This window comes from Rattus rattus, chromosome 8, assembly GCF_011064425.1.
Source record: "Rattus rattus isolate New Zealand chromosome 8, Rrattus_CSIRO_v1, whole genome shotgun sequence".
Lineage (NCBI taxonomy): Eukaryota > Metazoa > Chordata > Mammalia > Rodentia > Muridae > Rattus > Rattus rattus.
In genome coordinates, this window is record NC_046161.1 from 58,252,349 (window position 1) to 58,366,932 (window position 114,584).

Sequence of the window (114,584 nt, forward strand, 5' to 3'; positions counted from 1 at the left end):
TTCAAATGGTCTTAGGTGACCCTGTGAAAGGTCATTGGAACCCCCAATGGGGGGTTGAGAACCTCTGGTTTAGACTATCTATGAGGTAAACACTGAATGGGCTCTTTTGGAAAGTTTTAGCTTTCTCCCATACGAATTCATGAGCTAATGCGTTTTCATTAAAGTGGTAATGAAAGTGTACGTTGGGCCATTGACAAGCATGTACATGGTGAGGTGTGGTATGGTGTGTGGTGTGTGGTGTGTGTGTGTGTTTATGTGTTTGTATGTGTGAGTGTGTTGCATGGGTATGTTTGTTTATGTGCATTTGTGTGTATGTGTTTGTGTGTGTCTGTGAGTGTGTATGAGTGTGTTGTGTATGTGCTTATGTGTGGGTATGTTTGTGTATATGTGTTTTATGTGTGTATATGAGTGTGTGTATATTGTGGGAGGTATATTTGTATGTGTTGTGTAGGGTGTGTGTGTGTGTGAATGTTTATATGTGTTATGTAAGTATATCTGTGTATGTATGAATGTATTGTGTGTGTTGTGTGGGTATGTTTGTGTCTATGTGTTTAGGTGTGTGTGAGTGTGTTTGTGTTGTGTGGGGTATGCTTATGTGTGTTTTGTGGGGTATGTTTGTGTATGTGAGAGAGTGCGTGTGTTGTGTGGATATATTTGTGTTTACGTATGTGTGAATGTGTTGTGTGTGTTTTACTGGTATGATTGTGTATATGTAAGTGTGTATGTACTGTGTATATTTGTGTGTGTGTTGTGCCTATGTGTGTTGGGTTGGTATGTTTCTGAGTGTAAGTGCGTGTGTGTTGTATGGGGTATGTTTGTGTGTATGTGTATGTGTGTGTTGTGCCTGTGTATTGTGTGAGTATGTTTATGTGTGTGTGTGTGTGTGTGTGTGTGTGAGAGAGAGAGAGAGAGAGAGAGAGAGAGAGAGAGAATGTGTTATATGTATATGTTGTGTGGGTATGTTTCTGTGTGTAAGTGTATGTGTGTTGTATGGAGTATGTTTGTGTGTAAGTGTATGTGTGTGTTGTACATGTTTGTGTGTGTGTGTGTAGTGTGTGTATGTGTGTGTTCTTGTGTGTACATTTCTTGACATTCCAAAGCTGCATTTCGTTTGTTGCTCATTGATGGGAAATTGAAAGCAAAACTGTTAAAAATAAACATTTACAATAAATACGCTATTTAAACAGAACTAACAAAAACAAAACCCTGATGGTAAACAAAATTTTAAAACAAATCCTAATCACTATTCACTGTGGCCAGGCCTATCTCAGCTCTTCACACACACCCACTCTTGTGAGCTTGTGCCTTCCTAGCTGCCGTGGGCACAAGGCCCTACTCTCCCTATGAGTAGAAGAGAAAACTGAGGCTCAGGACCTCAGGGACTGGCTGAAAGTCGCCTGGCTGGAGGCAGAGTTTGGCCTGGAGCCCCAGGGGCTGAAGCAGAGGCCTGCATATTTAGCAATGGCGGAAAGTGAAGTTCAGAGATGGGCAGAGAAGAACAGCAGCCGTGGGACCATCGCGATGTGGCTGTGAGTCCTCTGCTGCTCCTGAGCTCACACCTTGCTTCGCCTGTCCAAGACTAAGGCTGGCCCCCAGCGTTGTCCTCGGACCTCCACATACCCTCCGTGGAAAGCATAGCATGCACACACACAGTGATGACTACTTTAGGAATAAAGTGGATGGCTCCTAAGAAATGACACCCGAGACTGACCTCTGGATTCCACAAATACAACATGTATGCACACTTGCCTGCACAAGTGCACATTCACACATAAATACACACACATGCATGCATGCAGGCATATGCACACACGGGCACAATCACACCTATATACATGTATGCGTATACATACATGTGCAAATGCACACAAAGATACCATGTACATGTACGTACATGTATATGCATGCACACACCCACACAGAGAAAGTTTTGTTACATATATTTTACTAAAAGTAGAACTCAAACACCTGACCTGCCTTCCTTGCTGGTCCAAGGCCCTGCTTAGGTTGGTGCTGGTCTCACCTGTAAGTGATCCAGGTTTGGCCTCCATCTGCCCCTGCCCTGCTATGTGTGGTCCCCATGAGCACCTCTCTCATTCTCAGTTCTGTCATGGGAATAGAACTGGAGGTACTCTGGAGACCTTCCCAGCATTGGCATGTCCCAACCTGCATCCTAGATTCCCATCTCCACAGACTTCTAAAGAGAAAGAAGGCTGCAGGTTCTGAGTCCCTAAGCAGAGGGTTGGGGGGTGAGGGTGGGGGCTGAGGGGGTGAATAGCCTTGGTAACTATAGGGAAAGCCAGCTGGGGGTTGTCATAGCATCCTAGTAAACAGGCCCCTCTGGAAGCTGCGTGTTCCCATAAGAGTTTATAAAATACACCCACACCCATGCTCTCTGTGACCCTTTCATTCTATAAACATCCCAGATCTGTCCCCTGTGCCCAGGACTGGGCTAGCCCTGAGCCATGCATGGGGAAGGAGATACTTGGAGTGAATGGTCAGAGCTTTGGATGAGGTAGGCTCTCATTGGAGAGATGAAGGCAGGGCCTGAGGAGCCGGCAGCAGCTGGTGGGTGGGGGATGTGAGGCAGGCAGTGCCAGGTTCCCTGCCCCCTCCCCAAGCCTCTATAAAGGCTGGCCTCCATCCTTAGGGAGGGGAGTCAACCCTGACCCATGGAGGAAGCACACTCCCACTGTTGGCTGAACTCTGGCATTCTGAGTAGAAAGTGGACTGGAGGAGAAACAGAAGCTTGGAAGTCCATGACTAGGCACATCAGGTCACAGGTGACTGTCTGGGGGCTCCAGAAAGTGACAGTTCTGGCTTCAAGTTCTCCCACTGGCTGAGTATCCAAACCCAGGGCTTTCTTACCCCCTTGGGTTGACCCTCAGGTCCCCTGGTAATACCACAGAACTCTCGATGTGTGCTGGTTCTCAGTGCCACTAGCATGAATTCACGTCCCCTCACAGTTCCCCCGTACTAGCCAAGTCCACTTTTACAGATGAGGCAACCAAAGCAGAGATGTTGTCACTCGCTCCAAGGTCACTTAGAATAAGGCAGCTACAGCCAGAGGCAGCTGGAGCGTTTAGGCCCCTGCCTTGTGTGGTGCGGGAGATGGTAGGGTGGAGAAGGGAGGGTTGGCTGGAGAACTAAGAGGTGTACAGCACTAACAACTCCCTAGAGATGAATGACGTGTGCATATGCTGTGTGACCTCAGGCCACTCACACTCCCTCTCTGAACCTCACACTGACTCACTTAAGACAAGAACACAAATATTTACAGTGGCCAGTATTTCCCATAACCTCCAGTTTGCTTTTCTCATCCCTAGATCAGTGGTCTAACCTTAGCTCTTGCATATAGCCAAAGACAGAGGCAGAGGAAGAACCAGAGACGAGGGTGGTCCACTAAACGGAAAGAACCCTATGGAGGTATTGTCCCTTCTTCAGTCCTAGTCCATTTCAGGTGTCCCCTTGGGGCATAGGCTGCCTGAGTTTCTGTTAGGGGACAGTACCTCCCACCTACCTCATTTCCTATGGCCAGCAGGAACCACGCTCCCAGTGTTCCCCAAGGACTTGGGCTTTGTTTAGAAGTGTCTCCTTGGAGCATGAGTCACCAGATCCTGGGTGGTCTGGGGGGGGGGGGTAAGCAGGATGTCACTGCTGGGTACTGGGCTGGAGGGAGCTGCTGCCCAAGATGGCCAACGTAGCAACACAACCAGCTCCAGGATCCTCATCTGTGACCTGAGGGGCTGCAGCAGAACTCAGACCCTCAGGAGGAAAGGCAGCCAAAGAGCAGGTGAGGCAGCTCAGCTGGCTGATGACACAGGGGTCAGTCTCATGACCTGGAGCCTGCATGGCCGAAGGAGGGTCCTGGGCCTCCACTCACACGCACATGCAGTGGACGGATGGATGGATGGATGGATGGATGGATGGATGGATAAAGTAGGTAAATAGATTAGATATCCAGATAGCTAGATGATAGATACCTAGATAGATTAGACTAATAATAGATGATAATTAGATAGATAAGATAGATGATAGACAGATATCTAGATAGATTAGACTAGATAGATGATAGATAGATGATAGATAGATAGATAGATAGATAGATAGATAGATAGATAGATATGTATTTGCAAGGAAAGGGCAGCCATAGAGCCTCCTTGACATTTAAAGCCGCTGAGGACTTAAGCACAGTGTGAGTCTCTGCTCCCTCAGCCATTGCATGGGGGTGTCAATGTGCCTTTTGTTCCCTGAAGATGGAGAACAGTGACTGTCATGTCCATTTCCTGGCACGGGGAGTAACCAACTCCTATTTTCTCTGAAAGCCCGGATGGGCTGGGCTCAGTCCCTACCAGTGATCTTTAAGAATGCCCAGTTCGGGCCAACAAGATGGCTCAGTGGGTAACAGCACTTGCTGCTAAGGCTGATGTCTGCGATCTCTGAGATCCATATGATAGGAGAGAATCTCCTCCTGAAAGTTGACCTCTGACCTCTACAAAGATAAACAAATACACTGAGAAAAAGACAGCCCAGTGCTGATTAACTCATGGCTCCATTTAGAGCCCAGCCACCTTCCCACTACCCACGGAGCATCAGCCTGGTCCTTTACGTGGCTGGCGAGGGTCCCAGCCTCCCTTTCCAGGTTTGCTGTTGGTTTCCCTGGCTGTGAGCTGGCAGCCTCTCTCCAGAGTGCAAGCCTTTGAAAATGCCTCTCCCCTGCTTCCTGATCTCATCCACCCCAAATTCTTGGCTCCACCTCCCACTGCTATCTTGGCATTTGTCCCACGATAAAGAGCCAGGGCTGAAAAGTGTCTGATTTTACCTCGGCACCCACGGAACTCATTCCTGGATTCACTAAGGGCTAAGCATCAGGCCAGGGCAGCACATGAGGGAGAGGCTGGAGTCTCTAAGACAAGGCCTCAGCAGGGAGGTCCTGGAAGACTCAACTGTGGTCAGCACAGGGACACCAGAGACCTTTGGCACGGGGACAGGATTACAAGAGGCAGAGACAACATGACTGTGGAAGTCAGAAGCGTCCCACTTGGTCAGTCCCAGGAACGGCTCGCTCTGGGAAGCCTTGTCTGAGAATTCCAAGGGGTGGACACTCTGTGGAGGAACCGGTCCTGTGAGTGGACATGGAATAGATCCCTTAGCCCACAGCAAGAGCAGACAGTGAGAAAAAGTGACGTAAGGCTGCTGTGGTGGGTTAAGTTACAGAGGTCTCAGAGCCCTTTATGATATGTCTCGAAGACGAAACACAAGAGCCCTTCTGTGAGGGTATCTGCCAGAAAAATGTTCTCATCTAACTCAGGTCCTACAGTGTGATGGATCGATCATTGGGCCACCATCTCTGTCATGAGCTGGCCATTCATCCATCTAGAACAGCTACATGCCCTGTTTTTTGAATCAGAACTATACTCCCTGCCTTTCATATACCTTTAACACAGGTCGTGTGGCAGATTCTGAGTGTGTGTGTGTGTGTGTGTGTGTGTTTCTATTCTATTAAGGTCCTAAAAGAAGCCTCACTCCTGGGCTCGAGATTGGGAAGTAGGCCTCCATCTTTTGACCTCAGACTATGGTGAGAAATGGTATTTTCCAGTTTGCTCTGAGTTCTGAGATGGGAGGCAGGGACCTGAGCCTCCTCCATCAGACTGGGACACGGCCGAAGCCTCCCTAACCTGACAGGCATGCACTTCCTCACCCCTCCTCCACCTAGAGGGCACACCTTAGCCATAGGCAAGGAAAACCAAACCCCTTGCCTGGTTCTTATGTATAAATATATCTCCCCCACCCACAGGCCCCACAGACACACGTCTTTCCTTTGTTTTGTAGCCCAGAACTCTTACATAGCTGGGACAGCCTTGAACTACCGATCCACCGGTCCCCAGTACCCAACAAGTACTAAGATTACAGACATATGCCACTGCCACCGCCACCGCCACCCTGTCAGCTCCCTTTTCTGTTGACTCCCTCTACTTCAAACTCAGTAAATATTGAAACCAAGCTCCTAATGGCCCCAAAGCCCACTGAAGTCCTGCAGATTCCTCTTTGTAAGAAAGACAGCTTTAAAAAAAAAAAAAACTATAATGCAAACACTTTATTATCAAGAGTGACTGGTATTAGTTTTGTTTTGTTTTTTTTGTCTGGGCATTAATATTTTTTAAAAAACCATACACCAAACCCAGGCTTTCCACCTAGTTCTGCTGTATAATTCTCTTTAAAAAAGGAAAGAGGGAAAGAAAGAAAAAATATATCTGTATTGAAAGAATTACAAGCCAAAGTGCGTCTTTCTTGTTTCTCCATATACACACATTGCACCATATATAAATAATTACGTTGTAAAAATGACTCCATAATTACAAGTATAATATATATTTCCATATAATATATAAAACTTTATATTAAATCTAGGTAGATGATATCTGGGGGAGGGCGAGGTTGTCCCTGGGGTGGCGTCTCTGGGCGCTGGCCCCCAGAGGTTGGGGGACGCTGCGGCGCAGTGGCAGCCGCTTTGCTATCTGTGGTTGTTGAGGAGGATCTCCAGCCAACAGGGGCAGGAGGTGATGAACTGTCGCGAGTAGCAGGGTCCCCAGCCCTTGGCGAAGCTGATGCGCACGCTGTGCGGGTCGTAGGGGCCATGAGCGGCGTCTGCGTGCTGCAGCAGCCCTGAGCGCTCAAAGTCGAACACCTTGATGGAGTAGCCCGGTGGCACCTTGCGCACGACCAGGGCGCGGCCTCCGGGCGCATCCAGCGTCGGGGAGTTGACGAAGATGGGGTGCTCGCCCCGGTTGTAGGCCCACACGCCATCGGGCTCCTTGCTGAGCAGGATGCCAAAACCGATCTTGCTCCGTGTGCGCCGCACCGACTCACTGCGCTGCTCCAGGTTGAGCTGGCCCAGGCAGAAGCCGCTGCCCTGAGGTAGGTCGTAGAAGATGCTGACAGCCTGGTCATACACCGCATAGAGGCGGCCCACGCGTGTCCGGTGCTCCCAGTATGCCACGCTGCACCAGTGGCTCGGCTTGGTGGCATCTGGAGACATGCTGGCATCTGCAACACAAGCATAAGATATGGCAAGGTTACTGCAGGTGCAGGGGGGAGGGGGAGGCTGGGCATGGTTTTCCAAGATCAACGAGTATGTGAACACCCACTGTGCGCGAGGCTGCCAAATAATTTAGCACACAGTGAGAATTTCTCACTCTCGACTAAAATTTGCGTCGAGAATCAAACTCAAGTCTTCAAGCTTGGCACCAAGCATCTTTACCAGCTCATCCTGCCCCACATAGGACAGTGAACCTGCAGTATGCAAACCAGAGTGCTTACTGTGTGCTAGACCCTGGGATACACAAATATGAACCACATCCAGCCCCTGCCCACTATAATTTTACATCTAGGAGAGACGAACACCAAGGAACACGAAAAGAACCTACAATCTACCAACGCGAGTGTAGCAATCTTCTAAGTCTGCAAAGCCATTATGACCTGCCCAAGGTGCACAGAGGCCAAACCAGAATGTGATTTGGACCCCTCAGTCCAGGACTTTACCCCAACAGAGCTCTCGGCCAGGGGCCTCCAGCATAGGTTAGGAGCGAGGTCAAGATCTCTTACGGTAAGGTGTGGTTTGCACACTTTGCTGGCTTTTGATTAAATGCTACCTGGCATGATGGCATGCACCTTGCTGTCTCAGGTATTCAGGGGGCAGGAGATACAGGATGTTTCAAACCAGCCTGGGCAAGCATCCCCCCAGAAGAACACTAATGGCACTCTCTACCTCGGGCTTCCTGTGCTCCTTACCAAGCTGACTCCCAGGTTCCCTGAAGCCTACAACCACCCCTGAGCACTATTACTCATGGCTGCTATTTTAAAAAGTAGGTTTTGTTTTCCAAAGGACGTTCGTGGATGTCTAGTCCTAGGGTGTGCGCTGCCCCACTCCGGGTCTCAGTTTCCCCACTGTTTGGCAAAGCAGTGACCCGTGCTTTGTCCTGTTGGCACTGAAACGCTGCCCCGCTCCACTTGGGGGACTTTCACAAGTGTGGGGACCTGATACAAGTGGGTCTGACTCGGAGGGCAGACCCGGAGCCCTGGCTGTCGGGCAAGGCCCACTTTTCAGATGCGGAGGCCTCTGGCATCCTGTCTTTGCTCTGGGCCTCCGCCTCACCATGACTGTCCACTGAAATGATATGATTGGCCATGTTCGCTTCTGGCTGGGGCCTTCTGAACACAGGACCGATGTTCACCCAGCTCCTCCCAAGGGGCGGGGCTTGACCAACAATCAGCCTAACCTCGCATGGGCAATCATTACTGGAGCCATGAGGCCGGCTCTGAAGCCTCCACTTAAGTCCTGAGTCTCCAGAGGGCCCTGGACCCTCTTATCACACATAGAAGGTTGCTTGGCTCCTAGCTAAAGACTGCCCAAAGAGCTCTCTGTAGGCTGCTACCTTGGACCGCACAAGGACTCTGTGAGCAGACCCGTCTGTCATTCAGGAGCCAGCCACAGGTCCCTCGGTCTGCTGGGGACAGTCACATCTTCACACGAGCCGAAAGCTAGCTAAAAGTGAGGAGAGGAATCAAGGAGATACTTGCTATCCCTAACTAAGTGCCTTTGGCTAGTGGACATGGATGGTTCAAGCCCACGGCAGGAGACCAGGATCGGCGAGGTCCTGAACTCCATCCTGCTGAGCCACTGTTCCTCCTCATATCCATCCATCTTGCATAGGCTTGGGAAACTTGAGGGCCAGCAAAACAAGGCCATGCCCAGTGGCCATGAGCTTCCAGCACTGCTCACAGCCAGCAAGACTTCCTCTAGTGAGCCAGGCCAAGTGAGGTCAAGAAGCTGTGTGCAAGAAGTCTGAGTATGCTGGGAGCAGAGCCAGGGTGGGTACCGGGCACCGATGGGCACCTCCTATGAGCGAGGCACTGCCTTCATGGGTGAGGGAACTGAATTTCTCCATTGTGCACCCCAAAATTCTGGAGCCAGCCTAAGGAGGCAAACCTTTGTGTGTGTGGTGTCAGTGGCGAAATGCAGCATAGCCTATCTCTCCTGCTGAGCTACACCAAGGTCCCAAGCCAGCCACACTAGAGGGCGCACTCCTCCAGCCTCTAGGCCAGTGGTTCTCCGCATTCCTAAAGCTGCGACCCTTTAACACAGTTCCTCACGCTGTGGTGGTGAGCCCCAACCATAAATTTTCATTGCTATTTCAAAACTAATTCTGCTACTGTTATGAATCATAATGTAAATATTTTTAGAGATAAGAGCTTTACCAAAAGGCAAAAGGACAGGCAGACTCCTTAAAACTGTTCACCAGGCCAGTCACTTCCCTTCTCTGAGTCTCAGTTTCCCTAGCTGTAATAGCAATTGCTTTAAGGGCCTATGAGTCCTGTAGGTGCTTACTTCCCTCTCTCACTGAGGAAAGGGACTACTAGTTAGAAAGTAGCCTGGTGCTCAGGTCAAAACAGCAGCTTCAAGTCTGTGAGTGTACCTAGGGGCCATAGGCAGGGAAGGGGCACTTTCTTCCTGCCATCTTCTAGAAGGCTTTGCAACTATAAGTCCAGTGTGACTTACTGTTTCTCTCAGCTACCTGTCTGGTTCCTAGCCTGGCCACAGGAATGGTGCTGTTTGGCTCTAGAGTTCCAGGCTGGACCCATCTCCAGCAATTAAGCTGCCTGGTTTCCCAGTTCTAGAAGGTAGCCAGCCTGCTGCCCTGTACAGCCCTCTTTAAGCACCTTCCTTGGCTGCTTTAGTACAGCATCCTCTCTGGGCCTGGACCACGTGCTTGTTGTGCCTCAATGGCCCTGGAGATGGCCTACCTCCCACATATGAGCAGAGGGCTCTCAGCCCTCTCTGGGTCCTCCCCTAAGGCTGCAAATATCCTCAGGATTCTGGGAACTCACTAAAGCAGGGGGAGGAAACAAATAAAACACATCCTAAGTATCAGTGCATTTTACACACAGGAAGCCTCCTCTGAAGGTGGGCTCAGGTTTGAGGACTGTGGAGGGGTTGTGGGCAAGGACTTAAAAGACCCTGAGAGTGACCACCTCCGTCAGCTTTAGAGCTCTCCAAGATCAACCAAGGGGTCCCTAGAGTGAGGTGGGTCTGTCTGTCTGTCTGTCTGTCTCTGTCTGTCTCTGTGTGTGTGTGTGTGTGTGTGTGTGTGTGTGTGTGTGTGTGTGTGTGTGTGTGGGAGAGGGTGAACCCAGGCCTTCAAGCTTGCTAGGTAGGAACTCTACCACTGAGCTACACCCCAAGTCCAAGCCACACTCTTAAATGGGGATGGGGTGGGAAGCCATGGCACTGATTGATCTGCTTTATTTTGTCCAATGGGTATTTATTTCTAACCCCCCCTTCCCCCACCGCCATGAACTAAAGTTCAGGCTAGAGAGGGCCTGTGGGTTCCGCAAATGCAGCTCAGTGGCCTTATCTCTGGAAGGTGGCACCAGGGTTACAATGATCTGCCTGAGAATACCCATCAGAGGTGGCAAAGTTAGGGCCAGGACTTAAAGTCCTTGAATGTGCCAACCATATGGCATATGAGTGACGGAGGGCAAAGACTGCAGCCACCTGACTGGCAAGCTTCTCCATGCACCCACGCCTCACTTCTCCCCTTCGCAAGAGACCTATCCATCATTGAGGGCTCTGCTCACAGGGGGCCACTGAGGACTCTCTAGAAATTCAAACGGTAAATCAAGCATGTGCAGAAAGAAACAGTCATCGTGTTCACTGGCTCCAGGCCCGTTAGAACAACCCAGGCAGGGGGCTCAAGCTCAGAGGTGCTTCAAGAGGACGGTGACGGGGAGGGCCCTTTCCGCTCTCTATAAAGCACCTCAGTTAGCTCCTGGTCGGCACCTGTGGTGACCAACCTGCCCTGTAACAGAAGGGACTGGAAGAAAACGGAAGCTCTAGAATGAACCCAGCTGTGGTTCCATGCTCGCACTCCTGAGCTCTAAGAACTCAATTCTGTGGAGACATGTCTGCTGTAAGCTGCTGTGCTTCAGTGACACAGGCTGCACCCATGAGCCCACAGGGCCCTACCCTACTCATCAGGGATAGTGTCTTGTGGAAAGAGCCTTTTCTCTTTGGGGTTCCAAAGCTCTGGCCCTGTCATCTTCCACAGCCACCAGCCTAATTAGGAACCATCTCTTTAATTGCAAATAAATACCGGGGGAGTCAGATCCGAGCAACATCAAAGGTGACCGAGGTCTGACCGAAACTCACGCTCACCCCCCCAGCCCCCCTCCCCCTGAAGCCCTGGCCAGCTCAGGGCCTGGCCTAGTTCCCAGCCAGCTATGGGTCCCGCTGGGAGGGGTGGGTGGGAGGAGAAACGCTGGGAGTCCTGCCTTCTAGCCAGGATCAGTTAACTGCCTCCTCTCTCAGCCTCACTCCTCCCGTCTGAGCATGGAAGAAGTATCTTTAATGTGCAGCTCTGAATTTCTATTCCCAGCAAGTTCTAGTCAGTCCCTTGTTGGGAGTCCTGCTCAGCCGTGCTCCAACAGGGAGATGGTGTAGCCCTCTCAGGAACACCGGTTAGCAATGAAAGGAACCAACCAACTCCACAAACGCGCAGTGGAACGGACCATCCTTAAGTGCACCTGCTTCGTGAAGGAAGTCACACACAGAAAACCCATTGAAGGCCAGAGGCAGGAAGCTCTTGGCCAGCAGAGAGCAAAGCTGGGCTGTAGCTCCTAGGGAGGAAGACTGGGCTACATGTTCAAGGCCCCAGGTTCCATCCCCTAACACTGCAATAAAGAAAAATAAAGAAGGAGAAAGGAGGAAGGGGACAGGAGGAGGAGGAGGAAAAGGAGGAGGAAGAGGAAGAAGAAGAGGAGGAAGAGGAGGAGGAGGAGGAAGAGGAGCAGGAGGAGGAGGAGGAAGAAGAGGAGGAAGAGGAGGAAGAGGAGGAAGAGAGGAGGAGGAGGAAGAGGAGGAGGAGGAGAAGGAGAAGGAGAAGGAGAAGGAGAAGAAAAAATCAGGGCAGTTGACAACCAGAGGAGTGGGTGAGCAGGAAGAGGCTGAGGGGACTTCCAAGGCAGAACAGTGGGAACTGGGGTATCCACACACAGTGAAGAGTCACCACAACCTAAACACTAGGCTAAGCAGGTTTTTGCTGTAATGATGGCACCTACAGTGGTCTTACAAGGTCCCCAGGTGACTGTCCCCAACCCCCGTTGTCTCCCAAAGGCACCCACATTCCTGCCACCAGAGGGTGGTGGCTGCCTTCTCAGAGCACCAGGCAACAGCCCCAACAAAGGCGGTCTCCCTTGCATGCCCCAGCCATGCCTTCCTCCAGACTTCTCTGCCCAGCCAGGGTGCCTACAGACCAACATGTAATTTTGTGTGTGTGGGAGGGGGGTACTGGGCCTCAAGGGGGCTGGCTGGAGTCCGGAGGAGGTGGAGAGGGTTGAAATCCCAAGAAATGTCTTTAGCTTCTTCGAATCAGCAATTTTCTGTCAAAACAAAGGGCAGGAGCGTGGTAGGTCGTGCTCCTCACAGGACCCAGCTGAGGCACGAGCGCAGTGAAATGTCTTTTCCTGCCCTCTCTCCGCCTTTTGACCACAATGCCCAGGGTGGGCTATCCCAAGAAGGAACCAGAACATGCCCCAGTTAGACGGGAAGACAGAGCACTCTGAGGAGGCTTGTGGGGTGGTCCATGCCCGCACATCCCTAATGTTTGCTGGGCTTCACATCTACCTAAGGTTATACCAGCTTCCTTGCCACCGATTAAAAACTATCAATAAAGACTGCTCCAGCAGTAAGCTTCAGACAAGAACCAAATCCAACTCCTGGGGAGTGCTGAGAAGAGAGACCAGCTCCTTAAAATCCAGAAAGGTGAAGCAACTAGCTCAGGGTCACACAGCAAGCTGGTGGCAGAACTGGAAATAAGCCTAGGGCTTCCTCTCAGCCCTTTGCATGGGGGCCTCCCACCCTCCTGGAAAACTACTTTCTTCTGTCCCATGTCATGCCTGTGGCTTCAAGTTCCCTTCATCCAACCGGCAGCTTTTCATCTGTGGCTCCAGGGCCTGGGAACAATTACGCAGGCCCTGCATCTGGTTAACCTAACACCCCTTTTAAAGCCTTGTTTGCCCATTAGATAAGTAGTTTTTGTTATCAAACTTAGGGGAAGAAACGAGTTTCCAAATGAACTCTCTCCTTTGTCCTTTGGAGCCCAAGAAACAGCTTCAGGTTGTGCAGCCAGTCCGGCAAGCAGCGTTCATTAATGGTCGGCTTTCCTCACAGGGGAGGGAGGGCCTGTCCTTGCCCCGGGCTGCTGCAGGAAAGCAGGGGAAGAATGCGCGCAGGGCCACGTTAATGGTCAGCAGCTTCGAGCCAGCGGAGCCTCTGCTGAACGCGGTCCAGAAGCTGGCCCAGCTGACAGGAGTTTCCTCCTCCTCGCTCCCACCCACCTCCCCAACCCCCCACCTCAGAGCCAGCACCTCGGGCTCCCAGAGGAAGCCCGGCTTCCAAGAGGAAGTTCCTAATCGCTCATTACATCACAAGCGATCTGGCCACCGCTGCCGCCTGCCTGCACAGGGCCCACCGCAGGGGCTCTTTCAACTGTGGGTCTTCAGTGTGGAGACCATGCTGTCCTCCCTCCCCAGATGGCTATCTGGTTGCTCTGCTGGCAGGAGCGAGATGGGTGCAGAAAGAGAGAATGCCAGCAAGAAGGGGGGCTAGGGGAGCCCAGGAACAGGAAGTCCACTGGACCGATGACTGAGGGGAGGACCTAAGGTCCAAAGAGGTGAAGTGACTTACTTACCCTGGGACCAGTATCTACTCAGAGGGCATGGGTTTAACGCACTGGATCAAGAGCAAGGAAGTCCGTGTGCAAACCCCAGCTCTGCCGCTCATCCGCAATTGAAACAATCCCTGCAGAAATATTCTAAGGAGAGACACTTGTGACCCTCCCTTTGGCTATCAGACAATTGTCCCCGGGGAATTGGAATTTCCCCAGGAATCTCATGCTGGGAGCAGGAAAAGGCAGAAGGCTGGTGTCAGCAAGAACAGAGATTTCACACTGTTCTGACAACTTGTCAGACCACCTTGCAGGAGGGACTGGATCCTAGGCAATGACGGATCGATGAGGATCGATGATGATACGCAGGGCTGCCCCTTGGACGGGACCATTTAAACCTGAACCTCATATGCCAGTCCCTAACGATGGCCTTGGGAGCGCTGTCACTGGACCTATTTATTTGTTCCTCTTCCCAAGGCAACCATACTGAATAAACCGCCTTTCTCCACTTTCCACTACCCCTTGTCTTTTTAATTGGCTTACTGAGGATAATAGTGGAGCCCCGTTTGTACCCTAAAACATCAGTAACAGTCTTGCTATCTCAGGCAAGTGACTTTTTGTTCCTTGGGGCCTCGGTTTCCTAAAACAGGGGTACGTACGATCAGCGATTACTTCATAGGGCATTGGGATCAGTTGCAATCAAATGATGCCTTGTCTGGAAATAAGCAAGCTGGAAATTAACAGGGATTGCTAACTCACATTAGCGATCAAAATGTAAGCTACACAAATTATTTACAGCAATCATACAACGAGTAGTTTGCAAGTATATTCATGACAGGTAACGACCATAGCAGAGATAAGGTGTGCTAATGGACTAGAGACTCAAGGAGAAGTAAATAGTAATAGAAATAATAATAAATTAATATTAATAATAATAAATCAGTCAACACTGGAGAAGGTTTTTACGAATACCAGGCAGAGTGAAACAGGTTAAAGACACTCAGAGGGCAAACGGCTAATCCTCTCCGCTCCTCTTGTGTTTTCAGGCATTCTGTGATGTCTGTGTATGTGTGGACATGTATGAGAAGGTCAGAAGTCAACCTCAGCTGCTGTTCCTCAGAAGCTATCCACCTTGTTTTTTTAAGACAGGGTCCCTTCCTGAACCTGGGGCTTGTCAATTAGGCTATACTAGCTGGCCCTAGGGACCCTATCTCTGCCTTCCCCTGCTCTGGGACTCTAGGTGTGGGCCACCCTGACCAGCCTTGATGTGGATCCCAGGGTATAGGGATTCAGGTCCTAATACCTGGGCAGCACCAGGTATATTCCCAACTGAGCCATCTCCCCAGTCCCGCCCCTCCCATTTCATGATAAAGAAACTGTCCATCTCAGAAGCTTGTGTCCAAGGTCAGCAGCCAGGAAGTCTCAAGATTAGGATCTGATCTCCTATCTCTGCAGGCTCAGAGATGGGGGCTATGGCTCTTATTCCCATGTGGGCTGCCAACCCCCGTGGCAGTGTGGATAATCTCACAGGCACCATGCCAGCTCTAAGATGTTTGCTGGGCCACGAAAAGATGGGTGCTAAAAGGGGTCCTCAGTCTGGGATGCAGCTTCAGTGGTGTAGAACACTTGCATGCTGACCACCTTCCCAGGAGGACAGAAAGACTTCTCGAATGCAGCCTCTGTTCGCTCTAGAGAGGGTCTGGTGCTGCTCTGAAAACGCCTGTCCTTTTAATTTCTCCCTCACATCCAAACCGCTCCACTTGCCTAAACCACAGCAGGGAGTGTGTTCTAGGGGGAGTGTTCCCCAAGGGAGAGGACTGGCCACCATGAGTGAGTTACGAGTGCTCTCGCACCCCATTCTCAGGGTAGGACCCAAGCCAGAGTCTCCTCAGCAACTGCAGAGAGGGGATCCTACCCTTGGGTGACCCTCTCTGCTGGGATCAATATGGCGGTCTGAGTCCTTAGAAGCATCACCAGGGAGGGTGCTGGATCCCTCAGGAGTCTGGTGAAAGCTTCTGTGAGGCCAAGCAGACCTGCAGAAAGGCCTTCGTTGAATACTGACCTTGGCTGCTTAGCCTCTGGTCTCTAGAGGAACAGGGTGTCATCCTGAGCTGTACTAGGTAAGGTTTCACTCCTTTATCTCCTACGGCATTTAAAGAGATTCTGAAAAGATGAACTCCTCTAGCAGTTCTGACCCAGAATAAGTTTCCCCAGGCCTGCTCTGTCATTGCTTCCAGCAGGGCAGCCTTCCCAGGAGCCCCAGACTCAACCACAGTAGGCAAAGGGCCCAGTCAGAGGGCCCATATCCATCACACCTCACCCCTACACCACCCCAGGCTTCCCTACCAGAGACTACCCCTCACCCAAGGAGTCAGCTCCAGACCCCAGCAGTGAGCTTGACAGCACATTGTCAGCCGCTCAAAGGAGAAGGATGGGGGTCACCAGAGCCAGCTCTCCTGTGACAGCAAGCAGGGTGGACAGCTGAGGGCAGAGACAGAGTGAAAACCAGCAACTTCAGTGTAATAAAAGAGACAACCAAGCCCTAAGCAAGCAAGTCCTCAGCCACTGAGCAGGAAACCCCAGGTGAGGGAGGGAGGGAGGGGAAGGGAGAGGGGGAAGAGGAAGGGAGAAGGAAGAAGAGGAAGAAGGAAGGAGGGAGGGACAAAGGGAGGGAGAGAGGGAGCGAGCGGGAGGGAGGGAGAGAAGGGAGAAAGGAAGAGAGGAAGAGACAGAGGGAGGGAGAGGAGCTAAGAGGTCCAGAGTAAGCAGTTGAGCATCAGGAATTCACCAGGTTTAGGGAAAGGACCAGTTCTTGTCACAAAAGACTCTAACCTTGGCTCCCATTCCAAGGCCTCTTTTGTTTTATTCCTAAGCCCGATGCTGAACCTCTGTTTACTTATTTAGGGACAACCCAGGGTGGGAAAGCCTCAGTTTTCCTACTGCTCCTGGACAGTCTGGTTAAGAATGGGAAGCTGGGGACCACCTTCTCCAGAAAGAGGAAGTTGCTTTTCCAGGGCATGTGTAGTCTGTCCACGAGGGAACTGCTGTACGCTGGATCCCCAATAAACCTGGTGTTTACCAGTCCACCGGACTAGGCCTGGGTCACCATCTCAGACTTTGTTTCCTCTAACCCTCCTGCCTTCACCTCACCAAGAGCAGGGCTTGCGGGTGCACAGCAGGCCTAGCTTACGGAGTGCTGGAAATGGAACCCAGGGCCTTGTGCATGCCAAACAAGCACTCTGCCAACTGAACCACATCTCCAGCTGGTCACCTCAGGTTTTCAATGTCTATGGTCACCGTCTGAACCCAAGCCTGACTTCCCTAGTGAACCTGAGACCACATCAAATGACATCTACCCTCTAGGGGTTCAGGTGGGGGGCGGGGCAGATGGAGAGTGTGGTGGCATTTTGTTCCAAGTTCCTACCTTGCAGGTTCACACACACACACACACACACACACACACACACAGACACACACAGAGACAGACACAAAGAGAGAGAGAGAGAGAGAGAGAGAGAGAGAGAGAGAGAGAGAGAGAGAGAGAGAGAGAGCGACACCACGCCGCTGCTGGGGCATCTCCACGTCCTCTTGTTTTCTCCAAGCAGTCTGAGGTTTACTGGCATACTTCCTTCTAACTCAGACTTATACTTGGGCCCACACATCAACATCCACAACAATGTCCTCAAAACGAAGTGCCTAAAGCTCATCTTCCACCGCCCGCTGCAGCTGGCAGAAGCTCATCGGCTGGGCTCTCTGCTGTCAGCTTGACTCCTGCATTCTGAGCTACCCAGTGCACCCCACGTTCATCCCACATCTTGAGCCACACAGCTCCAAGGCCGTGAAACGTGAAGAGATCCAGTCTGAACTGAGCCTGGAGAGTGTTATTCCAGGGAACGCCCCATGCTGAGGTGGAGTGGGGCATAGTGGTGCACAGGTACAAAGTGTGGGCATGTGTGTGCCAAGGTGCCCCTATATGTGGTCAAAGGAAAACCTGCAAAAACTAGTAGAGCATGTGGGTCCCGGGGATTAAATTCAGTTTGTCAGTTTGGGAGGAGGCACCCCCATCTGCCAAGCCATCTTACTGGCTCCGTTCTCTTTATCTAACACTCAGTGCACTTGCAGAAGGCAGAGAGATACCAATGTGTAGGTTACATATGTGCAGAAGAAACAGAGGCTCAGGGAAGTTAAGTGCCCCACCCCCATCCCAAGTCCCAGCTGCCACAGTTCCAGCTGGAGGTTAGCACAGTCCCTCTCACTGAGTTCGCCCATGGGTGCGACTTGTACCCCCTCCACAAGACTGGTGCCTGCCAAGCCACCAGCAGCCCTTCCTCCTCCCTCCCACGGGCACTAGTGGCCTGCAGGCTGCTGGCGTCTGCATTCCTAGAGCCTAGGCCCCAGTCAGCCACTGAGGAGGATCCCAAGTAATCAGGCCATAAATCACAGCCATTGTGTATTACCCTCTTAGCCACAGGCAACAGCAACCTTCTCCTTCCCAGTCTGCTGTTAACTACCCCTGGGCTCACCGTGTGTTTCCCACCCTGCCTGGGTGGAGGCCAGCATTCCTGGTCACCTAGCCACTTCCTCCTTGGTAGGCAACTCTCGGGCCTTTGAGTGACATCGAGCCTTTCACTACAGCCCAGTCACGGCTTGTGGAAGGAGTGTTTAAAGCCAGAGTCAAGTACGGACGACAGTGGACCACCCAAACACCCTGACATCTCCCTTCATCCCACCTGGGCGCTACTGCACGATGCCTCAGTCTGTGAAATGGATCAGTGTTAGTAAAGGTGGTGGGTCAATATAAAAGGCCTCACATCCGGTCATTCTCACTAGCCAGAATGGTTTCATCAGGACTTAAAGCCCCGCTGAAGAAGCAGCTCAGTTGGTAGAGTGCTTGCCCAGCGTGCTTAGCATCCTGGGTGCAATCCCCAGCACTGGATAAACCTCCCACGGTAGCAAACACCTATAATCCCAGAATTTAGGGGACAAAAGCAGAAAGCTCACAAGTTCAAGGCCACCCTCAGCTACACGGCTAATTCAAGGGTAGCCTGGGTTGTGCAATGCCTCTAAGTTCATCCACTCACTTTGCCATTTGCTAGATGACGAAGGGATAGACCTTTGGGGGACAGCAGAAAGCTGGAACACAGAGGCAAGTAACTGCACTGTATGTGACCCAGACCTCTGTCCATGTCAAAAGAAACCACGGGTGGGCTGGGAATGGAGGTGCAGATTTTTAATACCAGAACTCAGGAGGCAAAGGCAGGTGGATGTCTATGAGTTCAAGGCCAACCTAGACTATATAGTAAGTAAGACACTTTCAGAGAGAGAGAGAGAGAGAGAGAGAGAGAGAAAGACGGACGGACGGACGGACGGACGGACGACGGAGGAAAGAAAGAAAGAACCAACCCTAGGTGACCAGCAAAAAAAAAAAAAAAAATCCAAACCAATGCGGTTAAAATTCTCACGGCCACCAAGCATTGTCTTTAATCAAAGAGAGATCTTCCCTCCAGTACACTACAAGTTCAAATGGACACTCTGTGCCACCAAGAAAGCGGAGTGGCTGGTGACTGCAAAAGAGCTCTGTGGTCACGTTCCTCCTCTAGCCCACAGCACACGGGTGCCCACATCTCACTCACAGGGGGCAGCCTCTGGATGCTGGCGACTCGGAGCCTCCAGAGGTTTCTGCATCCCCTGCTTCACCTACCGCGCACCTTATGTCTGTTTCCTCCTCCAGTACTGAGGCGTGAACCTAGGAAGCCCTGAAAGCTCTCTGCCGCTGAGCTATCTCCTCAGATAGTTTTACTGTTCGTTCTGACACAGGTTCTCACTTAAGTCGCTCAGGCTGCCCTGAACTTGTGATCCTCCTGCCTCAACCTCCAGAGTAGCTGGGATTACGATGTTCCCACGCCCGGTTCATGACTGAACCCCAAAGCTCTCTATACTCTGATGCTCTGGGGGTTGCCAAAATAAATTGTCACGCATGTACAACCAAGCCTCAGTATTGAGAACCCCTAAATCCAGGCTTTGTGATGATTCTGAAAGCAGCAGGGTTGAAGTTGAGAAAAGGTTCTGATAAACAAACGCAACATATAAATACGATTTAGAACAACTGTTTATCTTCCGTGCACTGTGTAAACAGTGCACTGCAGTCACACACTGCGTTCTTCTATCTATAACGTAGTTCGCCGGGGATCTCTCCCATGAAACATTTCCAGGCAGCAGCAGTCTAGGATGGTTGAAAAACCGCAAAACCTGGGTTCTTAGTTGTCCCTTCCTGTCACCCCTCACCCTGAGCTGTAGAGCGTTGCCAGAGTTCTATATTAGGCAAAGAAGCGGCCGGGATGGCTAAACTTCCCTGGCCCTCCTCTGGTACCCAGTGGCCACCAGGAAACAGTGAGAACCCTTGGCTCTACATGTCACCCAGTTCTCGGTGCCCAGCTTCAAGGAGCACTTGCTAGGGTCTTTGGCCAGGGGACCTTGCCAGTTCAGGCATTTCCGCTGAGAGTGGGCAAGGGAACCCCTCAGGCAGCTGCAGCTAATAATCAAGATGTCCTTTTGGTGGTGGTCCCCGTCCTGGGTGATTTACAAATTAGATCTACTGTTCTCCCCAGGGAAGCTGTGAGAGGCCTAGGAGGTCAGTTAAGAAGGCACAGAGGGGCTGGAAGACAGTTCAGTCAATACAAGTGCCTGCTCTGCAAGCCTGAGGACCTGAGTTCAATCCCCAGTACCCAGGTGAAAAGCTAGATGGAGTTGTGTGCACTTGTAAGCCCAGCACTGGAGAAGCAGAAACAAGAGGATCTGAGTCTTGATTGCCAAGTCAGCCTTGCCTAGCCTATCAGTATCTTTAAGTCAAAGCTAGTGGGAGACTGTGCTTCAAAAAAAAAAAAAAAAGGATGGGCAAGTCCCGTGGAACAACATGCAAGGTTGACCTTTGACCTACACATATTCACACACACCCCTGCAAACATGTCACACACACACACACACACACACACACACAGACGCATGCATGCACACCCCCCACCACACACACACAACATACACACAAGAAGTCAGGGGAGCTCAGGACTCCACAGACTCAGCGGGGCAGCAGGAAGAGGCTCCGTGAGCCCATGGAGCAATGGCTGATATGGTTCCTAGGTCCTGCCTTGAGAGGGACAGACTGCAAGGCCCCAGAGATGTGGGCAGGAGGCCAAGCTGGAAATACCGAGCTATTCCAGCTTGGAGAAGTGGCCTTGCCAAGTCGGGAAGGCGGTGCTGACGGGGATGGGGTGTTGTGTGCGTGTGTGTGTTGGGGGGGGTTATAGTGGCAGGTTCCAGACAGGCAGGTCCCTAAGGGCACAGAGTCAGGAGCAACCTCTTGTGTCTCAAGGCACGTGGGAGCTGGAGTCCAGCCAGGGAGACCCAGAGCCGCCAGTCTTCCCAGGGTACCTCTGTCCTGGCGCTACCCCGCAACGCCTTCCTCAGAGACACTGGTTAGACTGTGGTACACAGGACCATTTTCTCCTCACTTTCCGGCTCCTGATCCCTGCGATGCTCACCAGAGCCCACCAAGACCACCTCTCACCATGGACTCTGGAGCTGGCTCTCTTGTAGGCATTTAGGAATCTTCTAGTTCACTAACACCCAGACAGCGTGCAGGGTAGAAGGAGCCAGCCTTGCGGTGGATCACAGGGCTGGCCGGGACCTCTGTGTTCCCTCTGGGAAGGAGTTATCCTCCTTCCGAGTAGGAAGCCTGGTGTGTGGAGGATAACCTGCCAGCCTGGCTAACAGACAAGCCCCTCTACCTCTTTCCCGTGGGCTCTACACATTACTATCAATCGGGCTGGTGTAGCATATTTCCCTAGCAGGCTCAAAACCCTGGCTTCTATCCCCAGCCTTAGAATGCACGTGTATCAATGAGACAGTGAGGCACAGCTTGTCCCACGCACATATCCTACGGTAAGATAGACATTTTCCACAGACACCATGGGGACCGTGAGCCTCATCAGTCAAAACCATCTGACGACAAGGTGAGCAGCAGTTCAACGCCTCTCCGTCCTCTTGCCATTTATACTAAAACTCACAAACCAACTCTCTTCATTGTAAACACACAATTAGCAGCCATACTCGCCACAGTCCAGCCACCTCTACCTTGCAAAGAGCCCCTCCTGCTGGCTCACAACACAGCAGACAGAAAACCACCCTAACCAGGCCTTGAACACGTGGAGCTCCACTCAGAAAGCCACGGAAGCACACTCCCTGAAGGGAAAGAGTGGGCAGGGTGTTTTCAAGAGCCACTCATTGTGGGTTTGGGTGCCAGCCAGCAGAACTGCCACTGAGATGCAGGGAGAGGGAATTTGTTTAGGAGGTTGGGCTTCGCTTGTACCAGACAGATGCCTACTGCACGCAGGCGCAGGCGCAGGAGACTGAAGTGACAAAGTACTGGGCATGTCAAAGGAAACGGGGAGACGTTTGTTTGTCCCTATGAGTTACTTAGGGGCTTATTCGCATTTTACTGTTTTCCCCCAATCAAAACAACACAAATAATTCTAGCTACTTCTCCAGAGTTGCCGGCAGACCCACAGAAAGTCCCGCTGGCAGGCAGTAAGAACCACCACCCTACTTTTGCCTCCAAATGGGTTCTGTGAAGCGAGGAGACTGGCCACCACCCGAGCTGGTCCTGTGAAGGTTTCAGGGTAAGGGGGCCTGCTCACCTCCAACTGGTAGAACTCTGAAAACTCTAGGTGGCTTTGCAGACTCCTGTCAAAAACCATCGTCAACTGCCTCAAAGAGGAACGCGGGGGAAGGCTCTGACGATTTGTGGAGAACTGTTGAACGTCAGGGCTGGAGGTTACTGAGCTCAAACCCTCTCCATTTAGAGAAGAGGAAACAGGCACGGAAGCAGAAACCCCTTGACCTGACAGGCAGGACCCTGTCCTGGGTACCAGCGAGCCCGAGACACTGAGACCAGTGCCACCAATGAGTCCAGCCAACATGAATTATTTTTGCAAAATGGTCTGTTTGTTTGTTCTTGTGAGTAGCAGGGAGCACCGCCCCCCGCCCCCCAGCCCTGGGCTGTCGGAACAACTCCCTGCCTGTGCCTGAGAAATGACCCGCCCCGGCAACACCATGGACTCTCAGGCGGAGGATGTGCGTTGCAAAAATGGGGCAAAGTTTCCTATTCTGAAGATAACATTGTAAGACACAGGAAGTCTGCAAGCAAGGCCTGTGTTTCCAGAAAGCCTGTCTCTGCTCACCCATTCACAGCCATTTACAGCCACCTCCATTGTACAAGACAGTATGAGGCTTGATGGGGTACTCGCTGTTCAGGACAGGGTCAGTGTTGCGAATGACAGTAGCCACAGCCCAGGTAGGAGACCAGAGAGAGTGGCTTACAGGCCATAGGCTCACTGGGTCTCCCAGCAGCAGAGTCTGGTTTCTTCTACTCTGGTGCCCTCAAGTCAAGATTCCCAGGCCCCACCCCTGGAGACTCTGATTCATGGGTCCTGGGTGGAGTCTGATATTCTGTGTGTTTTGCACAAGATTAGGAGGCCCCTCTCCCAGCCTGGACGGGTCACGATCACACGTTCTGCAGCCTGGCATAGAGGTAGGGAAGCTGACTTCCTCATAAACAGATGACAAGGGCAAGGGGACCAAACTGAACCAACCTCCTAGCATGAGACAGACGCAGCTGCTCTGGTGCCTGGCTTGGGAGACTGACTGGGAAGGAGGCGACACTCTGGAGCCAGCACGGATGGCCGTGACTCAGTGGGTCTGGGTGTGTTTGATGACAAGCCCTTGAGAGAGTGTATACCTTTCCTGTGGGATTTGGAATCCAGGACCAGGGTTCAAATCCTGCCTCTACCATTGGCCCAGATGACTACCTGGGATGAATGCTCTTAGTGTCTCTGGGCTTCCGTTTCCACAGCTGTGTAATGGGTCAAGAACACTTGTCACCAAGAACTGCCGGAAGATGAACGACCTAACGGCTAGTACGGTCTGTGAGCTCACCGTGCATCGGGCACACCCAGTCCTCAGAAGGACCTGAGAGCTAGGTTATTAACTGATGAAAAGAAACTAGGGCCTCCTGGTCCATTCAAGGTCATGACCAGAGGGTGGATCAGGACTCACATATCCAGTCAGAGGCTGTACTCTGTGCAGGAAGGCTCCCCACTGGGCTGCCTTCCTTCCTCTGCACTGAAATCCACAAGACTTGCCTAGCACGCCCCTGTCTGTAAGGACATGACCTGAGCTTTACAGATGAGGGGCAGTAAGTCCAGCTATGGGGAGAGGGTAAGCAGACATTCTGAGGTGGCTGTCAAGGAGGTGGAGTATGGGGAGCTACACAGGTGGAAGACAAGGCTACAGTGGCCTTCTCTGACCTGATCTCTGGAGCTGGAGTGACAAATGGTTGTGACCTGCCTGATGTGCCTGCTAGGAACTTGGGTCTTCTGAAAGAACAAAGCGCTCTTAACCACTGAGCATGCCTCCAGCCCCAGAAGTTAACTCTTAGGAGCAACCTGAGTTGCTCACTCTCAGGGTGACATCAAGGAGACACGTGCTTTATCCGTTTGCTTAACCTCTTTTACAAAGATCATACAGTTAGACTGTGTAATATCACATTGCTACAGATCTAATAACAAAGCAGAAATTCTGAAGAGCCAAGAGAATGGAGATGTAGTTCATTTGGTAGGGGGCTTGCCTACCATGGGCCACGCCTTCTCCACACCTGAGAGTTATGATAAAATAACCTTCCCATCCCAAGTTGTTTTTGGTCACGGTCTTTATCACAGTAATAGAAACCCTAACCAAGACAGCCTCACTCCGCTGGGCACTTGTCTTTCATTGCAGCAGAGGTGGGAGGATCTCTGTGAGTTCAAGGCCAGTCTCATCTTAAAAAAAAAAAAAAAGGACAGTCTCATCCCTCAGATACACAGACAACACAAACACAGCACAGCAATTTGATATAAAGGGAGTCAGTGGACAGTGTCCCCATCCTGTCCGTAACACCAGTCACACTAGTGTGGCTGTCCCTCTCTTGTCCTACCTTTGCAGAGAATCTGATGCCTACCATCCAGACTCTGGACTGGGCCTCCCATCCTGTCACCCTGACAACATCCATTTCCTTCTTGGTCTGTGGACACCTAAGCATTCATGGCAGTGTTCATGCTCCAGGCAGTCAAGCCTCTGAGGGTCCTAAGCTACTACTGCCTTGCTTGCCCCCCAGCCATGTGGGCAGTACCTCCTACAACCGAGGGACACGGCCCAGAGGGGCTGGATGAAGTCAAAGCAGACCGGGGCCCAGAGGCCTCTAGCCATCTCCTGGCATCTCGGCGGCCTCTCCACTTGGGTCTTTACATTGCTGGGATACAAGGATACACCTAAACTTCACAGACGAGGAACTCAAAACCAATCAACAGTTGGGCCGCTTCTCCACCACAGCACAACTGCCTCAAATAGACACGAGGGTGGACTATTTTTATTTACTTATTTATCTGAGTGGGTTGTTTGTTTATTTAGGGTCTCTCTATATAGCCCTGGCTGTCCCTGAACTCACTATGTAGACCAGGCTAGCCTTCCCAGGGAGAGGAAACAGCCCTGTTCCCACTTCAGCCTGTGGTCTCTCATCACTCCGTTCCTGATTTACTGTGTTACCCTAGAAGAGTTACTTCCCGTCTCTGGTCTTCATTTGTTCAAACCGTAGGGGCTAGACTATCTATTGGTGGTAATTCTGCTGCTCTCCCTGGAGCCACTGGGGCAGATGGCTTTTGGGTGGAAGGTTCTGCTGTGTGGAGGGGACCCTCCCCTTTGTGGGTACGTGGGAGGGAGGAAGGAGGGCAGGCAGGACAATGGAAACACGGATTTCAGAGCTGGAGTAAACAGCCCTGTTGGCATGGCAGAGCAGGCAGAACCGAGGAACCAGAGCCCCGAAACCGTTAAAAATAGGAAAAGAAATGGCACAGTTCACATATTTTTGCAAAGCTAAGTCAAACCAACATCTGCAAAAAATATCCCCGTTAAACAGAATCGCAGGATTTCATTAAGTAAATTGCAAGTTGGCAAAAATTCTGAAAGAAGGGGAAAAGCCACGGGCTGGCCTGTGATTTAAACCTTATTTTAACTGTGACAGCGCGGTTGCAAAACGGCTCCTTTTCCAAACGAAAGGAAAAATGAAATAAAATAAAATCTGAGGGGAAAAAAAATAAAAGTTTTTTTTTCCAAGAGGGCCTCCCGCACGCTGCCCCTCCCCCAGCCTCCAAGCAGGCAGTGTTTTTTTTCTTTCTTTCTGTAATTGCAGTGATACCTAGTTTCCCAGTTTTCCCACGGATACAACAAATGGGGGCCGGAGGGGAGGTGTGGAGGGAGGGAGGGAGGAAAGAGTCAACACACAGACAGAGTCACCCCTGTCACCTCTAATTAGGCTGTTGTGTTTTTTTGTTTTTTTTTTTTCTTACCAAAAGTGGCTAGGAGCACAGACCCCTGGGACTCCTTCCTTCCCTCCCCAGGTCTTGAAGTCCGGCCCCACTGTGGCTCCCCCCCATCCCCCACCCGCTAGACACTCTTAAGAGGTGGAGGCTGGGCCCAAAGGGTTGGGGATGGGGGTGGTCCCTATTGCTCCCCAGCCTGGAGCCTCTATCATTCATCTTTAAAGTGGGGTACTGGTGGTGCAGTGAGGGGCAGAGGAAAGAATCCTGTAACATGCCAGGGGCCCACAGAGCCCGGGAGGGCTGGGGGGACCACTGCTGCCAGGCTTCTGGGCTGCGATAAGTGACCAGTGTGGCCTTGTTGGAAAGCCAGTAAGGCAGAAGCGGTGAGGACATCTTGGGACTTGAATCTGTATGGTAGGGGGGATGGACCAGGGCTTAGTCCATGCTAAGAACATGTTCTAGGGGGAGCTACCCAGGACCTCAGCATCCACCTTGGGATTTAACAGTGAAGCACACGCTGCCCTCCACCCCCACTCTAATGCAACCTCTGGAGGATTCCTCCAGTCGCCCATCTAAAACAGATAAACGACAGCTGCCCGCCTTCCCCATCCTGTCGGAGAGAATCTGAACATCTGCTCCTGGTACAAATGGGAAACTGAGGCCTGAAATGGGTAGTGAGCTGGTGATTACCACATTTTGGGGGAATACAGTACTGTTTCCATGACCATGGGGCCTGGAAGTCCAGAAAGACCTACTTGTTAACTTCCTGTGGGCTACCAGAGTTTCTACCACTTGACTCTTGAGCTAAACTATGACCCACCCTAAACACCTTCGTGAAACCTTTGAAGGCTACAGAGAGCAGCAAAGCCAAAACCGATTGACTCACTGTTGAAGTTTCATCCAAGAGTTACTACAGAAAAGTGATACAGAAGGATGATATAGTGCAGTATAGAAAGTGCACAGTACTTTACAGGGCCAGAAAGGGAAAGACATTTATTCAAGGTCACACCGCAAATGAGCAAGAGAAGAGGGGTCGTGAGTAAAGCGTCCTGCATGCCCAACCCCATGAGCCCCATCCTGCTTCTGCATCAGGAGTCAGAGTCTCATCAGAACCCTTCCGTGAACCTCTGAGCTCTGGTACAGCAGTGGTTCTCAACCTTCCTAGTGCTCTAACCCTTTAATACAGTTCCTCATGTTGTAGTGACCCAAAACCATAAAATTATTTTGTTGCTCTCTTCCTAACCGTAATTTTACTACTGCTAGGATGAACAATGTAAATAACTATGTTTTCCCATTGTTCTTGGGTGACTCCCGGGAAAGGGCTGTTTGCTAACCCAAGGGGTCATGACCTACAGGTCGAGAACCACCGATCTAAAATAAACCACCGATCTAGAGTCAAGGTGTGTTTTTCTCTGAGCTTCAGAGAAGCCATTTGTGAAATCAGGATGGTTGGTAACTGTACCCCACCCTGAAGACAGGTAGCAGCACTCCAGGAGACACACTGAAATGGCTCTGCCAATCAGCTAGCAGGCTCTCGTGCCACACAGCCTCACCTCCTGGCACAGAGACCTTCTGAGAAATCCACATAGTGTACATACACCGAGGAGGGTAAATGGTTCCTCCACAGGACATCAGAGGAGAGCCTGAGGCTGGAGAGATGGGTGAGCACTGTTCTTACAAGACAAGAGTTCAGTTCTCAGCACCTGTACCTAGAAGCTCACAACCAGCTGTAATCCCAGCTCTAGAGGATCTGAAACCCTTCTGGATCCTTCCGGAACTGCGCTCCCGCGCTCACAACTCATCCTCACCCCCACACTCCCTACAGACTGCACACGTAATTAAATTTAAGGCAGTCCGGTCCCTGCGGTGTTGAGCTCCTCCCACCCAGGAGAGTTAACGGAGCTGCACAGAGGGCGAAGATGTACGTGTTCATAGGCAAGCGTGGTAGTCGGAGAACACTGCCTAGATAGAGGGAGTGTGGCTGAGTGTGCCAAAACAGAACAGTCCTTCGCCATGACTCCTCCTAGGTAGAGAGCCACCAGGCTGCAGATGTGGGCATCAGGAGACACAGGCTAAGGGCAGTCCACCAGTGACAGTGGCTGCTTCCACGATGAGAGAATTAAGAACCTTAGACCAGAGGGTTGAGGGGACGAGAGCTGCCCCTTCGTCTGTGAGACTTAAGGACATTAAGGATATGCCAGCAAAGGGCCGACAAGGAAAGGGAGCCTGAGGAAACCAACTGCGGCTCTCCTGAGAGGTACCAAAGGGAGGTGTCCTGAGCTCCCCATATGGTGCTCGTGCCCTCAGCAACACTTGCTTTCCCCCAAACTCCACAGAGTTATGAAGCCTTGTGAGAAGCTGAAGGAAAGTGTGGATGTTTCCTCTTCTAATTTAGCCAGGGCTTTGTGGCTGGGAAGGCCTGTACCAGGCAAGGCAGAAAGCTGTGGATCCTGGGAATCATCCTGCCATGGTGGGGGCAGGGCAAGCCACACTACTCACTCTAAGTGACGGTCACCACGCGTTGTGGGCCAAGTCTCTAATACCACAGGACTCTGGCACAAGTCTCTTCCTTCCTGAGAGCCCAGTTTCCCTAGCTTTGGAATGGAATCCTTTAATCTCTCTCTCTCTCTCTCTCTCTCTCTCTCTCTCTCTCTCTCTGGTGTGTTGTGTGTGTGTGTGTGTTATGTCTATGTATGTGTTCCTGCATGTGTGTCTGTGTACATGTGTACACAGGTATGTGTGGGTGTGTGTAGAGGCCAGAGGTCAAACATCATGTGCCTTCCTCACTCGTTTGCTTCCGTATTTTTTTGAGACAGGGTCTCTCACTGAACTAGGAAGTCGCTCATTTGGCGAGACTGGCTATCTGGAAATTCTCTGCCTCTGCTTCCCCAGCACTGGGATGACAAGCATGTGCCACCCTACCTGGCTTTTCACATGGGTTCTGGAGTACCAAACTTGTGTGGTAAGCTCTTCACCGACTGAGACAATGCCCCAGTCCCCTGGAATGGACTCCTGAACTGAATAACCTCTGACAGCTCTTACAAAGGGCCACTGAGGGATTTGGGAGAGAAACTCCAAGCCGACACTGCCTGCCTGCTTGGGTATGTCCAAGGTCACCCAAGGGAACCAAACTGCAAGGACTGGGAAAAAGTAACAGAGCTCAGAGTAGTAGTGCTGGAGCTAGGGAGGAGCCATGGGACTCTCCAGAGGTGGCCAAACCCACCCACAGAAGATGCCCACTACTGAGATGACACCAGGGAAGGCTAGGGACTCTCCCCACTCATGCCTGGGGACCTCCTCAGCCGTGTCATCTGCCCCTCATGCCAGATTCTCAAAATAGTAAGGTGGTCCTGGTGGGTCCCGGAGCCTGTGTGGGAGGCTGTGGAGAAGTAGAGCCAAGGATGTATGTCCCTTTGGTACCTGGAGTGATCAGCACACTGGTGACAGTTAGGCAAACCGTGGAAAGTCCACCATGCCTTCCACATCTAATGACCAAGACCACAGAGTATCTTTGCAAACCCTGTTACCTTCCGTGTCTCTGCACCCCTGGATGCCACTCACTACATATACACTCTCTTCAGACAAGCAGTCTCTTCCTCTGGACAGCCTCTCCATACCTACCTGGGCCACACCCACCACAACATAAGAGGTCGGTATGAGTTTCTAATCAGGCTGTGAGGGAGAGCCAGCTATGGTAATATGAGGAACATCTACCTCAGAAAAAGGACTCCAAGGTCCCTCCCATCACCTACAAGTTGGGCTCAGTTCTGGCATTCTGGGCTCCAGCTGGGGGTTCCTCTACAGAGATGATGCCAAAGCCAGGTCTGTGGGGCACCAGAAGGTGGAGAGGGTTCCTTGGCATCACAGCATCTAATACCACAGCCTGACCGCCCTGACCGCCCTGACCACCCTGACCACCCTGACCACCCTGACCGCCCTGACAGACCTATAGCAATATAACCAGAAAAGACTTTCTCCTGAGGGGCAGAGACGAGGCCAGCCTCATGGGCCTTAGTGCAAAGCAAAAATGGACATGGTCTTCCAGAGGATCGAGGGAGTGAAAGCGCTTGATAGTCCATTAACAGAAGAGGATTTTTGTTGTGCTTTTAAGTGCTGTGCTGAAGTGTTTCACACAAGAGGGGACAGAGGAAAGGCATGCTGGCCATAGAGCTCCAGATGTCACCAAGTCACCATGAGACCTGAGAAATTGCTAGTACGTCTGGGACTTTTTGCCTCTCCTCCTGGGTTCTCTCTGGGCCTCTGAAAGTGCAGTGCAAGCTGGGTGACAGTGAGAGGCCAAGCTCCCATGAGTCCAAGCATCTGCCACAGCGACTTGCTAAGACGGGATAGGAAAAACCATCCACCCAGAGTGGTCAAGTGGCTCCCTGCATGGAAGGCCCCCTCCTCCACCAGTCAGCTTTACATGTATTGTCTTAGACCTTGACACGTGACTGTGACATTAAGAAATCAGAGGCTGGGGGATGCCTGGACTTTGTTTTCCTGCTGTGGAAATGGTACTGTGTGGCCTGTTTGGAGGACCATGGAATGGTAGGGTGAGAAGAGGATGCCCATTTTGTGGCTAATCTCTAGGTACCATGCAGGCTGCCCTCTGAGGCTAACCATCAGCAGGTGAGGAGATTTCGAGAAGTTGAGCTTGGATTAGCTTCCTTGTTCTGATTCTGCCCCAAGAAGAGAAATGTCTCCAGATCTGAGTCACCAGCATCTCCCCCAGCTTCCCACAGAATGGGCCAACCTAGTTGGCAGAATTCTTTCTCCAGAGCCTCTCACAAACACACATACACACAGATACACATACACACATACACACAGGTTTCACCAAGCTTCCTCAGAAGAGCGAGGTCTCTCTGAGCCACCAGGGCTCAGCCCAAGGAACCTCAGCAGACGTGAACTGGATACATTAAGCCAATAATACCACTGAATGTTGAGCCTCCACCTACTTGGGGCACACGACCATACCTGGGGGGCTAGGAGCTCCCTCAGGTGCCAGGAACAGTAGGATAATAACCCAGTTCCATCACCCCAGGGGACACAATGCACATTCTACTGGTTCCCAAAGTCCCAGCAGGACACAGCTTCGGCTGCCCACAGAGGCAAGGAGCTCCAAAATGTCCCCAGCCCCACCCCAGGCTGTTAATCCCTACTCTCTGGCTTTTCTTGGGTCAGACTCCTTTCTGTCTCAGACCCTGACCTTGGTTAACACCCAAATTAGGAAAACTTCCCTTGGCATTGAGCATAGCGAGTGGTAGCCAAGCCCTAGTTCCTGGACAGCCAGGGAGAGCCGAAAGACTAAGTACCAATGCTTATCTATCTGCTCAGTGCCCTGATGCTATTCAGGGCCCAGCTCCTAGGAGGTGCCCACGAGTGGAGCCTGTCAAGTTCGGCGAGTGACTCTGGGAACATCCACTGGCCACAAGGATGTCCCAATCTTCTGTGCATACAGAAGAAAGCCTGCCCCTGTCCTCAGGGTACCTCCAGTCTAGCTGGGGGACAAGGGGAAGTGTCTTCAGAGAAAGGGGTGGTGCATGCCGCCCCAGGGCCTGCCTTTGCCTCCCCGATGACAGGCTGAAGGCTACAACTTTGCTATCTTTCCCTGAAAACTGATTTCAAGCCTGGTAGAGGCGGCACAGGCCTCTAATCCCAGCGCTCTAGAAGCAGAGGCAGGCGATCTCTGAGTTTGAAGCCAGCCTGGTCTACAGAGTGAGTTCCAGGACAACCAGGACTAATACACCAAGAAATCCTGTCTCAGGGAAAAGAAAAAAGAAAGGGGGAGAGGGAGGGAGGGAAAAAAGAAAAGGAAAAAAAAAACCAACCTGACTTCAAGTCCCTCCAGGGTCAGGTTGTAAGAAGCCCCCTCTGTGTGCCCCTGGCAGCCCAAGGTTATCACGTAAGGTTATCACCACAAGTTCGCATTTGAGAGAGAACACACGCCGGGGTCATGTGTACTCTCAGGTGTGCACATAGTAACCTTGAAGGATAAAAGTGGCCAAGGCTGACCACCTTGCTGCAAATACCCATCCCAGTAAGCTGGCACTTCCCAGTAAATACCAAGCTCTTGGGCAGGCCAGTGGACACCCAGGAATACTTTGTCCCCGTCCCTCCCTTTCCTAGATTTGCAGAGGGCCTGCAGAATTTCTACTCATTTTTTAAAAGCCAAACCCAGACGACAGAAGCAGGTAGTCACAGACAGCCTGGGCCTCAGGCACGCAAAATGACAGAGTTAGAAACTGAGTTGGTACACGGGAGCCCCGAGTTCAGTCTCTGGTACTGAATTAAACCAGGTGCGGGCGGAGGATCTCAAGTCTGGAAGCAGGAGATTGCACTCACGTGCAATCACCCTTAGCTATGTAACCAGTTTAGGCCAGTCTGAGATGTTGGAGCCCAGAGCAGGGAGAGGGTAAAAAATAGGGGGGGGGGGAAGTCTCAAAGAGGGCCAGGGACTAACCTGGACGGCACAGTTCACATCTAGCAATGAAAACACTGGGGACACTCAGGAAAGCGCACCTCTTCCAAGTCTCTGCGTGGCTTTACAGGGAAACTCCCGCAGAGTCAGAGTCTCCTTTTCCCGATAATCCTGGGCAAAGGCAAGTTAAGGAGCTGAGCAGCAGGGAGAGGGGAGAGCAACGGAGGGCGTGCGAGCGTGCCAGTGAGCGGCCCCCTCCCAGGAAAGAGCCCTGAGAGCTAATGCAGAGAGCCAGGGCAGTTTCCAGCTCTGGCCTTCAGATGAAAGTATACCCTTCAATTAAATGTTGAAACCGTGTTTTCTCATACTAAATCACTGAAGCGTTTGCGCATTCCTCGAATATCTCAGGGCACTGTTCATTTTTATTTATTGTTGTAACCCAATGCCCTTAGCAGCGTGAATGGTGCTATTCGAGGGAAACTTGTTTTGCAAAGGGGAGAGCTGTCCCAGGTCTCTTAAAAGGTTCATTATGTGCAGGGTAACTCTGCTCTATTAATAATCCGGACTATATGGGCAGGGCTTGCTTCCCAGCAAGCATTATATTTTCCGCCCTTCTGTAAACAGGTTCTCTGCACAAATGCTTTGATATTCAATTCCTCCCCGGCTCTCCCACCTCCACCACACCACTCTGCTCTGAGCCTACTCCTCATAGAGGAGGGGGAGTGGAGGAAAGAAAGAAACCACCATGCTCACATATTTTTTCAATTAAGCCATGCTTGGTGCCAAAATATATGGATCCCACTAATAGCCATAAGTAATCTGACGGTCTTTCCCCCAAATATTTTGATTATTTTACAAATCCCCCAAGGAATGTGCTCTTAGGGTGATTTATGGTGCCCAGGGAGGCTTGTGATTAGAGGGAGGGATCTGGCTGCAATGGGGCCAGGTTAGGATGCAGGGTTGGCAAGGTGCCAGGGTCAGGAGAAGGGGGGCTTTCAGGGGAGATGGCAGGTCACCCCTCAAGGATGAATGGGGTGAGGGGCAGTGGGTCTGAATGGGACAGATGGCTGGAATCAGTGGCTAAGGAAATGATGACTGAGGGAGAAGTGACCACCACAAACAAGCCCCAAATCAACTAATTCCAAAGCTCTTGGGTTAGTTTCTTTGTTCATTCTTGCTTTGAGACAGGGTTTCATTAAGATGCCCAGGCTGGCCTCAGACTGCGTATCTAGCTGCCTCACATTGTGGCAGGTGCCACCATGCTTGCTTGGACTTGTGCCTTCTTTATGTGTGTTTGTGTGTGTGTGCATGTGTGTGACTATACACATGTACATGTGTGTATATACAAGCCAGAGGTCAACGTCAGGTTCCTTTCTCAGGAGCCATCCATTTTGTGTGTGTGTGTGTGTGTGTGTGTGTGTGTGTGTGTTATCTTATTTTGTGTATGTATGTACATGTGTGTAGACTGTATGTGTGTGTACACATGCTTGTGTATAAAGACCAAAGTGTGTCTTCTTCAACTGCTGTCTATCTCATGTCTGAGATAAATGTTCCTCACTCAACCTGGAGCTCACCAACTGGCTAGCAAGCCCCAAGGATCCTCCTACTCTCTGCCCACCAGTCCTGAATTACAGGCACATCCATGCCTAGCCTTACTTTCATGGGTGCTGGGTCTTCATGCATTTCCCCCACTGAGCCACCGTACTTATATATGAGTTGGAGTTTTCCACTGAATCTCCGTTGAATTAAAACCTCTCACTTTTTTTTTTTAAAGATTTATTTATTTTAGGTATGTGAGTACATTGTAGCTGTCCTCAGACACACCAGAAGAGGACATCAGATCCCATTACAAATGGCTATGAGCTACCATGTGGGTGCTGGGAATTGAACTCAGGACCTCTGGTAGAGCAGTCAGTGCTTTAAACCTCTGAGCCATCTCTCCAGCCCAACCTCTCACTCTAACTCCCTAAAAAATGTGTGTGTGTGTGTGTGTGTGTGTGTTTGATTGATTGATTGATTGATTGATTGATTGATTTGGAGGCCATAGCATGTGCATGAAAGTCAGAGGACAACTTGCTGACTTGGATTTCAAACTCCCCATGAGTAATCTTCACATGAACGGCAATGCTGGCACATGGATGAGTTGCTGCCCATGGCCAGGTGGCTCTGCCAGCACCTTCCAACGCCCAAGGATCCCTCCATCTAAGCCACAGGAATTCCTAGGGGAGAAATGTGCTGGGACCCACAAGGGTCAACCTGGACAAGTAGTTCCCACTGTGAACACCTCATCAGCCAGAGGAACATAGTAACCCAAGTCCCCGAGGGCTCACCCTGTGGCCCCTCACACTATTCGAGCTCTGGCCAGGCCACGTGCCAGACACTTGCCAGACGGAGGAGAAAGAATCCCTGTTCTGTCCTCTTGGCTGAGGGCTGTCCCCGAAGAGCAATGGGACCAGTTATATTAACCGGATTACTGTGTAAAATGAAAATTAGCCAGAAGGAATTTCACATATTAGTGTTGTTATCCCAATAATTGACATGCTAAATGTCCCATCACACAGCATCCTGGAAAGGGGATTAAATATACCCATCCCTTACTCAGACTTCAAAATGATGTTGACCCTGAAAGCCTATGTTCTTTGCAACCCTGGGTCCACACAGCAACCTGAGGGATTCAATTCTGACTCAAAGTTTAGGGAATCCATGCTGGCTGGGGGGTCGGGGGGGTTTGCTGCACTCAGAAGTGATCATTGTCTGTCAGATTCATAAGCAAGCCTCCACTAATCCGAACTCACAGAAATCCACTTGCCTCTGTCTCCCAGGTGCTGGGACTAAAGATGTGAGCCACATAGCTGGCTGTCTCATTTTTTTTGAGACAGGGTCTCATATAGGCTAGCCTGGACTTGTTATGTTGCTGGGCATGACCTTCAACCTCTGATCCCTCTGACTCCATATGCCCAGTGCTGAGATTACGAGTATATATACCACCATGCTCATTTTATGTGGTCTGGGGACAGAAATCTAGGGTTTTGTGCATGCTAGGCAAGCACTCTATCAACTGGTTTATAGCTCCAGACCCAGACAGAAGCGACGTTTAAAAAATTACTTACTTATCTCTGCATGTATGGGTATTTTGCCTGCTATGTCTTAGGCACCATGCGCACAGTTTTATGATAGCCAGAAGAGAACATCTGACCATCTGGACTTGGAATTACAGTGGGTAGTGAACCATCATGCAGGTGCTGGGACTAGAACCTGGGTCCTCTGGGAAGCCAGTGCTCTTAACCACTCAGCTGTCACCCACGTGACTTTTACTAAGTGGATCTGTACATGGCCCTATTCCAGCCCGCGTATCACCCCATCCCAGGGCTAAGCAAGAGGGGAGCAGCAAACAAACAATAGGCTGCAGGCAGGGGACCTTGAGGATGTAGAACAAAGAGGCAGCTTGCAGGGAAGGAGACCTTTACTTCCAGAAACTCACGTGTCAACCTAGCTGTATCCTACATGTAGCTCCATGGGCCTTTGGTAAGGTCCCAGGTTAGTTGGGGACAGGATGTCCCCAGTCTTGCAGATATGTGACAGGACAGGGGTCATAGGCTGTATGCCTGCCATGCCCCCTTCTTTTACCAAACGCAGCTGCCCCTGCCTTGATGCCCTCCAGCAAATCGCAGGAGCTTAGCTGGGCACCCAAACCCCTGAAGGTCACCTCCTGCTTTGACTGGGCCTTTGACTCTGGCTCCAAACTGGCTGCAGGAAGTGGTATTCGAGAACAGTGCCACAGGGCTGTGGAGGGACTTCAAGGGGCCTTCCCAGCAGACATAATGAGGTCATCACTACAAATAAAAGCAGATGTGCAAAGAAGCCAGGGAGCATCTACTACCAACCACGCCCTGGGCTTCAGCATCCAGGCTCAGAAAAGGAAATGGACTTACCCAAGGTCACACAAGAAGCTGGAGGCAGAGGCTGTCCTTTCCCGGCCTTTGTCCTGTACTAGGCCACTGTGTCAAGTGCCATGAGTAAGGACAGGTGAAACTTAGGGAAAAGGGATAGTGGGAGGGAAGGAGGGGGGCTTTGAGAGCTTCTTTAACAATGGCTGAGTGGGTGAGAAAGGGGTCCTCTGGGGAGTAGGGAGCTAAGGCAGAACAGGGGTCTGGGGATGGGGAGAGAGCTAGTTAAAACTTTAGATTTCAAAAGCAGGATGCTTGGCTGGGGCCTCTTCCCGAATATAAACAGCACATAATCTTATTCAAAACAGCGGGGCTGGGGGAGGGACTGGGGGAGGGACTGGGGGGGTTGGGGTAGGTGCTGGCTGGCTGCCCTCTGGAGGTAGAAAGAAGAGGTACCAGGAACCAGGGCTGGACAGCAAATGACCCTCATCTTAGGTCACCTGGGGAGTTTGAGTCTTGCCAAATCAACTGTTTCCTACCACCTCCCGACAAAGAGATCCAGACTCTTCAAAAACAAATAACAACAAAAAGCAAAAAGCCTTCCTACCCCATAACCAAAGCTAAAGCACTTGGGAAAAAAAAACCAACCAGAAAACAAACAAAACGACTGCTGCTTAGTTAACTCTGGCTCAGCGCTCAGCTCGTAAATGACCTAGGACAGGAAGCATAGCATGCAAACAGCCCAACACAGTGGTCCATCCTGTGCTGCTTCCCAACCCACACCACTTCTCCCTTTTTGGGCTGTGGATGCTCACCCACTCAGCCATCAACTGTAGACAGGGACTGGACTTTTGGTTTGGTGAAGCCGTGAAGACAGCTCTGTGGTGAGGGAGCTCGCCTCACGCTACCAATGCTCTCTGTGCAGCCCTAGCCAGATGCCAACAGCAGAGGTTGCAAGGTGAATGTCTGTCTGTCTGTCTGTCTGTCTGTCCTTGGTCCTCCTCCTGCAGGTGGCCGCCACCTGAGGACAGAGGCTGGATCTGAGCCCTTTGGTGTGTTCCCAGAGGCCCGGCCTAGACCTAGCCGACTACAAGCATTCACTTAAAACCTGGGAGTGGACTATTTCCCTAACACCTCCCTTCCTCTGCAGGAAGTTGCTCCCAGAGCATGGGTTTTTATTTTTTAATTTATTTAATTTATTTTTTCCTCAACTCTTTCTGGGCTCCTGGTTTGGAAATCTCAAAGGAGTTGGGAATGATCGGATCTGGGTCCTCTCCCCCATCCCTGCCGAGAGAAAAGGAAAAAAAAAAAAAAAAAAGACAGATCTGGTCTTTGCTGAGGGCACTTTGACCTTAAATGGCATGACCTTTCACCGGGCAATCCCATTTCTAGGAATTTATCCTAAGGAAATTGCCAGTGGTGTGGATTTAAGTTCGAGCAAACTGTGCTCATGGTTGGGGTGGGGGTGGGGAGACACAACCCCAGTGGTGGTCTTGGAGAGAGAGAAAAAAAAAAAAAAAAGAAAACAGAAAAAGAAAAAAAAAAGAAAGGAAAAGAAAAGAAAATCTCTCCTACCCTATGAAGGCCCAGAGCTGGGAAAGCTCACTGGGTAAACATGCTGGGTCCAAGAAAGAGTGTAAGCAGCCGTTGAAGGTCACAGGGAATGTGTGTTGAATTAAGGAAATGCCCTCAATATGGCTGAAGGGAAGGCGGCCCAACTGCGCAGGCTTCCCACACGTTACGACGTATGGGAAACAGTGCACCGCCCACCTCATGTTTTAACTTCCTTTTAAAACTCCTTTATTCACTGAGAAACAGGATGACAAGCTATTCCAAATGATGATAATGACAGCAGGACTATTTGCATGAAGTGACAAGAGTGGAGGGTGGTTTGCTTCTCTCCCTTAGGCTTTCCTTGCCTTCTAAATGTTCCAAGTTAGTCATGAATTACAAGGAGAGAGAGGGAGAGAGAGAGAGGGAGGGGGGGGGAGATGGGGAATGGGGGAGGACCAAGGCACGGAGTGTTGCTGAGACGCTAGCGTAACCCCAGCGCTTAGGAGGTAGGCACAGGAGCAAAGTTCAAGGCCATATCCAGCTACACAGGAAAACTGAGGCCAGTCTGAGCTACATGTAACCTTGCCTTAAAACACACACATACACACAGACACACATACACACAGAGACACAGACACACACATACATACACACACACACACCACACACACATACACACACAAACACACTCTCTCTCTCTCTCTCTCTCTCTCTCTCTCTCTCTCTCTCTCTCTCTCAAAGAAGGCTAGAGATGCTAGAGATGGCTTAGCAGTTAAAAGCTTTTCGGGCTCAGGCAGGGAACTCAGGTTGGATTCCCAGCACCCACTTGGGGGTTTAGGCTACCATCTGTAAATCCAGTTCCAGGGGATCAGGTGCCCTCTTCTGACTACCTTGGGTTACTGTGTACTCACAGTACATAAACATCCCTGGGACTCACAGCATACCCATAAAAATAAGCAGGTTGGGATGACCCTGCCCCGATAAGCAAGGTAGAGATGGATTGAGGAAGACCCCCGATATAAGCTAGGCCTTCACACATATGTACACTCAATTTTTGCTCACACACGCATGCACGCACACATACCCCCACATGTAAATACGCATGCACACATATACAGTAAAAAAGGAAAATCTATTGGTTCATTTGCTAACACATAACAAGGGCTTCAGAGGCAATGCCACCTAAGAAGATAATTCTTAGACAAGGTTTGTCCCACATCATCACATTTTATACTCACAAAGCCTAACCCAGTGCACACCCATTTAACAGATGCAAAATCTGACTTGGTGCCACCAGCCCAGAGGCCCGCTGTTTACCACCTGAGCCCTGACACCTGCTGATCCAAGAGGACACAACACAACAGACCTGTGGTGTTGGGAGGATGGCGTTGGGGAGGGGGTACCAACTCTAGGAAGAAAAGTGTCCATTGTCATTCTCCCCTGAAGGCCTAGGGGACTCTCAGACCCCTGGGGGACCCTGCTGGCTAGAGCAGCTCTGTCCCTCCCTCCATCTTCCCTGGGCGACTTCTACCCCACAGGCACCAGTGACTCACAGAAGGAAAGGGAGAAAGGACCTGTTATTGTACGGGTGTGGCAGCTGATACCCACGGAGAAAAGGGTCACACAGCCAGGGTGTGAGCCTTTGCCAAGGCTGAGGTCAGAAGTAAAGGAATAGCATTTGGGTAAAGCCTGAGGCTGGCAGAACACTCTAAAACATCATGTGTGACTGAAGATGGGAGAGAGATGCCAGGAGGACCCCAGAGCTGTAAGGACAGGCCGACCCTCCAGCCCTTCATAGGGACAGGGTCTGCTGATGAGCACGGGTCAGACTCCGGGAGCTACAATTTACTACAGAGGGGTCAGAGCACTACTAGGGCTGTCTTATGTGGAGGTCACTGCTCAGGAGATCAAGGACATCTGCTGAGAGGGACTGTCTTGGTCAAGAGCACTGTATCCTAGGACGGGACCCGGCTTGCTTCTGTCACGCACTGCAAGCTAATGGTGCATGGAGTGAGACCTTGTCCCTTTCGCTGACAAGCTGGGAGCTAGAGTGACCTGTCTGACTTGGTGGTGGCTCTCGCCTTTAATCCAGCACTTGGGAGGCAGAGGCAGGCAAATCTGAGTTCATTAAGCCAGCTTGGCCTAGAGGGAGTTCTAGGGCAGCAGCCAGGGCTACACAAGAGAAATCCTGTCTCGTAAAACAACTTGTCTCCCACTCCAAGATTCTGTGATCTGCACGGAGTCCTCACCTGCTAGGAGTGAAGTTTCTAGGCATGAACGCTATGCTCTGCTAAGGGGCATTTTTGCATATGTGGTATGGGTGAGATTATGAAGAGAGCCTAGGCCCTGGGCCTATATTGGCAATAAGGGAGTCTCGAACATGAGGCCTGCAGCAGAGGAGAGGGCTGTCCTGAGGGAGAGGGTTCCCCATGGACTCTGACACTGCCATGAGCTGCTTGGAGTGAGATTGGGGTTAGACTTTCCTCTTAGGGGCCCCAGCTCCCTGGAAAGTGGTAAGAAGGCAAGTTATTTATTTATTGGTTTTCTTCCTTTCTTTCTTTTTCTTTCTTTCTTTCTTTTTTTTTTTTCTTTCTTTCTTTTTTTTTTTTTTTTTTTGAGAGAGAATCTCAAATAGTCCTGACTGGCCTCAAACTTCCTGTGTAGCCAAGGATGACCATGAACTTCTTACCCTTCCACTTCTACCTCCCAGGTGTTGGGATTACAGGTGCAGCATGGCGCACCCCCATTTATGCAGTGCTGGGAAGAGAACCCAGGTTAAGTTAGGCAGGGACTCTACCAAGCGGCTCACAGGCCCAGCCCTGCAAGTCTTCTTAATTCAGACTCTCTTGCAAGGGGAATCCAACCGCTAGAGCAGCCTGGTAGCCAGCACCTCACTGTCAGACCCTCGAAAAGGTCCACACAGGGACGGAAGTCCCGGAGGAAAGAGTCCCTCATTCAGAAGGCATGTTGTAGGGTCAGAAGGACTCTGAGGTCAGTCTGTCCTCCTTCATGTGGGTTCCGGGGACAGAACTCAGTAGTCAGGCCTGCACTGATCAACTTAACCCACAGAGCCACCTCACTCACCCCTTAACTTCCAGTTTTAAAAACTGCCCTTAAATGTACACTCCTGGGATGGAGGCTATATATACTTTATTTATTTATTTATTTAATATTTGGGGGGAGGTTTCAAGACAGGGTTTCTCTGTGTAGCCATGGCTGTCCTGGACTCATTCTGTAGACCAAGCTGGCCTTGAACTCACAGAGACCTGCCTGCCTGCCTCTGCCTCCTAAGTACTGGGACTGAAGTACTGGAGCCGAGAAAGAGGAGGAGAGAAAGAGAGCAGGTCTGCAGACAGTGCCTAGCAGGGGTCGTGTGCCCCCCTGCCCCCCAGCTTTCCAATGATATGCATTAAGGTTCTGAAGTCCCTTCCTGGGAGCTCAGAAAGGAGGCTAAACACCCACTCTGTACCCAGTTGGGGTTATCTTCCTGGAAGGGCCACAGTTCAGGATTGGGGCTGCAGAGGCTCAAAGAAGAATGTGCTGCCAAATTGATGCCTAGTGCTGATAACCAGGCCCAAGCGGGGTAGAGCTCAGCTGAAAGAACAGATCTTGGCCAGGGCAAAAGCCTCTCACACACCATGCACAGGTCTCACCCCAGCCAGGGCTCCCTCCTCCGCCTGCCTGGAAGCTGGTAGAAGTCTCAGGCTAAGCCTCTGTGTGTGTGTGTGTGTGTGTGTGTGTGTGTGTGTGTGTGTGTGTGTGTGTGTGTGTGTGTGTGGGGTGATTAGTACTTTCATTTGTTTGGGGCTAATGATTAAACTCAGGGCCTCATGCAACCCAGGCAAGTGCTATAACTCTGAGCTACAACCCCAACACACACACACACACACACACACACATACATGTATGTATGTATGCATGTATATACATACATATATATACATATATATATATATGGGAAAGTTAAGAGAATAAGTCAAAATACGCTAAGAACAATGATTCCAGAGTTAGATTTACAGAGTTAGCTTCTGGGAGCTCCCAACATCTCCCTGTTTGGGCCATTTCCCCTGCCTGCATCTCGTGGCACCTTCTAGGCCTCCCAACTTTCTGTACTGAGCAGTGAAAGCAGAAGCATGTGGACATGGCACTGTACACACACCTTGTCCCTGGTAGGCCCTGCCTGCGCTCCCAACCCACTGCACATCCCTGTGGCCAGAAGGCCTGAGCAAGACTCTGCCCAGGAACTTCACGAAGACGGAAGCTAACACTCACAGTCACATCCATGGCTACAGGACCCACTCCTGGGCTTCACCTGTAGCCAGGCGAGAGACTTAGCATCTCTGAAGCAACTCAGGATTCCAAAGGAGGACGGCTGAGGACCCGCTACAGTAACTCAAGAGTCATCTTGGCTCCCTCTGCTCATGACCTCTCGTTAGGCAAGCAGTCAGGCAACTGAGCTACATACCCAGTCCATCACTGATCTCTTCCCACCCCCGGCGGTCACCACCAATGACCCAAGCAGACACCACCAGAAGTTTCCATCTATTTGCTGTCTGTAAGGAGACCGTGCACATGATCACATTCTGAGCTCTGTGTGAACTCGCCACTCTTTCACCCATGCCTTCCTGAGCCACGTGGTCCTATCTGCCCTAGGACTGTCTGCCTAGGACAGGGGCTCACTTCCTTTTTTAAAATTACTTCTTAAATTTGGGGAGGGAGGGCGGAGGGGGATAAAAAGAGTGGGAGGGAGGGAAGGAGGGAGAGACAGAGAGAACACGCACATTGGCATGGAATGGGGGTCAGAAGACAACTTTTTTTTTACTTTTTCCCTCCTTTGCTTTCTGGCAGGGTCTCCCTGTGTAGCCCCGGGTGACCTGGGACTTGCTGTGTCTGGTCTACAGGAGATCCACTGCCTCTGCCTCCAAGTGCTGGAACTGCCAGAGGGTAACATGAAATGATTGTTATTAACCTGTTGCCAGCCATGTATATAAACACACTCCTCTCCCTCTCCCTCTCTTCCTGCCCTCTCCCTCCCTCCCTCTATCCCCTCTCCCTCCCTCTCAGTAAGATGACAATGATTACACAGAATGGGCTGGCAGAATGTCAAGGGCCTGGCCAGGCACTCGAGTAATGGTTCCAGAGATGGGGAGATGGTGGAAAAGGCTGCTGTCCTGGCAGAAGTGTGAAGCGAAGGCCCTGTGCAGGGAGCCCTGCTGAGCTTTTCCCTCCTCTGCTTGTGGACTGTTGGGACGATGTTCAGCTGGGGAGGGAGTGAGTTTCCAGGGCCTGGAGCTCCAGCCTGACCCTAGCCTAGTCCTGGGCCTGAACCAAGGCAAGGGCTTCAGGAAATTGCTAGAGGTTCCGTCTCCAACTCTAATTTTCCTTTCTACATTCCTACAGGATAAAATCTGAATCCTCCGGCTAGGAATCCTTAGCCTAGGCCATCCTTGGTCCAGGTCACCCGTTAGAGCCTCCTGCAGAACTCACAGCCACCTGAGAGGCCAGGGGCAGGGAGGTATGCTGGGATGTTCTGCTTTCACAGATGTCCGGCGTGAGGCACAGGTATGGCCAGAAGACCTTCGTGAGTTCGACTGCCAGTCACTGTGCCCTTGGTAGGCATTAGGAGACAGGAGCTCACAAACCAGGGTCTGCACAGGTCAGGGTTGCAGCTCGGCTCCACCCTTTATAAGTCAGATGGTCCAGGAAAGGCTGCCAAATAACCACAGGGCATGCAGGCAAAATGTGAGTCTCCCGTGTACGGTGAAGAATGTTCTAGTATGACGGTCCCAACTACTGTTAGAGACATGCGTTTGCAAATTATTTTCACTGATTAACTCAGGTTCAGATGCCAGTGGGGAGCAGGTTGGGATGGTACACGCCTCTAGTCCAGACCCTCAGGAAGTCGAGGAAGGATGATGAGGAGTGCAAGGCTAGCCTGGGCTACAGGAGACACTGTCTTAAAACAGGGTGAGTGGAAGGGGTTCCTGGAGAGATGGCTCAGTGGGTAAAGGGCTTGCTATACAAGTATGATAACTTGGATTTGCATCCTCATAACCAAAATAAAATAGGAGCAGTGAGGCACGTTCCTATAATCCCAGCACGAGGCTACCAGGCAGCAGAAATGGTGAGTTTCAGGTTCAGTGAGAGACTCTGCCACAATAAACAATCAATCAAACGGAAGCATGGTTGAGGAAAACACCTGATTACCAACCTCCTAGTGTGCTTATATATGCAAGGACAGCCCCACACACCACACATGAATACACACTTAAAATGCAAAGGGGGGAGTCTGTGTTTATCCGACAAACCAACACCCAGGACCCATCCCTTCAAAGCTCTCATCTGAGTCTCCCTTCGGTGAAGGGGGTAGGAAGGAAGCACAATGGAGTTGTCTCCTTCCTCTGAGAACTTTGCTCTCAGGAGAGAATTTTGTGTTTTGAGCCAGGGCATCTCGTAGCTGAGGCTGGCTTTGAACTCACATCCTCTTGCTTCAACTTCCCAAAAGCTGTTTTGTTTTGTTTTTTAAACCAGTGTGAACACCAAGCCCAAAAGGGAATTAGGTTTAGATGTCCTTCCTGAGTTTGCTCCAGTCTCTAGTAGGGAAAGAAGTCATAGCTTCCAGCAATGTCAAAGGTCAAAGAGCAGAGGTCAACAGGCAGGCACTGTGCCATTCACTCTCACTTTAGTCCAGTATTAGACCACATGGCTGTTACCCTTACATGAATCAAAAGTTCTGGACAGTGTCTTGACTTCCCCAGTTTTCTGTTCTGGAAAGGCCACAGTGCGCTATCCTGCTAGGTAAAGCCCTATGGCCTTCTGCCTGCACCCTGGGGCAGGAGGATCTACCCTCTACCACACAGTGAGTTTGTAGCTTCAAGGGGCAGCCGGCGTAGTGCAAACAATTATGGAAAAAATAAAAATACACTAGGGGTTAAAGAGATGGTTCAGAGGTCAAGAGTACTTGTTTCTCTCGCAGAGGACTAGGGTTCAATTCCTAACATCTCATGGTGGCTCACGACCATCTCTTAATTCCAAAGGACTATATGCCCTCTTCTGACCTCTGAGCACCAGGCACGCACATGGTACGCACCCACGCAGGAAATCACTCATACGAATAAAATTTAAAAGTCTAAAAAAAGAAAAACACATCAAGCGAAGCTAAGCTGTCAAGATAACTCAGGGGTTAGGGAACTTGCCACCAAGCCTGACACCCCGAATTCTGTCGTAGTCTTCCATGACAGAACACCCTGAGTTCCACACGGGAGAAGGAGAGAGCTGACGGCTACAAGCTGTCTTCTGACTTCTACATCCATGCTATAGCGTGTATACATGCATAAAAATGGCTAAATGTAACCTAAAAACTAAATAGACCAACGCTTGCCCATGATAACCACTTTAGACTTTTAGTCCCATGGCAGTGGGTATATTCAAAACTTGGATAGCAAGCACTATCTGGCTCCAGATCCCCCTGCCCTATAAGCAGTCATACTCCACTGTGCAGTTTTGGAGTTAAAAATTGGGGGCTGGGAGACAGTCCATCAGCAAAGCACTTGATGTGTCCAAGAGTGATGATCTAAGAACTCATGCATAAAGCTGAGTTATCCTTATGTGAATGCACATGCTTGCATTCCCATTGGTAAGGAGAGGTTGCCACCCCAAAGTGTCCTAAGTAAAGATGTCAAAGTCTCTCTCTTGACAGTAAGGTGGGACACTCAGGCAGGCAGAGACAGGAGGACGCAGGGGGATCCACGGAAGTTCTCCAGCCGGCTGGCCTAACCTACTTGACAAAGTTCCAGGCCAACCTTATCTAGAACAAAAAAGTGGAACCCGGTGGGGGGGGTTACCCTCTGACCCCCACATGCATGTGCACTCATGTTCGCCCTCCCACATACAAATACACACATGTGAACACACACACACACACAATTGGGTTTGAATCACAGCTCCTTCGAGTGCTCCCGGAGTGACTGGTAGGTGAGTGAACTCCTTCTGGGTTTCCGTTTCTTCACGGGCAACACTCAGGTTCCAACGCAAGTCAAGACTAATAATGGGCTGTCAGTAAATGCTTCGAGCCCATTCGGGCTCTATCCGAAGACCTAGCTGGGGCCCTCTCTAGACCTCTTCTCCCTCTCTGAATCCTGTCTGTCAGGTTCCTGGGACTTCTGTGGTAACAAAGAGAGAGACAATTGCCTCCCTCCAGAGGTGGAGCAACGGAGACCAGTACTAACAGGTTCCAGTGTTTTCCCCAGCCCTGTCCAGAGCCCCATTCCAAACCAAAGAGTTACAAAGGCCTTTAAACTCCACACTCATCACCTCAGGGTGAGGTCAGCCAAATTCCGCTCTTCCAAGCCCTGGGCTTTGAGATTTTGAAAACAGTCAAACGTGAACTGGCCACCTCTCAGTGTCAGCAATCCTAGGAGGGCCTCAAGCCTCCTGACTGCCAGCACCTATGGCTGTCTCTGGCCTTGGAGCTTCCTTCTGGCCCCACATAATCCAAAGCTCCTCCCATCAGCCACTATAACCCAGGCTAAGACTCTGCCAGTTTCTGATCCACGAGAAAAGGAGAAAATCCCCTCTCCCCTCAAAAAAGGCCTGAGCCATCCTCCAAATCCTGGGCAGGGATAGCTACTTGCTGCTCCCAAGCCTGACTACCTGAATTCCATACCTAGGACCCACATGGTAAAAAGGAAGAACAGACTCCCACAAGTTATCCTCTGACCTTCACAGATATACTGTGGCATGTGCACACCCCCACGTATACACACTAAATAAATAAGTACAATTTTTACATTATAGCTCTTCACCTGCAACACAGGATAACTTCTAATGACTGATGGTTTGCATCTAGAAAGCGTTTGTGGGGGTTTGCAGCGGGGCGGGGGGGTGTTGGTAGGGTTTTGTTTGTTTGGAGACAGGGTTTCATGTAGGCCCAGATGCCCTTGAATTTGCTACGCACAGACAGTGATCTTGAACTTGTGATCTGCCTGCCTCTACCATCCTAGTTTGGGAATTATATATGTGAACATCTAACTTCTGCAGTGCTAGGGACTGAACACTGGGCTCTGTGTGTGCCAGGCAAGCGCTCTACCCACCAAGGGGCATTCCCTGGAAAATACAAAGTATCGCTTTATGGTAATTCTAGGGTGGTGGTGGTGCACACCATTAATTCCAGCAGAGGCAGGCGGATCTCCATGAGTTCAAGGCCAGCATGGTCTAAAGAGGGAGTTCCAGCACAGCCAGGGCTACAGACAAACACGTCTCAAAAAAGGAAGGAAAGGGGGTGGGGGTGGGAGCAGAAGCCCGTGCACACACTGAGCTGAGATTTTGATGGAAGGTGTAGGACAGAGTATATGCACCGAGGAGACAAATGACAGGTTTTTCCATCTTGATCTTCAGATTCCAGGCAATCCCAATCCATACCCGCACGGGCCTTTCTGTGGCAGTCAACGGGCTGATTTAGAATTCATAGGGGAGGGGTTGGGGATTTAGCTCAGTGGTAGAGCGCTTGCCTAGTAAGCCCAAGGCCCTGGGTTTGGTCCTCAGCTCCGAAAAAAAAAAAAAAAAAAAAAAAAGAAAGAAAGAAAAAAAAGAATGTAAGAATTCATAGGGGAAACGGGAAGAATGTGTAGAAGCCAAAACTTCAAAAACAAAGTTGGATAACTCACACTATCTGGTTTCCAAGCTCCTTATAAAACACACCCACCAATCAATACTCAGACATACTGCAACGGGAAAAGACACACACCAAAACATGTAGAAGAATCCAAAAGGAGAACCACACACACGTGTCATAACCATGAACTTTCTTTAAAGGCAGGGTCTCATGTAGCCCAGGCTGGCCGTGAACTCACTAATGTAATTAAAGACGTCTGAACTTCGGATCCTTCCACTTCTACCTCCTCAGTGCTAGGAGTCACAGCTCCGTGCTGCACAGCCCCGTGCTGCCACGGCTGGTGGATACAGTATTGCAGACTGTGTGTACACGGCTGGTGGATACAGTATTGCAGACTGTGTGTACACGGCTGGTGGATACAGTTTTGCAGACTGTGTGTACGTGGCTGGTGGATACAGTATTGCAGACTGTGTGTACACGGCTGGTGGATACAGTATTGCAGACTCTGTGTACACGGCTGGTGGATACAGTTTTGCAGACTGTGTGTATGTGGCTGGTGGATACAGTTTTGCAGACTGTGTGTACACGGCTGGTGGATACAGTATTGCAGACTGTGTGGCTTCCTGTCTGTATGCTAGGTAAATACTCTACTGAGCCACAGCTCCAGTCTCCTCAATTGGCTTTTGAAGGTACCAACCCAAAAAGAGAATATCTTTTGAATCAATGAGAACTTCATTTAAAAAAAAACTGACAAGGGGTTGGGAATTTAGCTCAGCGGTAGAGCGCTTGCCTAGGGAGCAAGGCCCTGGTTCGGTCCCCAGCTCCGGAAAAACAAAAAAAAAAACAAAAAAAAAACCTGACAGACAGCCAGTGATGCCATATACCTTTTATCCAGCACTTAGAAGTCAGGGACAGGCAAAGCTCTGAGTTTGAGGCTAGTCTGGTCAACAGAGCTTGCTCCAGGACACACACACACACACACACACACACACACACACACACACACACACACACACACACACATTTAAGAAAAATCAATTCATCTTAGATTATAAACCTAATAAACATAGGGCTGGAGAGATGGCTCAGCATTTAACAGCATTGGCTGCTCTTCCAGAAGATGTGAGTTCAATTCCCAGCATCCACATGGTGGCTCACAAATGGCTATGACTCCAGTTCCAGGGGACCTAATACCCTTCCATATGCAGGCAAAACACCAATACAAGTAAATAAAGGTAAATACATTAAATTTTTTTAATTGAAAAACCTAAACCCAAAATTCCAAACAATCAAATGTTCAGAAGAAAATCTGGTGACCTTGGAGTTTGAAGGAGCCCTTCAGAAGGCATGACACAGAACAACTGACTGACAAAATTAAAACCTTCTCCTCAAAGACCCCATGAAGAAAATGGAAAACCAAGCCATAAGCAGAGAGAAAAATATGTGCAAATATCATATACATCACTGATGCCTAGAATATGTAAAGAGTAGTCTAAAGTCAATAAGCATATAACACAACATAAGGATCATATAAAAGCTGGTGACGGTGCTACACGCCTTTAGTCCCAGCACTCAGGAGGCAGAGGACGGCAAATCTCTAAGTCTGAGGGCAGCCTGGTCTACAGAGTGAGTTCCAGGACAGCCAGGGCTACACAGAGAAACCCTGTCTCAAAAAAACAAGCAAACAACAACAACAACAACAAATCCCTATAAAGATCTGTGTAGCCACCTAAGAAGAGACACAGACAGGAAGCAAGCTGTACAGAGAAGCACCCAATAACAGCAATAACTTCTGACAATAGGAAAATGTGAACTGGAACCCAGCAGTGAAACGAACCCTGATTCCCCGGGAAACCCAAAGGCAAAGTTTGTTCTGCTTGTTAGAGACACTCTCAGGAAACCCAGGCTAGCCGAACCTTGAGACAGTGAAGGATGGCCTAGAACTGATTCTCCTGTCTCCGCCTTTCTAGTGCTGTGATGCCCAGCCTCACGGTGCAATACATGCTAGGCAAGCACAGATGGAGCACCCTACTGCTGGGCTGCCCTGCTCTCCAGCCCTGTCTTTTATGGAAATTGTGTGGTGATAGTTCCAACGGAGCAAACTTCAAGCAGCAGAATACTTAAAAACAAAATTTCAAGAACATACAATGTATCTTACCTGGGCCCCAAAACAAACCCTGTCTGCTCCAAAGAGCTTGTCTTATTTTTGTAGCTACTGGTGAACTGACTGACCGACTGACTGACTGAGCCTGAGGACCAAGCCAGTTAACTCTCCAGGGTAACAGGCTCTCTGGAGTCAGGCTGGCCTCGGTACAGGTACCAGGGACCCTATTCATTTGTTAACCCTGAGCGCCTTATTCTCTATTCTGGGCCTTGGCTTTCTCATCTGTAAAATGGACACAAACCACCACAGAACCTACATTATTAGGAATGAATACCCATATGGAATAAGAAACATGGCATGATATCTGCCCTTCATCCTGTAGTTGGCCACTATGATACACCCATCATGACTGTCATGTGTTGCCCAAGAGCAGAAGCAAGCCCAGGTCCTGACCAAAAGTCATACATTGTCAGTCAGGGGACAGAAGGTCTATACAAAGTCTTCTGCATGAAAGAAGTAAAGAGATGATAGCCACTAAAAGTACAGAAGAAAGAAATCCCTGAGAGCTGCAGTCCCCGAAGGCTTCCTGGAAGAGGAAGGCTTTTAGTAAACTCAAAAACAAATTAGGGGTTGTGGAAATCTCTCAGCAGGAAAAGTGCTGACTGTGCAAATAAAGCACAAGGGGCTGAGTTCAAATTCTCACATTTGGGTAGAAACTGGAGATGGTGCATGCCTGTAACCCCACTTAGAGTAGAGGAAGGGAACAAACCCAGGCAGATCCCAGAGACTTGAAAGCCAATCCCACAAAAACAGTGAGGTACTGTGTGTTTGTTCAGTGAGAGATTGTCTCAAAAACTAAGGTAGGTGGTAAAGCAAGAAAGGAAGAAACCCAGCACCTCTAGCATGCACCTCTCTCTGGTCCTATGCACTTCAGTGCGCATACACATCATGAATACCACATACACGTACAAAGGTAGCAAGAGAGAGAGGGAGGGGGATATAATAACATAGGGTGTGAGGACACAGCTCAGTCAGATGAGTGCTTGCCTAGCATGCGCAAAGCCCTGGGTCTGATCCACAAGTAAATCTGGGCACTGTGGCACAAACCTATATCCCCAGCCCTCAGGATATGAAGGCAGGAGGATCGGACCACTCTCAGCTATAAAGCATGTTGAGGGCTAGCCTGAGCTACAGGAGACTACCTCAAACAAATGAATCCAGACAGGACATTGAATCAAAAGATCAAGCGCCTGGGAAGGGAAGGCCGGTAAGATCCCTCTCCCGATCCTCTCTCCTCCAGCAGATGGCTCTGCCCACCCTCCGAGGGCTGGCGCCCGGCACTGAGCATCCTCAGCATTTCCTCCCCCAAACAGCCCTGGGCCAAGGGGCATGACAGCAGAGCTCAGGCGCTGCATGTGTGTCCCCATTCCTGGTGGGTGGGGCCGGCCTGGGACCTTGGGCCTTACCCACCCCACCCCAACCCATACAAACACGCCAGCACACCCGTTCCTTTCCAATGGCTTGAATTTCAGTTTGTCTGAGGTGTTTTCTTAAGCCTAAGTGTTTTCTCTGCAGCCCAGTCACCCCCTGCCTGTCCCTCAGAGACCTGGCCCTAGTCCCCAGCCCTGGACCCCTCGGAGCCCTCACTGCCAGGCTCCAGTGCCGCCTTTGATGCGCACCGCCCGCTAGACTTCAATGCCGCTGTGTGCACGGCTCCTTTAATAAGTTATTTCCGTGGAAAACCCTGGTAACTGGGTCGTGAATCAAGCCCATAAACACCTCTTACCCATCAAAGCACCCAAGAAAGAGAGGGTGGGCAGGCAGAGGAGCCCCTTAGGGTAAGTGCACACTGCTCCTCCTGAGGCCTACAAGAAGCCCAGGGGCACCTGGGCCACAGCAAAAACAACTACAAAGAAGAAGTCGCCCCAAAGCCCAGCATCATCAAACGGTCGAAGGACACTGACTGCCTGTGTCCCGGGGACCATCTCAGCCCAGCTCCAGGCGAGATTTACAGCTCGGAGAGGCCAAGCTGGCTGTGCTTCCTGGGGCACAGGAATGTCATGTTTTGGCTACCGGTGAAAGGCCTGGCTCATGGAGACACACTTCTTTTCCAGTGTTGAGTTTCCTTCCACTCCTGTCTCCTCTATGTTTTTCCCAGAATGCACTCACTGCCCAGGACGCTAGGAGCTGTGGAGCTCTGGCTGAGAATCTGAGGCCCAGGACTCCGATCTATTTGAGTGGTAGGGCGAGTATTGCTGCCGTGTGGGCAGGAGTCCTGGACCCAAAGGAGAGAGCCCGGGTCGAGGCTCAGCTCTCCCCTCCTGCTGCCTGGACTGAATCCTGTGGCCCTGGCAGAAGGACATATAAAAAACTATCTTGAAGCTTCAGTCTGTAAACTGCTTCCCTTGTGAGCGTGAAGCCCTGAGTTCAATCCCCAGGACTTACATTAAAGGGGGTAGGGGGAAGCCAGGCAAGGTAGCCTGTACTTGTGATCCCAGCACTGGAGCGGTGGAGACAGAGCTCGCCGCAAGCTCGCTGACCTTGCCCACTCAGTGAGCTCCAGGTCAGTGGGAGACCGCCTCAAAAAACCAAGGTGGATAGCATCTCAAGGAATGACACCTAAGGTTGACCGCTGGCCTTCAAATATACCTGTACATGTATAAACATACATGCAATCACACGTATACACACATTAAGGCTGTGACCCTGAAAACAATCCCCAGATCCTTTAAAAAAAAAAAAAAAGAGGCGATAGGTTAATAATGGCAAGCCAACATCTCTACACCCAGGTATGAGTCCAAGAGAAATACATCCCCATGACTATGAGAAGACCAGCTCAAGAATGTTTACTGTTGCGCCATGGGTAGGAGTCCCAGACCAGGGGCCAGAGATCCCAGGAGCTGTGATGTAGGTGAGACAGAACTCACAGATCCTTCACACAGCCCACAAAACTCCACCCAGAAATGAGAAGGGCAGGCAGCTGCACACAGCAGCAGGCAGAGCACTCACTCACACTCTGCTGAAGGAAAGAAGCTAGACACACACGGGGACCGGAGAGCCGGCTCAGTAATGAGAGCACTGCTCCGCAGCCTCGAGGACTAACATTCAGAGCCCAGCACCCACATAAGTAGTTGGGTGTGGTCCTGAACACAACTATAACCCCAGCCCGAGTTGGACAGAGGCAGGAGGATCACGGGGACTTCAGTCTAGCTGAGGAAACTCTAGCCTCTGGTCTGGAACAGGGACCTAGGCTAGGCCACCTCTAGGACTCCACTGTAGTCTGAGCTTCTGAATGCTAAGGAGGAGAGTGGAAAATGTCCTGACTCTGTCCACATTCTGCATGGCTGCCCATCTGGGGCTAGCTGCCCCCTTCTCTCACTGAGCAGAGAATACAGTCAGCCCAAGGTTGCTTCTGAAGTATAAAAGTAGCACCACCCAGCCAGGGGTCCGGGAGGCCCAGGCCTTCTAACCTTTGGTCATTTCAAACTGCTACCACATGGCCTTCCCATCTGTAAAATGGGTCTATCAGTGGAATTCTTGATTCTCAGTCCTCTTAGCCCAGCCAACTCAGTTCTTCCCAGTCTCACGCTGAGTGACCTCCCTACCTTCTCACCAACCTGGCGCCAACCCAACCTGGCTGATGATTGGTTTCTCCAGCCCTGTCCACTCCTGTCTGATACCAGAGAACTCAAGAGAATAAGGTTTGAGATAGGATGTTATGTAGCCCAGGCTGGCCTCCAATTCATTATGGAGCTGAGGATGACTTTGAATATCTAGTTTTCCTGCCTCCACCTTCCAGGTGCTGGGATTGTAGGTATGGACGCCATGTCCAGTACATGTGATACTTGGGAATTGACTTCATGGCTTTGTACATGCGAAGCAAGTTCTCTGCTAGCTACGCTATGTCGCCAGCCCCTCGATCCTCTTTTAAAGGTCACTAACATATGGACAATGATTCACCTCACAGTCCGGGATGGTGGCTTTGAAACCAGCTGCAGACATGAGACCTCTGCTTTTCCAAATCCAGAAACTTCTACCGTAAGGTGAGTGGGGCCTTCTAACACAAGGCTTAGGGTGGGTGGTGGGCTACTTTGTGGATTGAAGTCCCTCAGGCTTTACCCTCTCGGGCTGGGGACCATGGGGACAGGCCATAAATCTCAGGCATTCTTTCCACAAAATGGAGACAGGCAGTCAAGGGTCACAGAGGAAAAATGTTTCATATGAAAATGTTTGGTCAAGTATCTTCAGGAGATATTTACTGCAGAAAGAAACGCCACTCGACCTAGACAAGGAAACGGTTGAGTGTGTCCCCTGAGTGTTGCTGATGCCCAGAGACTGGGCTACAGGGATGGTGTGAGGGAGGAGCAAGGGCACACACGCATGACCAAAACTAGATAGGAGGTAATGAAGGGCCCCTCTGGAAGGTCCCCCGAAAACCTGTGCCAGACACCACCCACCAGCCTCGATAAAGGCACCCCAAGATGTCCTGAGAGTGGCTCAGAGTGGGAGCACCCCAGAAGATACCCAGCAGCCACCTCTCAGCTCTTCCACTGTCTCCCTGACTACTCGCTCCTTCACTCACTACCAGCCAAGGAGCAGTGATGCCCTGATGCATATGATAACAGGTTCACTCCATGGCCATCTTGGGACGGAAACACCTGGTAGCCATGGCAACTAATTCAGCGGAACAATACAGTGACAGCTAGGTCTGTGGTGATAGCAACGAGCTGTTGACACTCCCTAGTTAGAGAGATGGAGGAGAGGAACACAAGATCCTCGCTTGGGAGGCTAGCCATTACTTCCTCCCCTCTTCCCTTAGCCGAGGTGCTCTTGGAGGGGGTTAGGGCATACGAGAGAAGGGAGGCCTCCATGATATAGCTTCCATGACATCACCACGAATGATGGGGTGGAACTTGGCAGTGATGTGGTTGCTTTGGAGCCACAGAGGCTCCTGTGAGTAACCCTTTGCCCACGTCCTGCAAGCCAACCGATACACTCGTTTGCTCTCCAAGCTGGACTTTAAAATATCCTATTGTTGGTCACTGGTGCCCTCTCTGGGGTAACAGACATTTGTTCATGCTGAATCTTGGTTCCCTGAAGGCAAAGAAACCACAGAAGCTCAAAGACCATATTAGAAGCCTGTACCCTCCAGGGGGCAGACAGGGTCCCTGGGAGGCCCCACAGGGGCCAGCCAAGCTTTCCAGCTGAGTGAGCTTAGGCAAGCAACTCAACCTCTCTGAGCCTCCGTCATTTCTTCCTTTAATTTGGCTAATAAAGTGGCTGCCTCACAGAGGTGTTGGAAAATTCCATGAACTCACAGATGTATGGCACTTGAGAAAGCGCCTGGCACGCGGCTCTGAGCTTCCAGGGTCATTAACCAGTGCGTGTGATGAGTGCTCTGTCTTGGTCTCTATGAACTCTCAGGATTACTCTGCTTACAAAAGGGAGCCCCTGCTGTGGGCTAGCTCAATGTCCTTTAGGACCAAGGTTGTCCTAGGGTTCCCTGGCCCCAGAGGCCATAATCCCTCAGTTCTTAACCACAACATTCAGGAGAACCACTCAGGACTCTCCACACCCTTCCGCCTCTCCCACGGCTACCTTCAGCTGTTTCTGCACAAGCTGCTCCCTCTACTGAGAGAACACTTACAGTCTGTTCTTAGCGAGCGCTTAGTCAGCCTACAAGGCCCAACCCAGAATGGCCTGCTCTGAGAAGCTTTCCCTAACACCTATAGTCCCAGCAGAGTTCTGGCATCCTGGACACCAGCCCTCTCCCTTTGTCTCAAGCTGCAGATTGGGGCAATGAAGAGAAAATCCCCGAAGATGGTGTACGCCATAAAGGCCAGCCACCTCCTAAGGCCTAAGAGCTGGAACCAACATCCAGAGGCACATCAGGACCATGGAGCTGGAGATCTCTAACCCAATGGGCACCACAAACTGAGGTGCTGGAGGCAAGGATCTTGCTTGCTTGGAGCCACCACGCAGGAAAGGGCAAAGCTATGCTTGGAACCCACCCATGCCTTATCCCATGATGCTCCATGGCATACTCCTGAGGGCACCCCTATTTGACAGACACACACACACACACACACACACACACACACACACACACACACACACACACACACACACACACACACACAGAGCAGGCACTTGGTCATTTTGCAGCAGCTACCTCTATCCCTTTGCATGACCTGTCACCTCCCGCAACTAGCCTGGGAGAATGGAGCCTCTGTGAAGTGAAGATAAAACGGAAATGAAAAAAGAACCCAGGGAAGGGCCTTGCCACTAACAGACACTGTCCATGTGAGGACAGCACCGGCTGTCCCACCACTATCCCAAGAGGCCTCTCTTAACCAGGGAACCCCACGATCAAGTATGAGACCACCTGCCCATAGAGCCTCACTCCAAGGCCTAAGAAAACTTTCTTTCTAGCTAGCACTTCCTCCTCTCTGCCTCCATTCCCTCCCAACCACCAGTATGTCTAGGCTCCTCCCAAGAACACCATTCAGAGGCGCGGGTAGCATCCAGACTCTACTGGCCAGCAGGTATGATGCCACTGGAACTCACTGAGCTGGCCCTGTATCCCTGCCTCCCCCAGGGAGATGGTTCAATTGGGGGAGGTGCATGCTGCCAAGCCTGACAACTGAGTTGGATCCCTGGGACCCACATGAGTGGAAGGAGAGAAGCAACTCCCACGAGTTGTGCTATGACATATGAACACATCACACGGGCACACATGAACATAGCGCATGTGCATGGATAAAGAAACAAACAATGGCAGACTTCCAGCCATCCTTTAAAGCCCTGCCTGGGTACCCCCTGGCCGCCTCTCAACAGGAGGCTCCCGACTGCCTCCCACCACAGCACCCGATGTGGGCCTGGCACGCAGAATTGATACAGGTCTCATCTTCGGGCCAGGTACCTTTAACAGCCACACCCTCGCACGGGACTATACCTTGCTGGCCAGAGGCTCAGTTACCACCGTCTTTAAAGGGCGTCCCCCACTCCACAAGTAGAAAAACTGAGGGGCAGGGTGGCTAAGCAGCTGCCCCCTCCCAACTAATCAGGAGGCAGAGCCGGACTTGAACCCAGAGCTGACTGTGAAGAAGCCTCTGCCTGCCACTTACCTCTGCTGCAAGGGTAGATGTGTGCTGGCTGAAGCTGACAGGGCCCTTAGGGCCACAGGGACACAGAGCCTGGGCTAGACAAGACCTGTAACCCCGGCAAATCAAAGAAAGACAGCGACACTGTCTCATCTGTGTGTACCTGAAGATGTGGGCAAACAGACTCAGCTGAGAGCCAAGGGCCATGGGGCAGAGAGCAGGTGAACAAACAGCACAAGGCCACCTACTTCTTGACTAACTCCAGCTACCAGTGCTTGCCGTGTGGCTCAGATTAGGCCAGTCCCCTAATCTCTCTGAGCCTGACTCCAAACTGTTAGCTTGGAGAATGTACGCAAGGATAAGAGGGCCTGGGTTCCTAAGGGGCTTCAGATTAGGTAGACACCCGATCCAGCTCAGCCCCAACCACCAGAGCAGTACTGCCTCCTCCTGAGGAGGGTATTGTCCCAGTGACACAGCTCAGACTGAGAGGCCAGCAAACACAGTCAAGGCCAACACAAGTCCTCACTACAGGCAGCTCATAGGGCATACGGACAACGCTGGACTAAAACACACGGCAGGTTATCTGCGGGGCTCTGATTAGTTACCAGGTGGTAATCGTGGGGTGTAAAGATGCCAGCCAGGTGCCCCAGCATGGGACTGGGCAGGCCTAGGTGCTCAGCGGCCTGCCACCTTGAGTTCTCATCGAATGACTACAGTTCTTCCTTCTCTCACCCACCCAGGGCACTCTCTTCTTCTACGCTGAAGCAGAGGATGCTGGGAGAATCTTGCTTGTCCCACTAGCTCTCCTCAAACCACCCGTTCCCACTGCCCCCTCACGTTGCATTTCTATGACTGAGAGCATATTCTGCCTTCCCAAAGAGGATGACCCACCGCCTGCCTCTCATGCTTAATCCTCAAACTATACTGAAGTCAAGGGGACAGCAGAGAAATGTCAGTGCTGTGAAGAAGGTGCCTAAGGGGCCAAGGGCTTAGCTAGCTGGAGGACAGTACCCTAAACCCAAGTGAAGCAAGAAAAATCATAACCCCAGAGGTCCAGGAACACCCCCAAAAGAGACCTCAAGGTCAGTGATTTTACCCAAATCCCACTGAAGACACTGGGCGTGAGGTTCTACGGGATCTGGTTGGTGGTTCACGTCTATCTCTCCCACCTGAGTGATGTTGGTGGAGTCACCTCTGCCCTCTGACCTTCAGTTTCCTGTGTGGATCATAGGAACTGACTGAGAGCCCTTGCTGAGGGTAGATGCTTACAGGGACTTTGGACAGCCAGCAAATAGTGCCCCAGTCGCAAATGAAGTGGGGACACCATAGCACCAGAGTTCCTAGTGCACCCCCAAAAGAGACCTCATTCTGTCACATTAGAACAACAGGAGCCCCCGCTCTCCTGCAGCTACACATATGTCCTTGTCTGTCTGGGCCTGTGACTGATCCCTAAATCCTGCCATGCCCCTATGTGGCCTTAGTCACAGGATAGAACAGAGAAACAGGAGGTTTGGCCATGCTGTGATTGTCACTGAGTGCAGGCCAGTCTTGATTTGAGAGGGACCAGGCCTTCAAGGGCACCAATCTGTCAGGACACAGAACAGCAGGATAGCACAGTCGTTGTTTGGTGGGCCTTTGTGTTCTCCAGATTTCCTCAGTGGTTGCACAGAGAAGCATGGAGTCCTGGGTCAGTGGGCTCTCACCCCGGCCCCAGCACTGAAGTTACTCCACCCAAGCCTCCATGCACAGTCTGGGAACTGGAGCTGATCACTCAGCAGTGAGAGGGAGTAGTGCAGACAAGAGAGTCTAGCAGGGCCTTACAGGTACTGTTCCAGAAGGAACCGTGTGGGGACAGTGGAAGAATGGCAACTGTCTCCCCACATGGTCAGTCGGTCAAGGAGATGAAGAACAGTCAGTACTGATCTGAGAGTCGGGGTGAGAGACACCAACATCATCACCAGCACTGCAACCACCTTACTGGTCTCTGACCATCAAATGTCTTGGCCTGACCACTCTGCTCCTGGTCTTCTGATTTCGAGTCCCTTGATGTTCTCTCTCTCCCTGCATGACATCACTCTATCCCCACAGGATGAAGTAGTCATGACTCTTCTACCCAAGGCTTTTCTCCAACTGCCAAGGACCCCCTCCCCCAGTCTTCCCCCTAGCCAATACCAATACAGCCCAAAGCTCTGGAGGACACACACACACACACACACACACACACACACACACACACACACACACAAATGTTCTGCTTCCTTATACAGGCCACCTAGATCCCAGCCCGAAGTCCATTACAACCTCATTCCCTCCTCCCACACGGGAAACTCCAAACTTCCTTCCCACATCTTTTAGCCTCTCAGAATGCCAACCACTGGACATGTTTTTTCTTTTTTCTTTTTTTCCCATCTGTTTTCAAGACAGATATCTCTGTGTCGCCTTGGCTGTCCTGAATCTCATTCTATAGACCAGGCGGGCTTCCAATTCATAGAGATCTGCCTGCCTCTGACTCCGAGTGCTGGGATTAAAAGTGTGCACCACAACCACCCAGCCACTTTTTTTTCCATGACAAGACCAACAGTGGCCTCTTCACTGCCCAGTACTCCAGACTCAGCTCGGAGATCTTGACAGAAATTCCCATCACAGCACAGCCTGTGGTCCCCACATGTACGTGTGTGTGGGTGCTTGCTCTCTGTAGGAGTCTGGTTGGGGGAAGTCCTCCTGCAGGTGTGCTCTGAGGTCCAGTCCTTAGAGCAGGCACCAAGGACTCCTCTGGAATCAAGGAGGCTCACAAATGCAAACACACTGTGAAACACACACACACACACACACACACACACACACACACACACACACACGAGTTTCCACAGTTAACAAGGAAAAAAAGATGTCAAAGCACCCATTTGCCCTGCAACTTAGGGCACCAAGGCAATTCCCCTAACTTAACAGCCATGAGAGCTGGCAGGGACCCAGAATCATAAACTCAAAAATAATCAGAGCCCCTCACATGTGGCTCACAAGTCACATGTGGCTTCTGCCTGCCTGACAGAGCAGAAAATGGTCTGTGCTGGAACTTGGCAGCACCTGGCAGAATCTTTCTGCCCCCCACCCCCAATTCCCTGAGACAGGTTTCTCTGTGTAGCCCTGGTTGTCCTGGAACTCATTCTGTAGAGCAGGCGCCTGGCCTCGAGCTTAGTGATTCGCCTGCCTCTGCCTCCCGAGTGCTGGGATTAACCCGCAGCCGCCACCACCCAGCATCCTGCCTGGTTCTTTAACATGTTTTTTGTCATTGTTTTGTGACAAGTCTCACTATGTGTCTCCGATTGGCTGGAACTATAGACCAGGCTAGTCTGTATCACAGATGTTTGTCTGCCCCTGCCCCGAGTGCTGGGCGGCTACCTGGGCAGATCATTAAGGGAGGGAGAGTATACCAAAATAAGAGAGAGTAAAGTGGCCTGATTAGGGAACCAGGGACCAAAGAGCAGACAGGAGCTGGAGACAGGAGACCTGGATTCCTGCACCATAGGGGCCGCAAGCCCACTGTAGGGTCTCACCTTCTGCTTCCGTCTCTTAAAATAGCCATGCTCCTGCGGTCTCTTCCCAGGACCTCAGGAAGACCAGGAAATGGACAGGGAAGGACTCTAGGCTGGAGAAATGGCTAAGTTCTGGGAGCAGCCAGCACTGTGTCACCTTAGAACCACAGGAGCACAAGAAGTGACAGAGGGAATTCTGGGAATATAGTCATCAGGGTACACTGAACAGGAGAGGGCTGCACATCAGGAACAAGGAGCTCAGGTTCCTGTGGCCATGAAGGCTGCTATGTGACTGGCTCTGAGGGACACAAGGGGTCACTACACCTATGGGCTGACAGTCCAGCTGTCCTGACATAACGTAAGGTGCTGGGGTGAAGCCTGGCTCACTCTGGTCACTCAGCCCCACTACTCTGCTTTTATGGCTTGGGTGCGGAGTCAGGAGACGATGCAGAGGCCCAGCTAGCTACACCCCACCCCAGGCCGTAAGCCCAGCTGCCACACAGCACATTCCACCAGCCATGCTCCCAGAAGGCCACACGGACCTCAGATACACAAGTCCCCTGGCCCTCCTGCCCCAGTTCCTCGTACCCAGCCTCTCACATGAAGAATTCCCTTGAATCTGAGAGGTCTTAGGGCCAGCATCTGGGAATCTCATACGGTTAGGGGACAGCAAAGCCCGGGTTCCTTCCTTCTGCTTCCTGCCATGTACAGGGCACAAACACCACCAGCTTTTAGCAAACCTCTCCCTTGCCAGTCTGCCCAAGCTATCCCCTTTGCTTACCCATGGCCCCTACCCCAGAGCACAGAGGGCAGAAGACCTATCTACCTTGAGGTTTCCTGTTATGGAGAAGTGTCCCACGTCTCAATGATGGAAAGACCTTTCTAAGTCATGGAAATAGCAGAGACATGGCTAAAAGAACCAGGTTAAAACTTAGCAAGTTATTATATTCAGGTCCCCAACCACATAGACAACACAGCTTGGGAACCCGAGCTGGCCTTGAACTCCTCTGGCTTCAGCCTCCTGAGGACTGGGCTGACACAAATGTAATGTCACATCCATTTCTTACCTCCAGTAACACCAGCAAAACACACACACACACACACACACACACACACACACACACACACACACACACACACACACACACCATCTTCCCATTTACAGAGTAGGTGAATAAAAGCACAAAAATCACAAGAAATCAAAATCCGACGCGCCCACCCCCATCAGCGCCGCCCACTGTGACCAGTTAGGAAAAATATGCCAACCTGAGAATTCACCCGGAGCAGTGATGAGGGAGTTGGTGGCCTCGGTTTCAGTGTAAGACAATGTAGAATCGGACAGATCTGTTTGAAGAGGGAAAAAAAAGAGAGCTCAGTTGGCCAAAAGGCATCAGTGCACACATACAAAGGGCAGATGTCCCTAGGGACCACTTATTTGTTCCTGTATCCCAAGCTGACCTTGATTCCAATACCTAGCCACCGATGGCCTTGAACTCCTGATTCTCTTGTTCTCGCCTCCGAAATGCTGAGACTGCAGGCCTGAGCCACCAAGCTGGGGGCGTGCAGTGTAGGGAATCCAACCCAGGGCTTCTTGTATGTGTCAGGCAACCACTCTACCAACCGAGGTACACTTCCAGCCCCCTCACAAGTTTCTGAGGCCCCTCTGGAGCCCAGTCTTGGGATCACCAGAGACCAGGCCAACCATCTAGTCCCAGGACTCTTCTGGGAAAATGCACTGTGACCCTGACACGGGGAAGAGCCTCAGACGTCCTGACCATAGAAACAGTCCGTGCTCAGGGGACCGAGCAAGCAGAGACTTGAAGCCTGTTTGGGTAAGGTTAAATTAAGTCCCTGAACAATTCATAGCTGCTAAACTTAATCACAACCATTAAAATTCTTGAAGTTGTTCGTTCTTGCTTCCTTCCCTCTTCCCTTCCTGCCTGCCTTCCTTCCTTCCTTCCTTCCTTCCTTCCTTCCTTCCTTCCTCCTGGAGCTGGGAGAAGCTTCAGAAGTCACTAGCCACTTCTGCTCCCACACGCCGCTCATTAAGTCCAAGTGTTCGCTCTCAGGTTAACTTTTGCTCTCTCTCTCACCTCTCCCACTCCCCAACATCCACGCGGCCGTGGAGCTCGGGCTGGGTTTGCGTCCATGCTTGTTTTTAAAAGCAGGCTTAATTAAGCGCTTCACCACTGGCCAGCCCCTCCCTGCCTGCGGCGCGCTGAGATGCAAGGGCACTTTTTCTAGCCCACTGGGTTCATAAACTGGAGCTCTGAGGAATGGGAAGCGTTGGGAACTTTTTCCCTCCCAGGTCTGGACCTCTGCTACCAACAGCATGGGGTTGTGTAAGGGACGGGTTTGTCCCGGAGTGGAGAAGCATGGACCAGGAAGCCCATCAGCTTTTCTGTTCACCCAACGCAAGTCAGATCTGGCTTGGCTGGCCCCAGATGGCCCAGCAGCCACCAGAGGCTGGGATTCCTGGAACAATTCCCTAGCCAGCTAGGATTCCTTTTCATTTTGCATAAAATTTTTCCTTTTACCCATACTTTGAAGAGCAGTGAAGATGAAACAGTAACCAATTCGGCTCCCCCCCCCCACTTGCCAGATGCTGCCTTTGATTATGGTTCTTGGTCTCACGTCATCAGAGAAGCACAAAAGTAAACTGGTGTCTGTGAGTGTGTGTGTGTGTGTGTGTGTGTGTGTGTGTGTGTGTGTGTGTATACCGTATACCAGAGGTCAACTCTGGGTATCAGTCCTCACTGTGCTTTTTGAGGTTGGATCTCTCACTGGTCTAGAGTTCACTGAGTAGGTTAGGCTGACTGGCCAGCGAGTTCCAGGGAGAACTCCTGTCTTGGCCTCCTTGGAAGTGGGACAGGCTTGCACCACCATACCTGGGGATTGAACTCATGTCCCAGCACTTCACTTATCGAGCTATCTTCCCCACCTTGAGATTGCATTTAGTACCTAATGTCCCCAGTCAGAATGCTTGAAGCCTTGCTGAGGGCGAGGGAGGGAGCCATATGAAGGAGCCACAGTGAGGGAGCCTATGTCTGGAATCTGGTGTGTCAGCTCTAACTTCCTTTCAAAAAGTCAGTAGATTAAAGACACAAAAAAGCATGGAAGGTCATGTCCTTTAAAATGTCAGCTCTTGCCAGTACTGAGCCTTCCATTAATCATCTGAAGGAGAAACACCAGGTTGGGTCCTATTACTTTTTACAATTGTTACTTGTATTATTTTTAATTATGTGTAAGTATGTGTCTCCGTGTATTTTACGTGTACACTGAAACTGGAGTTACGGACAGTTCTGAGTTGCCTGATGTGTGTGCTGGGAACAAAACTGCTACATCTGTATAGGTAGCACCCAGAACTTTCCAGAAAGAATAGGAAGGGCAAATAGCTTCTACCTGTTGAAGCCAGCTTCTGAATACCTGCCACACCCTTGCCAAGCCCACAGATCTAGACTTTCTACTGAGACCCAAGGGACCCAAGCTCACTAGACTGCATTAGAAGATCCTGTCTCAATCAATCAATTCGATTCGATTCAATCATTAAAAGCCATTCTTAGCTCTTATGCTAACATGAAGTCCTGTGAGCCCAAGCTTTCTGGGGTTCACGGTTGTCCCACTGTGAGTAACGCAACACCTGTTAGCATGGTTTTTGTTTTTTTGGGGTTGTTGTTGCTTCAGACAGAGTTCCCCTGTGTAGCCTTGGCTGTCCTGGAACTCACTCTGCAGACCAGGCTGGCCTTGAACTCAGAGATCTGCCTGCCTTTGCCTCCTGAATGCCGGGATTAAAGACGTGCACCACCAAGCATGGCTTCCTTTTAGTTTTTAAATGGTCACTCTTTAGGACTTTACGGCTTTTCCTCGGGCTGAGTATCAGCTCCTCCGGCAATGAGCCTGCCACTGGTTACCAACTTTTGAGTTTTTCTTTCTTAATGCACCTCTAGAGGACTTAGGAGATGCCGGGGCTGGCCTGTGGCAGGACAATGGTGAAGCCGTGGCCTGAGCTGTGGCTGCCCTGGGCTAGTCTCTCAGCCCTGCAGGTCCTCAGGTGAGGCTCTCCCTCTCCTCCCTCAGCTGGCTCCCCCTTGTCTCCCGTGAGAGCATGACCCCTCTCGTTCCCACACGAGTGAAGCGAGTAAGTGAAGCTCGCTGGACACAAGGCTCACAGCTGGGACAGATATCACTGCTTAGCCGCTGCCTCCCACACCCGGAGGGACGACAGCCTTTGCCATTTTCCATGGATCAAACTCCTCAAGCAGCTCTGGAGTGACTGTTTCTCTGACTTCAGGGGAGATGAAGGGCTAAAAGGAACCTGGAGAACCACCTGAGTCCATGTCCTGGGGCAGTGAGCTTCCAGCCAGAGCTCACACACTCGGGAGTGGAAGCCTCTACCATAAACAGTACGAATTTATCCTTTGTGCTCACTTGGGGATGTTCTAGCACCAACACTATGCCAATGCACCTTGGAGGCCTGGGGCTCACAGAAACTACTGGTCATAGGGTTGCTGCTGTGTTGGAACTCTTAAGGCCAGCTCACCTGCTACTAGAACTCCACAGACCACATGACTGCTCCAAAGCCACAGAGGAGAGAGCCCAGGGCCCAGAGCATCTCTGTGTTTGAACAGTTAGTAGTCAGTGAGTGACTGAGTGACTGAGTGACTGAGTGAGTGAGTGACTGACTGAGTGACTGACTGAGTGAGTGGGTGAGTGGTGTATAAGTGTATGTGCACCTGAGTGTTTGCATGTGCATCACATGCATGCAAGTACCCTTGGAGGCCAGAAGAGGGCACTGAATTCTACAGAGCTGGAGTGGCAGGCAATTGGGAACCCACCTGATGTAGGTGCTGGGAACTAAACCCAGATCCTCTTGGCTGAGCAGCAAGCACTCTCAACCCATGATCCATCTATCCAGCCCCTCATCTGCTTTTAACAGTGTATGTGTGAACCCCAGAACGTGAGCTGACCCTTAGCCCCCAAGCGATACAGAAAAGACAGCTTGGCATAGCACAGAACATGTCTGAAATGACACCTCTCTCCACTAAACCCCCTCGGAGACAGCTAGCCTTCTGTCCACCTGTTCAGGTGTGGGGCACGGACAGGTATATCGAAACAAAGACTCTACGCCCTGTGTGCCTGTCACATTCTCAGTTAACACACTGGTAGACAGTAACCCAAGGCTGGGGGAGGCAGGAAGGAAAAGAGACCCAGAAATCCCAGCCCACCTCCAAAGAACAGCTTAAGTCAGGACCCATTCATCTCCCACAGGCCCATGTTTAAAGGTCACAGAGAGGTTAACGAGGAGCCTGGAATTTGAAGATGTAAATAGTCTCTCTGGAGCAGCCCAACCGTGGGAGTGTTTGTAAAACTTCACCCTGTTTGAAAGCACCCAAAGCAGCCCACCCCTCCAGGGAAGGGCACACTTACCCAGTGGCTTGTGCTGGTCAGGAGGAGACAGCCGAGAATAGGGGGGCGGCGGTGATTCTGAAAGATAGGATACAGCATGTCAACCTGGTGTCCCACGTGCTTTTAACTATCACTTTCCTCAAACCCCAGGAAGTCTTCCAAGTCTCCTGCCATCTCTGATGCCCAGTCTAAGGGCACAGACAGCCTGGGGCTCAGTCCCCACTTCTGACACCAGTGCTTTGTGAGCTCCTTCGAGTGCCTTCAACTCTCCAAGTTGACTTCCTCAATTAAAAAAACGGGGATGATAATCACAGACCTCTTGGTTTTTGCCAGAAGGGCAAAAGATAGCATAAGCAATATGCTTAGCACAGCTCTTGGTCACACTCCCGTAAACAGCGCCTTTATTATTCTTACAACTAGAAAAACACTGGTGCAGAAGTCAGCACGCACGGCCGCCAGATAACATACAGGAGGCTCCATTCTGCTTGCATTTGAGCTAAGCATAGCCTACAGCCTTCTCGGTATTAGTGCAAGCCTTACGATATACCTTGAATATACTTATACTGAAATTTCATGTTGCTTGTGTGAAATAGAAATGGAACGAGGGCTTCCTCGATTTCCCTTTGCACAGCTCAACAAATCAAATCAGAGTAAATCATGGTAATGTGGTTGGAGACGAGACGAGGTGGGGGTGGGGGTGGGATGGTGAGCATGTAGAGAAGCTTGCTGCCAAGATGACGGACCTGAGTTTGAGTCCCCAGAACTCACATAGTGGAAGGGGAGAACAGACGAGACGGTCTGGAGTGGTCCTCTGACCTTCACGTGTGTTTCATACCATGTATACACCCTCACTACATGCATGACAATCATAATCAAATTTTTAACAATTATTTTAACCCACGTTAGAACCACCACTCCTGGTGTGGGGACGATGGCAGAGTTAGTGGGGCCCTGGAACTCTCTGCATTTTAGGCCAGTTACTTCCAGCTTGTGGTCTCAGTCTCTGGTTTTGTAAGGAAAAGCCAGGAGTGGGTCCCGGTCTTCCAGCTCAGACTCTGACTCGGGCTTGTCTATGGCGTTTGCCTGAAATACTCCTCCTTTAAAACATATACTTTGCCTTCTGAGGAATTTCTTGGGCTCTTGCTTTACCAGGGAAGTAACAATTTGCTAAACTAAGTAACAATCTGGGTGAATGAAATGACCCTCCATTTTCTGTAAATGAAACCAAACCCCATCAGATCGCAAGCTAAAGCAAACTCCACAGTAGTAAAGGAGTAATAACTATTATTAGGTGGCTATCAGGAATGACACAGGGGTAATGAGTGTTTTCGCAATTATAATAAGGCACCATTAGTTACAGGAGCATTAGTTATGTGTGCTTCATACACCCAAAGGAGGCTTCCCTCTCCTGCCCCAACCCTGTCCAGAAGTGGCTCCCTCAAAGTCAAGACTCTGAGTCCACTGTCCTCTCTGATTCTTACAGACCTCAAGTACATAATGGTTAATCATGCTCACCAGACAGCAGTTTCAGTTTGATCTTTTCTCAGAGATCAGAGTAAATATATAAGATAGTATCCACAGTCCTATTTTGCTTATGAGGAAACTGACACCCAGGAGCTTCACTGTTCTAAGAGACCAAGAACCAAGGGCCCCTCTCCACCCGGTGCTGGCTCAGTGTTCCCATGCCAGGACAAGAGTGGGAGAAAGGATCTGAGAACCAAAGGGGACCAGCCAGTGACCTCAAACAGGACACAAGGAGGAAGACTATGCACTTTCAGTAAGAGCTACTTCACCTGTACTCATTCATCCTGAGGCCAGACCTCAGAGAGCTGCCCAGCATGGAAAGGCATGAACTCTCAGGGAGAGAAGACAGCCTGGGTTCCCACCACAGAGAGGAGTCTGAGGTCTGGTGAATGGAAGTGACTCCCAGGGAAACTGTGGAGCCAGAACCAGAGTCTGTCTGCTGTGCACACCCTTTTTTACAACCCCTGAAACACAAGGCCTGGTTAGACATCTGCCCCCACACTCGTCTCCAGCAACAGAGGTAGTAGCTGGGGTGTAGCAAGCAACTGTCGTCATCCCTGCCTTCCCCATCCAACCCCTCTCTTCTCTTCTCTCTTCTCTCCTCTCCCCTCCCCCCTCTTTGAAACAGTATCTCTTACAGCCCAGGCTGGCCCTGAATTCAATATACGACCAGGAATGACCTTGAACTATTGACCCTCCTGTCTCCACCACCGGAACATGGTACAGGAATATCCTCTGACAGGGATTTTACCTGAAAGCAAAAAAGGCAGAGGAAAGAAAGTGCTCGCCTTGCTTCCCCTAAGGAAGCAGCCACTGCTGCAATCACAACTGAGGTAGGGTTCCTAACAATAGTGAGACAGAAAGAAAACCAATAAGCCAAAATTGCAGACCTGCCTGCAGCCAGTGAAAAACAGCTAAGCTCCCAGGAGGGGCTTCACCTAACCACAGAACCTTCTAGAAAGAGCGGGGTTTCTAGTCAGCAACCCACAATACAGAACTCTGGCACATCTAATTCAAAGGAGCCTGGGTTTTACTAACTCACTGGGTCTCGATGCAGTAGCTCAGGCTAGCCTCAAAGGTATCACTGTGTCTCTGCCTCCTGAACACTGGGATTACAGGGGTCCCCCACCAACAAAGGCCCTTAACTCCTTTTTATTCATGGGACACCTGACATCCCACCAGGAAAGGACCAGCCCAAGGCTGTACTTGAGAAAGGACCAGCCCAAGGCTGTACTTGAAGGCAGCTGCAGAGATTATCCTGTTGCTGTTGTACACCAACACTAGGTAATCTTTTTCTTTATTTAAAAAAAAAGAAGAGAAAAGATGCGTGGTAATAATGCACACCAGAGGATATCCCTGGCCACCCCTAGTCCCTTGGTGAGTGTGGATCTCTGTGAGTTCAAAACCGGCCTGATCTACAGAGTGTGTTCCAGGATGGCCAGTGCAACACAGAGAAATGTCTCAAAAAAAAGGTAAGAAAAAGAAAAAAGAAAAAAAAAGAAAGAAAAAAAGAGGAGATAAAGGAGATATAAACTCACAGGTCACAAGATCCACCCTCTTAAAGTATACAATTTAGTGGTTTGGGGTGCATTCGAAGAGTTGTGTGACCATCACCATGATCTAATTATAGGAGATTTTCATCACCACAAGAAGAAACCCTATCCCTATTAACAGCCACTTCCTATATTCCAACCCAAACCCCAGGCAACCACTAATCTACTTTTTGTCTCTATGGATTTGCCTACTCTGAATGGTTCACGTACGTAGAATCATACAGGCCCTTTGTGTCTGTTTCTTTCACTCAGCACAACGTTCTCCAGGTTCATCCACGCCGTGGCATGTGTGAGCACTTCACCCTTTTTTATGGCTGGATGATATTCCATTGTTTGGCTACTTCACGCTTTGTTCATCCATTCATCAGCTAATGGACATTTGGGCCGCTTCCACATTTTGCTGTTATGAATGATGTGCTCTGAACAATACCAGTAATTCTTACCTGTGGCTCCCACCCCCTCCCACACGGCCTGCGGGATTCAGGAGAATGGAACCATAGGACACGACTCAGGCAGGCTAGGTGAGCCCTCCACTAGTTGAGACATAAGACCAGAAGAGAATCTTCTAGCTCCTTGTCCAACTGTCTAGAAGATGTCCTACCTCTTGTTAAGAGCAATACTGATTTGGAAATAATTTACACGTTCTAAACAGAACACTTCTCTGCAGATTCCTCTGAAAGAACTGGACATGGTCGAGAGAAAAATAGGAAGACATGAGAAACTCCAAGCCAGTTCCAGGCAAGACTGGAAGAATCTCCCTTTACTTCCTCTAGAAGCTGAGTAGTCAGCCAGGAGCCAAGAGCATCAGGAGTCAGTCCAGGCTTGCCCAGCCCAGTCACCCCTCTGGTCAGCCCTCAGGGGCTACTTAGCCTTCTGGGATCTAGACCTTCGTTTGAGGCCAGAAAAAAGTTCACAGCCTCTCTCTGTGCCTGGCAGTTTCCATTTGACACTTTCCACCCATCTATGAAGGGCAGTTCTTTGCTGTAGGACAAGATCCACATGCTTTCCTGGACCTCCGACTTCTCCTTCTCCCAGGGGGTGACAGCCGGGGGCGGGCGGGCGTGGAGGACCTCCTAGGCGTCTGTTTCTTCTTCCTTCAGAACCTAGGGTTCTGATTCCAAGCCCCAGGATCGGAGGACAGAAAAGGAGCTCCTGGCGCTTTAAGGCTGAAGGAGCCTAACTGCCCAGATTCCCCCAGCAGCCAGATAAACAGCGCAGCCGCAGCCGGCTGGCGCCAGCAAGAGGCAAACTGGGCATTATCACGGCTTCCTCACCTCCAAGAGAGGAGCGGGGAGCAGACAGGCAGGCCGAGGGGCCGCGAGGGGGCGGGGCGGGGCCGGGAAGCCCAACTTGAAATTGATCTTATTTCAAAGGGATAATGCCAGGCCAAATAAAAGGAAAAACTTTCTAGTCCATTCTAATTCCTCCAGGCCTGGCCTGGGAACCCTGTGTTTTCCTAGGCAGCCTCCTCCAGCCCTTTAGAAGTTCTTGCTCTCTCTTTCCCGGGCACAATTTGGATAATAGTAATTTACTGAATATAATTACAGAAAAAAAAAAAGTAGGGAAGCAAAGAGCAGGAGATTCATTCCAGAGTTAATGGATACTTGCAGGAGAAAGGAACTCTATAAACAGGTCAGAGCTGTGATTAAAGTATTTCTCCACATTTCCGTCCACATAGGCAGCCACCAAACTCGGCGCTGCCTTTAGTCCTAAACAGAAGGGCCCGGGGAAAGGAAATTCCCAGGGGCCCCCAGACTATATCATGCACTGAGCCTGGTACTCTGGATGAGGCCTCGGTGCATTAACACCAGTTTCAGAGAGAAAGCCCAAGGAACCTGTAACCTGCCCCATCACCTCTTCACCTTTGCCGTTTAGGCCAACTCAGAACTTTACAGATGGGAGGAGGCCAGGGCCATCAACTTGCCATGCTCAGAAGGGGACGGACCACACTTCCCACATGTCTTGACACTGGGAATCCTTGAGGGTGGAGTCCAGGCACGAATGACTGGTACTGGGTGTTCTCATGCACTTTACTCTAGTGGTATGCCCAGTCAGTCTGTCTGTCTGTCTGTCTGCCTGCCTGCCCCATGCCTCATCCTTCCCTGAGCTGGAAAGTTGGGAGGAGCGGTCTCCTTATCAGGACGCGCTCCGCTGAACCCCAGCTATGTGCCCGCCCAGTTCTAGGAGCCAGCCTGGCGGCCAGCCCCGGGGGCGGGGTGGGCAGCAAAGGGCTTCCCCGTCTTCAGTCCCAGGGAAGGCAAGAGGGTCAACCAGGCATACAGGAAACTCTTGCTTCTTTCCCACAACCACAGTCTTTAGAGTTGCCCCCAGTTAGCTGACTAGAGTCCTCCTAGGTTTGTAGCTCCCAGTAGCAGGGAACAGACACATGCTGTATGCCCCACTCCCCAATGGGGAAGTTCTTTAAGGGGGAGGCAGGGAATTACGTTCCAATACTCAGTTCTGTTGAGCATGTTTTTAGAGCCCTCCTACACACACATGCTCTTCAAGGTCACTAAGCCTAGGTCTATAGTTCATCAGGTCTCCCTCAAATTCTCCCTGGTTAAGCTGGGCCAATTGGAAGGGCAAAGAGAGGAACTGAGTGGGTCCTAAAGCCTCCAGCTTTTCACCCCTCCTTTTCCGGTCCACCCACCTGAGCAAGCTCTCTTTAGGTCCACCCCCTCCTCTGAGGCTGCTCCAGGTTAAAGGCTAGGCACTCCCAGAGGTGATCCAGTTACAAGCACGCCCACAGCCCTCCTGGTGGCTCAGACCACTGACCCAGCCCCGCCCCCTTACCCCCTAGCTTCTTCCCATCTCAGAGAAAGACTTGACAGCAAGAATCCCTGTTCCCTCCCCACCACACACACAGAGTACCTGGTACAGAGTAATGCTTCACAAACTTGTTAGAACTGTGACTTGGTGACAGAAAAAAATAATTAAGACCTTATTGGAAGAGTGTAGTGGGTCCTGCCATCTATCTCCCACTAGAAAGCAAAACTATGACGGGAGGCAGTACAACCACAAATAAAAGTCCTCCTCCCAAGAGACAGAGATAGCAGTCTCCTCCAGGGAAGCTGTCAGTGAGCCTCTAGGCACAGAAAGCCCAGTGTGGGCGCAGGCCAAGAGTTCTTTGTAGGCCCAAAGTCTCTACATTGAGCCTGAAGGGACCATGAGGGAAGCACATCAGGAGCCACAATAATGGGAGGGAAACTTCCTTTCTCTTCACACCGCTAGGCCCTCATCTATACAGGGGAGAAGTCAAGCTTCCTTAGCTGCCCGGTCCATGCTGAGTGAGGAGACCTGAGAGCTGACCAGAGCCAACAGCCTGTAACTACCTGTTCCATTTTTTCCCTGCAAATACAAAGCCCTTGGATGTATTCACCTACACCTATAGCGAGTGTTACTCGTGGTACAGAAAGCAAGGGTGTGTGTGTGGTGTGTGTGTGTGTGTGTGTGTGTGTGTGTGTGTGTACTCTCTGGCCTGTCAGGGCCCTTCATCTGTCCTCACCTCTGCTCCTGCACCTGAGCCTGCCTAGCTAAGTAAGGCTAAAGTAGGGTGTGTGCAGGAGATCCCAGGAGAGCAAAGGGGCCAGTTCTCAGGGTAACAAAAGAGCTAGCAGCCTCTGACTCCCAGATGCCTCAGGTCCCTCAGAGGTAAGCTAAAGGCCAGAATTAAGAGCCAGGATGATACAGGAGCCTGGCATTCCATCCCAAAGGATGGTGGAAACAAGGGTTTGCCCTGCAGAGTCTCGCTCCAACCATAGAAAGGAACAAGTCAAACATTTTGCAAACACTTATGACGCTAGGCATGACTTCCCTACAGACAGCTTCAGAGTCATACCTACCTGGGCGGGAAGAGCCGATCAGGGGTATAGGATATGCATACAAATGCCAGAAGCTGGGTACCGACTGAGGTGAATCCCCAAAGGAGAGGTGGCACTGACTCCTTTGGCCTCTCCACGGCTTACTATCCCGTTTCACAAAGCTGCAATCTACCTTAAATCCCAGAGACTGCATATGGAAACTGGGACGTGTCCCTTTCTCACTTTGCTGGCGCCACAAAATAAAGTTATCATTTGAAATTGCAGACACCTATTCCTCAACTTTCCTCAATCCCCCGCAGGCTCCCAGTATATAGGTGGGGTGGGGGTGGGGGAATCCCTAGAATATCCAACAATGAGGTGGCCACAGAAAGGGGCCAGAAGGGTAGAGTGGGAGGTCGAGGCGACCCCGCGCGCGCTCACCTGGCCCGCAGAGCCGGCTGAAGTGGTAGGGGTTGCAACACACCGTGGGCCCGTCAGCGGCGGCGGCAAAGCTGTGGCAGCCGCACAGGGGTTTCAGCTCCACTGCGTGCTGCAGGTCTGGCCAGCGGAAAAGGCGACCGAGCAGCAGCTGCGGTGGCGCGGGCTGGCCGCCCAGACGGAGGTCGACGCGCGGCACCAGCACGCAGCCGCCCGGCACGCCGCCTCGGGACTCCACAGCCTCCAACAGTGTGTCCAGCGAACGCTCCTTGAGCCGCTTGAGCAGCGAGTACGTGACTGTCTTGAGCTCCTGCTCCAGAAGCAGCAGCCGCGAGCGGGCTTCGCGACTCCGAGGCCCGCCGCCCTCCTCCGGCTCCGGGGACTGCCTGGCTTGGGGATCGCCAGAGTCCCGGGGCGCGCCTGCAGCGTCCCGCTCGGAGAAGAGACAGCAAGTCACCGTCTCGCAGTCACTCTCAGGCAGCCAGCCCGGGCCTCCAGGCTCCACCACATCCAGCGGGGAGCCCCCAGCTCCGGCCCCCGGCTCCGACACGGGCCTCGGGGGGCCCCCCGTGCGCCGGCGCCTGCCCGCGATCAGGGCGCCTCGCGGTCCCACCGCGTCCCGGAGCCGCCGCGGGGCTACCGAGCGGACTTCGGAGCGGCCGCAACCTCCGCCCTCTCGTGCCCGCGGGGCAGGCTCAGCTCGGCTGCCCAGGCTCCCATCCTCGTCGCCACCACCGCCGCCGCCGCTGCCTTCCTCCCGATCAGGGACCACACGACTTCGCCAAAGTCGCCGCACCAGCCCCGAGCGTTTAGACCTGAACATACGATACCCTTTGGCGCCTGGGGTGGTGGGAGGGGAGGCGGTCTCCGGTTACCGGGGGTCCGTTCCCTCAACGAGGCGCCGGTTGCGCGGGCCGCAGCCCCACATGAAGCTCTGCCGCGGGGCGCCGTGCAGACTGCGCACAGCCTGTCGTCGAAGGGGCACCGCAGGGCTGCAACATGAGGGAGCTCGCGCCTGGCCGGGCCGGGCACACGCGCGCGCAGAGCCGCAGTCCGCGAGGGACCAGCGGGCTACATGGATCGCGATGGGGCCGGGACTGCTCAACTCCAGCTGCCCTGGAACTTTAGGGAAGCCACCGGCGAAACGATGCTAGAGACACCCCGCATGGGCCGGCGAGCCTTCAAAAGTTGCGCGGCTGGTACACGAACACAAAGCGCTTGCGTCGTACCCCCAAATGTGTCTGCACAGCTCTGCCTTCAAAAGCCAAGCGCTATGCTACATGGGCTTTCCCTGCAGGATCCGAAACTAAGGCTTGTGGATAACTCCCAGATCCCTGCAACAAAATAAAAATAAAAATAAAAGCAAAGCAAGAAAAAGGTCCCAAACAAAACTCAAAATGCTTGGATTTGCACGCACGAAAAGCAATTCCGTCTCCAGGTCCCGGGCGCTCGGTGCACTTGGGGCAAGTCTCTCCTGAACGCGGGTGTCAACACATGAGTGGAAGCCGAAAAAAAAAAAAATCCCAAAGAGCTGCTAGGAATCCTTAATTAAAAATGCAATCCACCGAGGCAGAGGTCGCAGCCCGCCCCACGCTGCGCTGGGTCGCTTCGGGCGCCGCGGCTGCCGAGGTCGCCCCCCTCCCCCCTCCACCAAAGTGCCTCCTGGTGGCCCCGCGGTCCCAGCGAGGTTTGGCGAGGTAGCGCCCGGCGGCTCTTTCTCTGGGCTCAGCTCCCTCGCTTGCTCCCCCGCTCGGCGCTCTCTCTCTTTTTTGTTCTCCTCAAACGCACACTGAGGGCCCCCGGAGGAGCGCCGCGGAGTCATTGGCTGCCTCCCATCATATGCCAGTCTAGACACTTTGGCGGCTCCGCGGCGCTGATTGTTGCGCAAACAAGGTTTCAAGTTTCTTAACTCTTAAAGGAGAACACGTCCCATTGCTGAGCCCGAGGCTCCAAGGGGGCTGGTTCCCGGGGCGGGCCGAACCCCGGCGCCCGCCCCTCGCCCGCCCCAGTACCCCCGCCCGGAGGCTGACAGTGCCCGCGACTCCCACTCTAGCTCAGGTCCCGCCTTGGGCACCTATGCCAGCGGTCCCGCACACCCGCTAACAAACACGCCCAGCTACCCAGCTCTGTTGGGTGAACCCACCGCGACCCGGACTCCAAGGCGGCCCTTTGCCTCTCTCTGGCCTGTGCCCAAACTTGCAAACGCGCATTGCACTTTAGAGTCAGTCCAAACCCCCAGCCTCAGCGCGGGCTAATAAAAATGGGCGTGTGTGCGCGCCTTCCTGCCCTGCGTCTCTGGGGAGTTGGGGGGGCGCCGGAGAAGTTGGGATAGCGGGTTTCTTTCGTGACCCATGAAGGCTCCATGCACCCCCTGCCCAGAACTAGGGGTCGCTCCCCTTCGGCTACACTGCGGGGCGAGGGAACAGGGGAGCTCCTGGATTGCCGGAGGTGGGGACTCGGACAGGGTGGAGTAGAGGCGGGAGTGCTCTTGGATGGCTCCTCTTGGTCGCCTGGGCTCTCCCTCCTGGCCGCCTGGCGTCCTGGGCTCCTCTCAAGGCCAGGCGCTTCCTTCCCCTTCGTGAATTTACCTTTCGCCCCTCCAAGAGTGATGTAGATGGAGGGGCGTGCTTTCCCCAGCTATATTTCACTATGAAAACGGGGGCAATTTGGGGGCAGACTTGCAGACCGGCAGAGGAAGGGTTAAGGCCGCTCCTGCCCTGGAGCCGGCGCGGCGGGGTACCTCCTCGGGCGTGCTTGCTAGTCCGAGGGTGGCAAAAGTTCAAGCTTGTAAAGTCGGGATTGGTCCCGCGCGGAGGGGAAAAAAGGCCTGGTTCCCCCCTCCCCCTCCCGGGCGTGGCGCCGATTGGCCCAGCCGCAGGGCCGGCCCCGCCCTCCCCTGGCGCGCCGCGGCCCCACCCCCGGCGCAGCGCCACGCCCCCTTCCGGGCAGGAGCCCGGGCCCCGAGCTCAATGAAAGAAATTCCGCTACTCTCATTGGCCTGGGGCTTGACGCCGCACCCCGCGTGAGGCGGAGTGGGGAGGATGGGGCGCGGACTTGTGATCCCCTTTAGGATTCCCGTGTTCTGGGCTGCTATCGTGAAGGTGGCGTGCGAGTCCAGAACCAGGTCTGGATGTGCGCTGGGGGAAGGGCCGCGGGTGCAGAAAAGACACAGAATACTTTCCTGAGCCTCACCTGGAGCCAGGTATTCCAGTGCTGCAGGGCCAGTTGTCACACCCAACCTTCACTATTTTGGCCAAGGTGAATATGAGTTCACCTTGTTCTGGCCTCTGTTTCTCCTTTGATAATGCCTGCCTCACAGAAGGCAGATTCTAGGAAATGGTGTATACATCGAAAGTGGGCAAGCAGCACCCACACAAACTTGTCTTTTAGCTTCTGTCTCACCTCTGAAGAAGTCCTAAAACATAAAAGAGCCCTACAGGGTTGTTCACACCCATCAGTTCAGCACTTGGGAGGTGGAGGGGAGGAAGGTCAGGCGTTCAAGGCTACCCTGGGCTACACGTTGACCTGGAAGCCAGCCTGGGCCCCCATAAGACCCTGTCTCCAAAAGTCTCCCAAAATAAAATAATAAATACAAAGATAAAGCAATTATGTTCCCTTTTACAAAGATAACTTGTTGCCTCACCTCTGGGTTACAATAAGAGCAGATGCTTTGAGCTCTTTACCATGGTAGCGTCAGTTTCAAGCCTAAACAGTTCATCAGTTTTATTTTCTCTGTGTACAGATGAGGAAACTGAGGCACAGAAACTTGCTCATTTAATTTGCCATTGAAACCTATTGGGAGAACCAAAACCAGAGAGTCACGTGCTCTCAACCCCCAACAGCAGGAAGAGGCATGTACCCTGGTGTTGTCACAACATACCTTTTACAGTAGTAGTTTCCAAAATGTGGTGCACGGTACTGCTTCTATGGATGGACATTCTGTAGGAGGCCACCACTCCTCACTACAAGGCTCTGGAGATGAAGGTGGCAACCGCCAGTATATAGAGTAGATACAATAGCCTGCATGGGTTTGTTATTAGTGGTCAGGGTGGGAATTGAACCCAGCTATAAAGAAGTATGAGTGGCAAACATGCCAAGACTCCTGAAAGAGGGGTTCCTGCCTGTAGACTATCTGCAAGGCCTCCCTTGTGGGAGAGAAGGATACTTACAGAAGTGTTCCCACATCACTACACTTGGAGAGGTGTATGAGTTGAGACTTTCTGTTTCTCCTGCTCCTTTACTCTGAGCACAAGCATCTCTCCCTGAGGTATACCAGGCTAGGAGAGACTAAAACAGGCCCTCAAGAAGCCTGCTACCTTAAGCTAGGGGCTGGAAAGATGGCTTACCACTAAAGTGTTCCCCATGACAACCTTAATTAGATGTCCAGTGGTCCATATGTAGAAAAAAAGCCAGGCACAGCAATGCTGGCCTGCAAGCCCAGAACTGAGGAGTTGGGGGTAGACAGAGGCAGGTTCCTGGAGCTCTCTGACCAGCCAGGCTGGCTGAGGATGGGCTCTAGGTTCAGCAATAGATCTTGTCTGGGAAATAAAGGAAGGAAGGAGGAAGGATGGTAGAGAGTAGTCAAGCAGTGTCAACCTCTGGCCTCACACACATATGTCCACCCACAACACATATACCACAAACACACACTAAACAAATAAATAAAGGAATAAATAAAAGGGCTGCTAACTTAAGCAAAATTTAGCCTCTTGGCCCAGGCTCACCGTGGAGTAGGATGTAGCCTAGGAAGAATGCCCCCGCACTACAGCCAGAGCCTGGAAAGCCTGAGACCGACCAGGACTGATGCTACTATGGTACTTCTCCAACTGGGCAAGTGTGGGTTGTCCACTGTAAATGGGGGTAGCGACCATGCTGGGGCAACTGCCAAAGCTGAATGACCAGAAGCCCTAGAAGAAGCTGAAGGACTGCTCCTTCTCAGACCCATCCAGCCCAGTGCTTGGCACACCTTGTAACCACTAGAGGGTGTGTGTGGTGTTGTCCAGCTGCACAGACCTGCAGAGTGACAGACAGCTCTGACCACTCTGCTAAACTGCCAGGCTGGGATTCCCTGGGATACAGGGAAACGAGGAGAAAGGAGGAAGGCCAAATCCCATCCTCAAGGTCCTGCGGTTGCAGGAAGTCACCCAGGAAGAAGTGAGTGACCCCTTAGCTTTACACCTGTCCCCTCCTTCTTCCTCTCTCTCCCCAGAGCACCCCATGACTCCTCATTTCAGCACCGCCCCACTTGCAACAGCACAATTCCTTGTTCTTCCCCTTGAAACAAAGGTCTATAAGGGCAGAGGTGGGAAGTAGCCAGGCTAGGCCACCCACATCAGCGTGAATCAGAACAAGACCACCGGACACCCTCCTGTCTCAGACGGTGCTCGCCTCACGTCTCCTGGCACCAGAACACTCGGTGTCTGTGGTGTGCCTGAGTTAAAACTCCCACTTCACTGACCCCCCCCCGGCCTCCCCAGCCAAACTCTCTTAGACAGCATCTTCTCCAACCCTCCCAACAACACAAGCAAGGTCTTGTTCCTAGACTCTTCTTTAAAGTTCAGGGAAACAGAAGTTACACTATTTTGTTTCTGCTCATACGGCCAGTAGGTGGCAGAGTTGAGACCAGGTGAGTGAGCGTGCATCTCCTTAGAGAGCACCTGGTTCTACAGGGGAAAAAAAAGTTGGTCTTTTGCCCTTGGGAAGTTTCCACGTTAACTAGTAAGGAACGAGGCGGAAGTCACTGAGGCTAGAGCTTGCTTATGAATGGTGGGAGGGATCGGGATCTAGGGAGCATGGTTTATAAAGAAAGAAGTTACACAGAAAGCCTAGCCACCTCTTGCCATGACTGAATGGATTGACGAAAAGATTCATCAGAACCCACTGCCTATTAGCTCTGTGAGAACAATTATACACTCAAATGTTATAACCAACTCTAGGACCAAACGACTAAGGGATGTGGTCTACCGCTTTGGAAGGCAAACATATTTGGCCAACAGTGGAAAAGTTAGGACACACCTGAAAGTGATAGCCCTTCTGAAATTCTGATACACAATACAGACTCTCCCTTGTGGGGTTGGGGATGCTCATATACTCTAAGGGAGCTCTGAGTTTATTGGTATTTATTGAGATCCTGCTGAGTACCCATCCCTCCTCCCAGACAGAGTTAGGGAACCTACAATAAACCAAGTCCAGCAATTCCAGAGTTCATGGAATCTAGTGGAAAAGAGGCAGACCACAACCAAAGGAGCAGGGTGCACAGCATACTGAAAATAAGACTCCAAGATCAAAGAAAAACAAAGAGGAAAGAGAGGCATTGGAGGGGGTTGGAGGTGATAGGGGAGCATATACCAAGGAAGGTTTCCTTGGGAATGTGACATTGGAGTATGGGAATGGTATTTTATTCGGGGACATAATTGGGTGGAGGTCTTGGTGGTGACATTGAAGTCGTGGTGGTAGTTGGGGTAGGGGTGCTTTCTATCACACCGTCTGCTTGCAAAAAGCTGCAGGAATGAGTATCAGGAAGCACAAGAGCCCTGGGGCAGAACCATGCCTGGGATGCATGTGCTTAGAGCATTCCAAGGCTTCACAGAGGTAAAGAAGTTAGAGAAACACTGGGGGCAGATGTGGGCTCATGCAGGCCACTGTTGGGTCTTTGGCTTGTGTTCTAAGTTGGTTGGAAGCCATGAAGGTTGTGAGCAAGGGAGGCAGAACCTGCTTTCTAGGTTTTATGGTTGATTTGCAGGATCAAACCCTGGGCTGTGTGCATGATAGGACAAGCGTTCTGCCACTATGCTAGGCCACTTAGCCCAGGTGGCTTTCTGTTTCACTAGGTTCCACCTAAGTGGATGTAGAGAACGGCCTGCTGACCAGGCAGGGGCAGGAGCCTGGCTAGCAGAGTCAGAAGGTTTGGACCAGGGTGGAAGCAATGGAGAAAAGGAAGCAGAAGAAGGCTGAGACTCACATATCAGGCCTCTGCTGTCACGTGTTTAAGAGTGGGCAGTAACAGGGGTTGGGGATTTAGCTCAGTGGTAGAGCGCTTGCCTAGCAAGCGCAAGGTCCTGGGTTCGGTCCTCAGCTCCGAAAAAAAAAAAGAGAAAAAGAAAAGAGTGGGCAGTAACATTAGTAACATTCGAAGATGAAATGCATGTCGTTTGGCATTTATTTATAGTTTTGGAGGTACAGTCTCATGTAACCCAGGCTGGCCTCTAACTGGACATATCTTCAAGGGTGACTTTGAACTTCTGGCTCTCCTCCCTTACCTCGTAAGTTCTGGATCTTCAAGAGTGCAACACTGCGGGGCTGGAGAGATGGCTCAGCGGTTAAGAGCACTGTCTGCTCTTTCAGAGGTCCTGAGTTCAATTCCCAGCAACCACATGGTGGCTCACAACCATCTGTAATGGGATCCAATGACCTCTTCTGGCCTGCAGGCTGTGATGAGGAGGAGAATGACGATGACTACGACAATGATAGTGCAACACTGTGTCCTGTTATGTAGTGCTGGAGATCAAATGTACTTATTCACTTAGTGTTTGCCTGCATGTTTGTCTGTGTATCATGTATGTACTTGGTACCCTAAAGGCCAGAGAGGGTGTCAGATTCCCTGGAACTGGAGTTTCAAATGGTTTTAGGCTGCTGTGTGGGTGCTGGGGGCTGAAGCAGGTTCCCTGCAAACGGAGCAAGCCCTGAACCATTGCTCCAGCACCAGCACTCAGTTCCGTTGTACTTAACAACATCTACGAAGGTGTGGCATTGGTTATGTGTATCACTTCTTAGAAAGACATAGGGTGACTCGTGCATCAGAAAGTCTCTGTCTGTGTATCTCACCACAAATGATCCCGGGCTGATCAGTATCTAACCTCACCCTCTCTGGGTTTGCCTCATTTCTTTGCTTTGTCTCTCAGAAAGGATGATTCCTCTGGGTTGTGTGTCTAAACGAAGGGGGACATTTCCATAGCACTCCTAAACCAATTGCTGGTATTATTCTAGTCACCCAGGTCACCTGCGCAGGAGACAGCCTCAAGCCGGATTGACTAATGGTTAAGAGCCTGGACCACAGGCCCAGGTGACCGACATAGACGGGCACCCCATTTGTCCACCAGATGACTGACCTCAGATAGACCGCCTGAGTCCTCCCTCCCTCCTCCTCCTCCTCTCCCTCTTTCTTCTCCTCCTCTTCCTCCTGTTTGGAGGGCGTTTTGTAGCTGGTCGATAGTTACGATGATGGAGAATGAATCTAGGGCCTGGTGCTTCTGAGGTGCTACAGCTGAGCGACCTCCCAGATGCGTCTTCTGCATTCCGTAATAATCTGTTCTTTTCCTGCCCCTTTTTATCCCCTATCTGAGAAATGGTCTTGCTACGAAGCCCAAATTGGCCTGAAATTCAGTAGTTAACCCAGGTTGTCCCGAAACTTGCAATCCTCCTGCCTCCACCTCCCCAGCACTAGGCATACAGGCTTGTTCTACCACTTCTAGTTTGTAATGATCTAAGTTTTAAATGGTTGTGGCATTAGAAGGTTATTTGGAAGATCAAAGTTCAGTGTCTCTGAGAGAGAGGAGGGCTCAGTCTGGAAAATGCTTACCTTACAAACTGAGTTCAGTTCCCAAAACTCACACTAAAAAAGCCAGGCAGGGCAGCTGGAAAGATGGGTCAGTGGTCAAAAGTAATTGCCGCTCTTCCGGAGGACCTGAGTTCAGCTCCTAACACTCACATCAAACTCACAACCACTTCTAACTCCAGCTCCAGGGGATCCAGTGTCTGTGACCTCCAGGAATCTCCGTATACCCACATAAAAGACATACACACAAACATACAATTAAAATTAATAAAATGTTAAAACATGGACATAGTGGTGCATACTTGTCATCCTAGCAATGGGGAGACAGAGCCAGGTGAAGCCCTAGGGTTCCCTGGCCATCTCCAAAAAAAGACAGTGCCTGAGAAAGGACACTCAAGCATTCAAGGCTGAACTCAGGCTTCAACATACATGCACGCGCATTTACATGCACATATGCACACAGATAAACACAGTATCTGACATGGAGTAAGGAGTCAGTGAACCATATCAGTGAGGTGAGAATGGAGCCGGTCATTACCAGGTGAGACCACTAAATAGTGGCAATGCTGAAGACTCAGACTCTGGGGCAGGCCATCTCTCTCGGTAGAGTGGCTGACTTGGCCATGGTAGGAGTTCTGCATCAGGCGGGTCAGAACGCACGAAGAGACTCACTAAAGAACACATGGAACACCGCCTGTTTAACAAGCTGATAAGTGAACTTCAGGACCCCTAGTACCTGCTCCCCAGTCCCAGAGAAATGGGACTGAGATCACGTGACTGAGCAGTTGGAGGTGTCACTGTTCTGCCCCTAGGGTGTTCCCAGGAAAGGACGGTGTCTGTACCACTGTCTGCTCTGAGTCAGGAGGGGACATGTGGAGGCTGGGGTAACTGCTGTGTAGTGGGATCCCCAGGCTCATCTAAGAGTTCACACAACTGCACTGAGGCCAGGTTACGGCCTTGTGGACCTAGGGTTTTTTCCTGAACAGGTGACTTGACTCATAGGTGTTGGAGAAATAATTTCTCTTCCCTTAAAACAGTCTCATGGAGCCCAAGCTGGCCTTGAACTTGTTGTATGACCAAGAATTACCTTGGGTTCCTGAACCTCCTGCTTCCACCTTCCACATGTTTGGATTATAGGAATATACCACAGCAGATTGATAAGGTGCTCAGAATCAAACCCAGGACTTCTCACTTGCTAGGCCACACTTTACCAACCGAGCTAGATCCCCAGCACCAGGAAATGTATTTTTACATGATATAGTTTTATTTAATATATACATATATAAATATATGAAAAAGATAATATATTTAAACTTGTAATTGCTTGATACTTCCATACATTTCATAATGACATTTAATTGTTCCACTCCCTACTGTCCTCCCTCAACTCTCTCCCTCTTCTGTTATTAGATATTTATTTACAACATATTCCACATTGACATTAAAACTAATCCAGGCCTGCAGAGATGGCTCAGCGGTTAAGAGCACTGACTGCTCTTCCAGAGGTCCTGAATTCAAATCCCAGCAACCACATGGTGGCTCACAACCATCTGCAATGGGATCTGAGGCCCTCTTGTGGTGTGTCTGAAGACAGCTACGGTGTACTTACATTTATAAATTAAAAAACAAACAAACAAAACCTAATGCAGATACCCCAGGCAGTAGAGGAAAATGCTAGATGTCTCACCTGCGTTCTCTCCCCTTCCCTCTGTGGCTCCTGACCTCAAAGAGCTTCCACACGCTCTCTGATACCACAGGCTGCGCTGTGGAAGCCATGTGCCTTTCTGTCTGAACCCCAAACCTCCCTTTCTTGCAGGACTCTGGCATTGACCCCCTCTTCCTGAGAACTTGAGATAACCTGCCACACCCCTATCCTAGCGCCCTGGGGACACTCCGGTAATGTTGGGGAGAAGGGAGGCAGATTGAATTTCTAAGAGTCAGCCAACTTGGCCTCCGGTCTGTGCAAGGCGTATGCCTATCCGCCCTCCCTCTCAGCCCACATGCGCCTCATACAGATGCACCGGCAAAGGAGCTGTCGTGTGCTACTTCTGACAAGTGCCAAGTCTCACCCGTAACTATTATTTTATAAGAAAAGACGGGCTCTGTGTGTTTTGCTTTTTCAAGACAGGGTTTCTCAGCCTGTGTAACTCAGACTCTGGGGCAGGCCATCTCTCTCGGTAGAGAGGCTGACTTGGCCATGGTAGGAGTTCTGAGTCAGGCGGGTCAGAACGCACGGAGAGACTCACTAAAGAACACATGGAACACAAGGCTGTCCTGGAACTCAATCTGTAGACCAGGCTGGCCTTGAACTCAGAGATTTGCCCACCTCTGCTTCCCAAGGGCTGGAATCAAAGGTGCTCGCCACTACCACCCAGCCATAAATCATTAAAGATGTAAAAATAAAATAAAATAAGAAACCTAAGGGTTTGACCACAATGGGCATCGTGCCGCAGGCCCAGCCCTGCAGTACTGGGGACTGAAGCCATGTCTCTCGATGCTAGGCAAGGTCTCTGCCTTCAAGCAGCATAGCTAGCCCACTACATGACAGTTCACATTCATTTTTTGTTTCATTTTTGAAACAGAATTTAATGTAACGCAGGCTGGCCATTAACTCACTGAGTAGCTGAGGATGGCTTGAACTTTTGATACCCCTGTCTCTGCTTCTTGGGGTGCTAGGGCTAGAGGCATGTGCCACTACAGCCAGCTTACCTCAGTAAAAAAAAGGTTTTACAGGGTTGGGGATTTAGCTCAGTGGTAGAGCGCTTGCCTAGGAAGCGCAAGGCCCTGGGTTCGGTCCCCAGCTCTGAAAAAAAAAGAAAAGAAAAAAAAAAAAAGGTTTACAGGCGCACAAAACTGGAAATATGTACAATTAAAGCCAGGCATTGGTGGGACCTGCTTGTCACGAGATAGGAGGATTACTGTGATTCCCAGGCTGTCCTAGGCTACCATGTGTGACCCTGTGTGGGGATAGATCTGGTAAAGATGGATGGATTCACTCTTCAACACAGAACCGTTTGGTGTTTTGTTCAATTGCTTGTTATTTGGTTTGACTGTACTGTGTGGTTGTGTTTTGAAATAACAGTCTCACTTCATACCACAGGTCGGTCTCAAACTTACCATCCTCCTGCTTCAGCCTCGTAAGTGCTGGGATTATAGGTGGCATCCTCCACTGCTTCCAACTTTGCTATTTTTATTTAGATCTAATTTACTAATTAATTAATTAATTAATTAATTAATTTTAATTAATTTTGGAGGGCAACATATGGAGCAAGTGTGGAGGTCAGAATGCAACTTGCAGGAGCTGGTTCTTTCTCCAATGTGGATCCCGGGGATAAAACTTAGGATATAAAGTTTGGCGACACGTGCCTTTCCCCAAAGCCATCCAACAGTAAATCACTAACACTTGCTCCTCTCACAAAATCTAGACGGTTCTATTCAGTACGAAAGCCACATTCCTCTCTGCTTCCTCCACCCCAGCAGACAGTCCCAGGTAGACACCTGTCAGTCCCCTCTGACGTGCCTTCCCCAAGCAGAATCCTTAGAAACGGTTAAACCAAATGCTCAGGAATGACAAATTTGCTGTCTAAATCATTAACAGTGGTTGCAGAAAGGAAGAAAATCAACAAGAGAGTTGTTTATTAAAGTATTCTAATCTCTGAAACAGTCCGTTGACCTGCAAAGCAGGACATGACTCAAATGACAAATGAAATGACAAGACCAAGCAGAGACAGAGGTAAGAGCTGACGACAGTGGGGCGGTACATCCTGTCTCGCCTTGCTTGGGACTTCCTGTGTGTATGTCTTCCTTTCCAGCCAGGCCAGGGCTGGCTTCATGCTTTTGTTTGCTCCAGAGCCTGATGTGCAGAAGGCTATCAGAAACACACCCTGTCCTCACTCCGTCTGGCACAAGCCATCTTCAGGGAAGGGACAGAGGACAGAGTCACCCACATCCTCCAGAGCCTGGTGCTGGACACAGAGAGACTTATGACCCCTGCAGACTCTGGATGCCTCCATCCTTGGAGAGGTGCTTTCATAAATAATTTAAAACACATTTCACAAATGTATTGTCATAAGAACCACATCCAGGCTGGAGTTGTTGGTGTCTATTTACTTTTATCACGGTGTAGCCCCAGTGGGCCTGGAGCTAGGCTGATAAGTCTGGTCCTCCAGCTCTGCCCTCTGCAATAACTGGGTTACAGACCCTTGTGCCTATACGGTACCAACCGTACTTTATAGGATTCTAGGGATCCAACACGGGTCCTTTGGCTGGCATTCTAACCATTGAGTTGCATCCCTAACCCTTGTTTCTTTTGAATTAAAAAAACAAACTAAAAAATTCTGTAAAGGAGTGTGGGTGACAGGGACTGCAGACACAATGCCTTGTGGGTAAGTAACCCCTGACCTGGACTCTTGTCCCAAGTACGGTTTGTACTTACTAACCAGGGGTTTGTCTTAAGAACAGCTAGGTTCAGCCAGGAGGTAGTGGCACACGCCTCTGATTCCAGCTGTGAGTTCGAGGCTAGCCTGGTCTACAGAATAAGTTCTAGGACAGGCAGGGCTACACAGAGAAAACGTGTCTTGAAAAAACAAAAAACAGGCAAAAGAACAGCTGGGTTCGGGGATAAATTCTTTGGCTTTGCATCCATGAAGACCAAGGCTGGATTCTAGTCTAGCACTTACCTACCATGCCACGGCCAGGCCATCACTAAGGCTGCAGAGTTCATTAACTCTGGTAACATGATTGAGTAGTCTCCACCAAAGGAGAGATGATGATCTAATGGGTCAGGTCCACAAGCGGTCAGCTCAGGTCCCTCGTGAGAAAGAGTCAAAAGTTGGCTGTGGAAGGCACAGGAAAGATAACATTCGGCTCTCATTACACTCGGGTGCTGGACTTTGGGTGACTTGGTTTCCCAGTCACCTGGGTGTTTTGGAAAACATTGGCTAAATAACCACCACCCCAGTGTTTCAGGATATTTAATCACACTGTGAACCCCAAGACTGTGTCAAGTACTGAATAAAACCTGATTCTAATTTTTGGTATGGCTCAGCCCTTACCACACACCTTTAATCCGTCTGGCTGGAATACAGACAAGCCCTTATTATACAGCTTCAATTCCAAACAACGTAGGTAACGTTAGTTTGCAGAAGGAAGCACCTATGTTTGAAAGTGATGTCTAATTGAGGGGCAGACAAAGTGATGAACCAGAGAAGGATTTGACAGAACAGGATCTGCCCAACTCTCAGAAGAGAGAAGAAAGGGAAGCTACTTAAGGGGGCAGTGCAGAGAGAGGGAGAAAAAGAAAGTATGTGGGGGACGGGGGAGGAAGCAGTTTTACTGGGACAGTTTTACAGAGACAGGATGGAGAGAGAACAAGCTAGACACAGGTGAGGACAGAAGGAGCCAGAGAATGGGAAGGAGCCAAATGGTTAGACCAGATGGCTACAGTTAGTTTGAGGCCAAGCAGAGCAATTCCGAAGAAGCCAAGAGAAGCCAGATTGCATCAGGCTGATTTGGTAAACTAGTAGTTGTACGTTCTCTTGCAATAACTGACTTCACTAGCACTAAGAAGTTAGCTAGGTTTCCAGTACCAGACAGGGTTTCTCTCTTGTTGAGGGAGCCCTAAGTTTAGAGAGCTGTTGGTCACTGCCAAGATATTCATGTCACCACTGCACCCTCAGGGTTATCATGCCACACTGGTCATTGATGTACATAGGTGCTTGCCTGCATGTATGTCTGTATACCACATGCGTGTCCGGTTCCCTCAGAGACCAGAAGAGGATGTCTGAGCCCCTGATACTGGAGTAACCGACAGTTGTAAACTACCATGTGCATGCAGAGATCTGAACCTGGGTCCTCTGGAAGAGCTGCCACTCTTCTTAACCACTAATCCATCTCTTTAGCTTTCCACAGCCTTGTATTCTTTTTCTTAAACACAGTCCTTCAGGCTGGGGGTGTAGAGTGCCTACCTAACCTACATGAAGCCATGAGTTCAATTCTCCAGCACCAAAGAAATGGGGTGGCAAACCACTGTAATCCTAGCACTCAAGAAGTAGAAGATCAGTAGTTCAAGGCCACCCTAGGTTACACAACAAGTCCAAGGCCAACCTGGGCTGTATGAGAGCCAGTTGGAAGGAAGGGAGGAAAAGAGGGAGGGAAGGAGGGAGGGAAGATAGGATCCTGGATCTATCCTGGGTGTCATAGTCAGAGCCTTCTTGAACCCTGGTATAGAGGAGACAGGGAACACTCTGCATAACTAGGAAGCTAATTTAAGGGACTCTGTGTCAGTAGTTTCTTGGAGGCTTGGTGTTGTCCCCTACCCATACCTGAAGTCCTGGGTGTAAGAAACCTTCAGAGTCCAGAGCCATCTCAGACCTGCTGAGTCAGCCTTACCTGGGTTAGCCACAGCCAATGCTTTTCTTTCTTTCTTTCTTTTTTTTTTTTAAAAGATTTATTTATTTATTATACACAAGCACACTGTAGCTGTCTTCAGACACACCAGAAGAGGGCATCGAATCTCTTTACAGATGGTTGTGAGCCACCATGTGGTTGCTGGGAATTGAACTCAGGACCTCTGGAAGAGCAGTCGGGTGCTCTTAACCGCTGAGCCACCTCTCCAGCCCCCAGCCAACGCTTTTCACTCATGTCCCCAGGAGATTCTTGGGTTCAGTGGCCCTTTTATTTTTTTTTTTAATTCTTGCATTTTCTGAGACAGGGTCTGGCTTTGTGGTGGAGGCTCCCCTCGAACTCTCTTGACTCTTTCTGCCTCTGCTGCCCAAAGGGTCAGGACCACAGGAACACACCTCTGAGGCCAGCTCATGGTGACATTTTTGAGCTAAGGGAGGACCCACGCTCTCTGTCTCACACCGTGGTTTGGACGGAATTCCAGATACATGCAAAACAACAAGGGAGTTCAGGGTGCACAGCTGAAGGGAGGATCAGTCAGGAAGGTTGCCTAGAGGGCTTCTTTAGCTGGGAATAGGGAGGGAGAAGAGTGAGGACCAGGGTAGAGGTAGTTGGGAGGCCTGTGAGGGAAGGCCTTGTAGCCGCAGCAGTGGGGAAGATGGTGGGTCTGACAGGAGGTTGGTTCTTAGACTGGCCAGTCCACTGCCTCACCTCTCCCAGAAGCAGAGCATCCTCAGAGGTCCACAGTCTCTGTGGTCATCAAAGGTACCCCTCGGAAACTGCCAACTTGCCTCCAAGTACACCCAGGTCATGCTCCCCAACAAGACTGTATTGTTTGGGCCTCCAATGCTGGGTAAGAAAAACAGAGTTCAATTGTTCTTGTCATAATGGGTATATAATTTATAATAATGTCGGCTATTAAGGGATTTTTCATAATTAACTGGCAGTGGTGTGCTATTTCACTGCGTTTTGGCCTGTCATAATGATTTTGAACTCTGCAAGGCGGTTTTGAACTTGTTCAAATTAAGCCCTGAATATAAAGAAGGGCAGATCCTTCCAAATAAAGGGGAGGTGTAGTGGAATGACCCTGGCTGGCCTCCTCCCAGAAAGAGGGCTGGGCTGTGTACAGCCAGCCAGGCTGAGGGCCCTGACTTCCTGGGAGAAACCTACCCAACAGACTCAGGCTAAGCCTGTGTGGTGAGCTCTGGAGAAGTTGGATTTTCCAATCCGCCTCGGCTGCTCTTCACACAGTTAAGGGCGTAGTTCCCTTCTCCATACAAATAGGCTGGCTTTATAAACAAAATCTCTGTGCATACATGCACGTAAACATGTGTGTAGATACACATACCCATGCATGGAAACGAGAGGTTGACATAGAGCGCCGGCCTCAGTTGCTCTCCACCTTGGTTTCTGGTACAGGTCTCTCAGTAACCTGGAGCTCTGCACTTCAGTGAGGCTGGCTATTCCACCCCAGGGATCTTCCTGCCACCATCTTCCTGACACTGAGCCCCTGGGTTTTTGTATCTTTACCTGGGTGCCGAGGCTAGGACTCAGGTCCTTAGGCTTTCCCAGCAAGAACTTGCCAACTGAGCCAATGCCGTTTACTCTTGAAACATGAATTTCTCACTAAGTCTTTTGGAAAGATTAGAAAACAAAATCTAAGGACTGGCAAGGTGGCTCGGTTGGTGGTTAAGGGCACTGGCTGCTCTTGCAGAGGACCCAGGTTTTGTCCCCAGCACTCACATGATGCCTTATGAACATCTGTAGCTCCATTTCCAGAGATACAACAACACTGATTCCCTTCCTGTGGCCTCTGCAGGTACGTATAAACCACTGTTGCCCACAGAGGTCAGAAGAGGGCATCAGATCTCCTGGGACTGGAATATAAATGTTTGTGAATCAACATGTGGGTGCTGAAAAACAAACCCCAATCCTTTGCAAGAGCAACAATCATAGAACCATCTGTCTGGTCTCAAATAAATTTTTTTTTAAAAAAGAAAGTGAAACGTAGCATTGAACCAGTGATGATTAGAGGCTGATAGTTGTCAGTCAAGTACTAAGGGAGGTTGGAGGTTGTGACAAGCTGAGATCGGGCCCAGGGAAAGTCAGGTGCCTGCTTCATCACTCAAGCACATCAGGATGGTAGACTTCTGGCCAAGCCTGCTTGTTGTCTATGGCAGTTTCAATCCCCATGTGCTGGTTTGAATGAGAATGGCCTCCATAGACCCCTTTGTGTATTTGAAGACTTAGTCACTTCGGGAGTAGAACTGTTTGAGAAGGATTGGGAGGGGTGGCCTTGTTGGAGGAAGTATGTTGCTGGGGATGGACTTTGAGATTTCAACTGTTCAAATTAGGCCTGGTCTCTCTCTCTCTCTCTCTCTCTCTCTCTCTCTCTCTCTCTCTCTCTCTCTCTCTCTCTCTCTGATGAACTGCAGATCAGATACAAAGCTCTCACTACTGCTCTGGTTCCTTGCCTGTCTGCTTCCTGCCAAGATGGTCATGAACTAAATCTCTCAAACTGTAAGCAAGCCCTCAATCGAACACCTCCTTGTATGAATTGCTTTGGTCAGGGTGACTTCTCACAGCAATAGAAGAGTAACATATCTTTTCACCCTGGGATGCGGTGGCACATCCCTTTAATCCCAGCATGGTCAGGAGGCAGAGGAAGGCAGATCTCAAAGTTCAAGGCCAGCCTGATCTACAGATCAAGTTCCAGGGTAACCAGGGCCACACAGGGAAACCCTGTCTGAAACAAAAAACGAAAGCAGAAAAGACACACCTTTTCTCTAGTAACAGAACAATAATTTATTTCTATATGGACAGATTTTATACCATGGGTGAAAACTATGCAGGCCTGAGCATAGTCATATGATTATCCCTCTCTGTACTCGGCTAAGCCACGCAACTATCTGTCCAGTAAGGTGGAGTTGGTGCACTGTAAGGCTTCTGGGGATGTAGTGTGACGGGAGCTGGCTCAGTGGGGAGCACCTTTTCTTTGCCTTCAGTTTTTTTTTTCCCTGTGGCCTAGAGTGTGGTTGTGATGACTGGGTCCCTGGAAGCCACTGCAGAACATGAAGCAACTTTATAGTTAGAAGCTGTACCCTAGAGATGGTGCGGGAGAACGAGAGGGGAGCCTAGGTTCTGAGCTTCTGGGATAGCATTCCCAGGCCTGGGCTGCCTCTTCATCGCCCGTCTTTTTGCATGTGAGTAGGAAACATCTCACTTAAGTGCTGTTATTTTGAGTTTTTCAATTATAATCTATCCAACTGAATCCGTTTTAATTAACCAGGATTACTGCAATGGACAGAGTGTACCCTACTCGTGTTAAAACTCGGTCTACAGCACACAGAGGACAGAGTCCCGGGGAATGATTAGGTCACCTTATGAAGGTCGATCCGAGCCCCTTTCCTTCTGCCTTGTGCTGACATGGTGAAAATATGGTGATCTGCAGACCGGCCAAGCGGCCCTGGACAGACACTAAGTCTGCCGGGTTGTGGTTATGTCTATCTCCTGCCTCAGCTTTCTTCTGCCACCTCCTCTCTCTCTCTCTCTCTCTCTCTCACACACACACACACACACACACATACACACACACACACACTCATACACACACACATATACTCACACATACACACATCACACCCACATACCACATACATACCCTGCACACATACTCACACATGCACATACCACATATACATACCACATACACCACACACACACACTCATACATACACACACACATATACTCACACATACACACATCACACCCACATATCACATACATACCCCACACACATACTCACACATGCACACACCACATATACATACCACATACACCACACACACACACACACACACACTCGTGAATTTTCAGATGTAAGCAGCATGGCCTGGCCTATAGTTCCAACACTTAGGAGGTAGAGGCAGAGGATTAAGAGCTCAAGGCCAGCCTGGGTTACCTAGGCAGCCTGAGGCCTGCTTGAAGACTATATGAGACTCTGTTAAAATAAGCAAACTTGGGGTTGGGGATTTAGCTCAGTGGTAGAGCGCTTGCCTAGCAAGCGCAAGGCCCTGGGTTCGGTCCCCAGCTCTGAAAAAAAAAATTAAGCAAATTTTCACAATCAAAAGATGTGGGGGCCATAAGACCTTGCTCCCCTGGAGTTACGCTTACAGGAGGTTGTGAGCATCCCAATATGGGTGCTGAGAACTGAACTTGTGTCTGCAAATGCAGCAGGCACTCTTAACCACTGAACCATCTCTCCAGCCCCTCTATTATCTTTCTTGGTGTCAGGAAGGTCAGGAACCATGAAAACATTGGTAGTTGAGAAGGTCACATAAGCTGTGGCTATGGGTTAAGATGTCCCGGTCCTCCCACTTGGAAGCACCCTCTGAACTCAGTCCTGGTCTGGAAATGCAGGCCAATGAAGTATAAGCAGAAGGGAACTGAGCGCTTCTGCGCGGGACACATGGAAGCAGTGTGGGGCTGTCACCATCCCTTCACACTGTTGCTGTCATTGGGGAAGTATGATGGCTTGGTGCTTTATGTCATTTATTCATTTGATCAGATGTGCCGAGAGCAAACATGGCAGATGCTTGTTTACTTCTATGGGACAACGCAGTCCCTACATGCAGGAGGGCACACTCTTCCTTTGGTGGGCTTGCTTTTTGCTGATATCTGTGAAGACTCCCGCAAGGAGCAGGTAAGAAGGGGGAAGCAAGGAAAGAGGGAGAGAAAAAGCCATTCTTTGAAAGACGGCCTCTCAGGACCAGAATTTGGGGTTGAAGTTGGGTTTTAAACGTATTCAAACTTTATCATGTCTATTTAAAAAGCAAGGCTCAAAGAGATGAACCAGCTCCAGCTTGCCTGCAGTCTCACAGTTAGGAAATAGTAAACCCGAACTTGAGTATGTTCTAGTAAGATGGCAGCCTGTTCCATCTTCCTCCACAGAGGTCACCCTGTGGGGTCAGCCCTGCCAGGGAGCTAGGGCAGCAGGATGGGTCATAGTGGTTAGGTTTTGTTTTGTTTGTTTGTCTGTCTGTCTGCCATCAATTTGACATAAGCTACACTGTCACTGTCCTCAGACACACAGAAGAGAGCATCAGATGGTTGTGAGCCACCACGTGGTTACTGGGAACTGAACTCAGATCCTCTGGAAGAACAGCCAGTGCTCTTAACTCCTGAGCTATCTCTCTAGCCCCTAGGAAGAGGGACTCTTAACTGAGAAAATGCCCCCAAGTAAATGACCTGCAGGCAAACCTGTGAGGTAATTATTATTATTGTTGTTGTTGTTTATTGTTATTATTATTATCAATTGATGGGGGAAGTGTCACCATTAAGCAGGGGATCCTGGGTAGTAGAAAAAAGCAGGCTGGGCAAGCCATGGAGAGCAAGAAGGCAGTGAGCTGCATTCTTCTATGGTCTCTACTTCTGTTTCTGCCTTGAGTTCCTTCCCTGACTTCCCCAAAGAATGAGTGTGCCATTGAAGTACGGCCAATATAACTCTTTCCTCCCCAGTTGCTTATATTTATCCTAGCAATAGAACGCAAACTAATGAAACTGGTTAGAGTCCAGGATGTGAAGTTAGATGTCCAGGCCCCAGTTGGGCCCTCCTACCTGGATGACTTTAATAGACCAAGCTTCTCCTTCGTCTGTGAAAGGAGACGAGGCTTACACTAACACAAACTAAGCCTTTATGATGGCACCAGGCACACAGACAGGTCCAAGGGATTTGGTTCTGAACACTCATCCTTATCCCTGCTCATCTTGTCAGGCTCGGTTGCCTAGGTGACCTCTAGTGGAGAGAAGGAAACAGACAGAAACTGACAGAACAGGATACCAAGTGAGTGGCCTCATTGGAAAAGTTAGGAACTAAGCCAGGCAAGGTAGCGCAAGCCTCAAGTGCTGCCTCTCTACACTCAGAGGGCAGAGGCAGGAGGATCTCCTGAGTTTGAGATCAGCCTGGTCTACAGAATGAGTTCCAGAACAGTCATGGCTACACAAAGAAGCTGTGTAGAAAAGAAAAAAGGAAAAGTCTCACACTGACTTAGATTATTCTCTCTCTCTCTCTCTCTCTCTCTCTCTCTCTCTCTCTCTCTCTGTGTGTGTGTGTGTGTGTGTGCGTGCGTGCGCATGCACGCGTGCATGTGCATGCACATGGGTGTATTCATGTGTGCCATTTGTACACCCATGCATGTGAAGTCCAAAGGTTATAGCTCAGATGTCTCCATCTTGGTTTTTGAGACAAGATCTCTCATGGACTAGGGTTCTCTAATTAGGCATAACTGCCTGGCCAAGCAGCCCCAGAGATCTTCTTGTCTCTGCCTGCCCAGGGCTGAAACCACCAACAGTGGGGATCAAACTCGGATTCCCATGCTAGTGTAGCAATTCCTTTACCAACTGAGCCATCTTCCCTGCCCATCTCACAGGGAATGAATCTTGGATGCTAAGACTCCCTGAGCCACATCTGTGAAGGCACAGCAGTGATGGTCAGCCAGGTTGGCACATGAATGGTGGAGGAGACACTAAGGGTGTAGGAAGCAAATATCTGACGTGTCCAGAGAAGAGAGTGGCGACCTGGAGAGTGAGGTGCCAACGTCTCAGGTGGTCTCTTCATAGACACCGAGCTAGGTAACCCGAGTTGTGGAGAGCCCCTGGTGCCAGCTGACATTGCGCCTGTGCACGGCTACCTCTTACTTTTGGACTTCAGCGAGGCTCAGCCAACTGGAGCATCAGAGCATGCTCACAGGAAGAGCCAGAGGTGTCTGTTTCCACTGACTCCCTGCTGGAGGTTGAGAGGTCTCTGCATCTTCTCCCACAGGCCCAGTTCCCTGTGGTATCCTTTACTGACTCTACTCTGTCTGGCTGAACGTCCTCTCTTTCTTCTTCTCACCAAGAGAAGATAACAGAGTGGGCCAGTGCCAGCCTGGGCTACTTCTTCACCAGGACGCAGCTCTCGGGTCCAGCTCCCCACCTGGGCCTTCTGATTGAGCTATCCTCTGCCCTTCATTGGCCCAACTCACCTTTCTGTGATAAAGACCCGCTCACCTTTAATCAAGTCCCCTGGGCTCTTCCTAGCAGGTTCCTTCCAAATTCCAGACAGCATGAATCTTGACCCATCCCTGCTTTTTCCCCTCTGTCAACCGCACCACCGAGCGCACAGTGCCCCAAGGCTCAGGACCTGTTGGCCACTTTGCTCTGCCTCCTGCCCTGCCCTAGCCTGCTGGAACTGCTTCCATGAGCCCCACCCCAACTGCCTCTCCCGCACTTCCACTTTCCCCATTGTCACCCCTGTTCATCTACTCCAGGACAGCAGAGCCCCCAAGTCATCTACATCCCCGAGCCATACTGCCTGTACTGCCAGAAGTTTCTTTATGTATAAGTTGTTTCCAGCAGGTTCCACCACTCGAAACAACTGCTTCTGTGTCAGCAAATCAGATTCCACATTGCCTGATTCTGCCATCAACATTATCCATGTTCTCAGCCCGTTCCACCCACTTCCTATCTCAGCTCCTACAACGTCTTCTGGCTAATATGGGTTAGCTATGGATGGGTAAACGCCACGCGGAACTCAGTGGCTTAACGCGATGCCTTAGATTATTTGACAATTGTAGGCTCAGCTGCTGTTTTACCACTCTGGGATGCCTGAAGACACCACTAGATGGAAGGGAGTGACCAGGCCGTGTCCGTCATCATCGTAAAGACCAGCCTGGAGATGTGTTGGCCATCTGCTTGTTGCTTCATAACAAATTACACAACTAAAGAACAAATGCAGATCTTTAGTTTCCGAAGCCTGGGGAGTGGGGATCTGGCTCAGTCCGAATACCACTTGCCTAGCGTGCTCAAAGGCCAGGCGTAGAGGCACATGTCTGTAAGCCTAGCACTCGTGAGGGAGAGACAAGATGATCAGAAGTTTAGGGTCATCCTCGGCTACGTAAGGACTTTGTGTACAGCTACATGAGAGCATGTCTTTGAAAAAAAGACAAAAGGGGTTGGGGATTTAGCTCAGTGGTAGAGCGCTTGCCTAGAAAGCACAAGGCCCTGGGTTGGTCCCCAGCTCGAAAAAAAAAAAAAAAAAAAAAAAAAAAAAGGAAAAAGACTCAACAATGGTTGACTTCTGACTTGATCTTCTGACATGGCTTCAGGTTTGCACTGAGTTTCTTGGGTCGGTTGGTTGGTCTCTTCCTCTGTGTCCCCTTCCTCCTCCTGCTTCTTTTCTTGCTCTTTTCCTCTCCTCTTCCTCCCTCTCCTCTTTCTTCTTCCTGGAGACAGGATCTCACTGTTTAGCCCAGGCTAGCCTCAAGTTCACAGTGCTTCTTGCCCAGTCTCCTGACTGCTAGAGTTACATGTAGACCACCACACCCAGCTCCTTCAAACAGCTTTTGATGTGACTTGGGTCCTTCCTGGCTTCAGCTCTGGAGGCATTTTTTTTCCCTTCACAACATACATGAGTAACTTACAACACAAATGCCTCCAGGAAAAGCCAGCAAGAGAAGGAGTGGGAAAAGAAAGGTAGAAGGACAGGGAGAAGAATAGGGACAGGGACCAAGAGCCCTTTTGGTACCTAAAGCATCAGCCAACAGCAGCCAGTGCAGCACACTGCTTGTTGGAAATGTACAATCATACTCAATGCAAGATAATATGTAACAGGCACAGGAATGCTAGAGCTGTGGGAAGAGGAGTCTCTAGGGCCATGTTAAACGATGTCTGTCCCTTCAGGCTCAGTCCTGGGCTAGAGTAGATGGTAAAAAAAAAAAAAAAGCTGGTGCTGTGGCAGGAGTGTGCAACCTCTCCCTAGGCCAAACTCCAAACCTACAAATGTTTGGCCAAAGCAGCTTAGACATAAATCCAATTCTAGACTGAAAGGATGGAGGAGGAAACCCCAGCTCTTCCCAGGGAGTAGCTCAGCCATTGCCAAGGGCACAGACCCTACAGACTTGAGAAATCTGTCCATTTCTTTTTCTCTGCTCCTGATAACTCTGCCCTGGAGTGTCAGGTTATGGAGGCCCCTTCGATCCTTCCTAGCTCCCCTGCCTGCCTCTGCCTGTTGCCAGCCTGCTGGTGTTCAAGGCTTAACGCCCCTTCTTCCTTTCCTTTCACCGTGGTGACAAATTATAAAGACAGTGTCTTTATGAGATCCCAATCCATTCTCTCTCAGTTCTGAGAGTCTGGAATGCATGGGTATCCTTGGACTCAAATCTAAGTGTAGCCAGACTGCCCAGTTATTCTTTTTTTTTTTTTTTGGTTTTTTTTTTTCGGAGCTGGGGACCGAACCCAGGGCCTTGCGCTTCCTAGGCAAGCGCTCTACCACTGAGCTAAACCCCCAACCCCTGCCCAGTTATTCTTTAACACTACATCGATTGTATCTACTCACTTGGATTGAGGCACCCAGGACATAACATGCATGTGGAGGTCAAAGGACAACTTGCCAGAGTCAGTTCTCTCCTTTCCCCATGTGGGTGTGGGGAATTGAACTGTGTTCCTCAGGCTTGGCTGCAAGTACCCTTACCTGCTGAACTGTCTATCTCAGCAGCCCAACTCTGAGGAAGCTTGGGGGGAGGAAAGAAGTCACCCATTTGTGCTGTCCAACTTCTAGGGTAGCCTGCCTTGCTTGGCTCATGGTTCCTCCTCCATGTCACGGCCATAGTGGCTGGTAGAGTGTCAGTCACACTCCTTGAGGGTTCTTCTGACTCTGTTGTTCTGTTAGGAGGTGTCTTAGTCAGGGTTTTACTGCTATGAATAGACACCATGACCAAGGCAAGTCTCATAAAGGACAACATTTAATTGGGGCTGGCTTACAGGTTCAGAGGTTCAGTCCATCATCATCAAGGCGGGAGCATGGCAGCATCCAGGCAGGCATGGTGCAGGAGGAGCTGAGTTCTACATCTTCACCTGAAGGAAGCCAGGAACAGACAGGAGGAGGGTCTCCAAGCCCACGCCCACAGTGACACACTTCCTCCAACAAGGCCACACCTAATAGTGCCACTGCCTGGGCCAAACATATACAAACCATCACAGGAGGGCTCTTAAGATTTCAGGCTCCAGGCTGGAGAGATGGCTCAGCGGTTAAGAGCACCCCACTGCTCTTCCAAAGGTCCTGAGTTCAATTCCCAGCAACCACATGGTGGCTCACAACCATCTATAATCAGGTCTGGTGCCCTCTTCTGGTGTATCTGAAGACAGCTACAGTGTACTTATATATAATAAATGAATAAATAAATCTTTAAAAAAAAGATTTCAGGCTTCCCTGTGACCCAGTACAATCTCTGTGACAGAGTCAGCTGGTTAACAACCCAGGTCCACCCTACCCTCATTCTCCCTTGTGTTATCTCATATATTCCCGGGTTCCAGGGATTCTGTCTTTGGGCCATCATTCAACCAAACATACTCCCATCTCCTCCTCACCCCTAGGTCCTTGTGAATGATGTCAACAGGCACATTTATAGGGCATTTACTGTATGCCTTTGCCTGAACCCCTCACCCAACTTCTCTCTAAAGTTCTCTAAATGACCATCCTCTCTGTGCGTGCTTTGGGGGGAAGCTTTGCATATAGAGATCTCGTTTTATAAACTCAGAGTCGGTAAGCTGCTCCCCAAGGTCACACAGAGAGCAAGTGCTGGATATTGAGCTGGGCCTGGCACATGTGCCTATCATCCCAGCTACGCAAAAGTCTGAGGCAAGAAGATAGCGAGTTCGAAGTCAACCTAGAGAAATCGGCGAAACTAGTTAATACTGGTTGTCAATGTGACAGAATCTAGAGAAGCAGTCCTCAACCTCCCAAATGCTGTGACCCTTTAATACAGGTGCTCATGCTGTGGTGACCTCAAGCCATAAAGTTATTTTCACTGCTACTTCATAACTGTAATTTTGCTACTGCTATGAATTGCAATGTAATAATCTCATACCCGAACCCCACAGGTTGAGAACCACCGCTTTAGAATCATGTGGGAGTCAAACCTCTGGGTACGTCTGGGAGGGAGTTTCTCGAGTGGGTTCCCTGAGGTGGGACGTCTCCTCCTAACTGTGAGCTGAACCGTTCCCTGTGGTGGAGTCCCTGAACTCAATAGGAAGGAGGCACGTAGCTGAGTGCTCCCTGACTGTGGGTGCCATGTGACCCCCTGCCTCAGCTGCCAGGCTTTCTCTGCTGTGACGGGCCGCACCCTCAGCACCCTCTGCACCCTCAGGCTGGGCCAAAGCAAGCCCTTCCCACTGTTGCTTTCGTTAGACATTCTTCAGCCTCAGCAACAAGAAAAGCGGTTAATACACAAGATTCAGTCCCCAAATAAGCAAAAAGAAACCTGGATGTATTTTAGTAGTAGAGCAGTCAGCCATTGGAAGTCCCTAGGCTCTTCAGCCAGTAGCATTTAAAAGGGGCTGGGGGAGGGGCTGGATAGAGAATCTAAATTCAAATCTATGCAACTCAAAAGCCCTGGTTTCAACCACTCCCTTTTTCTACTTCCTGGGAAGCTACCACCCCTCTGTGCTTCATCACTGAGTGATGGGGTCTCTCTTAACAGATACCTTCCTGAAGTTTCTACTCAGAGAAGCCACCTCTCCACTCGTTCTGCAAAGAGAACCTGCCTGCTCCTTATCAGATAGGTCCTCACCCACCATACCCTCCCTCTAACCACAGGTTGCTGAGAATTTTAACCCTGGAGCTGGGGGTACAACCAGGCAACACCTACCCAGTCACAAACCACAATTCCTTTCTACCAATGTTACCTTGGGGAACTAATGAGTTGATTAGACTTATTTACCCAGAACAATGATGAGGAGCTAAGGTGACCTTAGAGCAGCCCCATTGGAAGGTCAACACCCAACAGGGCGGATGGCTTCCCCACAGCGATATAGACCGAAGGAGTCTCTTCCCTAGTTCGCTGGCTATAAACACTAGCCCTGCCCAAAGACCTAAGGCTACAGGCAATTAGGACAGAATTGTGTACAACTGGTTGGGTGGCATGACTAGACACTCAGGCAGGGACCTGCCCCTTCCTTCTATGAGGAAACAACAGTCCAGCTGTAGGGGTCCTTTGTGAGCAACCAAATTGCTGAAGACCTCGGCAGTTTAGCTAGGAGGATAAGGGTATATAACACCGCTGTACAATATCCTATGAGGAAACCTAGGCTCATGAAGTTCAGCGTCCACTGCCGGATTACCCTAGCATCGGTCTAAGCAATAGAACATAGGCCCTGCTCCAAAGCCAGCTCTCCTTGAAGCTGCCCATCTCTGCAGCTGCAAGCCCCCGTGACCTTGCTATGAGTGGAATGTGATGTCTGCACGTGTGTATGGGTGTGTTTGTGTGTGGAGGCCGGAGGTTGATGCTGTGTTAGAGTCTAGGGGGTCTTGATCAGGTTCAGTTTTATTTCTGTCAGTTAAAACATTAAAAGGCAAGAAACATCTTCAGCGTAACAAATATCATCAGGGGAAATCTCAGACACAGCCAACAGGATCAGCTGGTGAAGGAAGGCTTTTTATTAGGGGTGGGAAACACACAGTTAACGAATTGAGCGAAGAGCCTTCTGAGAACGGAAGAGGAACTTGGAAAGCTGAACTCAGGCAGCTGGAGGATATAAGTAGTTTTGAGGGGGTCTTCCTCACCTAATTTAGGGTTGGTCAATTTGAACAACGACAGGAGGGCTGGTGGCCTCACAACTTTGGGATAAACAAGTCCTGAGTCAGCCTTGAACTTGTCCGACTGGTTCACGGTCAAGGGAGCCCTACTGGTGAAAGAAAAGCCCTGTCAGGCCTTTGTTTTAAGCTGATAGGCTTTTGTCTCAGGTCAGTAGGGTCAGGAAGGTCAGGAGGGTGAGGAAGAACCAGCTATGCTGGAAGTTGGAAGTCCAAAACTTTATTGTACACACAGATGCTCTCCCTGTCTGTCTGCTTCTTGGGGAATCTGCCTAACCTCTAATTCCTCAGTTCAATGTTTCCCGCTCTCACTCTCCACTTTGTTTTTTGAGGCTATGTCTCTCTCACAGTTAGACTTGATGGTTAGTAAGCCCAGGATCCTCCTGTCTCTTGCGCTCAACATTGGGTTTGAACAAGCACACTGCCATGAGCACCTGGGGATTGAACTCCGTTCTCACATTGGACAGCAAGCCCTTTATCCACTAATCCATCGCCCTAGCCTTGCTCTTGGCAGTACTTGTCCCTCAGCAAACACCCTTTTAGGGTTCGTCATGAATGTCTACTGACCTGGACGGTAGAGCATCATCTGACCCCTATGTTATCCCAATCTTGCCAAACATTCTGCAAAACCTCGTAGGATTCCTGACTACCTGAATGGAAAGTTGTTTGGAAGATAGACATTGATTGTGAGCCAATGTCTTGGAAGCTGCACAGGCATGCACAGCCTTTTGATGTTGTGACATGATATTGTCATCTACAAAATTCGTGGTCAAGACACACATAATGGAGTTACAAAAAAAAAAAAAAAAAATCCAAAACACACTTGTGATGTTTTAAGTAACTTTATGCCTTTGTGTTGGGCAATATTCATAAGTAGCCTCAGCGGCATGCAGCCCGTGGGCTATGGGCTGGACACAACCACCAGTGGATACTACGGAGTGATGAGCCCAACATTGGCTGTGAATTCCCTTTGCAAGGCTTTGCAACACACTTAACAGGCTGAGAACTGAGAATTCCCCCCTATGTACCTCTCAGAACTGGTCTCAGGGGAACAGAGAGGCCTGCAGCTGTCCTATTTCCTTCTCCGTCCACCCCACCCCCACCCATCCTGGGGTGGCCTCTGACTGCAGGAATGTGATGGTATCTTGGCAAACAGACAGCCTGTTCCCAGAGGAGACAGGGCCGCCTCTGGGAGGCCTGCCTCTTTGCAGACCGGGCCACAGTAAACACAAGGGTCTGTCCTCTTTATCAGCTTCTCTCAGCAGCGGCGGAGACAGTCTGCCTGCTGGGGAGCCGGGAGGTGATAAGCTCTGAGGCTTCGCCCAGCTCCCCAGCAATGGGAATCTAGAGACTGCCCTGGCTTGGGGCCCCTTAAACACTTAGTACAGGGTGGTTAGAGCCGGGTGCCTGTTCACCAAAGAAGCCAAGGCCAGAGTGGAGTCATAGCCTATAAAGTCCTGTTTGCTCTCAAAGACACAGGGATCTGAACCTCATGGTTTTGCAAGACATCGTTACCACCAGCGTCATCTCCACAATCAGAGGATGCTCTTCCCTCCAGAATGTTCCAGTCCACACCCCATTAAATGGATGCAGTAAAGCGCTTCCGGCCGGAGAGAGCTCAGAGAGAGCCACTGCAGTAGGGCCCCAGAGGACAACTTCATTGTCATTAGCCCAGTGTGGCCACAGTGCCACTTCCTTCCAGGTCACAACCAACATTAACATGTTTGCATTTTATTTATTTGGGAGAGGCATGTGTGTCGTGATGCTTGTGTAGAGTCAGAGGACAGCTTGTGGGACTCAGTTCTCTCCTTCCACTGTGTGGTCGTGGGGAATCAAACTCACTGAGCCCTGGCGCTAGCCCACAGGTAACTTTTATGTGGGAAATCCTGCCCACTGTGGCCTCAATTTTGCATCTTGCTAGGGATGCTAGATGGAAACTGGAGAGAAGGAAAGAGAAGGGACATGTACTGACCACAATCACAGAACCAGGGCAAGGGATACCTGGAACTCAAAGTCTACCATATCCTGTGTGGGCATCACCTTCCCCATAACAAGCCGTGGGAAGCCCAAGCACATCTCAAGCCAAGTCCTGGGTCCTCTCTGGAGTCTCGAGGTAGATTATTATTCAGGGAGTGGGTGTTGCAGGGACGGTTCAGTGGGTAAAATGCTTGCTCTAAATGCCTGAGTTTGATCCCCAGCAGCCACACTGAAGCCAGACGGGATGGTCAGTGCCTGGATTCCTAATACTGGGAAGGCAGAGACAGGAGGAACCCTGGAACTAGCTGCACGGTCAGTGTAGCCTGAGCAGCAACTTCCGGGTGCAGTGAGCGATCGGAAGCTAAGGTGGAAGGAGGCTGAGAGAGGGCTCAGCTGCTCAGAGCACTTGGCTGACTTTAGTTGTGAAACAGCTCACAGACTCCCGGAACGCCAGCTCCAAGGGATCCAGCGCCCTCTTTCGGCCTCCACAGGTACCTGCACACATGTGATGTAGACGCCTAAGTGTCACACAGATGTAGACACCTAAGTGAAAATAAACATTTTTTAAAAAGTAAAGTGAGGAAGTGATGGAAGAGGATATCTAATGTTGACCTCCGGCATCAACATGCATGTGCATGATGCACACACACACTCAACACAGGCACACACACACACACACACACACATGCATACGCACGCACACATGGGGGTGGGAGTGGCGGTGGGGATCCTGGGGATTGGCTGATGGGACGCATCCATGAGTGAAATTCTGGATTGGTCCAGCTGCTCTGAGTTCCAGCCCCAGCCTAGCTGCTCTCAGATTGGTGATGGAGAGATGGATCCATACCCTCTCTGGGTTTAGTCACAATATCTTTGTTTTCTTTGCTGTACAGAAGGTCACTTTCTCTGCCGACGATGCCTTCAGAGCTCTCAGGTGAGTGAAACTGAGTGACGCCACATTCGGTTCTTCTGGTAGGCAGCTTCTACACCCAGACCCTCTTTATGATCAGCCAGCTTTCACACCCCAACCTCCTCTTCTCAGAAGCTTCTCAGACCTTCAGCTGGGCACAACCACAGCCTGGAGAGTTGGTACCCCTCTCCAGTGGCACCTTTTCCTTGTCTGAGATCTTAATTCAGGACTGATTTCCAGGATGTTCCCAGAGCCCTGAGTAGACTCAGGCACTGGACCAGTGAGAAAGGGCCCCAAACAATCAGAGCCTCTGTCCTGTGTCTGCAGAAAAGGCTTAGGACACCTGCTCCTCCTGCCCTCTGAGTAGGAGGCGTAGTGATGGCCCCTGAGATACTCCACAAGGCAGAGAGGGCTAACTTGGGAGTGGAGTGGGTTTTTGAAACCTCAAAGCAAGTCCATAGCGTCACACCTCCTCCAATAATGTCGTATTTTCTTTTTCTTTTTCTTTTTTTCCCCCGAGCTGGGGACAAAACCCAGGGCCTTGAGCTTGCTAGGCAAGTGCTCTACCACTGAGCTAAATCCCCAACCCCAAGGTCGTATTTTCTAATGCTTCCCAAATGCTTCCACCAACTGGGGCCAAATATTCAAATAGATGGCCTATGGGAGCCATTCACATCCACACCATCACAGTAACCAAGGATGATCTTGCATTTCTGATCCTTTTGTCTGGTCCTCCTAAGTGCTATGACTAGACACCATGTAGGAAGTAATGTTGGGGACTGAGCGAGGTAAGGGCTTCATGTATGCTATGCAAGCATTTCACCAGCTAAGCTGTATCCTCTGCCCACACATATACATTTTAAAAATAAGTTTGGGCCTGGAGATGCAGCTTCGTGGTAAGAGAACTTGCTGCTCTTCCAGAGTCGGCAGGTTCCTAGCACCTACTATGGGTGTCTCACGACTGTCTGTAATTCCAGCTCTGGGGAATCCAATGCCCTCATCTGACTTCCATGGGCACACTCACAAACACGCAGACACACATAGAGACACAGATAAATACACACTAAGTAAGTAAAAGACAGGTCAGATTGGAACAGAGCACACAGTTCAGGGTGTGAGGAGCAAGAATCTTTCTGAGCCCTGGGACTCTACTGGCATTTCACTTAACTAGAGGCTGAGCCCCCTCAAAAATCCTCCCTCAGAGCAAGATGGGGAGCCTGGGCCCCACAGGAAGCACATGCTCTTTGCTCCATGAAACAAAGCGCTGGGGTCACTTAGTCTCTTCTTGGCTACTCCCCAAAGAGCAAACATGTCTCCCATCAAAGTTCCCGGCAAGGTCTTCTGCCACGCCGCTCTGAACACTCCTGATCTAATCTGATTCCAGAATCTAAGCAGGGCCGGGTCTCGCTAGTACTGGAATGGACCGTGAAGACCCTGGGAAGAGCCACTCCTCTTGGGAAGCTCAGTAAGAGATGGGACCCCGGAAGAAAAGAGGAAGGCATCAAAGGAAATAATACTTCACAGAGTTTCTCTGCAGTAAAGACCCATGGATCACCTCCACAGTCTTCCTCAGAGCCTTCACAGCTCACACACTGAGGGTTCAAGTGCTTAAACACACACACGCACACACACGCACACACACGCACAGGCACACGCACACACACGCACACTCCCATCCCCCAACCACCACATTGAAACCCCAAAGGAACACTACAGTCTTGATGGTGTCCCTCCTAAAGTGAGAAGGAGGGGAAAAAACTGAGCATAGAGGATCCCAAGCAGAGAGACTGACAAATTTAAAGAGCAAGGACTGGTTAACAAATTCCAGCGGACACCTTAGTCTCGGGTGGCAGACACTGAACAGGAAGTAGCAGTGAGTGCAGGTTGGGTGTAAAAGTCCTGCACATGAAAGCTTGTATCTGGATTTTACGAGAGGAGGAGGAGATTCTGAAGGAGTTCACTGCAGGAGCCAGCTTGTGCTCTGCCTGGATCGCTCCCTTCCTGTGAGTGCACAGAAGATAGAAGATGGAGGCAGGGGCAAGGGAAAGGGGAAGGGGGAGGGGAAGGGGGAAGGGGGAAGGGCGCAGGATATTCTAGAAATCCAGGACACAAGGTTTGAGGGCCTGATTGAGGCTGAGCAGACACTGTATGTTGTATTTCTCTTAAGTTGGTCTATTTTTATTCTGAATTAAATTGTAATGATTTTTGTTTTATGCCTTTCCAAAGCTGTGTCTTAAGGAATGCAGCCTGGCTTCAAACTGTACAGTCAATGCTGGCCTTGAACTCCCAGTTCTCCACCATACCCAGTGTGGGTGAAAAGTAATAAAGGGTTCGAGGCCAGTGACTAAGTCACTACAAAAGAGCAAAGGTAATAATAGGAGAGCTGTTAATGAAGCTTCACGTGCCCTGCCGTCAAAATGCTTAACAGTATCCTGGGGATTTCCCAGTTCCCCCTCAGTTAATCCTCCCAAGGAGGTAGTGCCTTACTCCCAAACCAGAGGTGAGGAGGGTACGACTACAAAGGAGCTGAGTCTCTCCATGGCCAATGGGAAGGACAGCCGGGGTTCAGGGGCCTTGCTCTTCACAGGGTAGCAGGTGAGTAGAGCCAGAGGCAGAGGAGTCCAGCTTGGGCTGGAGTGGGCGTGGCCGGAGTAAAGGGACCATATGGAGCGGAGCCAAGACGAGCCCAGACTCACCGCCCCAGCTTGAAAAGGAAAGTTTCGTCCGTAGAATTGTTCAGCCGGATACAAGCTCCGGGAGGCCTAGCTATTTGGTGTTTGCTTCCAAACCAAACCAAACAAACAAAAAACCCCGCAGCGCTGTGGAAAGTGCAGCGGCCAGGTGATCACCCTATTTCCGGGGGACGGAGGAGGCGGGTGGGAGCGGGAGAGTCAGATTGGCCCTCCTGTGCCGTGCCGGATGCCATGGCAACCAGACACAAGATGAATCTCCAGAACTGGCGCCACCTCTACTGAGGCCTTGGCCTTCCAGGCCTCCAGGGTGAATGCCGAGTCAGGAGGGAAGAGGAGGAGCCACACCTCTGCCTACCCGGACTCTGCTCACTCTGCCTAGTAAAGTTCCCGTGCTTCCTAAATCTCACAGGCCATCTAGAGCAGTGTCCCCTGAGAAATTGGGCGAAAAGAAAAAAACAAAAGCCAAAAACAGAACCCAAAATATGCTCAGGTGCTATCCGAGGCACTTTGAATCAGAAACCCGGTGGTTACTCCAACCGTGTGTAACCAGCAAGTCAGGGGCTTCTCTGCCTCATGCTCTAAATGGTAAGCTTGTTTGCTCCACACAGATTTCCCTGATTCTGGCCCAAAGTACAACTCTCCCCTCGTTCTTGAGCTCAGATATTATCAGTGGGTCCTTATTGCAGCAGAATCGAGCCCCGAGCCTGTCTGACATGCAAGGCATTTCAGAGCTTCACGTTCTAGGAGAATCTGCCCGTGATTCATCCAGTCACACAGCTTATCTTTCCTGAAACGCGTCCTGTTTCCAGGCTCGTGCTCCTGCTGTTTCATTTGCCTGGAATTTCCAGTCTTTCTTTCTGATTCCCTTTTGACCAAGATTTGAAGTTTCCCTTCCAGGACATCTTCTTGGAATGCTTCCACCTTCCTGGAAGTTCCAAGTCTGTCTTCTCAGCCCAGGGATGTGCACTGATTGCCGTTTGATTTTGTTAGGAGCTAAATTGTGGCATCACCAAGTTCATGTTGACTGACTGACTCCCATCCAGTACTGCAGAACGGGGCTGTACTTGGACGTAGGGGCTGTTAAGACGTGGTTGTGGAGGCTGGGGAGATGGCTCAGTTAGTAAAGTGTTTGCTTGCTTGCTTGTACCTGGCATCTGAATTTGATGCTCAGAATCCATGTAGAAGCAAACTAATCGGCATGGTGGTACACTCATGAAAGTCCAGTCTCAGAGAGGCAGAGACAGGGAGATCTCTGTGGCCCTGTGACCATCCAATCAGTCTCATCCAATCAGTGAGTTCTTAGCCAGTGAGAGACCCCTGCCCTGCTTCAGAAAACAGGATGAACAGATCCCAGGGAACGAAATCCAACATTGCCCTCTGGCTTTCTCAGGCACACATGTGCATCCTGAACACACGCACATACACACACACAGTACACACCACACACACACACACACACACACACACACACACTGGGTCATTAAAACAAAATGAGGCCCTTATCATGGACCCCCATCCAATCTGAGTGGTGTCCTTGGATGAGAGGGGATTTAGACACCCAGAGATGTCCCAGGGTGATTACCCAAAGGAAGGATACCATAGGGTAACAAAAGGCTGGCTACCTGCAGCCAGGGACATAGGCTTCTAAGAGAACCAGCTTCCCTGCCTTTTGACCTCGGACTTTCAGCCTCTAGTACTGTAGGAAATTTGATTTGTTGCTTAACCCACCCAAAGGGGTAGTGTCTCATTATCACACGCCAACAAAAGCATGAGTAGTCTACGTATTCCCCATGTCTTTCTGGAGGTCCTCGCCTCCCGAGTCCGGCTTATTCTTCCTTACACCTCAGAGGCAGGCTCTGCTGTTTTTTCTCCCACATGACACCCATCCATCAGGTCTTTCCAGGCGGTCACAAAGACAATGGTCATGTTGCATTCTTCTGTACTTGACCCACACCCAACATATGCCCAGGATGAAAGGCCCAGCCACCAGTGTCTTCAAGGAGTCACTTCCACTGAGTGCTTGCTGTTTGCTTCATGATAAATTCAATGCTCCTAACAGTTATTGGACTGTTTGTGTTACCAGTTTCTCCTTGAGTGGGTTTTGGAAAATGTGCCTTTTAAGAAATGTTGCCAAATGTATTGGCATGTGTCCAGCAAAATATGCCTTCATCTTTTTAACATGTTTAGAGACTGTAGTGATGTCTCTTCTTGCTGGTGTTATTTTTAATATTTTTATGATTTTTATTTCATTGGTCTTTACTTTTGTAACTTGACTTTTAAAATGTTAGCATGTGTATTGTGATGTGTGTGAGATGTGTATGTGTCACGTATGTATGTGAAATGCGTGTACATGTGTGAGGTGTGTGTGTGTGTGTGTGTCTGTGTCTGTGTGTGTGTGTGTGTGTGTGTGTGTGTGTGTGTGTATGCTATGACACATAGAGACCAGAGGACGACTTTCAGAAACTGAGTTGTTTCTCAGTTTCTACCTTGTTGAGGCAAGCTCTCTCATCTCTTATGGGCTACACTGCGTACTCCAGGCTGGCTGGCCCATGAGCCTCTTGTCCTTTCTCCTGTCTCTGCCTTCATCTTGCCACAGGAGTGCTAGCATTCGATGCAGGCCGCAGAATCCGGCTTGTGGGGTGGGGTGGAGAGGGGTTCTAGGGACTGAGCTCCAGATGTGAGGCTGGCACTGCAAACACCTTTACCCACAAAGCCATGGGCTCTGCTCTGACCTTCTTACTTCGTTCACCTTGGACTCCAGATCTCCCTTTGCCTCCTAGTGCTGGGATTACATGTGTGTCTTGTGCCCGGAGTGAGGGCTGAGGATTGTGTAGACCCCAGTTTCATTCCCAGCACCCACGTGGTGGCCCATAACCATCCATAACGCTAGTTCCGGTGATCTGGTCCTTTCCTGGCACACACAGTGGAGCGCATACATACAGACAATACATTGATACACATAAAGTAAGATGGTTTTTTAAAAGCGTGTGTCATCATGCACACCTACAAGTTTTTTCACTTATTTAACGTGTGAGGGGGCAGGGATTTCACGGCACCCATGTGGAGGTCAGAGGACAGTTTTGTGCAGTAGGTTCTGGGGATCAAACTTGTATCCTAAGGCTTGGTGGCAAGCTCCCTTACCACCTGAACCACCTCACCGAGCCTTATAGGATTCTTGAAAAGGCAAGGTAACCAATGTCTAGTTAGAGGAGGCCGCTCTGTGCTGCCAGGGGACAGGGTGGGCTGGGGTGAGTTGCAGGGAGGGCAGGTTGGACTCCAGACTGGCACTGGGGAATGTGGCAATACTGGGCATGTCAGTTTCCCTGTTACAGGGATGGCTGCATGAGGACAGACATACGTCCAAATGTATCACTTTGGACATCCCAAGTTACACAGCCATCATCGGAGTATGTCAGCTGCGTCTCAGTGGAGTTTCACATTTACTCAGATGAATCTGAGTCCGGTTCCACTAGCAGACACTGGCAGAGAGGAGGCGAAGGCGGCTGCACCCATAACGGACTGGAGCCTGAGGCTGGAGTGCAGAGGCTCCCTTTCTATTAGGCTAGGGATGAGCTGAAGGAGATGAACTGAAGTCTTCAAATCACCCGCACCCCACACCTCCCCTTCCCTCACTCCCTACTGACACCCCACCCCCTCTCCTCCACACACAAGGCAGACTCAGCTCAGCCTTATCTCTAAGGCTGTCTCCAGCATTCCTTCATCCTGAAGTTTCCGTAGCCATGGAGATGGCTTAGCTGGTGAAGGTACTCCCCACCAAAACCTCACAAACCCAGAACCCACGGTGGAAGCAGAGAACCAGCTCCTGCAAATTGTTCTCTGACCTCCGCTTGTGCAAGGTGGTGTGCATGCACACCCCCTCTGCTCCGAATGAAAGAAATAGTTGCTAGGGTTTGATTTTAAGAAGACACGTTCAGCCAATTAAGGGCTTCCTGAAATCGGGCAGGGCGGCCTAAAAAGACATTGGCAGCAGAGTGTGACTGGACTCAGTGGGTCAGGCTCTTCGAGGTTTTAAGATCCTCTCCCCTCCAATGTGCTTCACCCTCCTCCCTGATTTAAGCAAACCAAACCGTTACAACTCTGTTTTACTACTAAAGAATCGGAGGTTCACTGAAGTCGAGTGATTGGTTCAGGGTCACAGAAACACCAGGCCAGAAGCCTCTCAGTCACAATTCGCCCCGCAGGTACTTGGAAAGCAAGCCTTCCTGTGTCCCTAGCCCACTCAGAATGAAGTGGGTAAGCCCACCAGTCCTGTAGCCAATGGGATTTGGACTCTACTTATTAATTTGACGTACAGTTTTCTTGTTACATTTGTGGAGTGGAAACCTGCCCCTCCTTCAAATTTCAGCCTTTTTTTTTTTTTTTCTTTAGTCCCTGGGGTTGAACTTCGGGCCTTTTCTATATTAGGCAAATGCTACACCATCTCCAGTTTTCAAACACGTTCTTCAACTCTGTTTTGGTGACAAAATGGCCTTATTTGTTAGAGGTCCTTTGTCTTGGTTTGGCTGACCTGTCTGTTTGCTTTTGAGATGGTGTCTCTGATGGTCCAAGCTCGCTCGCCTTAACTCTCTGTGTAACCAAGGATAACCTTGAAGCTCAGACCTCCTGCTCCTTCCTCCCAGACTTTGGGATGATAGGCATGTGCAGCTATGCCCAGCTTGCTGGGGATCTTTTGAGGAGGAATGATGAGGGGTGGGGATGCTGGCTTTGTGGGCAACACTCTGAGGCCCACTAAGAGGCCCTGGGCTTGCTATGGAGTTGCTAGGAGTATTGCTGTAAGGCAAAAAGCCAGAGGTGACCCAAAACTGTATGGCCAGACTGGCTCGTGGCATATCCTGGCTCAGCCATGTCCCAGAATAACCTTGGCCATGTCATCTCACCTCACTGTGAGGTCAGGGTCATTACACCTATGGTGACAATGTTGGGGGCCACAGTGGGTTGGTTTGGTGCTGTTTAAGATTCTTGCTACAGGAGGTATGAGGGTTGCATTACTAATGTCTGACCCTGTCCTGGACTTCCCATCTGATGGGCCATTCGGTGCCTCATTGGTCTGTTTTTCTTTGTAGTCATCTTACCTTATCAAGTCACAGTCCCAGAGTGACCCCCAAGCCCCAGGCAGGCTCCGCTCCAGGCTGTCCCTGCCCCTACTTCCTGTGGCCCTCCTCCACCCTTCTCCATATTGTTCCCTGCCCCACCACGCTCCTGCACGTCTTGTCTCCCTGAGCCTGGCGACTGTGAGCCGCTGGGAACAGGAACTGCACAGAGGCCCTGGTCATTCCCAGGAAGTCCTTGTGGAATAGAAGGGACGTGTCGAGCAGCAGGCCTGTTGGCCCAGCCTGGAGTCTAGCCGCCAGCTGCTGCCCCCATCCAATGCCACAAAACAAGGGACGCCAGCTCAGTCTTGGGGATCTCCAGTCCTGGGTCACAGCAGTCACGATGCTCACTCGCAGCTACAGTGGGGTCCCTGGTGTGCCCTCAGACTGGAAGATTTTACTCAAGTGTGTAAGTGCTAACAGGTTTTTACCCCTGACTTCACCATGCCTGTGTGTACCCTACAGGGCAGCCCTGCAAACCTCACCCCTCCACCACTGAAATGCTACCCTGTCCAGGAAGTCCTCCCTGACCTCACTGGCCAGACCATACTAACTGAGCTTACCGGTCACCTCCCCTGGCCAACACCATGCTCCTTACCTGTGTATCCACTGAGCCTTTCTGGTCAGAGGAGCCCAGGAGGACTACTCTGGCTTGTCAGATGAAGACGCCACATGGTAGGGGTCCCAGGCCCCACCTGCTAGCCAGGTGCTCTCCTGTGCTTATAAAGCACCCTGTGCCTCAGTTTCCAACTCTGACAGAGGCAGCCTCAGAAGGCGGAGGATAAAGCATCCTCCCTTCCTACCCCTCAGACGGAACTGGAGTTGCCAAAGGCCCAGAGGAAAAGCTCTGGCTTCCTAAGAAAGAACCAGAATGGCTTGACTGTCACCAGCCTTCCCTGCTTTCCATCCACCTGGAGCAGAACTAGGCAGAGCTGACCCTGTGAATGGGAGGACAAGCCTGGCATGGCACAGCGTCTGGACCCCGCTGCTTCTGGCCCCATTCGTTTCTGGGCTCAGAAAGCAGAGGCCTTGAGAAAAAGCTACTACAAATTAGAACGTCTTCAGCTGGTGTGCGCATCATGAAACGTTTCAATAAAAATCTGCCTTTTGGGAGGGTGCTTGCTCTCTTTGTGAACGTTTTCTCTCCCCAAAGAGATTCGATTGCGGTGGAAAACACATCCCCATATCCTCCCAATTCCCCAGCAGAGAGAAAGAGCAGAAAAGCCAATCCTAATAGGAGCCCCTAAGCTGTGCTAGGAATGAGCACTCCAGCTTCCAGCTGCCATCATGGGTACCTCTAGGGTCCCCTCTGTCCCTCATTCCCATCCTTGTGGGAAACATGAGGAAGGTTATACCCAACCAATACCTGAACAGACCAGAAAGAGTAACAAACAAAATCACACATATGTCCACACATACACACACGTGAATACATACAGCATACTACCAGACTCCCAGAGTGTACCCAGACTTACATACACATGCCCCAACACAGACAGACAGTCACAGTGACCCAGAGCAGATAGAGTGAACTGATCTCACACCCTCGTCTGTACAGTGAACTGATCTCACATCACCCTCAGTCTTGATCACACCCACTTGCACATGCAGTCACCCACACTCGCCCTACACACATAAAATTATTATGCCCAGGCACTAACCTGTCTCCCGCACACCTCATGACACAGGACACTCAAATGACCCACAAACTCCTAATTGCTTATAGAGAAATTGTCATAGCACATTTCCACAAATCTGCTCGTGTGTTTCCTGTCTTCTATCCCAAACACCTTAACTCCTTTAGTTTCAGCATTTGGGGTGCTGAGACAGGTGCATTGTGAGTTCAAGGACAGCCTGGGCCATATAGTGTAGCCCTGTTTCTGAAACAAAGCAAAACAAATGAACAAAACCAGGAGGGAAACTGAGGCTCAGAAAGATGCCATGAAGAACAAAATTAGCTCCTGTCTGTGCTTATCGACCTATACATCCCAATCGTGGAAGGTATAGGAATATTGATCGGGGTATCTGAGCTAAGAGTAATCAAGAGAGAGGCCTTCATCTGGAGCCCCCAGAGACCACTAGTAAAATTCTCTTAGCAAAAAAGGTTCAACACCAGGCAGGGACCTCAGCACCTATGACTTTCCTGTCTCTGCCTAATCTGGAAAGAACAGTGGGCTCTGGAAGAAAGGTGCTGGCTTTAGTGAGGAGACAGTCTTTGGCCATGCTATTCACTTGCTGGGTGACCTAGGGTAACACACTTCGCCTCTTAATAAATAAACAAACAAACAAACATCATTACTGTATAGTTCTTAAATGCTTTAATGGTTAACTGGCTCTTCTTGCAGAAGTTTTGATTCCCAACCCCCACGTGGCAACTTATAACCATCGATAACTCCTATAACTCCAGTTCCAGGGGATCTGACACCCTCTTCTCCACTGGTAGCCCACATGCCTTACTTTTACAGAGTTAGTCTTCGAAGAAGCCAACTCTAGTCTGGCAGACAGGTAGGTACTCTATCAACCCAGCTTCTCTCCGGTTCAGTACCCTGTCAGACCAGTTTTGCTGTGTGCCTAAGATCAGTTTTCCATCTCTCTCTGGGCTCTCACCTCCCCTGCTAAACAAACCCCTGAGGCCACACAGCAGCCACCTTCTCAGTGAGAGTTGGGAAGCAGAATGGGCCTATGGGGTAATCAAGGTGAGGGTATGGACCCTTTTCAAAGACCCCATGTCTACGGGTTTGAGAGGATCAGGCCTGTGGCCCCTCAGAGAGAAGGGTTTGAGAGGGATGAGCCTTTGTTAGATCGTGCCTGGGGAGGCTGGTATTTGAAATATTCTTCTGAACCACACAGAGTCGCAGAGTCAGTTGCTGGGAGGTCTCAGGACAAGCTGGGAGGAGGGATGTGGTTGCCTAGGAAACCATGTGTTTTCACTTTTCTGTAAGAAGGGGAGGCTGAAGAGGAAGGGCCCCGGGGTGTGTGAGTGGAGGGAGAGGGGAGCGTGTGCCTTTGGGGTGAGATTGAAAAGGGACTGTAGGGCCCCAAATGCCTGGGGGTGAGCAACAACCCAGACCAGTGAAGATGCTTGCTGATAATACAGAATTCTGGGCCCAGCCCTGGCCCCGTGCAGCAAGAGTCCTGGAGGGCAGAGAAGTCTGTGTTCTTAGCAGCTCCTGGCCTGAGAACAAGCAAAGGATGTCGAGTTAGGAAGGAAATGTGGCCAAGCCTGGCACCGCTTAGGCTC

At 50.6% G+C, this 114,584-nt stretch overlaps 1 protein-coding gene across 2 annotated transcripts; it reads right to left on the reverse strand.

Moving 5' to 3' along the window:
• Positions 1–6,082: 6,082 nt before the first annotated feature.
• Smad6 (SMAD family member 6) lies at positions 6,083–75,299 on the reverse strand. 2 transcript variants are annotated; one of them, XM_032910410.1, is made up of 5 exons: positions 75,211–75,299; positions 73,071–74,401; positions 65,774–65,830; positions 61,613–61,690; positions 6,083–7,047 (listed from the first exon to the last, which is right to left on the reverse strand). In XM_032910410.1, exons 2-5 carry the CDS (start codon positions 73,888–73,890, stop codon positions 6,515–6,517), a joined length of 1,488 nt encoding a protein of 495 aa, XP_032766301.1. In that variant the 5' UTR covers positions 73,891–74,401; positions 75,211–75,299; the 3' UTR covers positions 6,083–6,514. The 2 variants fall into 2 exon arrangements, with proteins under 2 accessions (XP_032766301.1, XP_032766300.1); XM_032910409.1 differs by lacking the exon at positions 75,211–75,299 and adding an exon at positions 74,485–75,164.
• Between the last annotated feature and the right edge of the window lie 39,285 nt (positions 75,300–114,584).

Coding starts and splice junctions, on each gene's coding strand:
- Smad6 (XM_032910410.1), bottom strand. CDS start 73,890: ATGTTCAGGTCTAAACGCTCGGGGCTGGTGCGGCGACTTTGGCGAAGT. Junction 65,831..73,070: donor CAGCCGGCTCTGCGGGCCAG/GTGAGCGCGCGC, acceptor CCTATCTTTCAG/AATCACCGCCGCCCCCCTAT. Junction 7,048..61,612: donor TGCTCCGGGTGAATTCTCAG/GTTGGCATATTT, acceptor CTTGTGTTGCAG/ATGCCAGCATGTCTCCAGAT.